The sequence below is a fragment of the Narcine bancroftii genome, chromosome 4, assembly GCF_036971445.1.
Source record: "Narcine bancroftii isolate sNarBan1 chromosome 4, sNarBan1.hap1, whole genome shotgun sequence".
NCBI classification, from domain to species: Eukaryota; Metazoa; Chordata; class Chondrichthyes; order Torpediniformes; family Narcinidae; genus Narcine; species Narcine bancroftii.
In genome coordinates, this window is record NC_091472.1 from 177,505,238 (window position 1) to 177,649,416 (window position 144,179).

At 41.1% G+C, this 144,179-nt stretch overlaps 2 protein-coding genes, 1 long non-coding RNA gene and 1 pseudogene across 5 annotated transcripts; 2 read left to right on the top strand and 2 right to left on the bottom strand.

The window, feature by feature from the left end:
• Positions 1-14,116: 14,116 nt before the first annotated feature.
• rnft2 (ring finger protein, transmembrane 2) lies at positions 14,117-52,675 on the bottom strand. The gene is made up of 10 exons (XM_069930441.1): positions 52,628-52,675; positions 52,142-52,223; positions 49,360-49,838; positions 43,664-43,740; positions 41,249-41,349; positions 30,577-30,730; positions 17,961-18,110; positions 17,441-17,506; positions 15,783-15,884; positions 14,117-14,554 (listed from the first exon to the last, which is right to left on the bottom strand). The coding sequence occupies exons 1-10, from the start codon at positions 52,635-52,637 to the stop codon at positions 14,420-14,422; spliced, it is 1,356 nt and encodes a 451-aa protein (XP_069786542.1). The 5' UTR covers positions 52,638-52,675; the 3' UTR covers positions 14,117-14,419.
• A 159-nt stretch (positions 52,676-52,834) lies between these two features.
• spring1 (SREBF pathway regulator in golgi 1) lies at positions 52,835-71,762 on the top strand. Of its 3 annotated transcripts, none has more exons than XM_069930442.1 (5): positions 52,835-53,059; positions 66,263-66,419; positions 66,653-66,804; positions 69,307-69,420; positions 70,479-71,762. In XM_069930442.1, the coding sequence occupies exons 1-5, from the start codon at positions 52,949-52,951 to the stop codon at positions 70,575-70,577; spliced, it is 633 nt and encodes a 210-aa protein (XP_069786543.1). In that variant the 5' UTR covers positions 52,835-52,948; the 3' UTR covers positions 70,578-71,762. The 3 variants fall into 3 exon arrangements, with proteins under 3 accessions (XP_069786543.1, XP_069786545.1, XP_069786544.1); XM_069930444.1 differs by having other exon boundaries at positions 70,757-71,762; XM_069930443.1 differs by having other exon boundaries at positions 70,250-70,572.
• An 18,173-nt stretch (positions 71,763-89,935) lies between these two features.
• LOC138759991 (uncharacterized) lies at positions 89,936-99,352 on the top strand. The gene is made up of 3 exons (XR_011355304.1): positions 89,936-90,136; positions 90,821-90,938; positions 98,664-99,352. It is a non-coding gene; the product is annotated as an uncharacterized lncRNA (long non-coding RNA).
• Positions 99,353-100,253: 901 nt separating this feature from the next.
• On the bottom strand, positions 100,254-111,074 carry LOC138762401 (RAD52 motif-containing protein 1-like; annotated as a pseudogene).
• Positions 111,075-144,179: the final 33,105 nt, after the last annotated feature.

Genomic DNA, 144,179 nt, shown 5'->3' on the forward strand with positions numbered 1-144,179 from the left:
TATAATGGCTGCACAACAGTGCCTTCCAACACAACTTATTCTCACTCATGCCTGTACTTCCTCTCCAAAATTCTAAATGTACTTTTCCTGGAATCTCTTGACCCATGATCTATTTTAAAGCCTTCTCTCCAGCCTTAAGTATTTGACTTTCCCCATCTAATTCAAGTGAAGATTGAATATGTTCCATTGAAGTATTCTTTCAATCCCTCACAAATTAAAACCTCTTTCTCCCACACCTCTCATTGAGGCACACATTTTACTCACTGATCTGTTTGACTGCATGCCAGTTTGCACATGGCTCAGTCATAATTCTGTGAATATTACCATTCTAGTTCTTCCTGTTAATTTTGGTCCCTGCTCCTTCGATTGACTCAGCAGATCCCATTGCTGACTTTATCTGTTATTTGTTTCAGTAATGATCATGACACATTAATCAGTTGTTTCTAGTTCTTATCAGTTTCTATGAGAAATTCAATAGTGTAGGCATTATGGTGGTCATTTCACCTGTCAATTGAATGTGCATTCACACTATGGTGACTGCATTTTTTTTTCCCTGGGTCTGTTTGCTTACTTGAAGGTTCAGCAGTTTTTAGGATATCAATCTTATCTGTATAGGTTGTCAACACATAAAATATTAATGCCACAGATAAAAGCAGAGAATTATTGCTCTGCAGTTTACTGACACAGCAGTCTAATGTATTTCTTTACCTTCATGAAGTTGCAGTCTCTCCCACTTTTCCCTTGCTTTGGATTCTTCAAATTTCTCACCAATTTGGACAGTCTTACTTGGTCTGCCTTGGGCATGCACACATTATTTACAAGCATACCTCCTCATGTGTATGATTACCTCTAATTTTTCTTGCTTACCTCTGCGTGTCCAGCTAGAACTCAATAAATGGGTCAGATGACAGCTACAACTTGAAGAAAGACAACCTTCCAAACTCTGCACTGTAATTCGTAGAAGTTCTCCTGAATGAATTCAGAGAGTGAAATTCCAAGTCCTAGTTCAAAAGCATTGAATTCTTAAAAGCAATGATCAAGGGTACTAGGGGTTCCTAACATTTTCAGCGTTGAATTGTTATTGGTTCCTCCACCATCTAATTATGCCATTTTCATAATTATTTCAAAAGATACGGCAGAAGAGACTCAACCAGAAGAAACATTTGCAAATGATAGTGTTGAAAATACAAAATCCCAGTAAAATGAAGTCTCTCATATCTGGCCAATATCAGAGTTTCTTTACAGGTGCTGATTAATCAAATATGCTTATTGATGGTGGTGAGTATACCAGTTCTTTCATTGGTGTAGAAATTGGATTAATGATGGGTCTCCTTATTTTTTATTGCTAATTCTGCTTATTTTTATTTTAATATAATCTCTTTAGATATCTTCTTTTGAACATCTTCCGTTGTGCTTGATTCATGTTTACTGCTGTTGATGTTGCAATTTGTTGCTTTCAGGAGTAATTAGTTTACACCAATTAAGTGCAAGAGTGCACACATACAAACCTGATTCCAATATTCTGATGGTGTCAATGTGCCATGAGCAAAAGTGCACAACAGATCTCTTTTAATCAAACTTTTTTTTTAAAGAAAAGATTGTGAGAGAGATTGTGCTCTATGAAATTAGAATTTCTGGAGAAAAGATTTAGGAAGAAAATTTCATGAGATATTCTGAGGATTGTTTCCTAAAACCTGCACAAGAATAGGTTAAGGGAAATTAGGATAAGTGGAAGTGTAGCTGAGGATACCATGGAAAGGAAAGAGAATCAATTTTGGGAATTGACACTATTTTTGTTTACTCTCTCAACAGGAAATGGTAGAAACTTTTAGGTCTCATTACACTTGACTGCTCGCATTTCAATATCAGGCTTTACATGTAATTATATTTCATGTTCAAATTATTCAACCATTTTGACTGTTAAATAAATTGAATATGTGGAATATAATTACATTGTAAAGCCTGATATTGAAATGCGAGCAGTCAAATGCAAAAAGACTTAAGCATGACCATAAATGTATGTTTACATTTTGTTGATACCTTCACAAGTTTAATAAAGATCTCCAGTCAATCCACAGAGAATACATTGTTTGCCAAATGAAGATTAATTAAGGGCTATCTTTTTTAAAATAATGTTGACAGCAGGTATATGACTTTACAAATTGATATATGATTGGGACAAAGATAATCTACATCACATCATCTTTATTTGCCTGCCAGCAGACTTTGATGTGTCCACATTATCTCTCTCCAGTGTCCCACAGATATACTGGTGGGTATTAGTACTCATGTAGGTGGCTGGCAGAAGAGTGATGAGATATTTGATGAGCATGTAAGAAGAAACTGGTCATAGGAAATTAAGTAGGGGGATGCAGTTGATGGGAAGGCACCAAGAGCTGGCATCTCATAAGAAAATGCAAAATTGCTGCTATTTTGATAATAAGCCTGATATCTCCTTGTCTGCCTCAGTAATAGCTTTTCTTTGATAATCTACCTTGAAGTGCCTTTGTGAGTTTATGATGCTGTAAACAGGCAGAAGTGTTTCCTTCTGACATGCAGTGCCTTCTATAATGTTTGGAGCAAAGACAATGCCTTTCTTTTATTTGCCCCTGTGCCCCACAGTATTAAATTTCTAATCAAACAATTCATATGTGATTAAAGTACACCTTCCAGATTTTATTCAAGGTTATTTGTGTACATTTTGGTTTGACCATGTAAACATTGCACCAGTTCAGGGCACCATAATATTTGGGACATAGCAATGGAATGCATATTAAAGTAGCCATGTTTAATATTTTGTTACATATCCCTTGCATGCAATGACTGCTTGAAGTCTGTGATTCAGGCGCTGAGCATCTTCTTTGATGATGCTCTGCCAGGCCTCTGCTGCAGCTATCTTTAGCTTTTTGCAGGGGCTTGTCCCCTCAACTTTTCTCTTTAGCATATGGAAGGCATCCTCAATTAGATTTAGATTTGGTGACTGACTTGGCCATTCAAAAATTTTCCCATCTTTATTATTCAAAAACTCCTTTGTTGCTTTAGCAGTATGTTTGGGATCATTGTCTTACTGTAGGATGAAGCGCCGTCCAATGAGTTTGAAGGTATTTGATCGAGCTTGAGCAGATAAGATGTTTTAATATATCTCAGAATTCATTTTGCTACTGCCATCAGCAGTTACATCATCAGTAAAGATAAGTGCAACAGTACCTGTGGCAGCCGTACATACCCAATTGCCATGTTTCACAGATAAGGTGGCATGCTTTGGATCTTGGGCAGTTCCTTTAGGCCTCCACACTTTTGCCATCACTCTGATACAGGTTGGTCTCATCTGTCCACACAACTTTTTTTCCAGAATTCTACAGGCTCTTTTAAATACTTCTTGGCAAATTAATCTGGTCATTCTGTTTCTGTGGTTAACTGGTGGTTTGCATCTTGCAGTGTAGACTGTATTACTGTTTATGAAGTCTTCTGCGGACAGTCGTCATTGACACATCCACACCTGCCACCTGAAGAGTGTTTCTGATCTATCAGACAGACGTTTGGGGACTTTTCTTCATCATGATGAGAAGTCTGTCATCAGCTTTGGAGGTCTTCCTTGGCCTACCAGTCCCTTTGCGATTACTGAGCTCACCAATACGCTTTTTCTTGTTAATATCAGGCTTTACATTCCAAATAGTTAATTTTGGAAAACCTAAGGTTTGAGTGATGACTCTTACTGTTTTATTCTGTCTTTCGGACTCATAATGGCATCTTTGACTTTTATTGGCACAACTCTGGTCCTCATGTTGAAAATTGGCAATTACAGACTCCAAAGTTGATCTAAAGCTGAGATGCAAGCCCAGCTCTCTTATACCTGCACCAATGAAGCAATTAAACATACTTGAGTATTCACAAACACGTAAAGCTAAGTGTCCCAAACATTATGGTGCCCTCAAATGGGGGAGGTATGTATAAAAAATGCTGTAATTTCTACATGGTCAAACCAAATAACTTAGAATAAAACCTAGAAGACGCACTTTAATCACATGTGAATTGTTGATTACAAATTTAAAACTGTGGAGCACAAGGACAAATAAAGAAATAAAAGTCTTTGTCTCAAATATTATGAAGGGCACTGTACACATAAGTAAATTGCCTAAAGTTCTTTACAGGCAATATAATATTTTCCAGCACTTGTTGTGATATTGAAAATATAGAAGTCAATCAGCATGCAACAAGATCTCACAAACCAAAAGATTAATGTTCATGTATTTTGTTTATACAATGGAATAAACATTGCCTATAATAACTGCAGAAAAAAAATCATTTCTTCCATATAGGATTTTTAGCATCCATCTGTAAGAGAACCCAGGCTTTGTTTGTCTCCTCCAAAACATGATTCCTTCATCATTTCCCCATAAATTTTTCAAATTTTATCCTCAAGTCTCTGAGGGAGACCTGAGCTTTGAAATTGCTGATTGAGAAATTAATTACCAAAACCTAAAGTGAGATACAAACTATATTGATTAAGATCTGAATTAAATGATCTATCCTTTCCCTATACGGGTACTCCCCAACTTGTGACCTATGCGACTTACATCCATCTGCACATACCACCAAATTTTTTTAAATAAAGAAAAAGTATAAAATTTACACGGAATATGTGCATTTGACAAACTATAACAGAGCATGTAAGAGCCAAAATATGCATACTTCCCTTGTGAGTCTGCGACCCGGGGTCCGTAGGCTTGGTGGGGCCATCTTGATTGCTGTGCACATGCACGAGTCTTCAATTGGCGCATGTGCAGTGTGTTTGCGTATTGGAGTTTGGTTGGCGCATACATGAGAGATAAGGATACAAATTCAATGTCATTAGGACACGTAACTCTTGCGCATGCACCAACCAAACTCCAATGCGTGAACCCACCACGCGTGCGCCAATGAACACTTGCTCATGTGCCAACCAAAGTCTCGCGCGTGCGCACAGGAATCAAGATGGTCATGCCCAGCCTATGGACCCCAGGACGCCAACTAACAAGGAAAACATGAACCAGAATGTGAAGAGATTCGCCAAGGTTGATCAACAAATTCAGGAAATTTTAAGTTGTTATCATCAAATCTACAATGAAAAAAGGATTTATTAAAAAGCTTGCTTTAAGACTTCGCTACTCCATGCATGCGGGCAAAATTCTGACTTGCACCAATTTTGAGATACGACTGGTCCTTAGGTCCCAATTATGGTCATAAGTCGGGGAGTGCCTCTATATCTGAAGTTCTCCTTCAGCTTCCTGACCAGTTCCCTTGTCAAAGTCCTGATTATTTCCCACCTTTTCCATCCAATGACATGAAGATCATAATTACCCCTGTACAAAAAATGATTTCTCTCGAAAAAGGGCCCAGGCCCAAAATGTTGGTGATACACCTTTACCTTCTATGGACACTATGTGACCCCCTGAGTTCTTCCAGCATTTTACTGCAATCACAGCATCTGCAGATTTTCGTGTTTCACTCCCCCATTCTCCTCTGTGTCTTGAACATTTCCAAGGCTGATTCCCTGTCTCTTGAAACATCTACGAATGAAAACAAGTTCTGTCAATTTTTCCTCTTTTTATGTTCCTTCAACCACCTTGTCAAACTTTAGTTCCAAGGAGAATAACCTTAGTTTCTACAGCCTAAACCTGCAATTGAAATTCTTCACCCTGCTAGTTTACTGCCCTGCTTCCAAGATCTTCACATCCTTCCTAAAATGTGGTGACCAAAATTGAATGCAGTATTCCATTTGTGGTCTAACCAACTCTTTAAAGAGGTTCAAGACACTATATTCATTGCTGCTTCTTAGGGAGATCCCAAATGTATTACTAACTGCTCCGTAAGCATGACCTATTATTTGGCAACATTTCTGTCCTTGCATATTCTTTAAAACAGTTCTTTCTGCCAAATGTTTAATCACTCCTAACTTATAAATACGAAATTACACATGCCACTTCCCTGTCTGTTGTGCTAATCCATCCATTTCCTCTGTATTTGTCACTGTTTCATGATTAGTATCACCAAATCTTAAAAATATTTACATTTTACACCCATATTTAGAGTTCAACATTTAAGTATTTATTTGTGTCATTTGAAGCAGTGCACCCGTCACTTGATGAGGCGTCAGTCACAATACAATGTGTACTTTTCGCTGCGGACACATTTCTCATCATTCCTAACAGCCTCCTGCGCTGCAGAGTTCTCGGGGTTTGGACAGTCGAAAGCAATTCAAGTGTGTGTGTGCCCATGCCCTGGATCCAAATTATTGAATAAAGTTGATCCATCCACTATCTTCGTGGGCCCAGGGGTCCCTGAGTCTAAATTAAGATAACTAAGCAAACCTCGCCCTCTTCTAAATGTTGTATCTTTCAAATCCTGGCGTCTTTAAAGTGGTAAGGCACATTACGGTAATCTTGCTCTTCGGAAATCCAATGTATTTAATTTAAACACATCTCAAAGGCCCTCTCGCTTTATGTCCCAAATGCCAACACCTGCACTCTTCTGTGTGCCTTTGTCATTTATGCCCTGTTCATGCTTAGAAATAGTTGCAGCGTGTGACTGTTTTATCAAGGACTTTCTTGGTAAAGTATGTTCAAATTCAAAAGTGTTTTTTTAGCCCTTAAACCATCCGGGCCGCGAAATGCGCTTTAAAATGCAAGTCTTCCTCCAGCCTTCGGCGAATGCCACAGTCAGTTGTACACCACTGCACATTCTTCATCTTATTTGTACGAGCAAAGGGCAGGAAAATCAGCCAATGTTGTATCATCTTTTCCAATGCTCTGGCAGTTTGAACGACACAACAAGCAAGAGGTAACTCCTGATTAGCCATCACATTTGTAGACCTAGAGAAAGTCTGCACCTTTACTTTTGGGCAGATGACTTGGCAGATAGGGTTCAAAATTGGCTTGTGCATAAAAAGACAGCGAGGGTACTGCTGGAGTGCTGTTTCTTGTTTTTGACTGGAGGACATGGTGCTAGGATCCCTGCTGTTTATAATATAGATATCGATGATTTAGATGAAATATATGTATCTTTGTTGAATATACAAACATTGGCAGAGTTGTGGAGGGTAAGAAAAGTTGACAAAGGATACAGCAGGAGATGGATCAGTTGGGAAAGTGGCAAGGAAATGGCAAATAAAATTTAATCAGGAAATTTGTGATGCGACGCACATTGGGAAGCCAAATCCAAAAGGAAAGTATATGGCAGGACTCTTAGGAGTATCCGTGCATTGGAGGGTTTTCAGATACGCGCATAACACATGAAGATGGCAACGCAAATAGGGTAGTAAATAAAGTACATGGCATGCTTGTTTTCATTGGACCAAAGTTGACAAACTTTGTTGCAACTGATAAGATATTCGTTAGGCAATACTGGAGTATTTTGTGCAGTGCTGCATTATAGGAAGGATGTGGAGGCTCTGGAGAGAGTGCAGATTGGATTGGGGTACAATAGCTAAAGGAAGTTGGACAAATTTGGACTGGTTTCTCTGGAGCATCAGAGCCTGATGGGGAAACTGATGAGAATGATAAGTTTATTGCCATGCACACTTACAATGCACATATGTGCCTAAATTCTTACTTACTGCAGTTGAACTGGTACTTGCTAAGAGAAAATAAACTATAATAGTAAACGGATTAAAATCGATGTAACAATAAAGCATAGGATAGATATAAATATTCACAGTAATTATAGAGTAAACTGTGACTTGCAATATTGCAGACAATCACTATTGTCAGGCAGTCCATGACCAGAGTCCCAAGGGGAGGTTCAAGAGTCTGATAGGTTTTTGAAATAAACTTATGAAATGTACACATGCTTGTTTTTGGACCCCTGTACCTTCTGCCTGAAGGAAACAGAGAGAATGGGTTGTGGTCAGGATGGTGGAGGCCCTTTATGAAGTTGGCTGGCTTCTTGAAGCAGCATGTCACACAAACGTCTGCAATGGATGGGAGATGAGAGCCTATAATGGGCCTGGCTGCCTACTGCAACCTTCCGTGTTCCAAGGCAGTCAAAATCACGAATCAGGCAGTGATGAAACCGCCAGTATACGTTTCACAGTGCGTCTGCAGAAATTTGATAGAGTATCTGTTCACTTGGCAAATCTCCTCCAACTCCTTAGGACGTCAAGACATTGGTGTGCCTCTTTCACAGTGGCCTCAATGTGCTGGCTCCAGGAGAGATCTTCTGAAATATGGACTCCCAGGAACTCCAGCTCCTTCCCATCTCTGAAACCTCTTCTTCCCAAAATCAACAATCAGCTAGCTCCTTGGCGATGTTGAGAGCAAAAGTGTTGTCCTGGCACAACCCATCCCTAATGGAAATATAGACAATTATGAGTGGTATGGACAGTACAGATGGAGTATTTTTCCAACGGTGAAAATGTCAAACACTAGAGGGGATAGATTTAACTTGAGAGGGTAAAAGTTTAAAGGAGATATACCAGGCAAGTTTTCTATATAGTGGGAAGTGCCTGGAAATTCACTGTCAGAAGCAAATCGTTGAAAGAGAAATAGTTGCAACGTTTTAGAGGAATTTAGGCAAACACATGAATAAGCAAGGAATGTGCAGATTAAGTTGGCATCGTGGTCAGCAGAAACACAATGAGCAGAGGAGCCGTTTACCCTTGTGGTTCTCTTCTATATTCCATGAAAGGGACATTTAGGGATTGAATGTAGTGGGAGATGATCCCTTGGAGCTACCTGGATGGAGAGGTCGCCTGGTGAGCATTTTGCACACTCACTCCTACTTTCACTGGAGTCTGTGTCAATAATTAATGGTCCAGATTAGTTTGCTTTCCAGTCCGGTCGATTATTTTAACCCTGAGAACGAACATTGTATTCTACTTGCCGTTTCCACGTACTCTTGTGAAAGTCCCTTTTCCTTATTCCTATGTTGGCTGAACATAGTTCCTGCTATTCGGCTACGTGTTTTCAAAATCCCGTGCATGTGCAATCACTGCCACCTCAACTTCGATGATAACTTCTGGCGACCTCAAACCTCATTTGAAACGTTCGGCACCGGGCGACGACTGGGTATTTGGCTTCCAAACTGTGAAAACGGTGGAATTGTTTTCAACTCCAACCTGCAGCAAATCCACCCCAGATAAATATTCGTCTAAACACATGCAAAATCGTGGAACCGCTGCTTTGCATTGCAACTAGACATTTAAAACAAACCGGTTGCTTAACAGCAGTCATTGTCAATACAATGGCCATATAACCACTCTGGGGCCACACAACATTTAAGGGGATTGGGGGGGAGGGGGAGCACGGGCGGCAATCATAAAGTTTTTGTAGGTTTTTTTTACGCAGTCAGAAGTACGGAAGAGACTAACTAAACTTGACTGCTTCACAGGGAAGGGGGGCCATAAACTTTGAGCGGAGTCCAAAGGGGCATGGCCAAAGAAAAAGTTTGAGAATAGCTGGTTTACAATTGGGATACTCCAAGCTAAATCAATCTAAATGCGGAATTAGTCCGCTGATATAACATTAACATTTTACATTTTAAATTAAATGAGCATTTCTCTTGCATGTAACCGACTAAGTTAATTGTCAATATGACAAGCTCGAATGGGTTTTCATAAACATGTTAACTTCCAAACGCTTCGACGGTTATTATCGACATGCGATAAATTGGTTGTCGAATTTAGTTCCGAAGATGATTCTTCGATTTATTCAAGGATGGTGCTGTTGGTCTTCATTTCAGAACACATGATCAAAAAAAATCTGTTTTCCTGCAATTATTTCCATTCAAGTTAGGTCTATATTATTGTATACAAGCATAGATAGACTTACCTCATATGTAGTTGTTAACATTTTAAATCATTCTTTTCGACCTCCTTGAGAAATAAATCACAACCAACTTGCAAACATCCCATTTGTCCAATTCTAAAGGAACCTACAAGCCAGACATTTCCCGAGGTTCCACTTTCCCAGCTCGGTGGTATTGTTTCGTATTATTCAGATAAAGGCCAAATGCCAGAAGTTATAAGGTTCTCAGATAAAACAGCGAGGGAGCGCGAACTTACTTTAACCAAAACCAAGAGTTTGAATATCAGTTGTTACCCATGACATCTCTTCTTCACCTCTGGTTGGTGGGGGGCGGGGGGAGGGGGGGGGGGTATTAATGAATGTTTCCTTTAAATTGAAAGATGCTATCGTTTAATATATTGTCCGAGCCACGGATAAATGGAATGGAACTTTCATATGCTACATGCAATGTCTTCACTTGCATTGCGGGATCATATTTAGCATACACATTAAGTATTTTTTTCCCCTTAAACCAGGAAGGCATCGAATTTCACAGCCCTTTTCCAACCACTTTGACGCTGTTGTGTATTTTTTTAAAAAATCAAAGTTATTCCAGAAAGTTATTTATAATGTCGGTGATGGGCCGTGGATTTCCTTCCCCCTTCATTGCAGAAACTCATTAGATTAGTGAAACCCAATTGCTTCGGTTTGGGAGCTTTTGCAACTGAAAATGTAAATTACATATGTTAAAGTATTTTTTTAGTGATTTCAGCTCTGTAATACTTCTTGGCGATATCAGGTCGTGGTCTGGTTCTCTGACACGCAAAACACAGGACGTAGAATCACTAATCAGTGTACGACTGAGGGAAGCTGACAAGGTAGAGGTAAGTCCCGCCATCTCCAACCACCCTCGCTCACCAGCCTTACTGCTACACCCACGCACTTCCCACGTGTTGTAACCCCATCTGTCATGTGGAGGATCATTAAAGAGGAGCTTGATCTCATTTTTTATGCCTTGACCGCCCATGCTCCCTCAATCGACAGCACGAGTTTGCTGTTTGTGGTGGCTTGCTTTGTACGAGTTGCTTCCCTTCCATTGAAATCACTTCAACAATGTGTTCAAGGTAACGTATTAAGTGCATTCTCATGACGTGAAGGCTGGAGAACACACTATTTCTGTCTATCTGCCTTACGTTTCTTGTTTGAATGGTCGAAGTAAATGCGACTAGAAACATTAGATTACATAACATAACCATTCAATTTAAAAAAGATCTTTTTATTTTTGGTGATCGTGTCTTGTGGCATTATGTGTAGGGCAGGGGAGTACAATTTGTAATCCTAAAGGTTCTCGCTTAGTAAACAAAAAACGCAACTCCATATATTTTAATGGCTAGGTTTATTGTACTTAGTTGAAGTTGGAAATTTACAAGGGGCCACTTATATTGATGCTATCTTAGTTGTGAGTATTTTCAGTGAGATCAGAACTTAATACGTACAGAAATCATATCAGGTTTCTTTTTGGCCTACCAGAACAAACTTTGAAGAAATGGAAGGTATTTCCCCTCCCTTCACCAATAACATACATGGTCGCCGAGAGAGAGAGAGGTGGGGGGGGGGGGGGGGAGGAGAGAGAGAGAGAGAGGGGGGGGGAGAGAGAGAGAGAGGTGGGGGGGGGTAGAGAGAGAGAGAGAGAGAGGAGTGTGTGTGTGTGTGTGTGAGAGAGAGAGAATAGAGATTTGTAGGAGGTATAGTACGGACAATAAAAACGGATAAGACTGTGCTCAAGTATACACTACCGCAAAAGTTGTGGCGGGGGGGGGGGGGGGGGAATTAACTGGGAGAAATGGAAAAAAAATGAAGGAAAACCTGGGATACTCCTGAAACGTGGGATTAATCGTTTCCTTGCCGTGCACCACTCATTGGAGCAATTGGTCCTTTCAAAAACCATCTATTCATGAACGCCAACTATGTCAAAAATGTCTTGTTTGCACGCTGCAATGATTGCCAATTGAACGGAAATACGATTAGTTGAAATACATAAAGTAACTTTGATAAACTCTCATTGCAACTGGGAGAGAACTTCCGTCGTTCAGTTAGTTTTGACAATTGGGTTCTAAAGAGAATGTGAACTATCTCTCGGGGGATAAAATTCGTCACCCGTCATCCTTTCAAAGAGATTATGTCCATCCTATACTTTGAATCCCATGTCTCTTCAAGAAATGAGGAAAACGTTTATTATAAAAAATATGTGGCATAAATATTAGATAATATTTAAAAAATTGAAGTAGCAAATATGCGTATAAAAAGTTTTCCGAAACTTTCGTCACCCTTGACCTTTAACGACAAATGATCCTTGGAATTAGTGAGTGTAAAAACAAATGGTCTCAGTGCAGCAAGATCATACCTTTCATATAATTTCTGGAAACGCCGAAGAACAACTTGTAATAGGCCCAGCACCTAAACGGTTAAGAATTACCTTCCAACACAAGCTGAACACGGGGGTAGAGATGATGTAAATCCCTCGGAACGCCATGTGACACTTGGAGGCAGCTTTAATTAATAATAGAGCTCCTAACAACGGACGCACTGACTTTTGAGGTTTTCGGTAGTTGCAGTTGGTTAACAATGTGTCAGCAAGGAGAAGATGTGGACAGGACGGTGTGTTTGTGCGCCTCAAGCCGGCCAGGCGAACGGTGCTCTGAAGTGCAAGAGGTCGCCAGAAGGTTGAGGATTATAGGGGACCATTTGCAAGAAAGAGCACAGAGGAAAGCCGCCGACAGGAATAGGAGCTATACAAACGTCTGCAACAGGCACCTTTATACAATTTGCACGCTCGTCCATGTCACAGCGCTTCTCATACTCGTCAGAAATAAACACCTGTAGGAAGTTTAACACCTGGGATCTGGACTTCAACAGGTAAGAGGAGCCGTCGGCTTTTTCAGTCGCCCAATACAGTGGTTACGCAGAATCAAACCACTCTTTCACCTTCCTCGATAAATGTTTTGAGATGTTAAATCTATTTTCAATATTGACAAAGATTTTTTTAAAAATTCCCCTCCGAATGGGACTAGAATTAAGCTCGTCTTTTTCAAGTGTAAAATATTCATGGCCTCTCTACAGCTTTGACACTAGTCCCCATCTGATCATTTTGACTGAAAAACAGGTGGAAATATCCAAAGATCTTGCTTTATTTTAAACGAGCCTCTTTGCCAACTCCTGCTTCACCCGATCCCGTGGCACCGAGTCACACTCAGTGAAGTGCTGGGCTCCATTGAATGAACTGATCTCAGCTGGACAGTTAAGGGATGATTCAGTTGGCCTGGCCACCATCATTTCTGATGGTGAAAACCAGCCAGGCTTTCTTTTGATCCATAGCCAGACAGCCCAGCTGCATCGCATGTGTTTGTGTGTGTGTGTGTGTGTGTTCGAACGAGACAATCGTGCTGAGTTGGGTCGCCTTCCACCAGCCCAGCAACATCCACCAGCTCGGTCCACTTTGAGCAGTAAAGCGTGCCCGTGGGATTCACTCTGCGGGAGCTACCGCTCCGGGAGAAGAATAGCGAGTCAAAGGGAGACGGAGAAATTGGGCTTCTGGGATATTAACTGACCTGTTTTGTTTTGCCATCAACATTTTGTGCTCGGTTTAACTTTTAAGTCTTTCAGCAATCATGGTTTTGGAACTCGATATCATTAGACATTACTCCCTTCCACGAAAGAGAAGGATGTCAGCGGGAACTCTTGTCTTCTGAAAATGACTTCACCTCCTACTTGTATTTCTAAAAGTTACTTCCTTGGGGTTTTTATTGGCTATAAAATGTTGTACGCTATTACCTAGGACACCATAGTTCACAACTACCGCGTTGGAATACTTTTATCCAATATGGTCAACACCACCGAAATGTATTTCTTGTACTTTGCAGGTGACAGGGGGAGTGTCTGTCATTCATCGACGCAATAAACGCCAGGGCGTTGCTCTGGAGTGAAACTCAGTCCAAACTTGGGCGGAACAATCTGTTGGAATGCGGAGGAATGGGACCGAGAAAAAAAAATTGCAGCATTTACTTTTATCAAAACATCGGAGCAATTTTTTTTAAAAAAATGCATGTTTTAAAATGTGGACTGCAACATTTGTTACCACAATTTTATACCAGTCGTTGATTCTTGCTGCATGCAACTGTAAGTGTACAAGAGTTTTGCAAAAGTTGTTCTAATGGTCTTACTGTAAATAATCCTTTGCAATGATGGACTTGTTTTTAGACTGTCGTTTCATAGAATGGTGGAAATGCATTTGAACCTTTAAATAAATGTTTCAGAAACAGCAAAACGTCCCAAGATATTTTAAATGATCTTAAGTGATGAGTGAAAACCAAATATTTTAATGAAGAATACATTCCACAAATCACAACTGCAAGATAAAGATTGACATTGGAATGCATGAATAAATATTTCCATTTCTATTGAAAATTATTTTCTCAACATCAATGCAGAAAAAAGTTAACACGAAGTTTTAAAACATTTACTTGAAGAAGGAACAGTTTCTTCACAAGCTCGAGCTCAGCTACCACGCAGTCAAATTCACGCATCTCCCCAGGGTTGCTGAAGGTTTAAGAATTCTCTGCGGCGAGAACCGAGCGCCGACCCTCGATCTTACTCGGGATTCAATACACCTGGAAGTGCGCCGAAGTGGTTCCATCTTTCCAGCAGCGCACGGTCTCGGTCACAAAGGCTCGGCACAATGGACAGCTCCTCTCTCGGTCGAACCACAGGCAGGCGCACTCGTCGCAGAAGACGTGCTAGCATTGGAGCAGCAAAGGGAAGGGATGCACAGAGGGGGGAAAAAAATCAACACCATCCTCAAGCGAAGAACCCGCAGGTAACTGAACGTAAGGTCACCCAAACCCTGCCACAATAAGCCCGCGCTGTTGATCTCCCGACCGCAGCGCAAAAAAAAAAATCAATTTTCAGCCTAAAACGTTTATTTTCAAGGGGAATGGGGGAAAGATTCTCTGCCAAAACTTCACATCTTAAGAAGGCTCTTGATTGGTCTTTCCCGTGGATTATCGCGTTAGAATTAAAACCGTCGAAGCACAGATTTAATCATGTTGCTTTGAATACACGTTGCAAGCTCCACATGGACACGCATCCACTCCACCTGCAGCTTTTCTACTCTCGGCAACTCGCCATACTTTCAAACCATATTTAGCTTTCAGGCAAACCTATCTTCCCCCCAAAAAAAAACTTCTGTGAAGGCCAGACCTATAATCATGAAAATAAAAAGCAGGCGTGAGCAACACTCAACAGACCGGGCAATATCTGCGGAGAGAAAAAAAAAACTATGTTAACTTTTGGTTGTTGAAGGGCAATCGACCTGAAACCCGCCTTGTCTCTCTCCCTTCAGAGCGTCTCTTGACCTGCTGAGACTTTTCCCTTGGTCACTGCAACGGGAATTCAGGCTCTTTCTTGTCCTCCACATCCCAACATTTCAGACTCAGCATTTGAAAAACGGATCCCAGTGATTCACACTGAATGGGCTGTTGTTTAGTGACCTTGCCCATTTCTAAAAAAAATCGATCGCTCACCTTTATCAGCATTTTGATCAAAGTCAGGCAGGTGAAGGATTGGTTCGCGGCGTCCGTACACACACACACGCACACACACACACAGAGTATACTGTGTATGTATATGTGTGTGTATGTATATATATATACATGCACACAGAGTATACTGTGTATGTATGTGTGTGTATATATATACATGCACACACACACGCACAGAGTATACTGTGTATGTATATGTGTGTGTATGTATATATATATACATGCACACACGCACACAGAGTATACTGTGTATGTATATGTGCGTGTTTGTATATATATACATGCACACACGCACATATACAATCGCACACACACATATATGTACAAGCGCACATACACACACGCACACACAGATAAATGCACACACACGACATTCCCCCCCCCCCCCCCCCCACACCCCCCACCTTATTTTCCTCTCCCATACCTGGCAAATTAGCACGACAGGTTCTCGAAATTCCTTCTGGCATATCGGACAGATATCCCCGGCTTCGCTGGACTGCTGGCTGGTAGCTCGCACGCCACAGCTCTACCAGGAAAGAAGGCAATTGCAATGAGCACGGCTTTAATAGTGCTAATTTTGAATTAAAAAAATGATTCAGTTTGTGCCAACACCAGGGCGTAAATGTATAACGCGCTCTGATTGTGGACTTTCGTGTTTTTATACTTATGTTTCTGTCGACTAGCAGCTTCTGACAATGTATTTGGGCGGCTGGTGATGAGGATACAAAGTTAGCCAATGGTCCAAATAAGAAATAGATCTAAAGAAAAACGAAGTGAGCTGACATAATGTTAACCGTGTTGCTGCAACACCGAAGAGACCCTTCCATAATGTTGAAGTCAGCGCTATGTAACCTGATTAGAATAGAATCCGTTCAAACCCATCACGTAAGCCTCCACTGGAATTGAAGATTACATCAGTGGCTGTAAAATTCATGCGCCTTTTAGTCCTGGACATCAATTATGTTGTAAAATCCATGCTTTTTTTTTGCAATGATAGCTAATCTGAATGATACTTTTTCTTGGACCCACTTAAATTTTATTTTCTTCTTGATTATGTCTTTCCTCTACTTCGAGTCCTTGTAACGATAGAACGGTGACCTACTCGTGGGCATTTTGCCAAATCCATTTATCATCTCTCCGTGGTCGCTCTGAGGAGAGAGTGACAATTGCCCTACACGAGTGGCTTTCTAGGTCGCTTCCGAGAGAATTAGAAGTCAATCACATGGGGAGAGACTGAAACCGCGGTCAACCTATACGACAGAATCGTGGCAGCACCGAAGAGAGTCCATCCGGGCGGAGAGTCCATAGCGGATAAAGCAACCCAGCCGGGCCTTCCTTTCCTCAAAGATATTTGTGTACTGCCTGGCTTTTTAGAACAATCTTTCAGCGTTCATTGCCATTGCTAATTTGCCCATGTCACAAATTAGCAGATTTACTGAATTCACAATCATAATAAGATTTGAGATCCTGACGCCTTAAGTTTCCATTCCAGTTCTCTAACCACTGCTTTCAGACTTGCAACGACTTGCTCCCAAGGGAGAGCAAAACAAAAATCATACCAAAGCAGGAGAAAATAATTTATGCTGCCTTGGTTCAAATCTTTTCAGACGCTTTGCCCGTGTCCTGGCACTGACCATCGGAACTCTGCCCATGTCCTGTCGCTGACCATCGGAACTCTGCCCATGTCACTGACCATTGAAACACTGTGACCTGTCAATGACCATCGGAACTCTGTCTGTATCCTGACACTGACCATCAGAGCTCAGCCCTTCCCCCGCTAACAGAGCTTCGCCTGTGCCCTTTTTCTGACAATTTTGGAACACATTGAACAATTTAATGAACTATGCACCCAAACACCTCATACAGTTCAGAATTCATAAAGAAACAATGTTGTTTATCTCATCACCTTTGGGCAGCCCTGGATTTTCAGTGGCAGGGATAAGGAACATTCTATCATGTCTTTGTTAACTTGACCACCAGTTGTGACACAAGAGTACAGGGTGAAGCGCCCTAGCATACTCCCTTCTCCTTTGCAAGAAAATGCAGAGTTGTAAACTATTGCCACTGTTATTGATAATTTACCTGTGATTTACACAAGGTTTTCAAGGCCTTTCGCAAACCACCTACTCGACCACAGACATCCAGGAACTGCAGCATGTTATAAAGAGAGAATATGCTACTGGTCAAACATGTTTTTTGGAAAAACTGTCAAAGCAACACACAATAAAATGCCATCCAGTTTTCTTATTTGTAGTGACATCACAAAGGTAAATATTTTTTTTAAAAAACCATCATTTATAAACTTGGTATGAACAATACAAAATGAGTCTTCTCTGAAAAAAAAGTATTAAAATGTAAATATGGCAAATTGAACTGTTTGTGATGGTTTTCCAATTACTTAGTGAAAATAATCGTTGTTCTAAAAATATTAGAATAGATCTATATTTTTAAGAATTCTCTAAAGCTCAAAATCAATTTTGAATTCATTCCATGTACTATTGTAAATAGAATAAATCTTGGTAAAAAATAAATCTTTTGCAATCGCAGGACAGAAATGATAATGATTTAATCAGCCATCTTCAGTTTATTGTTAATTATTCACCTTGCAAAGACTGTAAAGAACAATGAGTGTGCCTTCCAATATATAACTATTGGTTGATTCTCCTTCCATGATGCATTTGTACCATAGCTGGATAGGAATCAAGGACCTCAATAACTGGCTCATTTCCTCTATCAGAAGGTAAAGAGATCCCTGCAAAAACAGTTTACAATATTTAATTCTGTAAATAAAATATATTTATCTTTGTCTTTAAAGTGACTTGATACTATTATTTCAGCTGTATACATGCATTTGTTATTTACAATAACAATATTTTGCTGTGAAGGGCATCAGAAAGGTCTATTAAATTGAAAATGCTGAAGAGTTTTGCATTTTATTTCAACATATACACCAAAAGGAGCTTTCAAACAATATTCAGTTAGTTGGTCAGGTGGCCATTAGTGGCTCCGCCTAAGATGATCCAAGGCCAATCACAGTTGCTTCTCTGATTAAATCATTTATTTTGTTTGTTGCCTTCCTCCTTTTTTCCTTCTATTTTGTCAAACATGATGTGTCCCAATTCCATTGTTTTTCTGTATATCATAAAAAATATTACTCAGTTGTGTCTTCAGTATATGCCCAAAATGCTGGAGGAACTCAGCCAGCCTCACAGTGTCCATAGGAGATAAAGATATACAACCAATGTTTCAGGACTGAGCCCTTCCTCAAGGTACAAGGGGAAAAACCTCCTATACCCAAGCTAGTTCCTTCACTTTGACTGTAATTACTAGCCCAAAATCATATCGATTAGGTTCATTTTCTACTATATCAAGTATCAGGTCAGGTCACTCGACTGAGTGCGACTGGTACCATGCAACCCAGTAGTACCTGTTGTATGGTCAGGTGGTCGGTGACTAAACTAGCTCCCCCACCAGGCTTGCTTGGTGTGGAGGGTGGCTAGACACCCTGCAGGATGAAAAAGACCTGACAAAGGGCAGACAAACCCCCTTGCAAGGTCAACGGCCATCTAGTAAACACGTGCCGTGAAGCGCGGAAAGGGCATTCCTTGCACTGAAGCTTAGTCTGGCCATTCACTGCAACAAAACTTCCCCCAGCCTTCTTGGACCTCACCATGCCTTTGAATCCAGGAGGGAATGTCAAGAGGGTGGGCCTGGACCTGTGTAACCCTCTATTCAGCTAAATCCGTTCACACACACGTTGTTCCCTTCTGAGGAGTGGCGTATCATCATTCTATGGGTTGGATAGCCAGAAGATATCAAGCAACTCCTGGAAAACAGGTCAACTTTGAGTGCCTAAGAATGATAGTTCAGCGTTGCATCCTGCATCTGCGCTTCTGCCATTACTTACCTGGGCTGGGCAGTGTATCACGAGGGTTTGCCAACTCCAGGGGAGCTGAAGATCAGTGCAGGGCACCAGAAAGGGAGGACACCCCTCATTGAGAAGGAGAAGCATAGATTACACGACAGGATGGTGACCACTGCAGCAGATTAGCAAGGTGCTCGGCAGCTGAAGCACCCACACAGGCTGCCGGCTGTTGCTAATTTGCATTTGAAGGACCTAGAAGGCATGCGGGCTGTTGGAGACTGGCTATGGGGACCAGGTATTAGAACCAGGATTTGAGAGGGTGCTGAGGGCAAAATAAAAATCGCAAAGTCTTCCTGATCACATTGGAGGTTTGGATCTGGCACTTGTGTGGCCAATGGTGTGAAGTCGAGATTGTGCAGCGGCAGAGACTATGGGAATGCTGGAGGCAAATCCACGTACACTCTGTGTATCTGAAGGGACTCTCTTTGCTTTTCTTTCTCCTCTTGTTAAGGGTGCCGGCAATACTCATGTCAGTTTTTTGTTTGCCTTATGGCAGACAAAGGTTGAAGGATATCACGAATATTACATTTTAAATGTATTATACCGTGACAACAAAAAGGAATCTTGACCTTGACTTACTTCAAACTTTTTCTTTGAAATGCTGCAGGGTACAGTTCCACAGCCATTCACTGGGTTATTTTGGTGAGGTAGTTGTGCTTTATTTGAGTCCAGAACATTGAATCAAACCCTTTCCTATCCAAGTTTCTATCCAAGTCTAGTAATAACTCTGTAATCAGGATGAAAAACCATGATCAATTTCCCCATCCATACAAGTTGGATAAAACCTGGTTCTCTCTTGCCTGCATTGATCAGTAACCTTACACCACATGGTACATTCAGAACTACAACGTCATCCAAAAAGTGTATATGAACTTTTTTTTTCAAGAAGCAGATACTATTTCAAGATTGTGAAGTTTTAGTAGCGCAAACATTGTCTTGTATAAATGAATCACATTCCTTTAATACTAATATTTAGTTATCCTTATTGTTTGCAGGTCGGTTAAATAATTTCAGTAGGTTAGGCTGAAGACAGAATGCAATGTTAATGGGCAGATGATGAGCAAAGTGGAGGAACTGAGAGATCTTAGTGTCCAAATCAATAGGACACTCAAAGCTCCTGCACTGGTTGATAGTGTTGACGTATGGTGTGTTGGCCTTTATTAACCGTGGGATCAAATTCAAGAGGCAATGTTGCAGCTATAATAAGACCTTATTTAGACCTCACTTGGAATATTGTGTTCAGTTTTAGTCACCTTATTACACCTACGGCTCCTAGAACGCTTCCACCAGCGTTGTCTCCGCTCCATCCTCAACATCCATTGGAGCGCTTACATCCCTAACGTCGAAGTACTCGAGATGGCAGAGGTCGACAGCATCGAGTCCACGCTGCTGAAGATCCAGCTGCGCTGGATGGGTCACGTCTCCAGAATGGAGGACCATCGCCTTCCCAAGATCGTGTTATATGGCGAGCTCTCCACTGGCCATCGTGACAGAGGTGCACCAAAGAAAAGGTACAAGGACTGCCTAAAGAAATCTCTTGGTGCCTGCCACATTGACCACCGCCAGTGGGCTGATAACGCCTCAAACCGTGCATTTTGGCGCCTCACAGTTTGGCGGGCAGCAACCTCCTTTGAAGAAGACCGCAGAGCCCACCTCACTGACAAAAGGCAAAGGAGGAAAAACCCAACACCCAACCCCAACCAACCAATTTTCCCCTGCAACCGCTGCAATCGTGTCTGCCTGTCCCGCATCGGACTTGTCAGCCACAAACGAGCCTGCAGCTGACGTGGACTTTTTACCCCCTCCATAAATCTTCGTCCGCGAAGCCAAGCCAAAGAAGAATACAGGAAAGATGTGGATGCTATTGAGGGGGTGTAGAGGAGATTTACAAGGATGTTGCCTGGATTGGAGAAAATGCCTCATGACGAAAAGTTAAGTGAACTTGGTCTTTTCTCCTTGGAGTGACAGGATGAGAGGTGACTTGATAGAAGTGTATAAGATGATGAGGCATTGATCGTGTGGATGGCCAGAAGTTATTTCCCAGGGCTGAAATGGCCAACGTGAGGAGACATAGTTTTAAGTTCTTTGGGAGTACATACAGGGGTGGTGTAAGAGGTACATTTTTCACATGGAGTGTTGGGTACGTGGGATACGCTGTTGGCAACAGTGGTGGAGACAGGTACACTAGGATTTTTTAAGAGATTATTAGATAGGTACGTGGAACTGAGAAATACAGAAGGTTAGGCAGCAGAAAATTCTAGGCAGTTGTTAGAATAGGTTATTAGGTTAGCACGACACTGTGGTCCAAAGGGCCTGTACTGTGTATTTCTATGATCTAAATCAGTGGTTCTCAACCTTTTACTTTCCACTCACATCCCACTTTAAGTAATCCCTATGCCATAGGTGCTCTGTGATGAATAAGGGATTGCTTCAGGTGGTATGTGAGGGGAAAGAAAAAGTTTGAAAGCCACAGTTTTTTTAATTGTACCTAAATGACTCGTTATGTGCACGGTTTCATGACTCCAAAGAAAATGGGCCAAATACATTTTATCTCAAGCAAAATATTTCAGTTACAATTGCATCTAGAGCAGTGGTTCTCAACCGTTTTTTCCCCTCACATACCACTTTAAGAAATCCCTTACGAATCACAGAGCACCGATGGCATAGGGATTACTTAAAATGGTATGTGAGTGAAAAGAAAATGGTTGAGAACCACTGCTCTCGACCCAATTGCTATTGAAATATTTTGCTTGAGAAAAAGTGTCATTGACCCATTTCCTTTGGAGTTATAAAACCGTGCACATCACAAATGCTTATTCTATAATAAAAATAATCAACATTGTCACCCAACGTAGGAGGCATGTCCCTGACTACATCAATGTGACAATATGTATTTCAATGGTACGTCATACCTCTCTCTCTGTGGCATTTCCTGTTTAATACCAAATCTGGGAGAACCGTTCAATGCTCTCAACTTCCGGGAACTGAGGTTGGTCTGAATTCAAATGTTCCCTTCATGAAAATAAATTCTTTCAATCTTAAGTCTGCTTTCTTGGGGTCTTATTGGAATCTCTTTTGAAAATGTAAATAATGAGCCTTATTTTAGAAAGAAATAAAATAATTTTACAATACTGAAATATTAAATATCTAGTTTCCTTTCATTTTTCATCTCAATTATCCATTTTCTGTACTAGTGATCAAAGTGAGTGAGTTCTGGATTCAACAAAGGAATATTAATTTTGCCTGTAAAAGTAACAAAGGAGGAAAATTGAGCTGCAATAAATTATTTATTACTAATGTATTTAGGAGGAAAATGCAAATACCAGGATCTGAGTGAAAACACTGTAAATACCACAGCAGGTTTGGTGAGTTCAGAACAGGGACATAAATATCGCTGAGACAAGGGATCCTACCCAGAGAGTTAATCAGCTTCCACCACTGTGGCTCAAAATGGTTGTTTCTCAATCCTTGGTTACCTCATTGTCATCAACACTTTTGATTGCTCAGATCCACCAATGGCTTGTTTGTTACATGGTCCATCCCAACTGAATAACAAAGTTGCATTTATACAGAGTCCTTCATGTTTAGAGAGCAGCAAAAGTGCTTCAGGGTCAAGGAAGCATTTTTCAATATAACCTTTGGTTCAATATGGGCAAACACAAAGTCCCTCAAACAGAATATATTAAATGATCAAATGGCTTTTTTTAAAAAAATTGCTTGAAGAATGAAATAAGCTGCCTGGGACATTAGGAGAAGATCACTTCTGTTTTTCAAGTTGTTCTATTTAAGAGGGCTGTGGGGAATTAGTTCAAATCTCTGGATTGGGTCTTGAACTCATAATCTTTCAACTCAGGTGTGAGTCTGTCCCAGTAAGACAACTCTGACCCAATGACATCAAATTCTTTTGGTTTCATTCTTACCGGTCAGAAGACAAACTGCTACAAATGGTATCTCATCATCAAATGACAAGTCCCACCATGCAATCTTGCTCCCATCAATGGTAAGCAACTATCTGTTATCTCTCAGGTCAAATATCCTCAAAGAATCAAATATATTCTGGTGACATTTATACTTAACCAACTGACAAGGCTGTTGCTATGCTCAGGACCATGCTAACCGGAAATCTTCACAAAGTTAAATTTTCTATAATTCAATGACAACTAAAAATAAATGTGCACTTACAACCACAGCCCTCCCTTTGTGACTGAAACCCTCTTGTACCCCAGAATTCCCAGATACATGGGACAACCAGCTTTTCCTCCCTCACATGAGATAGTTCCAGATTTCTCTGGAACTCTCCCCAAAGGTAATTTACAAAGAATACTTTAATATGCCTTTTTTTAAAAAAAAGTTAAAAAAAATATTTGTTTGACACTGTTCTTTTATTGTCAAAACCAGCATACTTTAGCAGGAATTCAAGATGTACCTGGATGGAAACAGTCTAAAATAATCCAATGTTTTTATATTTTCAGATACTAACAATTTGTTTGGTAGAGAGATGGGCATTTTAAAATTTTTATCCCTCAATTTGCAACTTTTCATTTATTCTCCAAACCCAGATTGGGGGGGGGGGGTGGTTGGTAGTTAGGTTTCCTTCATCTGACTGTTTGGTTGAAAAGCTGTGACTGAAATATTTTCAGGTATAAATTACAGCAAGAGCAACCGCATCACAACAGTTGGCATGGAAACCATGGGTCCTTGCAAAGATAGCATGATGTCACTGCAACAAGAATAAAAAGTCACCTGCCTGCAAGTGTCCATAGACCACGAGTCAAATCTGACAGAGCCACATTCACGTGTCATCCTTTTCCCCCTTGCCTGATGCTAGAGGATAGACTATACACAGCAACACCCAATAAAACCGCTCAGATATCTCACGGGACTTGAGGATGAGATCATATAACAAGCTGTCACTCTAATCTTTTGGGCTTTGAACAATTATAATCATTCAGAGCTTTGGCATTTTTTGTGATCTCATATCTCCAGGGAACTGAGTGATGTCAGTTCTGCAGCAGGCAGCCAGGGCAGTTTTCATTTCTGGTTTGTGTAGCTGACAGCTCAGGAAAAATATATAACCACAATTGTTTTATATCTAACATTCCCATTAACTAGTACAGCCATCAGCTCTGGCAGCATTTTGCACAGGGAGACTTTAGAAGACAAAACAGTTATAGAGCTGCTTTGTCTGAGAAGTACGTTGCTCAAAGCAGGACTGAAACAATAATTACTAAAACCTTGCTAGTTACATAAGGCAATGTTTTGTTGACAGGACCTAAATGACTCATTCTATTTCCAGATGAGGTACTTAATTCAGACGACAAATGTGGGAAATAAAAACAACCATAGCTGTTCTATTTAAAAATAATGTTGTTGCTACAATTAGTCCTACATCTTTGAGCTTGGAGTGAGGGGAAGAGGATGTGGGCAGGATGGTGTGAGTACAGAAACTGGGCTGGATTCCTCACTCCTGATTACTATCCAGTGACCCCTGCTGGATAGCCTGTGTGGGTGACAGGTGCAGAAAGGATCTGGCTTGGCTCTGATGGGTCTGACAGTTGAGTTTGCTGGCACTCACTGACCAGATTCAGACATGAAGAATGGCCACTTGGGCAAAGGATACGAAAGCCTGCCAGCACCCCTGAAAACACTCTCCAATATAATTAACCAGCCTTGGAGGGGAGGATAAAGCAAAGGGAAAGTGGACAAAGAATTTAAAAAATATATTTTTGTTGAATTGGTTTTTAAAAAAAATAGAATTGAATAATAAAGACATGCAATTTACCATATAGATAGAAATGGCGAAGCTGCTTTTTTATGCTTCACACAAATCTGGCCAGCATTTTCTTTTATTTGTCTCTCCTTCAGTACTAGTTGCCCCTTAAATGCATCATGTCCTCCTCAAGTTAAATTTGAAACATTTTCCTTCTTGAACAGTGATAACATGTAGATAAATTAGCCTGGAACAGTCTTTGTGCTCAGTGGTGCAAGGGACCTAAAATTAACTTGGGTTTAAAATTGGAATACTTCTGATTAATAGTTACATCTCCACAGACACTAGGTCTTGCAAGCTAAATCCCTCAATGATGTCATCAGCACTTCTAGTTTAAATAAATAGGCAGAAAAATAAAGTGAGCATTAAAGTTTTTTGAATGGACTTAGCAATTAAAAAAATGACGGCAATACTCTCTGGGCATGTTAGTAACTTCGACATAGTTGATCTGGTTAGTGGAACTTTAGGTTTACACAATATAAATAGTTCTGTCATATAAAGGTAGATTTAGTCAGCTGAGCTGGTCAAAAAGGTGGACACAGTTGCAAAATGTTGCTGATGTTGGCTGAATACCTTTGCTCTCAATTGCGCCCAGCAAACTCAACCGTCAGATCTATCACGGCCAAGGCAAATCCTTTCTGCATCTTCCAGCTACAGGAGTCTAATTTCCAGTGAACTAACTTCTCGGGAAGGGGGTCGGGATTCACAGGGCTGTCCCACTGTTCTTCATGTACTGTAAGGGTTCTTTCAGCACCATTTTTTCCAGAACCAGTGCTTTAAATGTTACAAGCCATCTCAATGCAAATAAAGCGACTACTTTCCATGAACTAGTGTTTCCTAATGAGTTCCTTAAATGCCACCTGATGGGATGCATTTCGACTTTGCACAATAGTGTAAAAGGGGGGACAGCAAATTAGCAGGTTGTTTTAGAGCTGTCCTAATTTTTATTTCCATTGAGATGAAAGGACAAGCATAAACATTATGCAGTAATCCAAAGCAGCAAAGCTACAATCGGTTCCATGTACTGGTACATGCAACTTAACTGAGCAGTTACGTGTACTTTAAACATTACTATTTTTAATAAAGAATAATGAACATGAAGTAAGGCATGAAAATCTATTATAAACTTCTCTCTGAATTTAGAAGCACAAAGGAACTATTGGTTCCTCAATGATGGACAATACAAAGTCTGTGTCACTAAATGTTTACCTGGGATATGGACAATTCCTCGGCATGAGAATGATGTCATGAACAGCGCATGCATAGTAAATTAAACTATGTGATTATAAAGGGAAATGGTTGCAATACTAACAATTGAACTACATTTTCAAGAAAACAAGGTAAACATAGCAAATTAAACATAGGAAACAAATTGCAAAGGGATGCTTTGAACACCACCTCTAAAACAAAAAAAAATAAGTAAACCTCTACAATATGGAAAATGTTTGCCAAGACAAATCTCAGCTCTGATCTCACTGCTGTACGTACTAAAATAGCTCCCATTCTAGAACTGCTTTAAAAAAATTCTTGATCATATTCCCCTTTAATGGCTGCCATTGCAATCAAAGGAAAAGTGCATGATGGAGGGAAGAGCACAGTAATGAAAACTGAGTTCAGACCTTACATTTAGACCTATCAATTAGTTAAATGACAGAAAGAGTACAATTTCCAAATTTCCCCACTGCACTGTCAGAGGTAAATATACAGCAAAGACTGGTATAGGGGTGGAATTAGTTCATCCATCTAGGAAAAGAATATTCTTAGATGACAATGGCTAACAGCTTCTCAAATGATATCCTACCATTTGTCATCAGTATCTGAGTGGAAGTTCTATTTTCCTCCCAGATCAAAATTTACATTTTGCAGGCTGCATCTATTTTTTACACTTCCTTTAATGACCCAATGCACCATCTGAAACAAATATTGCTCCTTATTCAATAATATCACAAACCTTTTATCCTCTACATCTCATTTAGAGACACCAAATACCCCCATTTTTGGAAGTCCTCTCAACCCTTGCTTGGTGATCATACTGACGGAATGAGTGCAGCTAGATACGTTAATTATAAGTTTGTCAGCAGGCATACTGTTGTTTCCACGACCCACTCTCTGAATCACGTTAGAATTCAATGCAGAAGTCAGATAGGAACAAATTGAGTAGAATGTGGAATATATCCTTTGTTAGAAGGCATCAATATCATAGGCAATTCTATTCCCCTAGTTCATCCAACATCTAGTACACCCACTCTATTGATCTTTTGCAATTCATCTGCTCACGTTTTCAATAATTCTTATGACATTCATCTGCCTTCTCTTTTCTGTGTCCTTCTCTTTCAGAATTTGCTCCAAGTTGAATAGCAGATATTACAAAATCAGTTATATTTATTGTTAGGTTGGTGAAGAAATTAGGCAGGTGCTGTGCCTTCCTTTCACAAAAATGACTTTCCCTATGATCTTAAAAAAAGCATTTACTGACTGTGACTATTGATAATGACATGAATCTATAGATCTAAAGATCACAAGATCTTTGAACCCAGAGCCGACTGAAGGAACATGAATAAAAGGTCACATAAGTTACATCCCAACAGCATCTTGTGGTAATGAGACATGAAAAGATCTTTCAATCTAAATAATGACAATCATACCTCACAAACGAAAGTGCAGAAACCATGTACGCTGCCCTTCTAAAGTGCTTCAACAACTGCTCAGAAAACGAGAGTCAGTGGTTACAGTAATGGATTTAGCGACCAAAGTCTGAGCGAGATTTACTGCAATTTAACCAGTCATTCAGACAATCCGACAAGGGCAAAAACTGTAGATCTGAGCACAATTTATCTTCAGTACTGGTCAACTTGTTCATCTATCTGACGCTTTCTCCCTGTACTTTAATCTGTCTAATATAAAAAAGGTTAAGGGATCCATCCAGAAGTTATTCTTTTTCCACGTTTACTTGAATAAATCTGTCTTTATAAAAAATGAAAAGCAGCTCCATTTATCTACTGAATAGACTGGGTATAGGTTGATGTCCATCAGTATTTAGATGTTGCTTAATCGATTTTTGATTATTCTGCATGCTCTCCAATTAGCCATCAATGTGCTTGTTAAAGTGTAAAACAACTGCTTTTAGATGCTAGTTCATTTTATTGTTAAAAGAATGCTGGATGACATATTGCTTCTTCTTTTTGCTACCCATCTTGAAGGGCTGAAGAAACATGTCCTATCATCTGTTTGGCATCACTGGATATCAGAGAAGCTCTGGATATCAGGGAGTAGGGGATGGAGAGGGGTTTGACGGATAACATAACAAAGAAAGCCAGAAAAAAAAATGTGGGTGGCATCAAGACAGGTGAACAAACAATAAATTGCAAGATATTAAGTGGTGTGTAAGAACAGTGGGTTTTTAAAATGCATGCACACAGATTTTTAATGGCAGCTGAACAAGGCAGCCAAAAAGGCACATATTAAGGAAGGATGCTTTACTTCACAGATTACAAAAGCTGGAAAGTCATGCTGTACACCAAATAGTTACATCAGTGCTGTTCTGATCAGTATATTACAGAAATGTTCTAATTCTTCAGCAAAGCGTGCAGGAGAAGATTAATAAAGATATTATGAGGGCTGAAAAGGGTTAGATAAATGAGGCTGCTTTTCTTTGGAACAGGAGAATCTGAGGGTTGATTTAACTGGGGCGCAATAAATTATGAGGGGAGTAGATAAATAGGAAGGATCACTTGGCAGAGAAATCAAAATGAAGGGAGTTTAGATTGAATGAAATAAAATTGAATGAGAGACAAAAACCTTGAACTATATTTGAATAGACATGGTCTGTTACAGACCTACCACTGGAAGGTAGGATGAGGCCAGATAGACTTTATTCCGATTGTCACAAAGACGCTGTTCGACATGTTTCTCTGCATCAGAAACATTCTATGATTGGGATAATAAACAAACAGGAACCTCAGGTCCATAAGAATAGTGAAGTACATATTCTCTCCAATAGACTATGCATCGCACATTTCACAATATGTTCACAGAGATGTGACTATTATAAAAACTATACATCTGATAGGGTAAAAGCCAAGCCACAAACATTGATTAATGCATCAACAGAAGATTAGCAAATAGGGCATTTCAAATTATAATCCTTGTGAGTGATTATATAATCCAGGGGCAGCAAACTCAGGCACAGAAACCTTTTCAGAGAATTTAAAACCAGTGATCTTGAGCAGCCATTTTCAATGGCGGGGGGTGGGGTCATGTGCCACCCATCTGGGGACCACAGCACATTTAAGGGGAGGGGGCCACAGACTGAAATAAAACACTGTTCTTTTCTTTTGGAGTTGGTAGGAGAGAAGTACAGAAGAAATAAACTAAAACTTGACTGCTTTGCAGGGAAGGGGGGCCCATAGATTTAAGAATGGTAACAGGCCCTTCTGGCCCACAAGCCACAGGACCAGATTGGAACTCAGATAGCTGGTGCTGTAACACAAACCGCTACACTAACTGTGCTGCCCTGCCATGCTAAACTTTGAATAAAGTCCTAAAAAAGGTTAAGAATAGCTGATCTAGACATTGCAACATTCCTAAAACAATCATGTTAAAATAGTATTGTTCCTGGGACCATATCAGCTTTGCATATTACCTGTGAGCTTGAAGCAGCCCCAGGCAATATGTGGTACTAAATTCCTTACATAACTGATTTTGGCCCTTTGGAGAGTGGGGATACTGGAGTAAATGAATTGGGGAGTTGGCATGGAGAGGCATCTTTTTAAGGATAATTTTAAGGCTCCAAAGGGAGGTGCTGATTACAAACAATGAACATACTCATTTTCATGGAGGTACTGGCAGTGGCTAATGTACAAATGGTCCCTTTACCTAACATCATTGGGCTGGCATGGTTAGAGTAGTGGTTAGTGACATGCTAATGCAGCACCAGTGACTTGGGTTTGAAACATGCACTGTCTATAAGGAATTTGTACATTCTCCCCATGACCTTCCCACTCTCCAAAAAATGTATGGGATTTGTAGGTTAATTGGTGTATTTCAATGGCATGGGCTCAAGGGCCTGTTAGCATGGTGCATCTCTAAAATTAAAACAAACAAAAAACAAAGCACATCAAAAATAGCAATTTACACCTCTGTGCCTCTTACACATGGTGGAACTGGGACACATTTCAGCAGGTGTACTGCTAATCCACAAAGTATTGGACCAAGTTTAGCAAGCAGATTTAAAAAAACTCCATTTTACTGGCACGCAAAATCATTGAACTGTGCTTTAGCAGTTCTTGGCAAAGTCTTTGAATGACATTATTAGTGGCTGTTCTTTTGAGAAGAAATGGCATCAACATGAAAAATTCCTCCGTTCAATTAACATGTTACAAACTTCTTTTCATCCATTCTTTGGAAATGAGAGCACTTAAAGTGAAATTATAACGACAGTAAACTACAGTATGTAAAATTAAAGTATCCCTGATAAGAGAATGGCTTGTGCATAGAAATGAACAGAAAACAGGACTAACATACCCTTGACTTGAAAGCCAAGATAATTCTGGGCAGAATGAGGACCAGACACTTGAAACCAATTGTGATGTACTTCAGGACAAAGTCTGTGATTCCTGCAATCCAAAGTAAGTCAAAGAAATCCATGCTTTCCACATTTGTCTTCAGAAATATCAAACTGAGAAGCAAAACACAAAATATCTGAATTATATCTGCAGATATGAAATGGATCATTTAGCAACAAAAGGCATACATAGCGAGTAAATTTGCATTATTTGTTGAACAATATGTGCATTGACGACACAAGTGAAGTATAGAGATCAAAAGACATGTACATATCAAAAGATATGTAGAACAGCATATTTTGAATGTAAAATAACAACCTCAATCTTTCATCCAGAATATGTTTCCTAGTAACTGCTCTTGCTGACATGTGATGCATCTCACCTGATGAGAACATCTTGCATGATTCTGGGCATTCCCAATTACATTTTGGATCGGGAGTTTTCATACATTTAGAAATGTAATTTTACAGAGGATTATCATTTTCTGTACAGGAAAAGAAGGGGAGAACTGTTAGCGTAGGAGTTAGACCAGCGCTATTACAGCGCCAGTGATCTAGGTTCAAGCCTGCCTGTAAGGAGTTTGTTGTTCTCCTTGTGTCTGTGTGGACTTCCTCTGGGTACTCCGGTTTCCTGCCATGGTCCAAAGAAGTTCGGGTTGGTAGATTAATTCATTGAATGGGCGTAATTGTATGACTCAAGGACCAGAAAGGCCTGTTACCATGCTGTATCTAAATTTTTTAAAAGTTTGAAAACAAAAACCACAGAATTTGTACATTTAAAATGGTTTACTGAGGGAAGATTGTTCAATATTTGGTCTTGTACTGTTGTGATATGTAGTTACATTTGAAATATGATTCCATATTCCTTCAAATTTGCACTCATTCTCATTTTTGCATTATTTTGAATGTTAAGGCCCCCAGTTTCTGCAACTAATGAATTCCATTCACAATACTGACGTGGCCACACACAAAAATCACAAGGACATTCTCCTAATTCATGACGATTTATATCACTTTTTTCTCTGGGGCAGGAATCCTTTCTTGTTTTGTTTGTGCCAATTATATTGGGCCTCATCTCATCTCCTTTGGAATACATTCCTATCAATCCAAGTGCAGCCATTGTAACTACAGTAATGACCTCCTTACTTATCTGTTTACCATGACCGAGACTTGCCTGGAATTCTCTGTTGATTTTCTTAACTAAATGCTACCTCTTGACAGAAATGATATCAGCTTTTACAAATCCACCAATTTTATTCCAGCTGGTACTCTGGGAACTTCTACTTTGCCAAGCTGTCAGCCTGATGTGGTCATGAATGAACCACTGCTTCTTACAAACCAAAACCTGCAAACTTTGCCTCGGCATTTCTGTACCATTTCTCTCTCCAATCGCATGCAAAAACTGAATGAGCAAACCCTGCAGGCTTTGATACTTTATTGATACTTTGAAATTTCAAATCCACTATCTAGCAGAATGTTTGTCTTCTGTCCCCTTTAGTTCAATGCTTCTACTTCTATGCTCTTTTACTATAGACTGGATTAATTGACTTTCTGTCTTTGATCCTGCAAAATTCAACAGAAGGGCTGCAGTTCCATACATGCTTACCTGTGACAAGTCTTATTTACTAATTATTTCTCTTCACAATGACTCTGTCCATTTCAATACTTCTTTAAAATACTCTTCTTCAAACTTGTTACACTAATCTATAACCACCTACAATTTTCCTCACCTAACACCATGAATACTGAGAGAATTTGATTCTTTCCCTTCAGCTTTCATGTGCCCCATTAACCTTTCAAATCTGCATACTAACAGAAACTTCAGACGGCATGGCTTTACTCCTTAGCAACTCCCATTGTGTAAAATGGTTTACTGAGGGAAGATTGTTCAATATTTGGTCTTGTACTGTTGTGATATGTGACCCCATGTTTAGTCACTGTCCTGATTTTGTTACCTGTTTATTTAACCATGTGAAAAGCCACAACAGTTAACAAAAGGTAAAATCTCAAAAATAGAATACAACAGGAAAAACATTATCAGTGAACGTGGAGATAGATGGCGAAAGTATGGTCGAGGAAGGTGGAGGACCATCTGAAGGACTGAATTGAATCGGTGGACTGGAACAGATTCAAGAACTCATTCATAGGCTTGAGTGAATATGCCACAGGTGTCAATGACTTCAAGAACTGTGTGGATAAACGTGTGCCCAGGCACGCATACTGGATGTGCCCCAACCTGAAGCCCTGGATGAATCAGAGGATTTGCAACCTGCTGAGGGCAAGAACAGGGGTGTTTAAAGCGGGGATATACATCTCTACAAGAAGACCAGTTACGACCCATGGAAGCAAAGTGGCAATTCTGGACAAAGCTAGAAACAGAGATAGACATCAGCTATGGCAGGAAGTGCAGGCCATTACAGTCTACAAAGCAAGGCCGAACACCATAGATGACTTTGATGCTTCATTACCTGATAACCTGAACACCTTCTATGCCCACTTTAAGAAGAACCAAATGGTGCATACTAGAATCCCTGAAAAGGCTGAGAACCCTGTGGTATCTGTCTCTGAGGGTGACATCAGAACATCATTCAAGAGGGTGAGCCCTTGCAAGGCATCAGGCCCTGACAACGTATCTGACAGGGTACTGAAAATCTGCGCCAACCAACTAGCCGGAGTATTCATGGACATTTTCAACCTCTCATTGCTGCAGTCAAAGGTTCCCACCTGCTTCAAAAGGGCATCAATCATCCAGGTAGCCTAGAAGAACAGTGTGAGCTGCCTCAACGACTATCGGCCAATAGCACTAACTTCTACTGTGATGAAATGCTTTGAGAGGCTGGTCATGGCCAGAATTAACATGGACCTAAGTAAAGATTTGGACCCACTTCGCCCATCATCACAATTGTTCCACAGTTGATGCAATATCACTGGCTCTCTACTCAGCTCTGAATCACCTTGAAAACAATAATTCATACATATGGCTGCTCTTCATCGACTACAGCTCAGCCTTCTATACCATTATTCCCTCAGTGTTGGTCAAGAAGCCTCAAACTCTGGGCCTCTGTATCCCCCTCTGCCACTGGATCCCTCACTTTCTCATTGAAAGACCACAGTCAGTACTAATTGGAAATAACGTTTCCTGCTATAAACACAGGCGCACCCCAAGGATGCGTGCTTAGCCCACTACTCTACTCATTATCCCCCATGATTGTGTGACCAGGCACAATTCCAATGCCATCTACAAGTTTGCTGATAACAGCACATTTATCTGCAGAATCACAAATGGCAACGAGGAAGCATACAGGAGCAAGATAGATCAGCTCATTGAATGGTGTCACACCCACAACCTTGTGCTCAACGTTAGCAAAACTTCAGGAGGAAGTCAGGGGAACACAACCCAAGGGCTCAGTAATGGAGAGGGTCAAGAACCTCAAATTCCTGGCTGTCAACATCTCCGAGGATCTGTCCTGGAGCCTCCATGTTGATACCATCATGAAGAAGGCTTGCCAGCCGCTTTACTTTGTGAGGTGTCTGAGGAGATTCGTTATGTCACTGAAGACTGTTGTAAACTTCTACAGGTGTACCATGGAGATCATTTTGGCTGGTTGCATCACTGTCTGGTATGGAGGCACCAAATCCCAGGACATGAAAAAAATCCAGAGGGTTGTTAACTTGGCATGTGACATCACAGGCACCAGACTTCGCTCCATTGAGGACATCTACATGAGGCGGTGCCTTAAAAAAGCAGCCTCTATCCTCAAAGACCCCCACCATCCAGGCCATGCCCTCTTCTCTCTGCTACCATCGGGAAAAAGGTACAGGAGTCTAAGGATGAGCACTCAACAACACAAGGACAGCTTCTTCCCCGCTGCCGTCAGATTCCTGAATAATCAATGAACCAAAGACACTGCCTTACTTTTAGTGCACTATTATTTTGAATGTTTTGACTATGAAGCTGCTTTTAAACACCGAATTTTATGACTTGTTCATGACAATAAATCTTGATGAGTTCCTGTCCTTGACACAACTCTGAAATTTGAGAACCCAGCATTCAAGGATTTTTTTTTTGTCACAGGCATTGGATCAAAAATTCCAAAAGAAATATTGTTCATCAAGATATTGGACATGGTAAATGTTTCCTTGATAGATCTTAAGGCTGTTCAAAAATATAAACTAGGTCTGTATTTTATCATTACATAGAGCAGTCAAAAAAATTAAAATGTTTACACATGACTCAAATGAGATGGAAACAAAATCAAATACTCACATTACATGAGAGACTTAGATTAACACAACACTTGTCTCAACTAATGTTCAAAAATTAGATTGTACAAATGAAACCTAAAAAGAAACCAATGTTAAACCAAATGAGACCTTGCAATCTATGCAGGGGTAAAATAAAGATGTAAATAATTGCATGAAAGCATAATTCAAAGAAAGAAATTCACAAAAGTTTTTACTGTAATCAATACATGACCATTGATTTAGAGGAATGTAATATTTACATAAATAAGCAGGTGGCATTACTTTTTTTACACCCTAAATATTTCAGTTGTTTTGTCATTATTAAAAGGCAAGATATAATCATGTTTCTTCTTTGAAAAGCATTGACCTTTCTTGGCCATGTGTATCATTAAAAATTCAAAGCTCATAGTTATGAAAAGAAAATTCTAACAAATCTGTGAATATTATGAAAAAGCTCTCTAAATGCAACCGGTTCTTATATCATTCACCCTCTAACTGTAAAGTCCAAAGGCTGGTGGATTATTTTTGCACTGATCTCATCTCAGTTCAGACCATTTATTCACATTCACTTCTGGCCCTTGATTTCCACTGATACAGTGCAACAACTGGTTTTGCTTAATACTAACAACAACATTGTGCAAATAAGGTTTTCACTAGTGTAAAACATAAATGAGAGTTTTCCCTCCACCAATGACTTAAACTAAGAAAGGACTCGAACAACAATGGTGAAGATAATTGAGTAAAACAAAGGAAAGAAACATCAAGCTGCTCAGTATTTTTGCCTGCAATTGCAGATCAAAGCAGCCATGTAGCTAATTATGGAAGAACCACCTATGAAACAGCTATCCAGAGAGAGAATGGTTTCAGTTCAGGAGGCCATCGTGTCTGCCACAGCCATTCTCTTTTTCACCTGCCCTTCCCTCATTTCACATTCCCTTTCTCACCCACCCTTACTCAGCCTTATTGCCCCCCTCCCCCACTCCCTTTCCCCACTGAATTCTTCTGCTCTCTCTCTCCCCCTCCCCTCCCCACTTTGGTAAAATCTGGACTATCTTTATTCCAACGCAGTCAACCTTCTCATCTTCTGATTCTAGCACTGGCTAACGTTATGTTCCACTCCACTCAGTATGACTCGTCTTCCTGCAGCTCGTCCCTTTGCTTTTTCAGCCTCTCTTCCCCCTTTTTCTGGGACCTACCAATATTCTGCGTCTCTCCACCTCTCCCTGGCTCACAAATCCCACATGGGCCACTGCCCTGCGCCTCCCACCTTGTCCTCTTTGCACTGACTTCTCTTTACATTCCTCACCTTGATGAAAGGTTCCAGCCCAAAATGTGGACCATTATTTCTTTCCAACTAATGTTGCTTGACCCGTTGAGTTCTTCCTGCAGATTGTTTAACTCACTCATCCTCATGCCCTTTCTCTGCAGCCTTGCAAACTTTTCTTCATAATTCTGGAAGGCCACAATGGAATCTGTTTCCATTGCGGGAATACATTCAAATTACAACCACACTCTATATAAGGAAGTTTTCCTTCATATCACTACTTATTCACTATCACTTATTTTCTATCTGTGCCCTCTCATCCACAACCAGTCCAACAAATGAAATATTCCCCCTTCTCCAAACATCCACTCTATTCAGAAGTTTCCATTTAAAAAAACCGCTTCCAACAAATCTTCCCCTCATCCTTCTCTTCAAAGAAACCCGTCCTAACATCTTAATTCATCCGTGTAACAACACTCCCCAATTCCAGTATCCCTAGTCTCAGATCGTTTACGGACCCTCTCTCCAACTTCCTCCTGTTTCCTATAAATGTAGCAAGTGCACATAATGAGTCAATTAGGTACAATTAAAACAGTGGTTTTCAAACCTTTTCTTTTCACTCACATACCACCTTAAGCAATCTCTTAGAGCACTTATGATAAGGGATTGCTTAAAGTTGCATGTGAATTTAGCAGGGCAAAGTTTGAAAACCACTGCTCTAGATCGATAAAGGCCAAAATTATGTAACTGCACTTTCTTAACCTGTCCTGACATTTCCAATGATTTTGATACACTCCTCCAGGTTTTATTGCTCCTGCATCTTTTTTTTTTAAAACAACAGTATCCTTTATTCTATATTGTCACTCCCCATTCTTCTAACCAAAATGCATCACCTCACATTTCTCCACATTAAACTTCACTGCATGTGTGTGTCCATTCCATCAGCCTGCTGCAATGAATCTGTACCCTCCCTGCTGTTCACGATATGGTCATGTTTTGTGTCAACTACACACTTGGAAATTGTGGCCTGCATTCCCAGATTTAAAACATTAATAGACATTAAAAATTCCAATTCCCGTGAAACGTCACTATTCATCTTCCCTTCTTTTGAATAATAACTGTTCTCCGTGACCCTTAGTTGTTTATTACTGAACCAATTTCTTATCCATTTGATCAATGCCCTTTCACGCCATGTTCCCTGACTTTGTTGATAGGGCTGTAATGTGGCACTTTATCAGAAGTGTTCTGGAGGCCCCACACACTACATTGACTCCATTACCCTCCTTAACTCTGCTATAGCATCCAAAAAAAATCAATCAAGTTGGTTAAACTGAAGCTGCCATGAAGAAATGTGAGACGTCTCATCTTATTTTATGCAGTTTCCTACAGATGATTAATCCTGTCCTGGATCAAAGCATTTCCAAGTGTGCAGTGCGACTGAAATCACACTGCATTTTCCTTTGGTCCTTAAATATTTCCATTCCAAGTATTTACTTAATTCCTTTTTGAAATCTTTCTTTCACTGCACTGTGGGATCCATTCCCGATTATAGTCACTTGTGATATATTTTCTTTTTTTTCCATTTCACTTTGGTACTTTTGTCAATTCTTTGTCACTTTCAACATTATCTCCTTATTTATGCAATTATGATTTTATACATCTCTTATCAAATTACCTCCAGGTAAAGAGAACCATCCCAATATCTTTACTCTCATCACTTAAATGAAGATTTTCATCTCTGAGAGGATTTTTTAATCCTCTTTTGTTTTATAATTAGTACAAAGACTCACTATAAGTTCCTTGCTTTTGTACTCCAGATGTCCAAGTATACTCAAGAAACTCAAATCCTTGTGCAAGCAGCCTTCTCAACTTGCCCTACTACCTTCCAAGACTCGCACGTGCATTCCGAGGAGGCTGCACCCTGAAACCTTGAGCAGTTTTGTCTTCTACTTCTTTAATACTGTCATGTATGTACTCTGACAATAAACCTGAACTTTAAACTCTATGGTTTTTATTGGCCTTGCTTCATTTTTCCCATCAGAATGAAACATTTTCTACTTTTCAGTGTTGGTAGTCGCTCTGTCTAAATCTTTGGATTCATACTCTAGTTATCTACATTTTGCGTCATTAACAAATGTTAAAATTATATCTGCATATATGCAATTAATGTCCACATCATTAAGCAAGGGCTCTAATCTAAATATTGGCAACATCAGTATGAAGGTTTTTCAACTGTAAATACACTTCTGCTTTGTCCTTAAGCCCATTCATTTGCAAGTGGTCCCAGGAATTAATGGCCAATCTGCTGAGAAAGGGTCAAGGGTGGAACGAAAATGGTCTCAACGTCGGCACGAGATGACGTCATCTCACACTAGGGATAGGCTGCCTCAACCCCTACTGCAATCTCCGGCATCTGCAGACGCCAGCGTTGCAATTAGCCAAGTGTGGAAAATAGATAATTGCATTCTAGGACAGAAATAACGTAAGTTTTTGCGTGAGTTCAGGAATGTGAAGGAAAGAAAGGGTTAAAAGGAAGGTATAAACTTTGCCGTGAGAAAGTTGGAAGGGGAGGGAGAGGGAGAGGGAGAGAGAGAGAGAGAGAGAGAGAGAGAGAGAGAGAGAGAGAGAGAGAGAGAGAGAGAGAGAGAGAGAGAGAGAAGTGCTAGCAATAAAGAGCAACAGCGGACAATTTCTAAACAGTGTGGGAAAGTTGGTAGTACTATCACGCACAATTCATCAAGGCCATGGGAAAAAGTGATGGTGGTCCTGCCCTCCCAGAATTCTGTGTGGCAGAGAAAACCCTCCATGAGTGCTCCATGCATGCAGCTGTGCATACAGCCCTTTCCCTGCCGCATGGAATTCTGGGAGGGCACGTCCACTATTAATTTTTCCCACGGTCTTTATAAATTGAGCACAATAGCATTACTAACTTTATCACACTGTTTAAAAATTGTCCACTATTGCTATTTATTGCTAGCACTTTCCCACAGTCCCTGATAAAAATTTATATTGGTTGGCACAGCAACAACAGGGGCTGAAGGGCTCATACTGTGCTTAATTGTGTTATAATTAGGCATGATTAATTTTGTTCAAATATAAGATAATAATACATTGATCAGGATTTAGGGCAGGTCCACCATCGCTCAATGCGTCATGACATCACCGGTAGAAGGTAGAACATTTCTATCCCTGGGGATGGCACCTTGTAAGTGTGAACACATGCAGTGTCCCAGATAACAGTGGTCAAGTGTGAACAGCAAAAACACCATTCCTATCCCGGGATACTGAATGGCTGATTTACTGGGATGCAAGTTTAAAAGGGGCTACAGACACTGCCTCTCCAACTTTACATACTGTACTTCTCCTTTCTTGATAAATAAATCTAACACCTTTGGATTGTCCATTTATGCATCAGCCATTGTCTTCATTGCCCCTTTCCTTTACCTCAAAGGGCTTTAAGTTTATCAAATGCAATCTGCTTCATTAAAATCTGCACTGTTTTACATCAGTTAAGCCATACTTATTTATCCTGGATTACACTGAACGTTTCCCACAACTGCTGATATGCTGACTGGCCTGGAGCTGTCAGGTTTTATCCTGGTCCTCATTTTTTTTGGAAATTTTATTTTTCATTTTTTCCCAAACAAAAATAGTATCACATCTGGGAAAATAAGCAATCCTTTTTAATGTATTTACACTTTCTTTTAGTATAATTCACTTCTCAGATACAAATATTATGCCAGCTTACTTCCTTCCCTCCCCCCAGAACTTTGAAAATTAAACAACTAAAACAATTAAAGTGACAAAAAAAATGATAAAGATTAAATAAAAAAGAAATTCAGCATACCGCCAGTCTTTCTAATCTACTTACACTCTTTGAGGTGCTTCACTGCTGTTGTCTTTATGTATTTTGTTAGCTTTTTAGAACAGTGGGCTGTTGTTATAGCTGCACACGAAAGTGCTCTAGATAAGGTTGCTATATTTTAGCAAAAGTATTGTATTTATTTCTTAAATTATATGTTATTTTCTCCATGGGCATGCAGTTCTGCATCTCCATGGACCATTGAGTGATAAGTGGGGGGGGTTGGTGGAGGGGGAAGGGGAGAGTCAGACTTCCAGGTGATTGCAATGCATTTTTTTGCTACTGACAGGACAATGTTGACAAATTTAATTTGGAATTTAGTTAATGTTCTGCCCACATCCTCTAGGTTTCTCAATAAATACAGCTCCGGATCCAGCGGGAAGTCTGTTCCCATAATCCAAGTTAATATGTTAGATAATTTCAACCAAAAGGGTCTCACCTTCGTGCAGGTCCATGTGGAGTGTATAAAGGAACCAATTTCTAACCCCCACCTGAAGCACTTTTCTGATATCTGTGATTTTCCTTTATGTAACTTTTGTGGTGTGAGGTATAATTGATGTAAGAAATTATATTGTACCAATCTTAGTTTAGGATTAATCTCCAATGTTACACTTGCCCCACATTAATCTGACCACACTCTTCATCGACCCTGGTCCTCATTCTTAAACAACAATGTAGAATTTATAGTCCTGTCATTCTCCTACGTGCAAAGAGTTCTGGAAAAATGTAGTCGCGCTGTCTGCAATTTTCACTTTTACTTCTTTAGTAATACTGACTATGCATTTCATCTCGACGGGATAACTTTTCTACTTTCATCACCTACTTTTTAGTACACCCTCTTTATTTATCATTCTATCTAATGAATTATGAATTTAGAGCTTGATAAATGGATAAACAATGATTGAAAATGGATCAATACTGCCGTCCCTGTTTGCAGTGATGCAGAATTCAAAATGCAAACAAGGCATTAATGCTTCAGTTAGCAATCAGCTCAGTAAGTTATATACTTCAGGAAATTTACCCACTACTCTCACATTATCCCAAGTTTACATGACTTCAACAATGCTATCTCAGATGTTGCTTTGTGTACCAACAACGTGCAAAGCAATGAAGCTCACTATCACTCTTTCAGGACATCTAAGGATGGACAATCAACATTAAGCCTACAAGCAGGACAGACAGACTTTGAAAATGAAGAGCTTCAAAATAATAACACAAAATTATCACATTTCAAAGAAAACATTGTACATAAACATCTTACTTCTTATAGAGTTCCTGGGCACTGAAAGTGTAATATAAAAACAATGTGTTCCCTGTGAGGAACACCAATATCCACAGGATTGCAAATACTGATCTTTTTTCCTGTTGGAAGAAAACAACAGTGCCATTAAAAACATTGAATCTTTCTTTTAAAATAAGCTCTTGAGGCTGTTACTTTTTTCTCCTCCCAAGGATTACCTTGCCCAATGTAAATCTCCTGCTATATATAGGTTAATCTGCATTTATGTGACATTTGAAAAAAAAACAAAAGAAAATTAAGGAGGGGTAATTTTGTCAAATGTTCTTTATGATGGAGGAGAATGTAGAGAAACATGGGACCTAGTTAGCTGAAGTTATCTTCACCCAAACGTTTGGGTGAAGAAAGTGAAGAGTAAAGGAGACACCCTTTACTCCTCACTTGTAGGAATGATGAGCTGGAAAGTGTGGGGGGAATTTGTGTTTAGAGGAAATAAGAATGATGCAACAAACAGATTTAAATTTGAGAGTTTTTAAAATTTGAGAATTGAAAGCATTCATAGGTTAACAAAAACAGGAGTAACCGCAGGACAAAATTTGATGTGTGGCAGGTGCAGATCATTAGGTACAGAGAAGTTGATAGGAGAAGAACAGAATGCCAGATGATCATATTGTGTTGCTACAGGTATGATTCAGGGTTGCAGTAGTAGGTCAGATGACTTGGTTGCATCACCTCTGTGCTCAGAGATTTTTTTTTGCATTGGAGAATGAGACCAAATTCTCAATTACTTCTTTCGGATAATGATGTGGTTAACAGTCTGATACAACCTCAGGCAATGGTGAGGGAGAGAATGGAATCAGTGTCAAGCAAATGGAGATTTTTCTGCATGCTGAAGTTGACATGCCAAGCTTTCCCAACTCAGCGCTGGAGAAAAAACAAAATTATCCAAGCTTTGAGGTCCAACAATACAGATGGACTTGAAAAGAGAGGAGAGGGAGGTAGTGAGTCTGCGCTGTTCATTGTCAATGTAAACATGGAAAAGTGGTCACAAAGTGTGTCAGGGAATAACAGAGGTAGGACTATGGATATATCTCTGGGATAGATACAGGAGGCAATGGCTTGATTATCCAATTTAAGGGATACTAAAAGAACAAATAATACAATTTTTAAGCCAGAAGTGGATTCATATGGAGAGTAGCAACTGTCAAGCAATCCTTTTAATGTCATTAGTCAGCCCTTTAAATTAAATGGAAAGTGCAATACAAGATGAGTGGAAATGGCAAAAGCATTATCTGACATTTCATTTTATATACATAGAATTAAAAATACAGTGATCTCACTCAGGTCTCTGAATGCGCCATGGAAGGCAAAATCTTTCTCTGTAAAATGCTCTGTAATCTCTATTTTTTAAATAAATCAACATTAAGCAATGTTACTGCATTTTACACTTTATTTAAAATCAGATGGAACCAAGGGAACCTCAATTTCAGGATATTTTAGGTAGTTGGTCTGTGATCATATTAATTGTTACAGAGTTCATTACTCAGTTAAAATGTCCACAAAGTCTGAAACTAATAAATCAATGAGAAATTAAGAGAAAACAACACTGTCACATGATTAATTTTCTTCCTCTGCAAAATGTTAGGAGGAGAAACTCTGAATAGAATGTGAACTGTAATAACCTGTGTGATTAGATACAAACCCTGTCTGCCAAATTACTTGATCTCATGCAGTGTGGCCATAGGGAAACACAAATGAGAGGAGAAATAGGCAAGGTTCCCACTCTTGATAGCTATCCTGTGGTCCTGCTGGAAACTGCTTGTGTGGATGTTGATTGAGGATAGAGTGGACTCTGTGGTTGTGCTTTCCGTAAGATGAACAGCTTGTCAAGACTCACTGTCTTGGCTCAGATAAGGACTGCAATTTGGGTAAACTACTGAAAGGAAGCCAGTCTTAACACAACCCTACCCTAGGCAAAATTGTCAAATTTAGCTGCAGTCAAATAATGAACATAATGCAAATCTGGTAATAAATCATAAAAAGGATAAATCTGAACATAATGCAGTCTTTCCAAATGTGCACAGTAAAGAGTGGCAAGTGTATTCACTTTCATCTTGTACTGTTGCACTGTAGATCTCACGATACGCTACTTACATTAGAAGTCACACAATTAAGGAATTTCCTTGAGGAACCTTGAGGTACAGTGCAAGCAAGTAAGATACATACAACTTTACAATAATTTCCTCACTGACTGCTGCTGGCCTAAAGAATGAATGGACATTTGCTACACTGTTTTTCAAATTCAAAATAATATAGCACAAAAGGCAAAGAAGTGAAACTAAAATGAATTAGAACATGGTTTTGGGAGGAATATTAAATTTTTTTATCCTAATTGAATGAGCAAAGAAAATAAAATGGTACCGAGGATGAAATACTTACTCTTAAAGAAACTTGATGTTTAACTGTTAAATTCGCATAAGCAAAAGTGCTAGCCATTCCGATGCACACAGCAATACCTGTTTTAAATGCAAAAAAGTGCATGTAATTTCAAGATTTTAAAATGTTTCAGGGTATTATCAACTTAATTCTCAAGTTCCATTGTCATCATCTCAAAAATCAAACAAATTAGAATCAATCCACTAAATTCAGGATATCCTGAATGGTTAGGCCCAGGGGTCTTATTTGGCAATATCTTTTCAACAACAAAATATACATGCCTCCTAATTAGAATGATCATCTTATTCAAAGGACAGTTAAAAATTACTTATAATTGACATCACTGGAAACATTCCCAATCAGAGCAGCAATGAAATGATGATATTGTACTGCCAGAATCAGTTGCTAGAGTGACAGTTGCTCAATTGTTACTATGACCTGAATTATAGAACGTGCGCTAAAAAATGAGTGATAGATATATACAGGTCGAATACCCCTTATTGGAAATGCATGGGACCAGAAATGCTTTGGATTTTGGAACACCATTTAAAAAATGCATTCATTCACTCAGACTTAAAGATACATGCATTCACATGACAATACAAATATTTACATCTCCACAAATTAATTGAAGTAGACATATTGAAAAATCTACACTCAATAGTGCACTGCTTACGTCTGCAATATCCCGTTCTCTAATCGGGATTTCTGAACTCCATTACCTTAGGGGACCACAGTTGAAAAAAATTTCGGATTTTGGATCTTTTCAGATTTAAGCTATTCAGATAAGGGGTACTGTACCTAGAGAGAGAGCGAGAGAGAATGGTGCAGCACAGGAACAGGCCCTACAGCCGATTCATTTACACTGAGCATGATGCCCAAATTAAATTAAAACTTCTGTTTGCACATAATGCATCTCTCTCTATTCCCTGCATATCCCTGTGCCTGTCTTAAATGCTACTATTGTGTCTGCTTCCACTACAACTCCTGACAGCCCTTCCCAGGCACCAACAACTCTCAGTGTATAAACAAAAACCTGCCCCACATATCTCCTTTAACACCCCTACCCCACCTTACATGCATATTTTCTGTATATGACATTTTTACCCTGCGTAAAAGGTTCTGGTTGTCCACCCTATCAATGTCTCTCATAATTTTATAAACTTCTATTAGCCTACCCCTCAGCTTCCGAAGCTCATAAGAAAACAATCCACTTTTGTCCACCTACTCCTTATAGCTCAGACCCTCCAATCCAGGCAACATCCTGATAAATCCCTTCTGTACCCTTTCCAAAGCCTCCACAGTCCACACCCTTCCTATAATTGAGTGCAATACTCCAGATGTGAGCTAACCTGTTTAAAATAAATGCAAAATGATTTCTTGTTATATTCAATGCTTCACTCAATGAAGGCAAGCATACCACATGCATAATCTATTTACTTGTGTTGCCTCTTACAAGGATCTATGGACCTGAACTCTGAGATCCCTCTGGACATCAATACTTTTATGGGCCCTGCCATTAACTGTGTACTTTCCCTTTATATCTGACACCCCTCCCCCACACCCCCCCTCCCCAGCCCCCTCCACAAAGTGCAACACTTCACTGTCTGGATTAAACTCCACCTGCCATTTCTTCACCCATAACTGCATTCGTTGATGGCCCTCTACACTGTCTAACGCTCCACTAATCCTAATGTCATCTGCAAACTTACTAACCCACCTACCTACTTTTTCATCCAAGTCATTTACATGTCTCACAAACAACGGGGGTTACAACACCGACCTCTGCGGAACTCCATTGGCTGCGGGTCTCCAGTCAGAATAACACTATGGCCAGCGAATTTAGAATCCGAATTATTCATTCACTAGGAATCCCATGCATCTGTACCTTTTGGATCAGCCTATCATGGCAGACCTTGTTCAATAGCTTACTGAGTCCATGTAGACAATACCAATTGCCCTACTCTTGTCAATCACCTTTGTCACCTCCTCCAACAACTCAATAAAATTTGTAAGACATGACATGCATCGTACAAAGCCATACTGACCATTCCTTTCCAAACATACATGAATCTAATCCCAAAGTATCATCTTCCATCATTTCCCTCCCATAGATGTGAATTCCACTAGTCTATAATTTCCAGGAGTATCCTTATTTCCCTTCCTCAACATTGTGTCTGAGTATCTTTCTGATTATCTGTTAATAAATCATTTTGAAGGTCGTTACATTGCAAACATCACAAACAAAACTATCCCGATCAAAAGAATAGAAATATTGAAAATATTCGGGAGGTCAGACAATAAGTATCGATCAAGAAATTAGCACGGTTGATGTAGCAGTTAGTGCAACGCCTTTACAGCGCCAGCAACTGGGACCGGGGTTGAATCCCATGCTGTCTGTAAGGAGTTTGTACGTTCTCCCCATGTCTGCGAGGGTTTTACCTGAGGGCTCAGGTTTCCTCCACTGTTCAAAATGTACTGGCGGTGCAGGTTAATTGGGTTGAATTGGGCAGCACAGACGCGTGGGCCAAAATGGCCTGTTACTGTGCTGTATATTTAACATTTAATTAAGGGTTAGCAGTTCAAGTCAATAATCTTAGCCTCACAATCAGCCATTTTAGCATTTTATAAGCTATTTAAAAACACGCCAAACGCCAATGGATGTTGAAATGATAATTCGAATAATATTAATGCTACAAAAACAAGGGGGAATGAAAAGCAGTTGGTTATCCTTTGTTTCTGCTCAATGGAGGCCAGATCACTTGATGAAATATTGGTAAGATCACAGCTGGAAATACTGTGTACAGTTCTGATCATCGCACAATAGGAAGGATGTGATTGGACTGGAGAGGTTAGAGATTCCTTGTAGCCTAAAGTATCTTTCTGTATCATGGTTACTGATTGTTGCCAGGGACAGCTTTTCAATCATGAGGGACAGGAGGCACTGTGTTTGTTTTCCTTGGAGCTGAAGGAGGGAACCTGATCGAATAAAATTAAGAGAGGCATTGATAGGGCAGGTAAAAGGGAATAGGGCATACAAAAGAGAATGTTCCCATCATGGATATATCTAAAATTAGGGTGCATCGGTTTTGCACAAGCGTAAGAGGCATTGAAGGGTTCTAAGAACGAATATTACCCAGATGGTGGGAAGCTGCAGGCGGGTACTATGGCAACTTGTAAGAAACATCTTGAATCATGAAGGCATACAAGACTACAAAGAAGAGTTGGTAAATGGGAATGATACAGAGAGGCACCTGATGGATGGCACATACATATTTATGCGACATGTCTGTGATTCAGAGAAATATGTAATGCAGTAATTATAAAAGTTCCACCCTCTTTTATGACACTGGTCACTCAAACAGAACTGATCTGAATGTTATATATGAACAAGATTGAAGTATGAAATGTGCTTTTACCAGTAACTAGTGAACTGGTGCTCACCTGGTCTGAGAACCGCCAGCTATTTCCTCTACACTGGTCAATTTGATTCTCAGTTCTGACTTTCACAACAGTGCAATGAAATGCAAAAGTCAGGGTCATATCCAGTGGTACAGCACCAAGGGTCTGGATATTCTTTACACCCGACTTCTTAGCTTTATCCCAGCCATCAGGTACCACAGACCCAATCAAATGTAAAGCTTCAATGACATTGAGTGAAACTTATGTTAATCAATTAAGTTTGAGGACTTAAAAAAAAAATTTATTTGTTTACATTTTGATCAAGTTAAACTGTTTTAAAATATTTCTGATTGTCAGATATCTAAGGAAAGTTTACCAGTAGTGAGGTGTCAAGGGAAATAGATAAGGTAGATAGTAGGAATACTTTTACTTGGTGGGGCTGCATAAAGCAAGAGAACATGGAGATAAAGTAAGCTGTAGGATGTTTAGGGGGATCTGAGAGAGAATTTTTCCACACAGAGATGTATTGATTTTAAGAAAAATCTAGTAAGGACTTAAAACACCAAGGCCTGGGAAACTATGGACCAAGCACAGGAAAATTAGGCTAGAATGGATAAGTACAATGGTCAGCATGGATATCGTGATCTGAAGTGCCTGCTTCTATGTCAGATGACCTTCAAGGCACAAGTCTCAGGACAAAATGACCAAGGTCCATACACCATCTGCTCTACTGTGCAGGATTCTCAGGAACAGATGGTCTGCTTGTTCTATTTGCCAGGTAAAGACCAGCTTAGTGTAAGTAGGGGGAACCATGGTGAGGTCAGTTCCATGATGCAGAAATCAATTAACAACTGGCAAACCTGTATCCAAAGTTAACTATACAGGTATAGGGCAGCACAGTGATAGTATTGCTGACTTGCAGCTCCAATGTCCTGGGTTCAATCTTGACCACTGATGCAGTCTGTGTAGCATTAGTGTGTGTTTCCCTCTGACTGTGTGGGTTTCCTCCATATTCTCTGGCCCCCTCCCACAAACTAAAGATATGTGGGTTGCTGGATTCATTGCCGATTATGTTTTGCCTTGTGTCGGTGAGTGGCATAATCTGAGTAGGAATTGATAAAAATAAAATTGGCTTAATGTTGAATTAGTGTAAATGGGTATTTGATGATTAACATGGACTCAATGGGCCAAAAAGGCCTGTTTCATGCCATACCACCCCATATAACCATATAACCATTTACAGCACGGAAACAGGCCATGTCAGCCCTTCAAGTCTGTACCGGTTCACTTGAACAACTCCACTAGCTCCTCCGCAAACTCCTGAGGTAATCATCTTCTTTTACAATGTTAAGTATCAAACAATAATTCAATGAAATTTGCATCTCTATCGAAATGAAACAGGCTCATCAAGCTTATGAGCCCGTGCCCCAAAAATAATCCCTCTACATTTTTTGAAAGGTGGGAGAAAACCTCTACATCTGGAGGAAACCTACATAGACATGGGGTTTCTTTACCTGGCAAATAGAACATCACATAGAAATAAAGATATGATTAAAAGTCAGTCTGGAGATAATTGAATTATTTTAAAGAACTGGGCCATCAAATATAAAAGGATTCATGAGGAATAATTAACTCTTGATTCAAAAGAGCATCAAACATATCTTGGATACACTCAGTTAGTGGAGCAGTCAGCGTAATGCCATTACAGTGCCAGCCAGCCGGGTTCAAATCCAGTGTTGTCTGTAAGGAATTTGCATGTTCTCCCCATGTCTATGTGGGTTTCCTGCAGATGTAGAGGTTTACTCCCACCTTTCAAAAAATGTATAGGGATTATTTTTGGGGCATGGGCTCATAAGCTTGAAGAGCCTGTTACTGTTCCGTATGTTTAAATTTAATATACATGAAGTCCTGCTCCTTTCAAGGGATCTATCTTGAATCAACAAGACCCTCTTCCTTCTACCCCATACCGAGTGTTTAAACAAACTGAGTTGCAAGGACCACAGAAGAGAAGCATTGATATAAAAGTCTGATTGTTAAAACAAAATGGGTTGGATGCAGTTTGAAGGGCTTTGGCAAATCGCCTTCTGCTACTGGTCTATTAGCAAGAGGAAGAGGGGACAAACATGAGCAGAACAGATGTTTCATGTGCTGTACACAGGGAAGCATCTCAATACTAGTTCTGGGAAACTAAAGGCTAACTGCAACTTTTCCCACAATGTAATAAATAATCAGTAACAATTTGTAGCTCAGAAATCTGTTATTTAACAAAAGTTTGAAAAGCATCTAAATGCCCATACCAAGCTTATGTTGAAAGCAAACTTTTGCTAGTAATATCAAGATAAAAGGAAGGCCCTTCTGGAGCCAGGCAATAACAGCCTTGAGTTCTGACAATGCTGGGGCAGGAGTTCCAGGATCATCATTGCCATCTTCCATATTTCCATGACGATCACCAGAAACATGTAACAAGGAGGAACGATGGTGGCTGTGGTGATAATGATGGTGGCGATGGCGGTGATGGTACTGCATGTTCTCTGTGCGATTGGCTCCCTCTTCCTGTGGGCTCATCTGAATAAATACATCTCCAGTTCCAACTGAGGCACTGAGTGAAGACCCCAAAACTAAACCAGATTGGAATGTTGCAGCCGTTATTGGCCCTGACTGCAGACCTGTCAAACCAGAAAACATCTGCTGCGGTGATGGGCTTTCAGGTTTGAGCCCTTCAAAAACACCATTCTCATCCACACTGGTCTCTGAACCAACTGTCTGACTCCGTGATCTAAAAGAGAAAAAAAACCGAGTTCACGAATTGCAGTGTAGCTTAAAACTGAACTGTATAAGCGAAACATATATCATCTGCCAAAGTCAATGAACTTGCAGTTCACATTGATAAAGAAATCAAGTGCAGAATTACCAAAATAAGTGGGGTCATTGCAGTCTCCTTTCAATTACGTCGGAAGGCAGAGAGCAATGAACAAAAATGAAGATAAACAAAGCCATAGTGCTGTTTGCTCAGATGTATGCACGTGAAATCAGCCAATAAATTTGACCCATTTACTCACTTATTTTTAATGGGTAGATTTACCCAGGAAAGACTGAAATTTTGGAAATAGGGTCAAAGTCCTTGTTTAGTGATTCAACCTAGTGCTACTGAGATTCACTGGAGATTTGCCTGATGACATCACACATTCCACCTCTATTGGTGGCAGCAATTGGAAGAAACTTAAAACTTTCATCAATGATTCACAAAAAGACAAAGATCACATTGTGCAGGGATTCAGGATAAACTGCTACCTGACACTGATGTTTTGCGTGCAGCATTTGCCAGGTACAGCTTCTAAAGGTTAGCATTCGCTGAATGATCCACTGGATGTGGCCTCTATAAGCAAATCAGTTCTGAGTTGCACAGTGATCACTGGAGCCTTTGTCAGCCAGGTAAAAACTTGCCATAGGGTCAGTCATGGCACATGAAAGGATCAGGCCAGGTTATCACATGAAGGATGTTCAGACACAGAGCAGTGTTGGTCCCTCCTCCTCCACATTTTTTCTCATCATCATACCCCTCTTCCTGCCAGTTGACATTGCGTGGCATTGGAAGAGCATCTTTAACTATAGCGAGCTTAGTAGTTGGTGGGATGTTCATTACAAAGACGTTATAGGTGCAAGCTCTCCATGGAGTGCTGAATGGAAACTAAACATAATTCCTTTTGGTGCACGCAGACTGTTGCTTTTAAATGTATTTTTGCCAAATTTGACCAATTTTTCGGGGAGATTTGACCAAGTGGGCAAAGGGTGAAATTTCTCGGCAATCATGTTGTAAGGCTGCACCATTTTAACGCAGATTGTCAGAGAAAGCCAATAAGTGGAATATGGGGTGACAAAGCCTTGCACATTTATGCCAAAACATAGGCAGGTTTACATAATGATGAGATGGGGGCAAACTACATCATCAGTATTTCAGGTGAGTGACCAACAAAGGAGATGTCTCATGGCAGGCTATGAAGTCCTCCCACCAAGGAGAAAAGAAACAGTTCATTAGCTCCCTCAAGTTATCCTTGAAGTAGTTCAATATAGCCCAAAGTACTGGGAAAAATCTGACTCTTGATTTTTCCACCTGGTGAAGTAAAGGTAAAGGTTCCATTATTCTCACACAATACTACATTTAGAAAGTAAACATGCATGAAATTCTTTAACTTTTGTCGACCGTAAGACAGTCAGAGAGTAGCCACTTTGTCCAGCACCCCTCACTGAAACCTGCAGCACTTGGTGTTCCTCGGCAGTCTTGCCTCAAGTACTGACCAGGCCTGAGCCTGGTTCACTTCCGAGATCAGACAATCTTCGGCATATTCAGGCAATCATGTTGTCAGGCTGCACCATTTTAACGCAGATTGTCAGAGAAAGCCAATAAGTAGAATATGGGGTGACAAAGCTTCTGTGAAGACCCATCTAAAGTGAATGTAATTGGTGAATACAGGCGGAGCAGAAGCAAAAGCAATGATAATCTCACAACAGTCTGTCCACTGTTAATCATGCAACTCAAAGCAGTATCTTCTGTTCAGTGTGCCACAGGCAGTTCAAAGCACATTTTATCCTGAGCAGCCATTCACGTGCTCACAGAATTCAAACCAACCTGTGATACCATGGTCATCTTTGAACTCAACGGACGAACGATCGGATAAATAGTGCTTACGTACAAATATGGTAGTACTCAGAAACTACGAGATAATTGGTGGAGGAAATAGACAAAATCACACTGTTACAAACTTTAAACCTCCATATCCAACATACAATATTAATATACAATACAAGAAATATAAATAAGAAAAACAAATTCAGAATGAAACAGAAATTATAATTTTAAAAGTTACTGAATAAAAAAAAGACAATTTAAATACAAAGCCAATAAGCAGAAGGTTACAGAAGAATTCATTTTCTACCTATTGTAAAGTAATTAACATGAAGCACTCACTGTACAAATGTTTGAATTTATTAAACATTTCCAATGATGTGATTGACAAGGTTGAATCTTGGTCTTCCCCACCCTCTGCTTTCTCATGGAAAGACTGCAGACATTTGTCTTACCTCTCTGGTGGGACGTTATCAGTATTACTACTATGCCTTCTCTGCATTTTCTTCCAGTCCGTCGTAAATTGGAAAAAATAATCTAAACACAATTAAAAGGATTTAAAAAAAAACTAGTGTGGCACTGAAAACATTTTATTTGAAAAATCAAAGCCACGTACATTTCCAGCAAATTAAGCTGCATTTCAGAAATAACATCATATTTGTCTATTGTCTATTAACATCATATTTGGAATCTCCAATTTAAATTAAGTGGTCTATCATCTATCTGAGGCCTATTTAATATCAAGTTGGAATAAAAGCATTAATATGCAGCCCCATCATTCTGCATCCAGTATTTTCTCAGCATGAACGGAAACGCCCAGATCAACCGTAAATATTATGCACCGATTACACTGTACAATATCAAGGAATGCTATGTTTTAGTTGCACTGATGGCCACACATTTTAACATGAAAACACCCCAAGTCCTGGATACAATCTCACCCCCATTCATTCCCAGCAGCAGCTGTCACCGTGACTGACAGCCCTTTGTTTTTTGCTCTTTGACCTTTCGTGTGCATTGCGTATTACGTCACCGTGACGTGTCGAACACCCGCTCTGATGCAAATGGACAGCTGCCTCGACCAATGAACATGGAGCAGTAGGTAAAGTTGGGAATATTAACCAATCAGCGATTAGAGGTGGGGCGGGGTTTCGTTGTCTCTTGTCCTGCCCGAGGAGGGGTGCACGCCGTGGGACTTTCTGACGGCGTATGCGATGTGTTCGAGCCGGTAGCGCCACTCCGGGGTTTCGGAGAGCGGCCTCATGGTGCACTGCATCTCTATGGTTTGGCGCAAGGTGCTGAGGAAGCGTTGGGTTCTCGCCATAGTCTTCGGCCTCTCGCTCATCTATTTCCTGCGCAGCACCTTGAGACAGGTGAGATCACGCTAACCACCTCCCCCCCGCCGCCCCCACCCCTTCCCGACACACGGGCAGAGCCCCAACCCCCCCCCCCCACCCCCTTCCCGGTCCATCCGGATGCAGGGGCAGAGCCCCAACCTCCCTTCCCGGTCCATCTGGACGCAGGGGCAGAGCCCCAGCCCCCCCCCTTCCCGGTCCATCTGGACGCAGGGGCAGAGCCCCAACCCCCCCCCCCCCTTCCCGGTCCATCCGGACGCAGGGGCAGAGCCCCAACCCCCCCCCCCCCCCTTCCCGGTCCATCCGGACGCAGGGGCAGAGCCCCAACCCCCCCCTTCCCGGTCCATCCGGACGCAGGGGCAGAGCCCCAACACCCACCCCTTCCTGCTCCATTCGGATGCAGGGGCAGAGCCCCAACCCCCCCACTTCCCGGTCCATCCGGACGCAGGGGCAGAGCCCCAAACCCCCCCTTCCCGGTCCATCCGGATGCAGGGGCAGAGCCCCAACCCCCCTTCCTGGTCCATTCGGATGCAGGGGCAGAGCCCCCAGCCCCCCCTTCCCGGTCCATCCGGACGCAGGGGCAGAGCCCCAGCCCCCCCCTTCCCGGTCCATCCGGACGCAGGGGCAGAGCCCCAACACCCACCCCTTCCCGGTCCATCCGGATGCAGGGGCAGAGCCCCAACCCCCTTTCCCGGTCCATCTGGACGCAGGGGCAGAGCCCCAACCCCCCCCTTCCCGGTCCATCCGGACGCAGGGGCAGAGCCCCAACCCCCCCCCTTCCCGGTCCATCCGGACGCAGGGGCAGAGCCCCAAACCCCCCCTTCCCGGTCCATCCGGACGCAGGGGCAGAGCCCCAAACCCCCCCTTCCCGGACCATCCGGATGCAGGGGCAGAGCCCCAACCCCCCTTCCCGGTCCATTCGGATGCAGGGGCAGAGCCCCCAGCCCCCCTCCTTCCCGGTCCATCTGGACGCTGGGGCAGAGTCCCAACCCCCCCACTTCCCGGTCTTTCCGGATGCAGGGGCAGAGCCCCAACCCCCCCCCCCCCTTCCCGGTCCATCCAGATGCAGGGACAGAGCCCCAACCCCCCCCTTCTCGGACCATCAGGGCGCAGGGACAGATCCCCAACCCCCCTCTCCTATGTAATCCATCTTGAAATGGGTATATCACCCATGACTCTTCCCAATCTATCTTTGGTGTGGTAAGATATTCCCAACTCTGATGTCCAATCTATTAAGGGACAGCTGAAATTGCCCTAGCTCTTTTCCAATTAATTCTAAAAACCAATTAGAAAACTACCCCCCACCGCCCTCCTCATTTGTATTCACTGGAGACAGCTGAGGTTATCCTGATCTCCCTTCCCATTACATTCCAGACAGGTTGAGACTATTTGCCTCCCCAATCCCAACCTTTTGTTTTTATTCTACTGAGACTGGAGAAGCCACCCTACCTGGAGAAGCCACCCTACTTGGAGAAAGCTTGTGCAGACACAAGGAAAATGTACAAAAGTCCTTACAGAGAGCGCTGGACTTGAACCTTGGTCGTTACCACTGTAATAGCATTGTGCTAACTGCCATCCTTGAAATGCCACAGGCTCTGTTGATCCCCAAGAAATCTGCTTGTTCTCTTGATTCTCCCTTCCCTGAAATGGATTGACACCTGTTTGTTGTATGGACCAGTACAACTCCCTTCCTAAGAGTCCTTGCCCTGGCCAATTCATCTGGATCTTGCTATTTTTGAGGCAAGTTGTTGGCCCTGTTGGACTCGTGAACTCTGCTCAAAGGTCCTAGTTCTTCCCACCCCCATTATTCTGGGTTGGGTTACCCAGATTCCTAGCCTGGTGTCTTTTGGGCCCTGATTTTTAAATTTAGCTTCTCAGTGTATGAGAGATAAGTATCAACTAGTTCCAAGATGCTATTCTATGTAATAGAATGATAACCTTTAGACATAATTTTTTTTGTCCCAGCTCAGGCATTTTCTGAGAACAACAATTGGATCTGCAGAATGATTCCTTTATCTGCCTCCTGAAAACAGATGTTAAAAGTTAGAGATAAACCAAAAGACTAAAGATGGTCTGCATCTTAGGTTCTCAAAGGAAGTGGGTGTTGCTTGTCATCCGCCAAAATTCCCTGGCTTCTGGAGAGATTGCACAGGATTGAGAAACCTCAAATATAACACCACTTTTCAAAAAAAGACAGACAGAAAACAGGACATTCTAGGTCAGCATAACAGCTATTAGGAAACTGTTAAAAATCCATTATTAAAGAGATTGTAGCAGATATTTAGAAAGTTATGAGACAATCAAAATTTGTAAATGGTTTTATGAAAGGAAAATTGTGTAAGGACTGAGTGCTCTACTGCTCTTTCCTCCCAGTTTAATGAAACAAAGCACATTGAAGATACCCTGGACATTGTGAAAGAGAGAGTGAAGGTGGGAGGAGGAGATTCGCCCACACAGAAATGGAGATGTGTGGGAATCCTAAAAGTTAATGACCAGGTGAAATTGGTAGTGAAGAACGTGAATGCTGTGTTGGCATTCATTTCAAGAGGAATAGTGTATAAGGGTAAAGAGGTGTTGATGAGGCTCTATGGGACACTGGTGAGACCTCATTTGGAGAACTGTGTGCAGTGTTGGGCCCCCTATCTTAGAAAGGATGTGATATTGCTGGAGAGGGTGCAGAGGAGATTTACTAGGATGATTCCCGGAATGTAAGGGCTAACATTCGAGGGGTGTTTGGCAGCTCTTGGGTTGTATTCATTGGAATACAGGAGAATGAGAGGAGATCTTAAAGAAGCATTTTGTATTTTGAGGGGTGTTTGGCAGCTCTTGGGTTGTATTCATTGGAATACAGGAGAATGAGAGGAGATCTTAAAGAAGCATTTTGTATTTTGAGGGGTGTTTGGCAGCTCTTGGGTTGTATTCATTGGAATACAGGAGAATGAGAGGAGATCTTAAAGAAGCATTTTGTATTTTGAGGGGTGTTTGGCAGCTCTTGGGTTGTATTCATTGGAATACAGGAGAATGAGAGGAGATCTTAAAGAAGCATTTTGTATTTTGAAAGGTTTAGATAGGGTGGATACGGGTAAGATGTTTCCCTTGGTGGGTGAATCAAGGACAAGGGCTCATAGTCTGAAAATTAGAGGTAATCCATATAAAAAGGAGATTAGGAAGAACTTCATTAGCCACAGGGTCATTGATTTGTGGAACTCACTGCCGCAGACAGCAGTGGAAGTGAGAGTATTTAAACAAGAAATAGACAAGTATCTCATTAATGAGGGCATCAAGGGATATGGGGAAAAGGCTGGAAATTGGAACTAGTGTAGAGTAGCTCAGTGTAGATTTATGGAACAGACTCGATGGGCCTAGTGGCCTGCTTCTGTTCCTTTGACTTGTGATCTTGTGAGATATTTACACATGGAAAGGGTGGGGAGGGGGGTGGAGGTAATAGTGTTTTTTTTGGGGGGGGGAATCTCAATGAAAGAAACAGTGATAAGTCAGTTTTACTAGAGGGGTTCTGTATATACAATGTGAAAGGTGGCAGATAATTGACGTAGATCACAGCAGTTCACTTTAAAAAAAATAAATATCACTCTTTTTCATCATCCTAACACTTAGTCAATATGAAATGGAAACTATACAAGTAGGTTATTGAGGAGACTGAAAGTAAAACATGATTTTAAATGATTCAGAAGAAAATCTCATAAATTTGAAAATACTGGAAATACTCAGCTAGTGAAATGTGAAATAAAGTATTTCAGTTTGATTACCTTGCATCAGAGTTGGGAGTAGAGATAAAACAAGCAACAGTTGGGGAGGAGAAAGAGAAGAGGTTAACTGACAGGAGTGATGCTGCAAAGGGAATGGAGATCATTAATGTGACTGGAAAAGAAACAAAAGGTGATTCTGGAGAAGACATAACACAGTAATTAGCCAAAATGATCAATAGATGGTTGACTGCTGGAAATGTGAAATAAAAATACTGGTAATGCTGCTTATCTTACATTCTTGATCTCAGTGTTGAGTTCAGATAAGTGTAATATGTCCATTTGATTAATGTGCTCTGCCTTGAGCTAATGTTGAACTTTGCTGGAACAGCATGGAGGCCAAGGACAGAGAATGAGTGTGGAGTGAGATGGTCAATAAAAATAACAGTTGACTGGTGATCAGAATCGCGCTTGCTGACTACCAATCTGCAGTTAGTCTCCCAATGTTGAGATGAATTGCAATTTAGAAGGCTAAATTGAAAGAAATAAGGGTAACTTGTTACCTCATTCAGAAAGAGTAAGTGTTAAAGACCCTGATGTTGGGGAGAAAAGTGATAACATCTCCTGCTAATGTATGGGAAGATGAGTGGGTTAGCATCCATGTATGAATAGTCTTCAAAATCTTGAAAAGGGAGGAGAGCGGAACATGCAATGTTCATGGAATCGCACAAAATTCTTCAAATATGTCTAATATGGTGGAATCGAAGGTAAGGACATGGGGAAGTCGGTCCTGGTTTTGGGGTGGCTAAAAGGGTGAAATAAGTTCCGTATGAAATGGGACAGATGCATCTTGGGGCATGTTAATTGCATGAAATGGGACAGATGCATCTTTGGGCTTGTTAATCAGACTGCTCAAACTACAGGGAAATCACGTTGCTCTCCATTGCAGGCAAAATCTTCGCTAGGATTCTACTAAATAGAATAATACCTAGTGTCGCCGAGAATATTCTCCCAGAATCACAGTGCGGCTTTCGCGCAAACAGAGGAACTACTGACATGGTCTTTGCCCTCAGACAGCTCCAAGAAAAATGCAGAGAACAAAACAAAGGACTCTACATCACCTTTGTTGACCTCACCAAAGCCTTCGACACCGTGAGCAGGAAAGGGCTTTGGCAAATACTAGAGCGCATCGGATGTCCCCCAAAGTTCCTCAACATGATTATCCAACTGCACGAAAACCAACAAGGTCGGGTCAGATACAGCAATGAGCTCTCTGAACCCTTCTCCATTAACAATGGCGTGAAGCAAGGCTGTGTTCTCGCACCAACCCTCTTTTCAATCTTCTTCAGCATGATGCTGAACCAAGCCATGAAAGACCCCAACAATGAAGACGCTGTTTACATCCGGTACCGCACGGATGGCAGTCTCTTCAATCTGAGGCGCCTGCAAGCTCACACCAAGACACAAGAGAAACTTGTCCGTGAACTACTCTTTGCAGACGATGCCGCTTTAGTTGCCCATTCAGAGCCAGCTCTTCAGCGCTTGACATCCTGCTTTGCGGAAACTGCCAAAATGTTTGGCCTGGAAGTCAGCCTGAAGAAAACTGAGGTCCTCCATCAGCCAGCTCCCCACCATGATTACCAGCCCCCCCACATCTCCATCGGGCACACAAAACTCAAAACGGTCAACCAGTTTACCTATCTCGGCTGCACCATTTCATCAGATGCAAGGATTGACAATGAGATAGACAACAGACTCGCCAAGGCAAATAGCGCCTTTGGAAGACTACACAAAAGAGTCTGGAAAAACAACCAACTGAAAAACCTCACAAAGATAAGCGTATACAGAGCCGTTGTCATACCCACACTCCTGTTCGGCTCCGAATCATGGGTCCTCTATCAGCACCACCTACGGCTCCTAGAACGCTTCCACCAGCGTTGTCTCCGCTCCATCCTCAACATCCATTGGAGCGCTTACATCCCTAACGTCGAAGTACTCGAGATGGCAGAGGTCGACAGCATCGAGTCCACGCCGCTGAAGATCCAGCTGCGCTGGATGGGTCACGTCTCCAGAATGGAGGACCATCGCCTTCCCAAGATCGTGTTATATGGCGAGCTCTCCACTGGCCACCGTGACAGAGGTGCACCAAAGAAAAGGTACAAGGACTGCCTAAAGAAATCTCTTGGTGCCTGCCACATTGACCACCGCCAGTGGGCTGATATCGCCTCAAACCGTGCATCTTGGCGCCTCACAGTTTGGCGGGCAGCAACCTCCTTTGAAGAAGACCGCAGAGCCTACCTCACTGACAAAAGGCAAAGGAGGAAAAACCCAACACCCAACCCCAACCCACCAATTTTCCCCTGCAACCGCTGCAATCGTGTCTGCCTGTCCCGCATCGGACTTGTCAGCCACAAACGAGCCTGCAGCTGACGTGGATTTTTTACCCCCTCCATAAATCTTCGTCCGCGAAGCCAAGCCAAAAGAATCGTTTGAAGAATCATTTTGAAAGAAAAATAATTCAGTGGGTTGGACGGTATCTGCGGAGAAAAGAACAAGAGTTAACTGTTTGAACTTGATGGCATTTCATTAAAGTAAGAAATTAGCAATTCGGTTGCAGAAAAGGGGAGGGGTGAAGAGTACATCAGGAAATCTGTATTAGGGTGGTGACAAGCTGAGACACACAAGTTTGTGATGCTGACAGGAAGAGGATGGTGAAGGCTTGGTAAGTGCATCTGATCTGTCAGCAGAAGATATCAGTTGAAGGTGTTGAGATTGATGGGGGGGGGGGGTGCAGTTTTATTTCGCCTCAGGAATTTGTTGTGAGCAGAGTTCCTCCTTTCTATGTTGGTATTGTGCATTCCTGACTCTATGGCCAATTGTGGGTGGCTTTGCATTCTGATGTTGAGGATTAAATTCCTTCCACAAACCTATGCCTCACTACTTGAAGAATAAGATCTATATCTCTACCGCAGGGATGGCCTTTTGAGTAAGAGGATCTATAAAAATGGAAGTTGATCTTGTTCAGCATTATTTCCGAGCAGTGTGATTAAGGTGATTTGTAAAGACCTTGTTCAATAGTCTAGCCAAATTCCTAATAATTCTCAACCAACAACACAGAGCCCCTTTCAAGGAACATAAAAACTATGTTCACAGTACTTTCATAGAAACAGTAGGAATTAATTTTTAAAAATTTAGACATACAGCCTGGTACAGGCTATTTTGGCCCACAATTCTGGGCCACCCAATTAACCTACATCCCAGGTGCATTTCGAATGGAAACGAGCTCCTGGGGAAAACCCACACGGACATGGGGAGAATGTACAAACTCCTTACAAACAGTGCAGGATTCGAATCCAAGTCCGGATTGTTGGCACTGTAAAGGTGTTGTGCTAACTGCTGTGCCTTTACAGCTGTTTGGCCTTTCAATGCGGACGTAGCTGATGCACTCTCTCAAAACTATATGCCTATGTGATCCCTATGCTCTTTGATGTCTTTTGCATCAAGACATTTATCTATCTCCTACTTAAATCTATTAAGCAACACACGCTCTGTGGTAAGAAGTTTTAAGCATTCATCTCCTGCTTTAGTGAAGAACTTTCTCTTCATCATAATCCAATAACTCTGGCCTTGTAACCTGAGACTGTGATCCCTCATTTTAAGCATCCCAACCAGGGGTAAACACTATCCAGTCTGTTGATACCAGTCAGTATTTTGTAATTTTAGATCTTCATTAATTCTTCTAAATGGTAGTGAACACAGGCATGTGATTAATCCGTCCTTTCATCATGTGGGGTTTCACCTCCCAGGATTCAGGAAGCAAAGGATTATTTTTGAAGTGTAGTCATGATTCCAATATTGAAAATGTGGCAACCAATTTACACTCCGTAGTTAATTTAAAAAAAAAGCAAAATGACAATCATCAGATAGCAATATTGAATAGTGTTTTAATACTTACAAAAAAAAAATCAGGGAACATCATCCTTGCTCAAATAATATTAGGGGAGGCAAAATAATTTATAAATGTCTAGATCTCGGGAAGATGTTGCCCTGATAAAAAAAATCTTTTTTAAAATAAAAGTGAGATTGGAAAAGGCAATGTTTCAGATAATATTTTTGTAGATCAGAATGAGATCCAAGAATATTAAAAGCTATTTCTGGTATTGCAAAAGAGAAGTGACAGACAAATCAATAAACTCTGCCGGTAAGCTGGAGGAAAATATTTAAAGCAGGATCTGATTTTGTTTTTTTGATTCCAGAATATAGAATAGGTTTGAACCTGGACATATTTTCATCAGGGAGTCTGCAGCCATAAACTAGATATTTAGAATTGTGAGATGCACAAAATGATTATAGAAATTGAGAATATTTGTTTCATGTTAATAAATCTCAAGTAATATTGGAGAAATGACTGCCTGAAATCAATTGATTTCAATTACCTTGATTGCCATTATCTGGATGAAGGACTCAAGCCCGAAATGTTAGTTCTGTATCTTTATCTTTGCTATATAAAGACCGCTGTTTGACCTGCTGCGTTTCTCCAGCGTTGAGTTTTTACTTTTTGCCTAAAATCATTGCCTGCTGTTGCTACACACCTGCACTTAGCAGTGCTGGACCCAGCATGCTGCAGCTTGTCCAGTGCATGGCCTAGGCCAATATTCAGAGATGTTTTAAAAACTGTAAACATTGGAGCAAATAATTAGGAAAGCAGTCATGAAAAAGACAGTTGATTTTTAAAAATTCAAAAACGTTTTACCTTTCTGTTTGCTTCATAAATCTGCACCCTGCAGACCCCATTGCTGTCAGTGTAGATTTAGCTCGTATCCTTCAACACTGGAGAATCCTAGCAGGATAATGCTGTGTTGCTGTACTCCATATGGTTGCCAGCAGGGGTCTGTGGATGCCAAATCTGCCACTTGAGTCCTGGAATATCTAATTTCACCATGTATTTGCATAAGTCTGGAACGCAATTCTGTTTGATTGACTGGAACCGCTGGTTGCAGCCAGCACGATTCAGCCTAAGCATATCTCTCTGCATTGGGTACAGAAGATAGAGTACCACTGAAAGCAGCTGATGCTGCAGCAGGACCTCAGAAATTATGTTTACAATCAGCTTTGAATGATACAGGGTTAAATATGCACCAAAATGATCCAATTCCTTCATTGGTTCTTCTGCTGTGGGAGAACGAGCAATTTGCCCATGGATGGGAGCAGTTAAATTTGAGTAATGTGATGCTTTGGGGTTTGAGCAATACTTTTCTCCAAAGAAGAAGTAATTTGGTTTCAGGCCAAAGGAGAGTGATGCCTTCCTGATAAAAGCAGATGTTCAAATCGATACAGTCTATTCATCTCTGTTTAAGCTGTTTACCTGGAGGTAAAGAGAAAAATAATCCTCAGAAAAGTTGGAATCTAATTTTTTTTTTAAAAAAGCCTGATTTTTGTTTTCTGTGTATAATTAAGTATATTGGTGAATGTACTTCATTCAGGATTATCACACAAGAAAAATTGAGATAAAATCCACAAAAGTTCATTGATGTCTACACAATTATTTTCACCAAAAATTTTTTTTGAACTGATTGAAGGAGTGTAGATGGCAATATTTTTATGAAGAGCCTGATTGGAATGTGAGTTCAGGAGGAAATAAAAGCCTATTCAGTCGTGTAACTGATAGTGGGTTCCCATGCTGAAGGTAGGGTGAAAGAACTAGCTCGAGATAAGAATTCAGTTACCTTTCCAATCTGACAGATGTTTTGAATGAAATTGAATAAATATTAAAATAATTTTAAAAAATCAGATAAATAAAAAATGACCTTTTTTTGCATTTGTGCATAATTGATCAGGCAGACTTCACTGTGTTCACAGCATGTCACTAATTTTGTTCTGGAGGGATATGCTGGACCATCTGTACAAAGCCACGAAGATCTACCAACACCTGATAAGATCTAGAGCTCTGAGCGCCAGATGGTGATATCCACTCTTGGTAGCCCAGACCAACAGTGAACCAGAGAACCAACAGTGAATCAGGGAACCAGAGAAGGAGAACACTCCCTCTGCCTGAGAGAGGGCCCTACAGGGTAGGAAACCTCAGCAGAGGACCAGCGCAAGGCTCAGTGGCCAGAAGGCTCACACCAGGTTGCGGGCTGCTGGTGACCAGCTTTTTAACAGTTGGGTATCGGACTTGTGAGGGTGTTGATGGTGAACAGGGACCCCCCCCCCCCCAAAAGGCTCTGACAGCTTTCTAATCTCATCAGGGGTACAGAACTCAGGGTGAAGGAGGGTGACAGGGATGTCTGGAGGAAGTGAAGATTTCACATTTGGGTGCAACATTTACTATTCTCCCATAGGAAATGTTAACAGGTGTTTTCAAACTGGCTCAGAATTTATTTGAGCTTGATGGGCCTCAAAGACTTGCCAAGAAAATGGAAGCAAGTTTGGGTCTGTGTTATTAGCATTTTATATGATTCTCAGTTTTGCCACTCCATGGTACAGTTAGAACAATCAAATAGGTTTTATTTAAGAACAAATAAGATTTTTTTTGTCATCTCATCTTGTGAATCAGATTTTTTTTGTGTCTTCCACTGACAATGTTATCTAACTTACAGATATAAAATAAGCTAAATAACAGCAATATCAATTTGTTCTAACACATTGGTTGATCGACAAAATTTACATAAGCATAATATAAAATCATCTCTGAATTATTTATTAGCTAATACTGACATTGGTTTAAGCAATTTCTTAGATTCATGCAAAGATATAAAGTACATTAAAGTATTCAGTCATTACATTTGCATTGAATTACTGTGACTACATACTGATTATGTTCAATCCCAGATGGAAACTTTGTAATATGTAGTGTATTACCTATTTCTGGTTCAGCCAACAGGAGATTTCATGTTGTGTATTTGATGCAGTGAGGCCATAAATTTACTTAAGACCAGTGCACACAGAAAGAAATAGAGTTGAAGTTAAAAATCACTGTCTCTTTTCAAGCTGTTTGAAATTGTGACATTAATTTTGAAATTTATTATGTCCTAATATTTTTCTTTCAACTACTGTATTTGTTTCAAAAACAAGCCTCTAATGCTATCATGATAGGCCACAAAGCAGTGAATAGAAGAATAAATTACTTGCTTTATTCATGATAATCATTACTTTACATGTATTTACTTCTCTGGGGAAGTTCCTTTGAAAGGATATTTTGATGTTTGATATGAGGAATGTGGAGACTTGTGGGATGCAGATGGCTTCTGCCAGTCAGATGAAGAAATAAAGTCACCAACAAGACTCCTATTTGAGTAAAGGAAAGACCATGAATTTTTATAACTCCATGCGTGTCCTTAGGACATTAGAGCTAATGATCTGTTTCTGCACTGCAGCCAATTTATCCACACCTCTTATACCTGGTATATTATGTATCTTTAATTATTTTAGTTGAGAGAAATATTTTCAAGGGCATCAGGAGAATTTCATTGAATAAAACCTTGTTTTTTAAAAAAATCACGAGTTTACATTTTGTCTGAAGAATAACCTCAAAACTACATTGAATTATATCCTCAAGCCTCAGGAAAGGGTCTGGAACAAAAATAATCCTGCTTTGATTCAAAATGGACGAGTAGATGGATTCTCCACCTACTTGACTATAATAATGCAAGAATGTTTTCAAAGAAGAGAAGCGTTGATAGTTAGTTTAGCAATTCCTTCTCAAAATGGAATAAATACAATATCAAGTAGATATTTCAAAGGAGATCCAGATAGTTATCACTTGAATGTGATCAGAATAAGCATAACTCTTGTTGGGGAACTCATTAAAGGTTTGTTTTGTATAAAATGAAACCTAGAGTTTGTGTCGTGAGTCACTGAGGAATTAATCCATTCACTTTGAACTTGAACCTAATAACAGACTGTCCAGCAGCAATAAATTTGCAATAAAAAGAGCAATTTTTGAGGAGGCACTCAACTGGAGCAAAATACAGAAAAGGAAAACTAACCCATCCTGTCTGAGTTGGAACTGGTTGTATAGATGCTGATAATGAGTCCATTGCATCTGTTGTTATGCCACATCTGCCTGTGAAAGGGATGGGACGGAGGACAATGCAGCCAAATGGATTTCTTAAGCCAGTTAGCTGCCATGAGAGTGATTGAATGCTTCAGTTGGAATTATGATCCTGATGATCTTGGACCATGGCCGTTTTAAGCTTAAGATAATTGTACTCAGTATAATTGATTACAAATAGTGTTTTGTTTTTGTTTGTATCTGGCTCTTCTTACAAGAACCTGAAATGGGTATGAGACCATCTTTTTGCTGTGATTCTGTGGCTAAGTTCTGATTGATTCATTGACAACTTTTATTTAAATACAAATTCAACAAATTATCAAAATGAATAATACATTAGATAATGCAGATTTTAAATATAGAGGTTAAAAAAAATTAAAACTAAGCTTCTCTAGTTAAAGTAACTGAATCATTTGAATAAAGATTTTGGCAAAAAAAGTGAGTATCTGTTCAGTGGGTTATTTTCGTTTGTAATTACTTGTGGCAAATTAATGTATCGAGTGCCCTAACATTTGTAAAACATGAATCATAGTAATAGCTAAAGCTGTTAATGAGTCTTTTAATCATCAATTTAAGAAATGTCTTTAATTAAAATTGTCATTTATTCATAATGGCTTTTTTAAATAATCTGATATATGCAACAGATGTTTAAAAATTCAGATCTTATCCAGGCAATCAGTTGGGTTGTTAACACATTGGTAGTGTGCTGCACAACCATTTAACTACCATGTTAAAGTTCATGATTTTTGAACAGTTACGCAATGTTAATTACATTAGTGTGTAGAACTCAACTGACCAAAATAATGATTGGAGTTTACTTTTCAATTTGGATCAAGAAATTCAATCCTGCTTACATCCTACCTCTAATTCTGCAGAGAACTGGTAAAGAAAATTGTCAGAACCTTGTCAGGGTTGGGCAAAACCGCTCCAATCAATATTAAAAACTTCAGCTGTATATCAAGCATATTGCATGGTTCTGAAGTGTTGACAGTAAATGCAATATTTGGTAATCACTCTTTTTTTTTGGGTTATAACACATCTACCTTGGTTTAGTGATGGTATTCTTGTATTGGAATCCCAGGGATTCAAGCTCCACTCCAGATATTATCCCCATATTTCCAAGATAGCATGACTGAGTGCTGAAGTTCTGTCTGCCTTGTTCCACTGGCTGTTAGACGAGTCTTGCCACTCTTTGGAAAAAGGGTAGAGAAGTTCTCTCACTGTGTTGTCAAGCACTTGTATCCAAAACAATATCTCGAAAACCCATTGATTTGTGCAAATTCATTTATGCTTTCCCTTTATTATAATGGTGATAATACTTCAAAAATACAGAGTACTTTAATTATTTGTGCCATAGTTTGAGACACCTCAAGATTAGAAATATCTCAAAAGTTGCTGTTGATGAAATACGTTATTAGTGCTATTAACTTTTTGTACCTACTCTTTCTTGCTTAATACCATTAGGAAGAAAGAACAGTACTCGACCGAAATTTATTGCAGCTTCGAGGTTCTGAACGGCAAATTGTATGGAAAGTGCGTTTTAATCTTGGTAACAGCAGTAGACAGAATGCGCGGTGTCGAAACTCCATCCAGGGTAAACTACTAATAACAGATGAACAAGGTGAATATATAAATTCCAACTGCTGATTGCATCCTTTCCTAAATACATCAGGCTAACTGTTAATTGTCATGTGATGTTTTTTTAAAAAAAAGGTGGATAATCTTCTGAATAATGTGCATTCCATAACATATTGCCATTCTTTCCCCCCCCCCCCCCCCCCCCCGGAACAGGTTGTACATCTCCTTAAAAAATGTTTAAAGATTTATTTCCTTATTGCTTCTATTTTATTGCAGGCTATGTGTGTGAAAGGAAGAACCTGCTGGTAAATGGCTGCTGCAGTATAAATGCACCAAGCACAAAACTGTATGCATGTGACACCTGCCTGCCCAATGACTGCTGTAGTGTGTATGAGTACTGTGTTTCTTGTTGCCTGCAGCCAAATAAGGTGAGAAAGTATCTTTCATAGTGCAAATATAAATAGTAAATGTTTATGTGAGTTGCTAAATTCTAACTGTTAATACCAGTTATGAATAGGCTATTGCATGTTTCAGCATTAAAAATCAGATAGGAAATTTAGCTTTCATGGTGATTGAGTTCCTAGTTATGCAGCACAACCTATCTACCTTGACCAAGCTGCTTACCTGTGCAGTTCTATTTAATTGTTTTTGGCCCACGTCCCTCTAAACCTTTCTATTGAAATGTGTTTTTAAATGTTGCAATTGTGCCTGCTTCTACCACTTTCCTTGGCACCTCATTGCAAATACAGTAAAACCCTGTTATCCGGAATTCAAGCAACAGGCAAAAAAAATGAAGTAAATAAATACCATATACTCATGTAGTCGATCCAACGTAATAGTTGACCCTTTTTTTTTTACAGCCCAAAAATCATATGTTTTCCACAGATGGCATTTGAATCTTTCCTCTCTCACCTTAAAACTTAATCCAGTCTTGCTTTAGACTTCGGTACCATGGAGGAAAAAGAAATGTGACTACCCACCTTGTGTATGTCCCTCAAATCATATGTTTTCCACAGATGGCATTTGAATCTTTCCTCTCTCACCTTAAAACTTAATCCAGTCTTGCTTTAGACTTCGGTACCATGGAGGAAAAAGAAATGTGACTACCCACCTTGTGTATGCCCCTCAAATCATATGTTTTCCACAGATGGCATTTGAATCTTTCCTCTCTCACCTTAAAACTTAATCCAGTCTTGCTTTAGACTTCGGTACCATGGAGGAAAAAGAAATGATGTCCCTCATGATTTTTTTTGAAAACTTATTTAAAATTGTGGTTCAGCCTCCTTCCCTCCATAGACATCAATTCCAGCCTATCCAGTTTCCCCTAATCACCCAAGCCATCTAGTATGTAAATAGTATGTCATATTTAAAGGTATATAATACAATAAAATCCTTAAAGTCCAGACTGCTCAGGGATTGGGTCAGTTCAGATTTTTGAATTTTCTGTATTCTCAGGCAGTACTTTTAAAATTCAGATTTAAGGAGGAATGAAGAAGAGATGAATAGATACATTTTGATAGATTATTCATTAGCAAATATAGCATGCTTCATTTATCATAACGTGCAGTTTTAAAGAAAAATAAAATCAACATTTTTTACTACAGAAATAGAGCATGTAATGCTTTAAATTGAGTTTAAAAATCAACATTATAAAAGAAATACAGAATACAAATTAATATTTTTGTGATAATATTACCTGTATTAAGCGTGGTCGCTTGTTGCTGCTGTACTTCTGTGGCACTTACACGTGCACGCACACAAAAGCCCACTAAATTTAAAAAGTTTGAGAGTCCAGATTCTCGGATGGTTCAGATTTCTGGCATCTGGATTTTTCCTGTAGTTGAAAAGTACTTGCAAGATATTCAGCAGGATTATATTTGGGTTGAAATCATTTTGGCAGTAGTAAATAGATGTATTTCATCCATCTAAATACTTCATTAATTCAGGCTTAATATTGATTTATAGGGAATTGACTTGAAAAATATTTGCTTCAGTAATATTTTGATTTTTGTTGAAAAGTATAGTATAGAATATCACTGCACAGAAATGGGCCCTTCGGCCATTTATGTCACGCCGAACTATTTTTCTGCCTAGTCCCACTGACCTGCATCCAGTCCATAGCCTTCTAGACCCCTGCCATCCATGTATCTGTCCAAATTGTTTTTAACTGTTAAAATTGAGCCTGCAATCATCACTTCAACGAACAGCTTGTTCCACACTCCCACAAGTTCCTTCCCATGTTCCTGAAAAAACATTTCCCCTTTCACCCTTAACCCATGCCCTCTAGTTTGAATCTCACCTCAGTGGGAAAAAAACCTATCTACATTTCGTCTGTCTCTACCTCTCATAATTATGAATACTTCTATCAAATCTCCTTCATTCTTCTCTGTTCCAGGAAATAAAGTCCTAATCTTTTAACCTTTCCCTGTAACTCAGATCCTGAAGTCTGGGCAACATCCTAGCAAATCTTCTCTGCATTCTTTCAATCTTATTGATATCTTTCCTATAGTTAGGTGACCAAAACTGCACACAAGATTCCAAATTTGGCCTCACTAATGTCTTGCACAATTTTACCAAAACATTGCAACTTCTATTCTCAGTACTTTGATTTATGAAAGCCAAAGTGCCAATAGCTCTTTACAACCCTAGCTACCTGTGTCACTGTTTTCAGGGAAGCTGTATCTTTATTCCACATCACTCTGTTCTACCGCACTTCTCAGTGCCCTACCACTTATCGTGTATGCCCTTTCTTGGTTTGTCCTTCCAAAATGCAAGTCTTCAGACTTGTCTGCATGAAATTCTATCAGCCATTTTTAATGTGCAAACTTTCTTCATGAATTAACCTTACAAATATAAAATTGTCTTATTTCCAGGTAGCATTTGAACTACTTTATTTCTAACTGTCTGTAATGTATTTTCCTCATTTTCAGCAACCTTTATTAGAACGTTTCCTCAATAGGGCTGCAGTTGCCTTTCAGAATCTGTTTATAGCCGTCGAGGACCATTTCGAGCTCTGCCTGGCAAAGTGCAGAACATCATCTCAGGTTTGTAATGAATTGAGTTTTGGTGACTGCAAGTTAATTAAAAATGCATAATACAAATTAATTATTAAGTTCAATTTATCACTATTTTTGTATAGGATATTTATTTGTAATATATTATCCTGCAGTTAGAACAAATCCAGTTTTTCATTTCATTTGATTGGAAAAGCAATTGGCTGACTTTCAGATTGGCTGCATTTAGTTTTAAAACATAACTTAGTCAAAATACACTGAATAATTTCTGATTGTTTTATAGCTACACTTGTAAGAAAATATTTTGTTGTAAGATGTATGTTCTGAAAGTGTAACTTGGACTGGTGAATGCAAAGTGATGGTTTGAATAAAGTCTGATGGAATTTTTCCCACTGTCTCAGTTAGAGGGAAAATAAATAAATGAGGAAGAAAATTCTAAAGATTTATCATATTCCAAAAGAGAGTATCTTTCCTTACCTCTGTATTTAAGAAATAAGATTAGATTTTGCCTTACTCAGTGCCTTCTGAGTTTTGTATGAAGAAGCCCATGATAATGTTACCATAAATATTGAAAAACAATCAGGGAGCACTCACCCTTTCAATGACAAGGCCCCTTCAACTCAACTAAAGCAAACTTGCTTGTGTTATAAGAAACTGAGAGGAGTGGGGTTGAGGGAGCTGGAATGAATGGAAACTGAAGATCGTGAAAAAGTGGTGGTGAGGGGAAAGGGGACTGGGGAATAGGTTTAATGAAAAAAAATCTGAAGATGAGGTGAGGAATGGGGCATAGAAATTTGAGCAAGTGTGTGTGCTGCAACATGACTATAGTCCTCAAGTATTACTTTCCCCCCCTTTGTAGAGTGTTCAACATGAAAATAACTACAGAGACCCTGCTGCAAAGTATTGCTATGGAGAAGATCTACCAGAGTTGCTTCCACTGTAATCTACATTGTTAAAATGGGAGTGATAACTAAGGCATATTTTCTTTGGGCATCCTTTCACTGTGGAAGAAATTGAGATTTTCTTAAAATAAGAAACTGCAATAACTTTCTTTTCTATATCGGTATTTAATATTTATTTTATTTTAGCTTTTGAAATGCCTTGATTACAGCATTCAAGACAACCAAATGCCAAACAGTATCCGTCTAAATCTGTCATTAGTGTTGTGCGGAATATTGCAGCATTAGCAAACTACTGCCAGGAAATAAAGAATCGTCTGCTGCACTAATTACAGTTTATTTGCATATTTGGAAATTAATCTGTGCAAGATATGTAAATGTATGCATATGTTTATCAGAATTAAGACGTACACAACACTTGATTTATGAGCAGTTCAAGCTTCTTCCTTGTTTGATTGTCACTTTAGATCTTGCCAATTCATGAAGGACAGTAAAATATTGGAGACGAGTGAGTAATGATGTTTGAGGTAGGAAAATTGAATTGATTCAGTGAAGTATACAAAGGTTGGAGAGTACTTGAATTGCTCATAGCAGGTTATCTCCAATTTAAACATTATGCTTATTGTAGAATATTGTATATTAGTAATACTGAAATTACATCAACAACAATGTGGGGTTAGAAATTTTTGTTGAGTAGTAATGATGAACTTGTAATAATGAACACACATTGAATTCAATCTCTTATATTTTGTTTCTTTGAAGTTGATATAATGGAGTTTCAGAAGCTGAGTTCTTTGTGCATTATTGCATTGTTTTGTGTTTGCAGCAGGAGATACGTTCCTATCATGTGGTATCTTACTTGATTTGTACAAATTAAAGATCATTTGTAATCTCTGGATGTTGCTGGTAATGCCCGTACTCCCAAGGTGACAATCCATTAATCAATGAAAGATAAAGCTGAAGTTTAAAGGGACATTTTCTCTACTATGGATAACGCAAAAACAAAATCAGAAAAAATAGCATGTTCATGTTTTTTTTTGACAGACCTCTTGAATAAGGCAGTTGAATTGAGGGAAAGGAAGGAATAAAACACTGCAGATAGAACAAGCTCTTGTAATAGTCTCAGTTTTAAAATTGCACTTTTTCATTGAACGTTTAAGGTTGAAAGAGTTGTCGTGCATTTTTCCCCCCATTTATTAGTTTCTCGGCATATGAGCTGGATATGAAGGATCAGTAAATAAAGAACCTTAAAACTGAATAATTATTATTTTGTATTTGTATGTATTAAACACACTGTTATGTTAAGAATTTTATCCTGAGGAGTTGCACTAAGTTGTGTGCATTCATTTCTTGTTTCATATTTGAGGTTTCTGTTAACTTGGTATAAATTTAATTTAATTTGTGTCTGGCATTAAGTGGAAATGTAACTACAGTATGAATGAATATATTTTTGATGTCCATGAAATAATATTAAATGACAGTTAAAGGAGTTGACATCTGTAACTTGTTCATTATTTTGTTACCGTATTTTATGTCTTGGCCTTTCATTCGCCTCAAGTATCTCCTTGCTCACCTTTATCTCTAATTCAAGTTTCCATGCTGATTCAGTTCACTTGTAACATTTCCACTAATAATTGTAGTTCAGAATAATCGTTGTATTGTAGAGCTGATATCCTTGGTTAGATTGCTAGCTATGCTGGCCGAGAGAGAACACCATCCGCATTGGGCATTATTCCAACAGTGAGTAAATATCTGCTCGTTGAACATTTTAATCAAAGTCCAATGTGTTTTTTTAAAAAAAAAACTCTCCAGCAGTCAAAACCAAACAATTTATGAATGAGGCTTGACATCTCAGTGGATGTGCACTTGTTACCTAAATGGAAGTTCACTGCTTCTATTTTGTTTTGTCTTGCTTTACTTTGAATTGAAACAGAGTCAACAAAATGAACATTTCCAAACTCAAGCAAAATCTACAATGTAAATCCACCCCTCATGGCAAAATCATGTCATGTATGTTTCATTTTCCCAGGCCTTTATCATTTGCATCCAATGTCAGTATTATTTATTCCAGCATAAATGTACAATTTTAAATATATATTTGAGTTGAAATGTGTTTCTGTAAGTAATTATAATTAGGAGAAATATTGTGAAAGTTCAGGCCAATTTTGAAACATGGATTCCCATCTGCCTTGGTTGATGGAGATCTCTGTGTCTCTCTTTCTCTCTCTTTCCCCCCCAAACAGTACTGAGATAGAATTCCCCTAGCCTTCACCTTTCACCTTGCATCCAACAGCTTTTGTCATCTTCACAAGTTGCAACAGGATCCCATGTGAAGCACATCTTCCAAATTCCCAATCCTTTCTACTTTCTGCAGGGACTACTCCCTTTGTAATTTCCTGACCCACCTCTCCCCTGTCCCCAGGCACATTCTCCTGCAACTGCAGGTGGTGCAACACTTGTTCTTGCATCTCCTTCCTCACCACCATTTAGAAACCCAAGCACCTTCTCTCGGTGAGGTAATGTTTCACACGCATCTCCTCCAACTTCAGTTGTACTTGGTGCTCCTGATTATGGCCTCCACGTTTTGTCTACTATGTCTATCCCGAGCCTGCATGACCTTCCACCTCCCTTTCCTATTCCCACTTTACCTGTCCATTTACCGCATTCTCCTTTGCCGGGGCAAAGTCCTTATGGCTAGTCAACAATTCAGTTGTATGACTATTGATTTTCTTTTTGTAATTTTGGATATTCCTTACCTCCTGTGTCTCCTATCTCCTGATCAACCTTCAGTCCTCCAATTTCTGTCCCCTTTCCAACACTTGTCCTCCCCCTCCCAGCTCTTGTCACCCATTTTCAACATCCCCCTCTTCGTTCCATCCACATACTGCCCACAAATTTCATCCACTAGATCTCGATCCCCCCCATATGGTTCCATCCATCTGCTCTTCACCTCTCACCTGATGGCTCCCATTCCCATCTTCCTTCCTTGACAGATTCCAGCACTGGTACTCTTTATGTTTCTGCTTATCATCCTCCTGCTGGTGTATTCATCTTCACCCTCCCTTTCCTTTCCTTTCCTTTCTCATCTGCCCATCATCCTTTACTTCTCCTTGATGTCTCCATCCTGACCCACCTGGAGAACAGCGCCTCATATGCCAGGCATTCATTCACTATAGCTTGGCATTTTATACAAACACAATAATTTCCCAGAGACTGATAGAGATGCTGTCCTTGCTGGGTCTCAACACCCCTCTCTAACTGGAATTTGGACTTCCTAACAAAAACACCACAGTCTGTCCAGGTTGGTAGTAGAACGTTGAGCACTGTCACATTGAGCTGGCACACCTCAGTCCTGTGTACACAGCTCACTCTTGTTCACCCTACTGGCCCACAACTTCATTGCCAGATTCTGCTCCAACAGTGTCATCATGTTTGCAGATGACACATAATAGTTGGCTTCATCGACAACAATGATGAGATACACTACAGAGAAGAGGTGAAAAATCTTGTTAGTCTCGCACATATCACAACTTGAGTCTCAGTGTGGAGAAGATGAAGGAGATGATCGTGAACTTCAGGAGGACCAGCAATGTCTAACCTCCATTACACATCGATAACTGTAGTAGAGAGTGGAGTTTTTTGGAGTTCACTTAACTAGTGACCTATCGTGGACACTGAACATCTCGCTTGTCAGGAAGGCAGAGCAGTGACTACACTTCCTGAGAAGACTGAAGTGGGCAAGGCTACCAGTCGCCATTATGTCATATTTCTTCAGGAGCTCTAGAGTGGCCTGGCTGGCTGCATCACAGTTTGGAACAGTTGCTGCAGAGAAATGGATCAATCAATCCACAGGACCATAAGAATGGTCACCCTCCCCTCATCAACATGATCTATGGGCTCATTGTCCTGAAGAGGGCACGCAAAATCATTGACCCCCTTCCAGCCAGCATGCAGCATCTTTTAGCTGCTCCCATTGGGAAAGAGACAGGAGTATCAAAGCCAGAACCACCAGTCTGAGGAAGCTTCTCCCCATGGGCAGTGAGAATGCTGAATGACCAAAGGAATTACTTTAACCATCTGAGGCTCTCATATTTACGTAACAATATTTATTTATTTTGTACATATGACTACTTGTCCTGCATACAGTATGTATTGTTTGAATGTGTTATGTCTACTTGTGTGTCTGTTTTGCAACGAGGACTGGAGAACACTGTTTCATTGGGTTGTACTTGAGCAATCAGATGACAATGAATTTGACTTGATTATTACCTGCTGGCTGCTGTATTACACTGTTACATTTCCCCTCTCTTCATACTGGCTATCTTCCTGCTGGATGCAGGAACTTGACTTGAAACATTCAGTTCCTTGCCTCCCTCCCCACGGGTACACAAAAGCATACCGAATGCTACTCAGCTTATTTGAATTCAGTGACAGAAGGAGTACAGTGGAAAGATACTGTCAATAGATTTTTGGGCACTTTGGTATCAGGGTATGGTGACCAGGTGGAAAAGTAGGTAAGGCACTCTCAACAAAATCTTGTGGGGTGGGGGGTCGTCTTGCTTCTACTGGTGTACTCACACTGCTTAAATTGTAAAATTTTGTTCTGGATTGAGTTTGGTCTTTGGATGTTGATTAAGAAATTTCAAAGTTGAAGAGGAAACTATGACTGCAAATGTACTTAAAAGCTTTTGGGATTTTAATAATTTGCAGCAAGGATTGTGGCTTAATTTGTATATTTCGAAGAGGTTAAATTTCAACTTGTAATGGTTTGTTATTAATGGAAGTTATTTGAACAGTTTATGTTAGCTGTTGAAATGTTGGCTATTTTAACATCATATGAATAATACATCAACCTTGAGATGATGGGAAATCCGTGAGTTCATCACAGTAATTTACATGCTGATGCCGACATTGGGTTTTCATCGCACCTGGCAGTAAACTTTGGGGGATATTGTTGCCTTGGTATTTTGTTCATTTGTGTACCTATGAAATGTAAAATATTTGTACTACCCCCCCCCCCCCTAATGATAGCAACTGAAATAATGATGAAATCTTCTTTGAAACAAAAGGCGGTTCAATCTAGTTGCTGAGGATCTGGTTTGAAGGGTCGGACGTGTGCAACAAAAATTGGTTGGAGTGGATTGCAAAGGTCCACCAGAAAGTTGATTTGTGGATGCAGCGCTCCCTCTCAATAACAGGGAAGAATCTGGTCATCAGGTGAGAGGTGCCCTTGGTACTGCTGAGTGGCGCAACCCCAACATCTTTGCCCTGCTGTCATCATTGCAGTTTTCCGGTTCAAATGGGCATCCAAGATGGAAAGGATCCCCATGTAAAAGTCGTCAAAATAATGGGGCAAGGGCCTTCTAAATGTGGTCCTCATCCTGATGCCCACCTCCATGTGTGGCTCTATGTGGAACTAAAGTATTTGGGCAGTAAGTGTTGCTATATGCTGAGGTTCTACCAGTTCCAGGTGTTGCGAAGGATGGGCCTGGCCCCATTGCCACACAATATCCTAGTAAGATGGACTTTGCCACACCACTTTGTGGAAAAGTTTTTCCAGACACAAGGCCGTCAGGCAGTGGTCAGCACAGAACATCCTCCAGACTCAATAGACACAGTGGGGTGGTTCCCTGAGCAGACCAGGTCTTTTAGCGGAATTCCTCATCTCCAGTGCTCACTAACAAGCACTAGGACTTTGGCTGGTGATGAGAGGAGCCCTCCAAGTTAGATCCTTCCTGTACATCAGGATCATCACCCACAATGCACTAGAGGTGACTATGGTGAAGTGGAGATAATCGCCCATCTCTGCAGAACGTAGATTTGTTGTGTCTGTGGAGAAGGATCATCCCTGGCAACAGCATGACGGAGGAATCTGATTTACGGGCTGTTTCTGGGGATACCCATAGAGTCGGATATCCAGAGCTTCTGGAAAATTGTCAACTTGTTGAAAGGTGCACTTTGGGCTGCCCAAAACCTGTCGGTCTTTCAGCACATTGGAGATGCCGATGCAGGAATGCTGCCAACTGGGACATTCCAGGGTGCAGGAGTACTTGCTGAGGGACGCACTGAAGCTTGGCGTAGCCAACTCGAGCATGCTGTGGGGAAGGACCGCACTCTAGAGTCCTTCTGGTACTGGACATTGAGGGGCTGAGACTGAGGGGAAGCCCCTCAAACAACAGAGGAGCCACAGTGGTGGTAATGGTGTAAATATAAATGAATGTAACAATGTACAGTGATGGAGATGCATGGATCTGAAACTAAGGGTAGGAAGAGACTGAGTGGTTTTCCTTTTGTAAATAGTTTATTGTGAATAAAGTCTGTTTTTGTTTTTATAAACAATAAACATTCTGTACTTCAGTAGCCCTTGTATCAATTCAACCCCATCTGCAATATTTATTGGCGTACCCTTTTTCTGGAACTGGAGAGTAATTTACTTGGCTTTGAAAGTGGGAAGATTGCGATTGGCCACTTTTTTCCACCTGGGGCAACAAATGTCTGTGGTGGATGTTGTCCACATGGTGTCTCACAAGGCCTTTGACAAGGTTCCACATACTGGTCGGGAAGGTAGAAACCTCTGTGATCAAGATGAACTGACCAATTGCATACAGAGTTGGTTTGATGGTAACCGTCAGAGGATAATAATGGAGGGTTGTTATTTTGTATTGGAGGCCTGCGAATAATGGTGTGCCTCAAGAATATTCTTAGCTGTCAGTGTAATTAGTATGGTTAAATAGTTGCCGATAACATCAAAAGTTTATGGGCAGTGTGATGTTATCTGAGATTACAAGATCTGGATTAACTGGAATCGCAGAATGAAATTTAACTAAGACAAATTAAAAGTTTTGCATTTTGCACAATAAATGGTTTATCTCTGGAGTGTTTTTAAACAGAGACCTAGGGGTACAGCTTTCTAGTTCCTTTAAAGTGGCAAATTTATTGTCATCTGATTGCACTAGTACAACCTGATGAAACCGCGTTCTTTGGTGCAAAACATGCAGACATACTACCAGACACAAGAAATATGCAGGATATGTATTCATTTATACAAACTAATAAATATTGTTTCATGAATATGAGAGCCTTGGAGTCTAGTGTGGGCAGTTCCTTTGGTTGTTCAGCGTTCTCACTGCTTGTGGTCGGGGAAAGCTGTTCCTCTGCCTGGTGGTGCTGGCTCTGATTCTCCTGCACCTTTTTCTTGACAGGAACAGCTGAAAGATGCTGTGTGCAGGCTGGTAGGGGTCTCAATGATTTTGCGTCCCCTCTTTAGAGAACCAGCCCAATAGGTCATTTTGATTGAGGGAGACTCCAGTGATCCTTTCTGCCATTCTTACGGCCCTGTAGATTAACTTCCAATCCATTTCTCTGCAGCATCTGTACCACACTGTGATGCAGCTGGCCAGGACACTCTTGATCCTGCAGAAGGTTGACATAATGGTGGCTGGTCGCCTTGCCTACTTCAGTCTTCTCAGGAAGTGCCGTCACTGTTGTGCCATCCTGACAAGTGAGATGTTCTGTGCCCACAATAGGTCACTAGTTAAGTGAACCCCAAGGAACTTGGTGCTCTCCACTCTGGCCACTACAAAGTTGTTTATGTACCATGTAGTGGAGGGTGGTCGTTCCTGGTAATAGGATGGTGAATAGGTCATTTGTCAGCTTGCCTTCATCAAGTAGGGCTTTCAGACAGAAGTTGGGACAAGTGGACAAAGTTGGTGAGACCACTCTTGAGAGGTTTTTTTTGCAGTTCCAGTCACCCAGCAATAGGAATCATCATTAAACTTTTCAAAAATAAAAAGCACAGAACAAGGAGGGCTTGAATTGTAAGGGAAGGCTCGATAGGCTGGGGCTTTTTTTCCCCCCTGGAGCATACGAGGTTGGGGGGGTGGGGGAAGCTGCTAGAGGTATTATAAAGTTATGAGAGACATAAGGTAAATAGTCATCATGCTTTTCTCATTGTAGAGGAATCTAAGACTAAAGGGCATAGATTTAAAGCAGAGATTCTCAACCTTTTTGTTTCCACTCACATACCACTTTAAGTAATCCCTCTGCCATAGGTGCTCTGTGGTTAGTAAAGGATTGCTTGAGGTGGTAAGAAAAAGTTTGAAAACCAGTTTTAATCGTATCTCATTGACTCATTATGTGCTCGGTTTCATAACTTCAAATGGGACAATGACCAATTTTCTCAAGCAAAATATTTCAGTAACAATTGGGTCTAGAGCAGTGATTCTCAACCTTCCCTTCCCACCCACATCCCACCTTAAGCAATCCCTTACTAATCACAGAGCCCCAATGGCCTAGGGATTACTTAAACTGGGATGTGAGTGAAAAGAAAAAGGTTGAGAACCCCTGATTTAAAGTGAGAGGGGAAAGATTTAAATGGGACGCAAGAGGCACTGTTTCATGCAGAGGATGGTCGGTGGATACAATTACAACATTTAAAATCTATTTTAGGAGATGCATGGGGGAAAAAATGTTTAGACTAATCTGGGTCAATCACAGGGAAATAGGACTTGCTTAGGTAGCAACTTGGTTGGTGTTTCATTTCAACTGCCGACCAAACAATTGTGCTGGAATTTACCAGACTAAGATAAAATGTGAGAGGGAACTGATCTTTTCTGGTGTATGATTCCACGTTCAACATGATCCGGAAAATGGGAAGGCATTGTGCCTTTTGATGGTCTCACTTGTTTTTTTTTCCTAGTTAGGTGACAATCAATTTTGCACACTTCATTCTGCAATTTTATTTCTCTGATCTCCCTCTTTCACATTTGGAATAAAATATTCCACCGTCCATTTTACTTGGAGCATCTTTAGCTTGTATTCCAACTCAATGACTCTGAGCCTGAACAAGTAAAGGCAGAAATGTTTGATGGAAATGCTGTCATCTGGGATAATCACATGATCCATAAAGACCCACATTCTGCAGTCTTGCTCTATTGACTAGATTTTTAATATGTTTGCATTTATTGATTTTTGTCTATCATCTTTTGTGCTCATTCAGTCCCCTTTACAACTAAATTAGTTATTTTCATTGGTCATGTTGGAACATTTAACCTCTTGCATCTGTTTACTTATTTAATGTTGATACTTTAGCTTTTGCACCTCTGGTGGGTAATTTGTTTTGGAGTATCGTGCAGATAAATAATTGAACCCTTGGCTTTTATGCCTCAGGCTCTGCTTCTCCTACCCCTGTCTTGACGATGGCATCACATTTTCAAACTACTCCTGATAATGCTGTTGGCAACAGGTAGGTGTTTTGCCCAATGTTAGCTCCTTTGGAGGAGCGTGTGGATAGAATGCTGGTGTAAATTGGTCTGTAAGCCATTTTCCAGATTGTGCCAGATGAACCCTGATGCATGTTTGATGAATATACCATGGAAGATTATTTTTTCTTTCCACTGAACAATTTTATAATTTACTTTGTCACCCAGTGCTCTATCCCGTTAATGCAATTTATATTAGTGATAATAAATAATAAGTGAATACATAGATTTTTAGTCTACTAACACAGTTTGAGATGGCATAAATTGCTTGTAAATGAAATATAACCATCGAATATAATAAAACTATGGGGAATAATCAATATAAAATGTTAATAAACTGAATTTTCTAAACTCCTGATTAATTAGTTCTTTCATCAATTACTTCCATTTTAGTCATGAACCAAACTTAATAACCAACATTGATCACAGACACCAAATAAAAACATAGTGCTATGGAAAAGTTAAAACTTTCAGTGATCTATTAAAGGGCCCAGTCAATGAAATTTGGCAAGAATTCATTCAGTATTGCAGTGTGATTAAATCACACATATGAAGTCCAGGGAGAAATAGCTCAATCTCCTTTAAAGGTAATCAATCCCAGAAACATTAAAAATAGCATGAACTTCATGATCTTAATAATCTAATAAAGGTTTTACTTTAATTGAGAATGTATTGGATCATATTGTTTGCTCTTCTGCAAGGGTGCCATAAGATTGTGAAGTTAATATTCCTTCAAATTATAAATTATTCATATAACAATAAAGATACCTTGGGCAAAGGTGAAATCTGATGGCAAACTGTTTTATAGCACTTCGTGTGTGGCTTGAAAAGATTATTCTTTTGCAATAATTTATTCTTCTGCAAAGACTTTTCACAACACACATTTCACAGAGGGCAGTGAACAACACTGAGCTGGATGAGAAATTAAATGACAACAGAATGCTGGAAATTGGCCATTAATAAGTAAAAATATACTATTATGCAATTTTCTGACCTTGATGCCTATCTACGCTAATCCCATGAACCATTTTAGATGCTCTTTGGCTTTCTTTTCTAGCATTTGTTCTTTTAAACAGCTTTTTAAAAATCTTCCATCATCTGCTTTGGCAGCTCATTCCAGACATTCACCACCCTTAGGGTGAAAAATCTACCCCTCAAATTTTCTTTAAATTTCTCCCCTTTCATCTTAAGCCTGTGCCTTCTCTTTTCTACTGCTCTGTGGAGGAGGGGGGGGGGGGTTAAACAAAAGGTTCTGCATACCCATCCCAGCCATGTTCCTCAATTTTATAAACATCCATAAGGTCACTCCTCAGTTCCCTTTGAGTGAGAATAACCCCAAATGAGACTGCAGATCTAGAATAAAGATGAAAAACACAACATTGAAAAGACTCAGTGGGTCAAACAGCATTTGTGGAGGCAAAAGGTGAAATATGACGTTTTGAGTGGAAACCAAGTTGCGAACAGATGCTGATAGGTGATAGGTGGGACCAAATGGGAGGAGATGATTGATAGATGGAACCCTATGGAAGAGGGGATTTGGGCAGGAGCTGGCAGGTGATCGATGGAGTTAAATAAGAAGGGTATGATGTGCTGAGGGAGGGGGGGGGGGTTAATGGGGAGGGATACTACCTAGTTTTTTTTCTCTATTCCTCTCATCCCCCTTTACCTGGTTCCATCTGCCTTTCATTTCACCCTCCTCCCCACTGTTTGATTTCACTTACTACCTATTAGTCTCTGTTCCCAATCTGGTTCCATCTACTCATGTGAAACATGAAAGTGTTCAGATGCTGTGATTGTAGTAGAAACACACTAAAATGCTGGAGGAACTCTGCCAGTGTCCATTAAAAGCAAACATATATTGCCAACATTTAGGGCATCATCCCCTCCCCATCTGGCTCCTTTGGCTCTCGATTCAAGACTGTGGGAACAAGCTGCAAGTGAGGGATGGAATGAGCAGGTAAATCAGCAGCAGGGTCACTAGGTGCTCTTTTGAATCTCTCCATTAGCCAATTGACTCCAGCAAATAAAAGAGGTGAAGCACAAGCAATGCACCCAGTATGTGAGTGGCTCAGGGTAGGAGTGGGACTTTGAGGCTTTGGCTTAAGTGGCTTCAGCGAGAAGAGACTAAGGTGGTGTTGCAGGAGTTGAAGTAAATGAGGTCCTCTCTGATCAAGGAACAAAAAGGATTCCGCAGATAGGCACAGTTAAGGGCAGGATTTATTTATTTTGTATATCTTTTCCTCCAGTCATTGACAGTGCAAATGGCAGCCAAGGTAGGGGAATACTCCTCTTGCAGAATGTAGATAGTCAAGGAAGCCAGCAGTGTCCCTGGTGGCTCCATCTGCAAGAAATGCATTCAGCTGCAGCTCCTTACAAATTGAGTTAAGGAATTGGAACTGGAGTTGGATGAGCTCTGGAACATTCAGGGGTGTGTGTGGGGGGTGGGGTGTTGGTTGATGGACGTGAGTTACAGTGAAATAAAACACAAAAGTCTGCAGATGCTGTGGTCAAAGTAAAAACATAATTTTGGAGAAATTCAGTGGGTCACAGTATCCTTTATATAACAAAGATAAAAATACATAACTGATGTTTTGGGCTTGAGCCCTTCAAGGTATGATATCTGTACAAAAGGGTGTGGGGTGTGTGGTAGGCATGGTTACAAGAGTTACAGGGATGCAATCACACCTTGGAGGCAGAAGGAAGGTAGCTGGGTGACCGGAGAGGGAAAGGGAACAGGCAGTCACTGCAGAGCACCCCTGTGGTGGTTCCCCTCACTAACAAGCATACCATTTTGAATACTGGTGGGGTAGAGATGACCTGCTAGGATCATGCAGTAGTGATCAGGTCTCTGACGTAGGGTCTGGTCTGGTGGCTAAGAAGGGAGGGGAGGAGAAAAGGTGAGCTAGTGATAGGGAATTCCATAGGGGGACAGATAAGTGGTTTTAGGGAAGAGATCGAGTGTCCCAGATGGTATGTTGCCTCCCTGGTGCCAGGGTCCAAGATATCTCTGATCGAGTTCATGGCTTTCTCAGAAGCGAAGGTGAGCAGCCAGATGTCATAGTCCATGTAGGGACCAATGATGTGGGTAGGAAGGGTGAGGAGGTCCTGAAAGGAGAGTTCAGGGAGTTAAGTACTAGGCTGAAGGGCAAGACCTCTAGCGTTATGATCTCAAGATTGCTGAATTTCTTCACCTCAGACCACAATCAGTGAAAATTGGCAAGAAAATCTCCACAATCTCCGTCAATACTGGAGCACCACAGGGCTGTGTTCTTAGACCCCTGCTCCACTCACTTTACACCTATGACTGTGGCTCAGTACAAATAACACCATCTTCAAATTTGCCGACAATACTATGGTAGTGGGTTGTATAAAGGAAAGGGATGAGTCTGCATAGAGGATGGAGATTGAAAACTTGGCTGAATGGTTCACCAACAACAATCTTATACTCGGTGTCACCAAAACTAAGGAGCTGATTGTTGACTTCAGGAAAGGAAAGCCAGGGGTATACAATCCAGTGATCACTGGGGGATCAGAGCTGGAGAGGGTGAGCACATTTATGTTTTTGGGAATCATCATCTCAGAAGATCTTTCCTGACCCAACACACAAATGGCATCATAAAGAAAGCATGTTAGTGGCTCTACTTCCTCAGGAGTTTGTGGAGGTTTGGTGTGGCAACAGAAACCCTAGCAAATTTCTACAGAGGTGTGGTGGAAAGTGTGCTGACTGGCTGTATCACAGTCTGGTATGTGGACATCAATATCCCTGAATGTAAAACCCTCCAAAAGGTAGTGCTCATAGCCCAGGACAACACAGGCAAAACCCTCCCCACCATTGAGAACATCTACAGAGAACACTGATGTTGGAGAGCAGCAGCAATCATCAAAGACCCTCACCACCCAACACACACTCTTTTCTCGCTACTGCCATCAGGAAAGAGGTGTCGGTAACACAAGACTTGCACTACCAGGTTCAGGAACATCTGTTACCCCTCCACCATCAGACTCCTCAATGACAAACTATCCATTAAAGGATGGTTACTTGTGAACTTCCTTCCTTTTCTATTCTCTCTGTATTGCACAGTCAGTTTGTTCACATTTGTTACCTGTTTAAAGTTCTTTGTTTATATGTATACGCTGTGTACAATTTTTTGCACTACCAATTGGTGGTAATTCTGCTGCGCCCGCAGAAAAAAGGATATCAGAGTTGTTTGTGATATCATGTATGTATTCTGACATTAAATTGGAAATCCGAATCTGCACTTGCCAAGTATTAGTGATGTTAGAAATAGGAGGATAACGCAGCTTAAATTGATGGAGCCGAAGGGAGGGCTTCAGGTTTCTGGATCATTGGGCTCTCTTCCAGCGAAGGTGGGATCTGTTCTGACAGGACAGTTTGCATCTGAGCTGAAGGGCAACTAATATCCTTCCGGGAAGGTTACTTGGGCTGCTCTGGAAGGTTTAAACTAGATTTTCAGGGGGATGGGAATGAGAGTAGATGGGAGAGTGCAAGAGCAAAAAGGTGAAGTGAAGGTTGTATATAAAGTCAGAAGTCAATAGTTTGTACATGGTTGAAATGTTCTCAGGTGCATGTATTTCAATGCAAGGAGTATTTTAGGAAAGGCAGATGAGCTTCGAGCATGGATTGTTGGTACATGGAATTATGACATTGCAGCCATTAGTGGACTTGCAGTTCAATGTTCCGGAGTTCTGTTGTTTTGGATGTGGTAGGATTGAAAGTGGCGGGGGTGGGGGGGGGAGGGAAGAAGTGGCATTGCTCATGAGGGAAAATATAACAGCTGTGCTCAGGCAGAACAGATCAGAGAGCTCATCTACTAAGACTATATGGGTGGAGCTGAGGAACGGGAAAGGTATGGCCACACTAATGGGATTGTATTATAAATCGCTCAATAGTCAGAGCAAATATGTAGAGCGATAGCAGACAGCTTCAGGAAACACAAGTTTGTGATGGTAGGAGATTTTAACTTTCCACATATTGACTGGGACTACCATAGTGTAAAAGGGCTAGATGGCTTGGAGTTTGTCAAATCCATTCAGGAAAGTTTTATAAATCAATATATAGAGATATCAATGAGAGGGAGTGCAATACTGGATCTCCTATCAGGAAATGAGGCAGGATAGGTGACAGAAATATGTGCAGGGGAACATTTTGGATCCATTGATCATAATTACATTAGTTTCAAGTTAATTATGGAGAAGGATAGGTCTGGGCTTTCAGGGCCAGTGCTACCAATAGGCCAACTAGGCAGCTGCCAATGGTGCAGTCCTCAGAGGGGCGCTGTTGAAGAGAGTTTCCAACAGCTCTGCATTATGAATGACGTGGTTCTGACTAATGCGCAAAAAACACGCACGTTAGTCTGGTAAGGCGGAGGGAGGAAGTGGTACGTTGTACGTTGAATGTCATATCATGTATCGCACCCACTGGTCAGCACCGGTCTTGTTCAGGTGGAGATTCTAAATTGGAGAAAGGCCAATTTTCATGATCTAAAAGGATCTAGAAAGCAATGGATTGGGATAAGATGTTCTCAGGCATGAATGTTCAAGGTAAGTGGGAGACCAGCAAAGGTGAAATTTTGAGAGTACAGAGTTTCTATGTTTCCGTCTGGATTAAAGGCAAAGTAAACCAGCATAGGGAACCTTGGATTTTGAGGGGTATTGGGGATCTGGTTCGGAAGAAGAGAGAAGTTTATAGCAGGTTTAAGCAACATGGAGCAAATATTCAACCCAGGAAATTAAAGATCTATGAGTCTGAAGTTAGGGATATTATTGGAAGATATTCTCAAAGATCATATATACAGGTATTTGGATAGTCCCCGGCATATGGAGACTCTTTGGTTAAGTGGGGCAGAGAGGTTGATTTGCCTGAAAATTTGCACAGGGCCCACACTGTGCCTGGCTGCCTCGCATCTCACCTCTGTGCCTGAACACAAACTGCTGCCTCCTCCATGAAGTGGCTTCTGGTGCAGGAGAGCTGTCCCCAATCATTCTGACTCCGATCCGTCTAAGGCCAAGACTCCCATCTATCCTCTGGCCCGGGCTGCTTCATTATCTGGGGGTGGGGTTGGGAAGGCTTGTTGCTGTGTGAATGACACTGGGTAATGCTATATAGACCTTCTGGTTTCACAACGTAGAGATGTGGGAAGTTCACAGCAAGTCATTCCATCCGTCAGCAGCAGTCCTTCACTCAGGCTGCAACCGCTCTGTCACATGACAACCAGCCCCAGCATATGTGTGCTGATGTCACAGGGTCAGAACACTGACACTAAGTGCCATTTCCCCAGCAATGAGCCCGTTCCCAGAGGAGGCCGAGGTGTGTCCAGACACTGGGTTGGAGGTGAGATAAGCGGCACCCTGGGTGTGAAGGTGCCCAGGCCAAGACGTGGTGGAGCAGGGCTGCCGTTATTGTTAATTTGCTTATCTTTTTTTTACTTTATCCATTTTTTTCTTGCGTTGCCTGAATTTTCCCCACTGTTTTATCCGAATTTGGGAGGGCAGTTCCCTCCCCCCCCGACCCCAGGTCGTACACCTATGGTCAACATGGCTTTGTGCATGTTTAACCAATCTTGTAGAGCTTTTTGAGGAGGTTACCAGGAAGGGTGATGAAGGAAAGGCTGTGGATATTGTCTACATAGACTTAAGTAAGGCCTTGTCAAAGGCCTCCCACATGGGAGGTTTAGACACTCAGTATTCATGGTGAAGTAGTGAACTGGATTTGACATTGGCTGGATGGGAGAAACCAGAAAGTAGTGGTAGATGATTGTTTCTCAGACTGGAGGCTTGTGACTAGTGGTGTGCCTCAGGGATCAGTGCTGGGACCATGTTGTTTATCATCTATGTCAATAATGCAGATGATAATGTGGTGAATTGGATTAGCAACTTTGTAGATGACACAAAATTTGGATGCATTAGGAAGAATGAGAAAGGCTTTGAAAACTTGCAAAAGGATCTGGACCAGCTGAAAAAATGGGTTGAAAAATTATAGATGGAATTTAATGCAGACAAGTGTGAGGTGTTGCATTTTGGAAGGACAAACCAAGAAAGGACATACACAGTAAATGGTAGGGCAGTAGATCTAGGAATACAGATACATAATTCCTTGAAAGTGGTGTTGTAGGTAGATAGGGTTGTAAAAAGAGTTTTGACATATTGGCCTTCATAAATTGAAGTATTGAGTATAGGAGTTGGGATGTTATGGTAAAAATGTACAAGTCATTGGTGAGGCCAAATTTGGAGTATTGTGTGGAGTTTTAATCACTTAACTACAGGAATGATTTCAATGAAATAGAAAGAGTGCAGAGAAGATTTACTAGGATGTTGCCCAAATTTCAGGAACTGAGTTATAGGGAAAGGTTAAACAGGTTAGGACTTTATTCCCCGGAGCGTAGAAGAATGAGAAGAGATTTGAAAGAGGCATTTAAAATTATGAGAGGTATCGACAGAGTAAATGTAGATAGACTGTTTCTACTGAGGATAGGTGAGAAACAAACCTATTTATGGATTAAGGGCGAAAGGAGAAAAGTTTAGGGGGAACATCTTCACACAGAGTGTGGTGGGAGTGTGGAACGAGCTGCCAGCTGAAGTAGTAAATATGGGCTCAATTTTAACAATGAAGAAGAATTTGGACAGGTGCATGGATGGGATCGGTATGGAGGGCTATGACTGGATGCAGGTCAGTGGGACTCGGCAGAATAATAATTTGGGACAGACTAGTAGAGCTGAAGATCCTGTTACTGTGCTGCAAGGTTCTGTTTCTCTGGTTGTATTACATCTATCCAATAGTGTGGCAATCAGAATTGTACATATTCTGAAAGCGAGGTCTAAACAATGTTTTATATGGCTGCAAGATCAAGTCCCAATTCGTACTCAATGTTTTGCTGTGAAGACAAGCAAACCGAATACTTTTCTACCGTCATATCCACCTGAAATTTTATCACTTTCAATGAGCTATGGAATTGCATCCCAAGGTCTACTGCCTGAGGAAAACAACCACCTCATTAACTGACAATCTGCATCAAGTTTCCTCATTTCACCAAATCATATTTGCTTGTATGCAAAAAGTGTGCCTTTTAGAACTAAAAACTAATATAGTCTTCTGTGGATTACTAAATAACTAGATGTGATGGACACAGGATCCTGTTGACATTGTGGTTAAGTGAAAAAACACACAAATGCTGGAGAAACTCAGCAGATCAAACAGTGTCTTTATCTAGCAAAGATAAAGATACATCACCAACTTTTCGGGCTTGAGCCCTTCATCAAAGTGTGGGGGAACATGAGAGATGCCCAAACAAAAGTGGGGAGGGGTGTGAGGATGGGAGATGATAGGAGGAGAGGGGAGGACCACAGGAAGGGGGGGGGGGGGCGGTAGGTGGAGAGAGAAAGGAAGTAGGAACTGGATAACTAGTTAAGGGGGGGGGGGGAAATGGGGAAGCAAGCTGATTAGTGGAATGCAGTGAACTCAATGTTCATGCCCTTGGATTGGAGGGTTCCCAGACAAAAAATGAGGTGTTGTTCTTCCAATCTGTGTGTGATCAGGATAGGGTAGTGTGAAAGGCCATGGACAGACATGTGAGCTTGAGAGTGTGACTCAGAATTGAAATGGTTGGCTACAGGGAGGTCGCTTTTGTTGTGGACGGAGAGAAGGTGCTGGGCAAACGTTTTTTTTTCTGCGACCGTTTTCTCCAATGTAGAGAAGGCCACAGAGGATGCTCCGGATGCCGTAAATGAGTTCTTTGGAGGTACAGATAAAGTGTTGCTTCACCTGAAAGGTCAGTTTGGGACCTTGGACCGTGGTGAGGGAGGGGGTGTGGGTGCAGGTATTATACTTCCTACGACCACAGTGGAAGATACCGGGGGGCGATGGGTGGGGAGGGGGAGTGCATAAGTGAGTCACGGAGGGACCGGTCCCTACGGAATGCTGAGAGGGGAGGAGAGGAAAAATACATCTGGTGGTAGGATCCTGTAGTAAGTGCTGGAAATTTTGGCGGATAATGTGTTGGATGCTGAGGCTGGTGGGATGGTGAGTGAGGACAAGGGAGATTCTGTGTTTATTGTTTCTAGGGGCAGGGGGGGGGCTAGGGCAGATGAGCAGGGAATGGAGAAGGTGCAGGTGAGGGCTGAGTTAATAGTGGGGGAGGGGAACCCATGTTTGTGGAAGAAGGCAGACATTTCAGAGGCTGTGGACTGGAAGACCTCATCTTGGGAGCAGATGCGGCGGAGACAAAGAAATTGAGAGAAGGGGATGGAGTCCTTGCAGGGGAATTGAGGTGTAAAGGAGTTGGACATCCAACGTGAAGATGAGGCAGTCCAGATTGTGGAACCTGAAGTCTTGGAGGAGGTGGAGGGTGTGTGAGGTTTTGCGGATGTAGGTGGGGAGGGATTGAACAAGGGGAGGAAAGATGGAGTCAACGTAGGATTAAACTAGTTCCGTGGGGCAAGAGCAATGGGTCTGCCCAGATGGTTACGTTTATGTATCTTGGGTAGAAGGTAGAAACGGGAGGTGCGAGGATGGGAGACAAGGAGGTTGGTGGCCGCACCCAGAGTCAATGAGGTGAGATATGATGTTGGAGTTGGTGGCTTGATGGGTGATGGTGGGGTCTTGTGGTTAAGTGTTAGGTCTGTGCAAGTTAAAAAGTTCATTGAAGAAAAGGGAAGTATCATTTTAACAAAGTTTTGTCCATAATTTTATGAAGGTTTGGTAAATAAAAATATAAAGAGCTGAAGCCTGAATACGCCTGAGATTGTCTGATTTCGGAAGCTAATCAGGCTCAGGCCTGGCCAGTACTTGGAGGAGGAGACTGCCTCGGAACACCAGGTGCTGTAGAGGCACTGGACAAAGTGGCGACTCTCTGTCTGCCTTATGGAAGACCAAAGTTAAAGCATTTCATGTATGTAACATTCTAAATGTAGTATATTGTGACAATAATGGAACCTCTACCTGACTTCAATTACAATGAAAATCTCAAATTGAACTTCCAGAAGAACAGTCTGGTCCACATTTCGGATTGTGATGCATAGAGCAAGAAGGGAAGTAGTTTTCAACTGGAACCCACTTGTAGAAGTAAAATTTCAGATGATAAATCATTTCAAACTTGTACAGTTGGATAACATATGTATCATGTTGTGGTAATATTTAGACTCAGGGAATCACTGAAGGAAAAAGGCTCCAACCTATAACCATGATGATTAGATCTCTTCAATTGCATGCTCAATTGTCCTTTGAAATAAACAATTTCAAACATGATTCTGAGATCCTAACCGGATTGTGATCTGTGTTTTGTTTTCAGTGTGGAAGAATATTGATTTCCCTTTCTGTGAACGTCACAGTTATTTTAACCCTGCCCATTGACAGCATGAGGGTGCAGGAAATAGAAACTGAAGAAATTTCTTTCAATATAAAGAGGTTTTGCAAGATAAAAAGTCTCAGTGACCAGATTCCCTTTTGCTTCACTTTCTCTTTTACCCCTTTTACACAGTGGTTGAACGCTGGGTATTCGCCTTTCGAGAACTCTGTGAATGTATCAAAGGCGGATTGTGGGGTCTGAACTTCCCTGGCTTCGATCTGCCAAGGTAGGTAGTATCAGAATTGGAGCATATTAATATGGGACCAGTCTTAAAGGGTGAGCCGTGTTGCCATGCTTCATGTCCTGCCTCTTTTGCTCCGGGAAGCCAGCTTGTCGTGTAAAAGGACTCATGGACCTGGCTTTTCTTCTGTTCAGTGTGAACAAGCAAGCAGCTTCCAGTGACAGGTTGTGTATATGGCAATAACACGGCTTTTCAGTGTAAAAATGGCTCTTGTGATAGGTGTGCTGGACTATTGACACCATTTTGTCAGCCTTTACAAGGCAAAAAGGGAAACACATTTTGTGTATGTCGAGTGTGAAGAAAGAACCAAAGACTTGTTGATCCAAACCAAGGCTTTTGTTAACTAAAAGACTGGAGCGAATCACATGCAAGTCGACCAGTCTAGAATGACCTCGTCTGGCTAGGAGCAATCCTTTAAGACCTGCCAGTAGGTGTGGCTATGCTCTCAGCCAATCACAGTCATCCTACACTACAATCTGTACATATACACATTGGTGATAGAATCTGTACTATCACAGCAAGGCTTGAAAGGATTTATTCAATCATCTCCATTCCGGGCATAGCTTTGACAAGATGAACAACCTAATTTTAAATCTATGATTTTTGTTTACTGAGCACTTTTTTTTCTACTTTGCCCAAACCCCTTATAATTTTGTAAACTTCTTTCAGGTGTCAGAATACTCTCTCAACTCCTTTAGAAAGCAATCCCAACCTCTTGGAATTTCTACTCACAGGAATCAAAGATGGCCATGCCCAGCCTAAGGACCTCGGGACATTGACTAACAAGGTAAGTATGCACATTTTGGCTCTTGCATGCCCTGTATCCCTGTTATCGTTCGTCAAATGCAACATAAACTGCATAAATTTTATATTTTAAAAAAGTTATATGTGCGGATGGACGTAAATCACATCGGTTGCAAGTCGGGGAGTACCTATACATTGCCTTTGATAAAGATGACGTGCTTAACACAGCACCAATGTGACTAGAGCCACTCCCTCACTGTGCCAGAGGGACCTGGGTTCAAAACTTATCTTTGGTGCGGTTTTGTGTGGAGTTTGCACGTTCTTTCTGCAACTCTTTGGATTTCCTCCAGGTTCTCGGTTTTCTTCCCACCACACAAAAATTTATGGATTGCCTTTATTGGCCTCTGTAAATTTCCCCCAGGTTGTAGGAAAGTGCAAAAATCTGAGTGGAGATATTAAGAGAAAGAAAAGAGATTGAAGTGGCAATAATCTGCTTGTTGTTGATGGTCCACACAGACCGAGTGAGTCAAAGGACCAGTTTCCATTCTGTTTCACTCCATGTCTCTTTTATGTGTTTAAACATTTAGCTTTAAAATTTCATGTTCTAATTTTAATGAGCCTTTCATAGAGAGTTCTCCAAGGCTCTGGTATTCATTAATCTAAAGAACCTGAGTGGAGGATAAATGTTAACCGGGTGACTTTGGAGACACAAGAGACTGCAGAATTTGGAATATGTGACCAAAAAAAAAAGAGCTGCTGCAGGAATTCAATGGGACAGGCAACATCTGTGAAGGAAGAGAGATGGTTGACTTCTTGGTTCGAGACCAGGGGAGTGAAGTGGAGATGTCCAGTATAAGGAGGTGAGGGAGGAGATGGCAAGGCGATTCCAGGTGAGGAAGGGTTGGTGAGCAAATGGAGCCAGGTCGGGGAGGGAAGTGTGAAGATAATGACAGAGGCTGGGAGGTGATAACTCGAGTCAAGGGGTTTCAGATTATGGATTCTGTTAAGAAAGGAATGCGATAAAGAAGGATGGTGGGCAAATTGGTGAGAGGCTAGATACCCACATTTTTCCAAACCCCTTCCCCTTGTTGCCACCTACAACAAGTTCCATCTACCTATCACCATGCACTCAACCCTCTTCTAGCTTTTTAACCCTTGTAGTTTTTGACAAAAAGATTCATTGCAAAGTCAACTTGATTTAAATAATGCCATTAAATAGACTACAAGTGGAAAATTAACACTCAATATGTCTTCTTTGGTAATGTATATTATATTTCTAAATAATATTTTCTGGGCAAAAATGCTTTGCCCCTGCAGCATTTTGTTTTCAGCAAAGAACACAAATTCAGTGTGGATGAAGATTCATAACCCATGAGCTTTTACTTTTAATAGAATGAAGGAATTATCAGAAATCAGGTGCGTAGAAGGATCTGAATACATACAGGTATCATTATCATCTGAGTTTGTCAAAACAAATTGGATATGGATCTACCAGGGGAGCAGCAGAATCTCCATAAGGAAGCATGCACTTGGGATGAATTTTAATCGCCATTAATTTGACAGATTTGTTTATACGTCAGGCAAACGATCTGCTCATTGTAATTTGGTGCATGTAAGAGTGAATTTAAGGGAAAGGTGCAAATTGTCTTTCTTTCAGCTCTTTACCAAAGCAGCATTGACTAATGTAGAGATATGTTTATCCAGGCGAGCAGGGACTGCAGCTGACAAACTAATTAATAATTTTGATGAGCTGGGAGCATAAGGCCCAGACCATCTTGTCGAGCTGAGGTCATCAAAGTCTTAAGTTAGCTTCCTGCATACATGCTGATTTCTCCAAAATTAGCATAAGATGGGAAGGCTAACTACAAAAATGAACAAAGAATACAGTCTTTGAGAATATTCCATTTGTTTTAATGGATAAATAGAAAAGATCTAAATGATGGAGAATGAAGCATCTTTGGTCTCTCTTCACCAAATAAAGTTAAACCCCTGTTATCCAGAATTCTAGACTTCAAGTCAAAAGAGAGAGTGCAGTGGGGCTGCGGAAGAAATTCCAGACCTTGAAACTGAGATCCTTCATGCGTGATGGAGTGTGGAAATAAAATTTTAGATGAATTCTGAATGGATCAATTCAGTCAAGCAAGAAAGATGACACTGGACTTAGCTTTAAGTAAATACTTTCTGCCCATCTTCATGGAGAAGTAGAATTGTAAAGGAATTGGGGAAGAACTCTAGAAAACTACAGCTCGGAAAACAGGCCATTCAGCCCTTCTGGTCTGCGCTGAATCATCATTCCGCTAGTCCCATTGATCTGCACCCAGTCCGTAACCCTCCAGACCTCTCATCCATTTAACTATTCAATTTATTCTTAAAACCTGAGGGTGAGCCTACATTTAACACGTCAGAATAAAGAACTTTCCCTTAATGCTCACCCCCCCCCCCCCAACCTCTCCCCTGTCATCCTAAAGCCATGTCCTCTCATATTTATCTCAATCTAAGTGGAAAGAGCCTTTTCGCATTTACAGTCTATGCCTCTCAATCTTGTAAACCTCTATCAAATCTCCCCTCATTTTACACTCCAAAGAATAAAATCCTAACCTGTTTAATCTTTCTCCTGAAGACCCAACAACATCCTAGTATATCTTCTCTGCACTCTTTCAATCTTACTGATATCCTTCCTATAGTTTGGTGACCAGAACTGCACACAATACTCCAAATATGGCCTCACCAATGTCTTATACAATCTCACCATAACATCCCAACTCCTGTACTCAATACTTTGATTTATGAAGGCCAAGATTCCAAAAAGCTTTATTCACAACCCTGTCCACCTGTGACCTCACTTTCAGGGAATTATGTATTTGTATTCCCAGATCCCTTTGTTCCTCTGCACTCCTCAGTGACCTACCATTTATTGTGTGTGTCCTACCTTGGTTTGTCCTTCCAAAATGCAACACCTCACACTTGTCTGCATTAAATTCCATCTGCTATTTCCTGGCCCATTTTTCCAGTTGGTCTAGATCCCTCGGTGAGCTTTGAAATCCTTCCTCGCTGTCCACAACGCCTCCAATCTTAGTGTCATCAGCAAACTTGCTCATACAATTGACCACATTATCACCCAGATCATTGATATAGATAACAAACAACAATGGTCCCAACTCCAATCGATGAGGCTCACCACAGGGCTCCAGACTGAGAAGCAATCACCTACTACCTCTCTGTCTTCTCCCATTCAGCCAATTTTGAATCCATTTTACTACCTCTCCATGGATACCCAACATCTGAATGAACCTCCCATGTGGGACATTGTCAAAAGCCTTACTAAAGTTCATGTTTACAACATCCACAGCCTTTCCTTCATCTACTTTCTTGGTAACGTCCTTGAAAAACTCTTAAGATTTGTTGAACATGATCTACCCAATCACAAAACCATGCTGACTATCCTTAAGCAGCTCTTGGCTGTCTAAGTACTTGTATATATGATCTCTTAGAGCACCCTCCAATAATTTACCCACTACCAACGTCAGGCTTACCAGTCTGTAATTTCCTGGTTTACTTTTAGAGCCTTTTTTAAAAACAATGGAATAACATGGGTTACTTCCAATTCTGTGGCTAAGGTCATTTTAAACATTTCTGCCAGGGCCCCTGGAATTTCTACACTCGTCTACCCCAAAGTCCGAGGGAAAATCCTGTCAGGCCCATGGGGGAAAAGAAGAAATATTAGAAATAATCATAATGAGGATATATTAAAAGAACTACAAAAATAAGAGAAGCAAGAGAAAAATAGGCATTCTGCAACCCACCAAATGTTGTTGACTGTCCCTTGAATAACTTTCCTTCCATCATTATTAGGCTTGAATTACTTGGTCTATTCCTCTCCCTGATTGAACAATGTTGCTATTAATAGTGGCCACAGCTATGCCTGATAACCAATTTGAGCTAGAGCACCATAGGGTCCCTTGTTGTTGCTATATATCAATGCATTCCAAACAAATGTTGGGCTAAGGCCAATAAATTTTTAGATCATGCCATTATTGGCAGTGGGATTAATGGTCAGGAAAGTTTCAGGCAAATAGTCTATTAGCTATACATAAACATGCTAAACCGGTGTTCTTTCTAAAGAAATATGATGGCAAGAATTTGGGGAGGGCAAACAAGGCAAGGTGATACCCAATAAATAGAAGAATAACAGCATAAAGGAAAGGAGGAAATTCGGGTGCATTTTCACAGAAAACTGTAGTCAGCCACACTGGTGGATGAAACAGTTAAAGGCATATACAATAATAAGGCAAAGAACACAAGAACAATAAGATAATTCTGGAATAGTATGAAAGACTAGTTTGTCACAGTTAGAGGCATGAATACTGTTTGGGTCACCATGGTACAGAAAAGATGTGATGTGCATGAAGGAGATTTGTGTGAATGTTTCCAGGGCAAACAAATGACAGTTTTAAGTCTGGGACTCACCAGAATTGTTTTCTTTGGAACAGAGGAAGCCAAAGAAAAATATAATCAATTTGTCTGGATTATGAGAGATTGAGATAGGGTAAAGAGGAAGGCTGTACTACGCTTGGCAGCAAGGTCAATAACTAGGCAGCACAGATGTATATTAATTAATACTGTAGAAGAATTAGAGGGGAGTAGAGAAACAAGTTTTTCAGTCAGTGAACATTAGCGACCTGGAACTTGGGTTGAAAATGTAATTGAGACAGTAATCATGTTTAAATGTACATGAATGAGTACTTCAAAGATTTGTCAGTGGAATTAGTCCAGAGTCCCTTTACTGCCAGCATGAATACAATGTCCTGAATGCCTGACTTCCCTTCCATGCTGTCTTTTTTTATGATGCTATGATCTTATGAAACTTGTGATCAGCTTGAGGCCTATGGTTCGGAAACAAGATAGAATTGTTGGTGGGAATGCAATATACAATATATTTAGCTGGAGGAAATTATAGTTCATCAGGATTGGGATGATTCTGATAAAACAAAGATTGCAGTAATTTAAAGAGAAACTTTGGAGGGATAAGGGATCAAAGTGTGTTTTGTGATTGATGTTAAAACGTTAAAGTTGCAAATGACCTCACCTTGGTATCTTTCTGGCTTACGACTAAGTGCTGGCTCACTCTGATCTAATCAAGGACTTTTTCTTCCCATTCAGTCTGGCAAAGAGTGGAGCATATTAGTGTTCAGGGCAGAGAATAACATTGAACAGTAATCACATCTTTAAGAAAAGTGATTTCTTGCAAATCAGTCTGTGTCAATTTTGTTCTTTATAATTTTACTATCACTCCAAATATATGAGTAAATATTTTTTTCACTAATCTGAGGCTTATTTTTCAAGCAAAAGTTTAGGCTTCATTACAGGTTATTATTCTAGACCTGCAGCTTCACAATAGTCATAGTTATTTGGCATGGAAACAGGCCCTTCAGCCCAACTTGCCCTTGCCAACTGAGCTAGTACCATATCCCTTAGAGTAATTTAACAAGTATAATGTATAAAAATTCAGGAAACGTGTGCACAATCTCCTTGTGAAGGAGTAAAAAAAAATTATTGCAGGTCTGAATATTATTTGCAGTTCATTTTTTAAAAATAAGTATGGTTTATTACCCATTCTCAGATGGGTGGCAGTGAGATGTGATGTGCAATATTTTGCACAACAGTACTTTCTAACCTAGTGCTGAGTCAATTTTGATCTTGGCATAACCAAATAATTAGTGTGTTGTTTTCTTTACCAAAAAGGATTTCAAATTATTTCCAAAGTAAATTTTAAATCCGTAAGGTTCGTTAATGCTGCCTTTTTTTAAAAAAATTCTAGCTTTTGTTTACAAGGCCAAATTCAGATCCCTGCATTCAGGACAGGGTTTGGCCAGAATCCCACAGCATGTGGTCTTGATTTTCATTTTATCACCAAATTAAAATATTCCTTCCATTCATTAATCCAGAGATAGATTAAGTTATGATTTCTTTTAATTTTTACATACAACTAGTATTCAAAAACTCCCTGCATGAAAAATGAAACATTTGTAAAGCTAAGGAATAGGAGCAGAGATATAGAACAAATGAATATCACTTTCGGAGAACCAGCTCAGGCAATAAGCATGAAGTGGTTTCTTATCCTGACGAGGTTAGTCTGGAACCTGAAAAAGATGAGCATGTGAAATAGGAGCCCATCTTACTTTTGATCTTAAGCCAAACTTAAGAGGAGCTTAGCAGGTCAAGCAGCAGCGGGATAAAAAGAATGATCAACATCTTGAACCAAAACTTCATCAGGACGAAGAGTTCCAGCTTGAAATGTCAACCATTCGGTTTCTCCCACTGGTACGGCTTGATCTGTTGACTTCCTCTGCAGATTGTGTTTGGCTTGAGATTTCAGGATCTGTGTGTCTCCTCTTTTGTTTTGAACCAACTCACCTAGGTTTTAACTGAAGCATGGTAAATGATGTGACCAATCTGCTTGGGTCAGTTGTTGAAGTTGCATTCTTCTTTCTCTTTTCATTAATACTGACTTGGCTTCAAAGGAGTTGTGTTTGGAAAGTATCAGGTTTGGTGGGTTCACAGAGAGATGAGTCTGGACACAAGTGTTACAATCAAAGGTAACTATTGAACACATAGGAAAATGTCAAAAAATTGCTCTACTGCTAAACAACTATATAGACATTCACATCGGACCCAGGTTGGACTCTGATACCAGTGGCTGCCTATCTTCTACACGCCCCTGCATGTGTACACATTTCACAGATGGGGACTTTCAAACACACTCCCAATTCCCTGTAACAAAGGGGGTGTGGCTATCTGCAAGCACTGATCTATCACAATACTACAGCTTCACTTGAGTGTAGTGACCTGGCTTGGAGCAATTGTCTGGGACTTAGACCAAGAGGCAGAGAAAGAAATGTGGTGTTTAAAGTTTTATACTGTTCTGAGCTGGGCGTCTGGCCAATTATGACACTGAATCATTTAAATGAGCAAATGGTAAGGTGTGCACTAATGGGTGGCCAAAGTCCAACCTTGATTGGCAGGTGATGTGACTTCCAAATAAGTTTCAGACAAGGAGGTCATGTGACTATCTACAATCCAAAATGTTCCAGACAGGGAGCCCATGTGTTCCTCATTCATCAACATGTGACAAAGGGCCATGGAAAACCTGCATGGTAAAAGAAGAAATGAATCCATGATGTAAATAATGTTTGTGGGCAGAGGGATTGCAAAATCTGCTGGATAATCAACCCCTCCAACAAATCCTCAATCATCCAGTAAATTTAATTCTTACAACTCCTCTCCTCTCCATCTACAACTGGCTTGCACAATCACTCCCTCGCTTGCCTCCCCCAGCCGTGACTGGGTACCCTCACATTGCTCCTGCAATGTCTTGTCTTGCAGTTTCCAAATCCCACTCGAGCACGTTTACTTCTCCTCAACCCAGCCATGACCCGGCCCTGCAGACCTTTTTCCTTTGATAAAGTCAGAATGATGTCAATCAAATTTGCTTCTGGGTGCAAAGTTAACAAAAAAAAACACCACCCTTATAATCAAACCTGCAAATATTTGAGGAACCCTTTCCGCTCCCAACATCAATTTATGACTCATTCTGGTTGTACATAGGCTGAGCTATGTCATCATGAGAGATTATGGAGAACTTCTGAGAAATTAATAATCTGACTTGAAAGGAGGCAAATCGTGAGAACAGCCAATATCTCGTAAAGCGATAAATGGAAATAACTGAAATGAATCCTAAAGAGCATGTATTGTTTTTTTTTAAAAAAAGGCAAATCTAGAGGATTGGTACAATGCAAGTTCTGACAGTCAGGCATTTGAGCTGATAAAGGATGACTTTGGAATTGAGTGCCAGTCTGAAGGGGCCTTCTGTCCATCATCTGCAAGCAATGCCTTCACAATCAAGACGACAAATTTGTTGCAGAGATGCCAATTGCAATGCATACGCACCAGCCTCCCCTAATCCATACTGATGGAACCTGTGGATTGTGCAGAATAATATCCAGGAAGTACAGAGAACTCGAGGAGGAGTGGGGAAAAATGTAGCGAAATTAAATCTGAAAGAAAAGCAGGAATATATTGGAAATGCTCAGGTTAGGTTGCATTTGTGGAAAGAAAAATATGGTTTTGCCAGAGACTATTCTAATGGGTTTATCAAAGTTCATCAGCCTGTGTACATGTATAAAGTGATACATATTATTAAATATATTATGCAGTTAGTTCATATATTTTCATCTACCACACTAGTTCTGCATGTTTTTCCTGATAATGATTAGTCAAATGGGTCCTCATCCCAAGGAACCATTTTTTTCAATTTTAATTGTATTTATTGCTACTAAAATACATCCTTCTTTCCCACCCCCCTCAAAAAATGGGCTATTTGAAATGTTACAAATGGATGAGCATGTCACAATTGTTACTGTAGCAAAACATAATCAAATACATTGTATATTGTCTAAACCAGGGTTACAAGAATTATAATACAAATTAAAACTTTTAAACTCTGGTCAATTATGAACATTTTTTAAAAAAACCAAAGCATTAAAATGATGAAAATTTACAAGCAGAACACAAATTTTCAAATTTTAAATCTTCAAGGTTTCGGATGCTTTGCATGAAATAATCAAATACAGCATTGCCAAAATGATTGCAAGTCACTTCCAAGTGTCAAGATGTGGCCCACTCTATATGAGATTATAGAGTGGGCCACTTTATATGACAATAGCTGACATGTAGACAAGCTTACAGCAGTGTTGTCAATTCAAACAGATACTTTAAAATACATGTACAGATGAGTACCCTGCTTAACATTTAATGGACTGATGTAGCCTGAACACTCAGGAGGGACTTAAACCTCTACTTTAACAAAAGGACATTTGCTCAAATTGCTTTGGGAACTAGTGCAAATCTCTGTCCTCCCTCATGTTGCGAATTTGACACGAAACCCTGGCCCCTCAGCTGCAACACAAACGTGGAACAAATCATCTCTTGGCTTGGAGAAACTGGTTGTGAGGGAGAGGGCGAGTCATGTTGCCACTTGCCCCTGGGATGTTGGACTCAGGACTGCACCCCCTCCCACCAGTATGCAACTGCCAACACCCACTCCCTGCACGGACACACTTTGAAGACTCTGGTCTCTTCCCCCATCATCTGTTGGATGCCCAGCAACGGTTATCTCCTTGTATTTGGCCGCACAGCTCTTGAAGATCATGACAAATGAGACTAGGAGCTGGCAGGTCTATCACAAAGCAGATGCTGCAAACCCCAGCAATGGCCTGCACTCATTCTACTGATCATGGTGCAGTCCTGAGCTCCACATTGCACTAGTGAGGGCCATGCCACTCAACCAACCTACCAAAAATCAAACCATACAAGCATTTCCATTACACAGAGCCATGGGTGATTCTCTACTGTGGATAACTAAGGGTTCAAGCCATGTTCCCAGCAGAGCAGCGCTGTCATAATGTGTCTCTCCACAAATGATCTTTTTAGCTCTTGTTCCTGGCACACATGCAAAGCAATGTACCAGAGTTATGAAAATACCAGCTTCATCGCCCAGTTATAGTAAAATACCATCTACAATAAACACATTGGATTGAATGTAAACCTTTTTAGTTCTCCAAATTTTTTTTAAAGAGTCACACTGAATGGTAACAGGCCCTTTTGGGCCTTAAGCTGCCTGATTGCATCCATTTAACCCTCAGTAAGTTTTCAATGGTGGGAGGAAATCAGTGCCCCTAGAAGAAACCCATGCAGATACAGGGAGAATGTACAAATTTCTTAAGTCAGCGCAGGATTTGAACTCTGGTCGCTGGCACTAACATCATTGCAATAACCTCCACTGTAACTGTGCTGACCCAATGTTGACTCAACAATCATTCGAGTTCAAGGGCCAGAAAGTGCTGCAGTTTGTTCTTTCATGCTTCTTTTGGCTAAACATAATGTTAGTTTTAAATCTTCATGAGGCTCAAAGTTTAACCAGCACCATCCTTACTTAAGGAAAAATGGCCATGCTGCAGCACCAACTGTAGTTAGTTGTCAACCACTGATTGCTCGGATTTTTTTTAAATGAACCCACTCAACACCACAATTCCAAAGGCAAGTTTTCAGATCAAGTCCAGTGAATCAGTGTTTTTTTTTAGTTTATAGAAACAACTTGATATTTTGGATCACTTTACACAAAATAGAAGGTTGATTCCATAGACCAAGATTTTCTCATTCCAATTAATTCGATTAAATCCATGTTAAAACTGAGATCTGAGAGGATTTCTTCCTGACTATTGTATTCAAACTGACTCCATGAAATTTTATTTACCTGCAGCTGTGAATTGGTCCGTTACACTGTGTTCTAAGCTCCACTGTAGGGCAGCCTTCCCATTACCTAGAACAACAAGGACCATCTTCTGGAATGCATCTGATATAACTGCAGTTTTTTTTTGAGTCCTTCCAGGCATCAATGCACAATTTAATGGATCTGTGGCATCTTGGGTTTCAGATGTCTCAGAAATCCCAATACTTCTGCAACACACATCATAATGTTTGAATTTAACTTCCATAATGCAAAGGTATTTTCTCAGTACCTGCACCATTTCTTGTGAGTTCTCTTCACATCCATCTGTATCAGAAATCTTCTGTAGCGACCCTGTACATCATGCTCTACTGAGCAAGGGCAGCCTGAATCACTGGGTCTGCCTTGGCAGTCCTGCTTGGGCAGGAGTTAGAAATGGATGTTCTAGGTTGGGAGAAGGCAGCGGGAGACTCAGGAGAAGAGCTCCATGGCAGTCTGCAAAGATAATTGCCTGTTCAGTGACAGCACGAATATGTGTCCAAAACCCAGCATTTGACACGTCAGTAGGATGAAGAGATTTTCAAGCACAATTATGTGACTGGACCATTTATTGGAACCAAGGAAGTAATTAGCCAATTCCTGGCATTTAATATTGTTTGGTTCTCTCGAAACTCTGCCATCGATCGCTGCTTTGTGCACATTTGAACCTTCAAGGCGGACTCTTGAAATAAACACTGGTCGTTTGTAACTTTCTGTGCTGTGTTGGCACTCAGCGTTGAATAATAAATATTTTAAAAATATTTTATTTTGATTTTTCATTATTAAACTGGAGACCACATTATTGGTTGTTACAGAGCATGTCAATGTCAACCAGTAGTTTACTTGTATATGATTCCTCTGTGTTTTTATCCAGTTAACAAACGTTTGTCCCATTCTAAATTTTTCCAGAACTTTAAAAGAGGAAAGGACATTCTAGCTGATCAAAGACCTTTTCTGCACCTAGCAAGACTCTAATGCTTGGATCTTGTTTTGTCTGTGCCACATGTATAATGCTGAATAGTTTATTTAAGTTATTGGGGGAGTGTCTTTTCATAATGAAGCCCACTTGGTCTGTATCTATCAGTTTAGGGAGATATTGACCCAAACTGTTGGCAAGTCCCATGTCCATTATTTTGTAGTCTGTATTTAATAATGATATGGGTCTGTATGAAGATGGCTTTGTTGGGTTCCTCTTTTTTAAAAAAAGGTATCACCACAACCATGGCTGTTGAAAAAGACTCCGGGAGAGTCTGCGTCTCTGCCGCCTGGCTCACTACCCCCATTAACAATGGAGTCAGTAAATCTTTAAATTTCTTTAATTCTGAGGGGGAAGCCATCCTCTCCCAGAGACTTGTTTGTTCGAAAGGTTCCCAAGGCCTGTTCAATTTCTGCATTAGAGACTGGGGCATCTAATTCCATCTGGTCTTCTTGGACCAGTCACGGCAGCTCAATCCTCGCCAGGATTTTATTCAATTTTATTCATATATCTTGGTGCCTCAGATGTATACAATTTCTCATAATAGATTTTTAAGGTGTCATTAATTTCTCTTGGATTGTGTGTTATCTAGTCCGGCCCCGATTGACCCGCATTAATTATCCTCAGTTTCCTCTGCTGTTAGTTGCCATGCCAATATTTTGTGTTTTTTCTACCTTATTCGTAATATCTTTGCTTGGATCACAAGAGCATTTTTTCCACTTTGTATGTTTGCAGTGTTATATTTAAACTTCTTATTTTGCAATTCCAGATATTTCTCATTTTATCCCAAATTTTGGTATTCTTTTTCCCATTTTGTGATCTCCTGTTCCAGTGTCTCCAGCTATCTTAGGTGTTTAAACAAAATACTATTAATGTATGAAATTATTAGCCCCCTTAGGTAGGCCTTTACTGTATTCCAGAGTAAAAATTTGTTATCCATTGAGGGGTAGTTTGTTTCACAGAACAGGGCAATTTGTCCTCTTGCAAAGGAGCAGAAGTCTGGATTTCTCAACAATGTAGCATTAAGGCGCCATATCTATGCATTTGCCTGCTTTTCAGACATTGTTATCTGTAGAGTTAGTGGTGAGTGATCTGATACTAGCCTTGCTAAATATTCCAACTCAAGGACTCTGCTCTCCAATCGGGCAGACATCAAAAAGTATTCAATTTTGGTGTGAGAATCATGGAGTTTTGAGTAGAAGGAATAGTCCCTGGCCTGTGGGTTCCTCTGTCTCAGTATGTCTATCAAGTTTAATTCTTTCATTAAGGCCAGAGTGGTTTTTGCCACTTTAGATCTCACCAATGTCTTTGTTGCTTTATCTAGAATGGGGTCCAGGCAAAAATTTAGAACTCCACCCATCTATGTATTCTGTTTACCCTCTACCGCCCTTACAAAAGCATTTTGCATGAACTGCTCATCATCAAAGTTTGGTGCATAGAGGTTTAGTAGTGTCCATGGTTCTGAGTATAGTTGGCAGTACACCATTACAAATCTCCCAGCCAGGCCTGTATCATCACCACCACCAGAACTCTTTTATGTATTAAAATGGCTACCCCCTTAGCTTTGGAAGTTCAGGAGAAGGAGATTACCTGCCCCATCTGGTCCCTTACAAGTTTATCATGCTCCTTTTTCATCAAATGTATTTCCTGTAAAAATATTATATCTGCTTTCAGTTTCTTGTTTAAGGTGTGCCAGGACCTTCCTCCTTTTTATGGGGCTGTTTAAGCCATTCACATTAATACTGTTAAATATTCATTTGTGTTTATATATCTTTTCACCTTCACAGCACCCTCGTTCGATAGCCTTGAATGGCTCCTTTGCTGTGCCTTTCTGCTGTTCAGTCTCTCCATGTCGACATCCATACCAGGCAGAAAAAAAGTGAAGATAGACACAAAAGCACAATCCCTTCCCCCTTCTCCCCATAAACTAGTCTAAATAAAACAAAATAAACCTTAAAAACCCTGTATATCGATGTTCACAAACAAAGCATCAAAAATATTCTCATCTTCTGTTTTGGCACTTCTCCTCTACTCCTGCTCCATTTCCCCTCCTATTATGAGTCTACTTGTGTTCCATCTTTCTTGCTCGATATGCACTGCCACCTTGCATAGTATCTTCCGCCTCAAGCTCCCATATTTTTCCCATTTACAGATTAAAAAAAAACAAGTAAAAATATATAATTCTCCATTCCCTCCAATCATTATAGAACTTTATCAAACCCCGGTTACTCTGTCCAGCAATGTCCATAATTGTGTTAATTGTTTTTTTTTTTAAAAATGAGTCAATAGTTGTAGAACTCTTTTCTTTGGCTTGGCTTCGCGGACGAAGATTTATGGAGGGGTAATGTCCACGTCAGCTGCAGGCTCGTTTGTAGCTGACAAGTCCGATGTGGGACAGGCAGACACGGTTGCAGCGGTTACAAGGGAAAATTGGTGGGTTGGGGTTGGGTGTTGGGTTTTTCCTCCTTTGTCTTTTGTCAGTGAGGTGGGCTCTGCGGTCTTCTTCAAAGGAGGTTGCTGCCCGCCAAACTGTGAGGCGCAAAGATGCACGGTTTGAGGTGATATCAGCCCACTGGCAGTGGTCAATATGGCAGACACCAAGAGATTTCTTTAGGCAGACCTTGTACCTCTTCTTTGGTGCACCTCTGTCACGGTGGCCAGTGGAGAGCTCGCCATATAACTTGATCTTGGGAAGGCGATGGTCCTCAATTCTGGAGACGTGACCTACCCAGTGCAGTTGGATCTTCAGCAGCGTGGATTCGATGTTGTCGGCCTCTGCCATCTCGAGTACTTAGATGTTAGGGATGAAGTCGCTCCAATGAATGTTGAGGATGGAGCGGAGACAACGCTGGTGGAAGTGTTCTAGGAGCCGTAGGTGATGCCGGTAGAAGACCCATGATTTGGAGCCGAACAGGAGTGTGGGTATGACAACAGCTCTGTATACGCTAATCTTTGTGAGGTTTCTCAGTTGGTTGTTTTTCCAGACTCTTGTGTAGTCTTCCAAAGGAGCTATTTGCCTTGGCGAGTCTGTTGTCTATCTCGTCGATGCTTGCATCCGATGAAATGGTGCAGCGAGATAGGTAAACTGGTTGACCGTTTTGAGTTTTGTGTGCCCTATGGAGATGTGGGAAGGGCTGGTAGTCATGGTGGGGAGCTGGCTGATGGAGGACCTCAGTTTTCTTCAGGCTGACTTCCAGGCCAAACATTTTGGCAGTTTCCGCAAAACAGGACGTCAAGCGCTGAAGAGCTGGCTCTGAATGGGCAACTAAAGCGGCATCGTCTGCAGAGAGTAGTTCACAGACAAGTTGCTCTTGTGTCTTGGTGTGAGCTTGCAGGTGCCTCAGATTGAAGAGACTGCCATCCATGCGGTACCGGATGTAAACAGCGTCTTCATTGTTGAGGTCTTTCATGGCTTGTTTCAGCATCATGCTGAAGAAGATTGAAAAGAGGGTTGGTGCGAGAACACAGCCTTGCTTCACGCCATTGTTAATGGAGAAGGGTTCAGAGAGCTCATTGCTGTATCTGACCCGACCTTGTTGGTTTTCGTGCAGTTGGATAACCATGTTGAGGAACTTTGGGGGTATCCGAGGCGCTCTAGTATTTGCCAAAGCCCTTTCCTGCTCACAGTGTCGAAGGCTTTGGTGAGGTCAACAAAGGTGATGTAGAGTCCTTTGTTCTGTTCTCTGCACTTTTCTTGGAGCTGTCTGAGGGCAAAGACCATGTCAGTAGTTCCTCTGTTTGCGCGAAAGCCGCACTGTGATTCTGGGAGATCATTCTCGGCGACACTAGGTATTATTCTATTTAGGAGAATCCTAGCGAAGATTTTGCCTGCAATGGAGAGCAGCGTGATTCCCCTGTAGTTTGAGCAGTCTGATTTCTCACCTTTGTTTTTGTACAGGGTGATGATGGCATCATGAAGGTCCTGAGGCAGCTTTCCTTGGTCCCAGCAGAGCTTGAAAAACTCATGATGTTTGGCATGCAGAGTTTTGCCGCCAGCCTTCCAGACCTCTGGGGGGGATTCCATCCATACCTGCTGCTTTGCCACTTTTCAGTTGTTCAATTGCCTTATATGTCTCTTCCCGGGTGAGGACCTCATCCAGCTCTAGCCTTAGGGGCTGTTAAGGGAGCTGGAGCAGGGCGGATTCTTGGACTGAGCGCTTACGAGGCTCTAAAGGCTGTGTACGGCCCCTCACCCCAAGTCCAAAGCCCGCTGCGCAGCTCAGACGGCAAAGTCCTCCTCAGTGACAAGATCTCCATCCTCAACCGAGTTGTAGAACTATAATGGGTGTAATGAGCCCCCTTTGTCTCAGTTACTTAGGCATTCCATCCCTAGTTTCTTAAGAGGGCTTAATTTAGCCTGTGTTTTGTAGGCTTACACACTTTCCAGTAGCTCTCAGGCACATCACATAGCTTCCCGCGGTTCCTTGAAATGCTTCCTCTCCCCTCCAGGCACCATAACCTTTAGGGTGGCTGGGAACAGCATTGCATATTAAATTTTTTTTTGTTTCTCGACTTGGTCAAATTCTTTTCTTTGTTTAAGCAGCGCAGAGCTGAGGTCGGGGAAGAACATCAATCTTCTCTGCCCCCCCCCCCCCGGCCCCTAGAAATTCCTGTCTCCCTTGATTGGGTCACCGCTGCCCTTTGCACCATTGCACCATTTCCTGGTCCCAGCTACTAATAAACTGTATCAGAACCGGCCTCAGTTGTTGATTTGGGGTGGGGCAGGGGCCGAATGTCCAATGGGCCTTTTCTATGGCTAGTGGGCCACTGAATTATTCTCTCCCCAACACTTCTGGGATCCAATGTTGGAAGAACTCCACTGGGTCCTTCCCTTCCTCCCCCACTTTCAGCCTCAATAGTCTAATATTATTGCGCTGATTATAATTTTCCAGTTATTCCAACTTATCGGTTAGTTTTTATTTGATGACCCACACGTTGGCTGTGCTAGGAACATAGGAAGTAGGAACAGGAGTAGGCCAAAAATGGCCCATCGAGCCTGCTCTGCCATTCAATACGATCATGGCTGATCTAATTTATGACCTAACTCCACCTACCTGCCTTCTCCCCACATCCCCTAATTCCTCTATCATGTAAAAATTTATCTAACCGAATTTTAAATATGTTTAATGAAGCAGCCTCAACCACTTCCCTGGTTAGAGAATTCCAAACATTCACTACTCTCTGGGAAAAACTATTTTTCCTCATCTCTGTCCTAAATTTACTTCCCCGAATCTTGAGACTGTGTCCTCTGGTTTTAGTTTCCCCGGCCAGCTCAAAAAACCTACATCTATCCTATCCATACCCTTCTTAATCCTACATGTTTCGATAAGATCTCCTCTAATTCTTCTGAACTCGAGCGATACAATCCTAGACAATTTAATCTTTCATCATAAGTCAACCCCTTCATCCCAGGGATCAACCTAGTAAACCTCCTCTGGACCGTCTCCAAAGCCAGTATATCCTTCCTCAAATATGGAGACCAGAACTGGACACAGTACTCCAGGTGCGGTCTCACCAGTACCTTGTACAATTGCAACATTACCTCCCTACTCCTGAATTCAATTCCTCTAGCGACGAAGGCCAACATTTCATTTGCCTTCTTAATAACCTGCTGCACCTGCAACCTAACTTTTTGCGATTCATGCACAAGCACTCCCAAGTCCCTCTGCACAACACCATGCTGTAGTTTTTCACCCTTTAAATAATATTCAGCTCTTTCATTTTCTTGCCAAAGTGGATAACCTCACACTTACTAACATTGTACTCCATCTGCCAGACCTTTGCCCACTCATCCAGCTTAACTATATCCCTCTGCAGACTCTCCACATCCTCATTACAATTTGCTCTTCCACTCAATTTGGTGTCATCCGCAAACTTGCCTACACCACATTTTGTCCCCTTCTCCAAGTCATCAATGTAAATGATGAACAGTTGTGGGCCTAACACTCTCTGCCAACCTGAAAAACTCCTATTTATCCTGACTCTCTGCTTCCTGTCAGACAACCAATTTTCAATCCAGGCCAATATACTTCCCTGGACTTCACTTTGCTGTAACTTACTGATAAGTCTTTGTGCGGCACCTTATCAAACGTTTTCTGGAAATGCAAATATACAACATCAACCTGTTCCCCTCTATCCAATGCACCCATTATATCCTCAAACAATCCTAACAAGTTTGTCAAACAAGATCTTCCCTTTCTAAAACCATGCTGCATCTGCCTGATTGAACCCTTACGTTCCAAAAGTTTCACTATTTCATCTTTAATGACGGCTTCAAGCATTTTTCCAACTACAGTCGTCAAGTGAATTGGCCGATAATTTCCAGTCTTCTGCCTACATCCCTTCTTAAAAAGTGGCGTGACATTTGCTGTCTTCCAGTCTGCCGGGACCTGCCCAGAATCCAAGGAAGTTTGGTATATGACCACCAATGCATCAACTATAACTTCTGTCATTTCCTTCAGAACCCTTGGATGCATATCATCAGGAACAGGTGATTTGTCTGGCTTTAGTCCCATTAGTTTCTCCATCACTACTTCCTTTGCAACAACTATTTTATCAAGGCCCTCCCCAACATTTGCATCCTTAACTCCGCACTTGGGCATGCTGGACGTGTCTTCCACCGTGAAGACTGACACAAAATATTTGTTCAATGCCTCGGCCATTTCCTCATTTTTTGCTACCAGTTTTCCTTTCTCATTCTCCAAGGGTCCTATGTTAACTCTAGCCACCCTCTTCCGTTTTATATATTTATAAAATATTTTGCTTTCTCTTTTTATATTTTGTGCCAATTTACTTTCATAATCCTTTTTCCCATTTCTTATTATCTGCTTTGTAACCCCTTGTTGTCTCTTAAAGTTATCCTAATCTTCCAGTTTCCCACTGCTCTTTGCAACTTTGTACACCTGCGCCTTCAATTTTATACTCTCCTTTATTTCCTTTGTTAACCACGGTTGATTTTTCCCTCCCTTGCTGCCCTTTTTCCTGACCGGAATATATTTTTGTTGAGCATTACAAAATATTTCTTTGAAAATCTTCCACTGTTCCTCAACTGTTTCATCAATTAGCCTGTGCTCCCAGTCCACTGCCCAATTCCTCCCTCATCCTATGGTAGTCACCCCTGTTTAAGCATAATATATTAGTTTTAGATCTAACTATTTCCCCTTCCATCTGAATGAGAAATTCAATCATACTATGATCGCTATTTCCCAGATGGTCTCTGACTATTACATCATTTGCTCTACCTATCTCATTGCACAACAGTAGATCCAGGAGAGTATTTTCTCTTGTTGGTTCCTTAACAAACTGCTTAAGAAAGCTATCACAGATGCATTCTATGAAGTCCTCTTCCAGACTCCCATGACCAACTTGATTTTCCCAATCTATGTGGAAGTTAAAGTCCCCCATGACTACTGCCGTATCATTATTACATGCCTCACTTATCTCTCTATTTATTTCCTGTGCCACTAAACTATTGTTATTTGGTGGGCGATAGATAACACCCACCAATAATTTTTTCCCTTTGTTATTCTTTATCTCTACCCAAATGGACTCAACATTATGCTCTTTAGATCTTACATCATCCCTCACTACTGCCTGGAGCTCATCTTTGATTAAGAGTGCAACTCCACCTCCCTTACCATCCTGTCTATCTCTTTGCACCACCTGATACCCTTGAAAGTTTAATTCCCATTTAGGGTCACCTTATAGCCATGTTTCCGTGATGGCTACCAAATCATAGGCATGGGTACCGATTTGCGCCTCAAGTTCACTAACCTTATTTCTAATAGTGTGGGCATTCAGATAAAGTGCCCTTATGGTCTTTGTCCTTTTAATATCTAGTGACTTCTGTAACCTTTTCTTTTGATTTTTCTGCCCATTATTTTTCTTTGAAATTTTCTTAAGACTATCATTGACCCGAAAACTCACTGCAGCATCTGATTTTTTACTTTCTCCTCCCAACATTACTTTTCCTATTTTACTTTTCCTGGCCATTACTTTATCTTCCCTATCCTTTTCCCTATCACTCAGGTTCCCATACCCCTGCCAAATTAGTTTAAACCTTGCCCCATTGCTGTACCAAACATACTTGCCAAAATGTTGACACCTTTTGGATTTAGGTGCAACCCGTCCCTCTTGTAAAGATCATGCCTTCCCCAAAAGAGATCCCAATGATCCAAGAAGCCAAATCCTTGCCTTGTACACCAGCCCCTCAGCCACACGTTCATTTTCCTTATCCTTACATTCTTTTCATCACTTGCATTTGGAACAGGTAGTAATCCCGAGATCACCACCCTAGTGTTCCTGTCTTTCAGCTTTTGTCCCAGCTCACTGTAATACCTTTTCATTACCTCCTCCCTTTTCTTGTCAATGTTGTTTGTACCCACATGTACCAAGACATCAGGCTGCTCTCCCTCTCCTCTCAGAATATTTTGGACCCGATTTGTGATATCTCGTACCCTTGCACCAGGGAGGCAGCACACCATGCGGGTATACTTATCTGGCTCACAGAACCTCCTGTTTGTACCCCTGACAATGGAGTCCCCAATAACTACTGCATTTCTCCTTTTCCCTTTCTTTTGCACCACTCTGCCAGGCTCATTGCCATTGACCTGGTGCACATGGCCATCTTCTGTCCGGTCAGCTCCCTCAACAGAATCTAACACAACATAACTGTTGCTGAGTGGGATAGTCACTGGTGTGCTCTCCTTTTTTCTTGCTTTTTGCTTTCCCCCCTTGACGGTTTCCCACTTACCTGACATGGGTTCTGGAGTATTTATCGCCCTGAAAGTTGAGTCGATTAACTCCTCACTCTCCCTTTCAAGCCGCAGGTCATTAATCTGCAACTCCATATCCCTAATTCGCTCCCTTAGTAACTGCATCTCGGTACACCTGGTGCAGATGTGGGCATTTGGGAGGGTGGATGTCACCCATTGTTCCCACATCTGACACCCAGTACAGAGCACTAACCCTATTGGCATGACTCTGAATACGAAGGCAAATAACTCAGCTTACCTTTTCTCCTTGCCTGCTTTCGCCGAAGCCTGATAAGCCAAAGCCAGGAAGTCTCACTCCTTCACTGCTCCACTCCTCGCTGGCCGTTCCCTCCCCTTTCACTCCTTTTATTGGCCCCTTGACCAATTGACCCTGTCACTTTCAGCAAGCTCCTCCTCCTCTGACTCAGAGCCCGACTCTCTCCAAGTTCCTCCTCCGACTCCCAGCCGAACCAAGTAGGCCCAAGCCGTGATAAGCCCCCGAGTTTAATAGCTTACCTTCTCCTCACTTTCAGCAAGCTCCTCCTCCTTTGACTCTCTTTCAGCAAGCTCCTCCTCCTCCTCTGACTCACAGCCTGACTCTCTCTAAGCTCCTCCTCCAACTCCCAGCCGAACCAAGTGCTCTCCAGTCTTTCTTGTCTGTCCTGGACATCCTCCATCTTTTCTTCCAAGGCCCCGACTCAATTCATCAGGGTCTCGATTGAGGTTCGCAGGTTAAGCAGGCCCTCTGAGACAACTTTTAGTTTGGTGTCTAGTTGCTGTTCCAGACTTCCAATCTGGGTCGCCAGCGAGCACACCACTGCCAGGATATCTTGGTCGGGCGAGCCCAACATCGCAGGCTTTACCTTCATGCCTTCCACGCTAGGCCCGCTAGTAATGAGGGAGCCTGTAGGTCACCAGTGTCGAGTGAATTTTCATTCGATATTTCCATAGTTTATGGCTGGTCTTGATCTTCCGTCACCTGATTCTTGCTCTTCCTGCCCATATTGCTTCAGTGGGGGTAAATTGATTTTCTTTTGCAGATGATATTTTCCTTCTTTCAGAGGCTTTTACACGGGAGATCTTTGGGAACATCTTTTCAGCTTCACTGCATAATGAACCATTTTTGCTTTCACTGACAAATTATCATTGAATTTTGTTGGATTTTAGACATAATAATAACTCAAAGATTTATCTGTTGTTTTAAATTGATCCATTATATGGAAGTACAAAATTATAGCTAATATTAGATTACAGGACTATAAAATTATTTTTAAAGATACAGCACAGCAACAGGTTCTTCCAGCCTGCACCACTCCAATACACCCATGTGACCAATTAATTTACTCAACTCATACATCTTTGGTACATGAGGCAACTGGAGCAGGCACGCGAAGAACATACAAACTCCGAACAGAGCAGGATTTGAGTCCTGGTTGCTGGTGATGTCAGATCATTATGATTAGTTGCACAATTTATTTTCTATGTTCTAAGAAATGGCTGTATTAAACATTCAATAAATGCAAAGTATTAAATACATCCATCTCGAAACCAGGAACAATATCGGAAAATGCTTTTAACCTTCTTGCATGTCCCGCATCGGACTCGTCAGCCACAAACGAGCCTGCAGCTGACGTGGACGTTTACCCCCTCCATAAATCTTCGTCCGCGAAGCCAAGCCAAAGATATGTACGGGGACCCTCAGTAAGTACCAACGCAAGTTATTTTTTTTTGGACATTATCCTGTTTTGTAAATAAATGTTTTAAATAGCATACCACATTATGAATAACTTGGTTACCCAGAAAATGTTAACTTTAGAACAATGTCATACTGATAAAGACACAGTGATTTAAGAGAGCGGATGAATCATAAGACCAAGGTGGTCTCAGATTTGAATTCTAGTCTGTGACAAGATAATTAACCTCAGCTTGAGGTGTAGCTGCAATTCGTTTCAGTGCCCGAGGAAGTGAAATAATGGAGCAAAGTTTTCATTTCTAATTGATCACTTTGTGTTCATTTATGTTTACTTTTTTTTTTTAATCCTACTTTTTCTGCAAATACCTCACATTTTCTTAAATTGCACTCTCTATTCCAGCTTCTTGCACATTCACTGCTTGTATTCTCTTTTGCAGACACTGACCATCTAAAAGCCTCTTTTTTTTCTCTCTCTCGTACTTTTGTATCATCAGCAAATATTCTGTCCGTTCAGCCATGTAAATATAGTTGGATTGTAAATGTTGAGGGACCAGTGCTGATTCTTGTGGATAGCTCTTAATATTTCAGGTCAATGATCCTACATTAAATGTAATTGTTTCTCTTTGCAGTTGCTGCCTGATCTGCTAAGTATCCCCCAGCTTCTTTTAATTTTTGTCCCAGCTGAGAATATCCATTTAACTTTCATTCTACAGCTATAGCTTATCGGCCCCTTTCTAATTTCTATGATGTCCTTCCTGTCGTGTAGAAACTGGAAGTGGATGCAGGAATTTTACGGCAATGTAATACAGACACTGGAGATCGGAAATAAAATAGATTGAAAATATTCCACAAGTCCAAGCAGCAACTGTGGAGAGAGTAAACAATACTATGACTGTGTCTTAACTCGTATTGTACACAGTTCTTGGAGTGCTTTCATCCCTAATGTCGAAGTACTCGAGATGGCAGAGGTCGACAGCATCGAGTCCACGCTGCTGAAGATCCAGCTGCGCTGGGTGGGTCACGTCTCCAGAATGGAGAACCATCGCCTTCCCAAGATCATGTTATATGGCGAGCTCTCCACTGGCCACCGTGACAGAGGTGCAGCAAAGAAGAGGTACAAGGACTGCCTAAAGAAATCTCTTGGTGCCTGCCACATTGACCACCGCCAGTGGGCTGATATCACCTCAAACCGTGCATCTTGGCGCCTCACAGTTTGGCGGGCAGCAACCTCCTTTGAAGAAGACCACAGAGCCCACCTCACTGACAAAAGGCAAAGGAGGAAAAACCCAACACCCAACCCCAACCAACCAATTTTCCCCTGCAACCGCTGCAACCGTGTCTGCCTGTCCCGCATCGGACTTGTCAGCCACAAACGAGCCTGCAGCTGACGTGGACATTTACCCCCTCCATAAATCTTCGTCCGCGAAGCCAAGCCAAAGAGAACACAGTTCTAACACAGTCTCCCTGTATCTTGGTTAATAAAGCTAAATAATTACATCTTAACCTTTCTTAGCTGCCTTATTACTTTGCACATCTATTCCCTTGTACTGTTAGCTCTTCCAAAATGCATTTCTTCTTGCGTGTTTGGATGATTCAAATGTTCACTTCTGCATCCACCAAACGTTCATAGAGTCAAGTTGTGCAGCACAACAATGGGTCCTTAAGCCCCTCCGTTCTCACCCATTAGGTCGACATCTTCCTTGCCTAACTGATGTAGAGGCAGATGTCTGTCATGAACAAAATATTGTTCATGTAGAGGTTGTATCCAATTCTCCCATTCTCATCTTGCAGGGTGAACCACAAAAAATTGTACTTCTCAGGTTTTCCTCTCACTTTAAATCTCTGCCTTCTTGTTTTTGACCCTGTTCCATTGGAAAAAATGTTCCATCCTTGCCTCTTGTTATTTTATATGCCTCAATCAACATCTTCCTGAAGACCAGAACTTTCACTATTGACTGCTCTGACATTCTTTTATGACATCAGAAACTCTTCAATAGTGTGGTCCATTATTAAACTCTTCAATAGTGTGGTCCATTATTAAACTCTTCAATAGTGTGGTCCATTATTAAACTCTTCAATAGTGTGGTCCATTATTAAACTCTTCAATAGTGTGGTCCATTATTAAATCATCAATATGTATCACAAAAAGAGTAAGATCTGCTCCTGAACCCACAACTCTGTGTCCTTCATTCACTTAAAGATGAGTGCAACATCATTTCTCCCAACAGGCCATATCTTTCTATTTTACCTTGTCACTTTTCCATGGACCATTTGGATTTTTTTTTTAATCATCTTGACGATTCTGTCACATTGGCCTGAACCTGTTCAGAACTCCTCTTTGCTTTTCCTATACAGGACTTTTGATGAGATCAAACTCAAATATGACTGACGTGCTGGTTGAGTGACAACCCAGGGAATGATTTCCCAATAGCATTGTAGAGATACTCTATTCACCCACAGAAGAAAGCCCATCAGTCCAATAAATGTCACCCTTGCCAGCAACATCGACATTTGATCCAATAGCCTTGCTTTAAAAATTCCTGTTTGGTCTCTCTTGATAAGTTGGGTGATAAACACTGTGGTATAATGGTTTCCAGAAAGCGGGAAAGAATAGATCATTTAGGTTTCAGCTCTTTACAGTGACCTCTGCTGGAAAATCCATGGGCATTCAAGTTGGTGAGGACAGCATCAAGTCCAATAATTACATCACCCGTCATTGATGCACCTGCCAATGCTTAACAACAAGCAGAATGCAAGTGGGAGAAAAACACCATTCCCTTCCATGGAGCCAAAAAGCAGACAAGGTCAGAGCATTTGGGGAAAGAACAATAAAAATGGGAAATACAAACCTCTTGAAATGAAAGAATTCAGAAAAGAGCGACACATCTAAATTTACAAATAACATTCTTTGCTTTAGTTTAATAGCAGATGTTAATTAGGACTAGTGGGTGAAAAAAGTACAATGCAGCCCTTGTGGTTGACATCTCCATTGAGCTCAATGAAGTTAAAGTCAGAATGTATTTTAAAAGCATCTGAACGTTTATTCAGCTTGTTATGTTTGAATTTCTTAAACACCCCAGAGCTGATTTATTAACACTTCATTCTGAATTACACTTGAAGATTGCCTCATAACCCAGTAATTTGGAAAGCTACTGTTCTATAATTATCCTGAAGCTGAGTGCTGGTGATCACCCAGAAACCCTATGCTCAACAAGAAATTGCAACAGCTTGATATTAACAAGAATAGTTAGAATTTTGCTGCAATATTTTATATTTCAAAACCCATGGCATCTTCATGAAGTTTCTGTCACGAGAGATTAAATGGTTGGTCGGCCTTGGTTAATTGAATCTTTCTTTGATACAGTTGATTAATCTGTTCGGCAGCTTGTTTTTGTTTGTCATGTCTGGGTTTCTCAAAATGAGCACATTATCATTTCAAATGTAATTTTCTCTGAATTAACAGATGATATTTAACCAAGCTTTGAAATTCATAACACTAACTTCTTAAATTGGTTGGGGAAGATGAAGCTATTATTAGGGCTCAGGTTATGTGAAAATGGCACAGCAGAGAGATTGGATCAGCAGTTTCAAACTAGGGCATCCATCACTATGACAGCAAAGACATTGCATTAAAGAGGACCCAAGTGACACTGCTGTTTGCTGGAGCCTGTTATCTGGCACAATCACAGACACAAAGATATTGACCAGGCACCCATGTGTAGTTAGGCGAACTCAATTGTTGCAAATTAAGATTATTTTTATCCATTTGAAACTGTGAATTCATAAATTAGCACAGATTTCCTTTCATTTTGAATTTGTGTATGTAAGACTCTCACTGTCTCTCTTAGGAAGTTTCATCATCTCTTTTACACTTAAAAGGAGTGGAATTTTGCAGGTGATTCAAGTTAAAGCAGAATTTTGTCAGCACAGATTGAGCAGGACTTAATAACGTTGTAGGCCCAATGCTCTTTACTCTGCTTTTCCCAGTTTTCTATGATAAGATGACAAAATTAGATTGTTGTTGGAGCTTCATGATAACTCATTTAAAGGCTTACAACCAAAGTGTATGGCTCTGGGAGAAATGAATGCTTCTCAGGTTGTTGAGAATACTTCCACCAAACACCCGTTAGTCCAGGGATGGGCACCCTTTTTTGTCCCCCCCAAAAAACTCTCATTCCATCTTAAGTATTCTCTCGACTGAAGGTGCTCTGTGATTAGTAAGGGATTGTTTAAAGTGATATGTGAGTGGAAAGAAAAAGGTTTAAACATCACTGTTTTAATTGTACCTTATTGACTCGTTATGTGCACAGTTTCATAACTCCAAAAGAAATGGGCCAATTATAATTTTTCTCAAGCAAAATATTTCAGTAACATTTGAGTCTAAAGCAGTGATTCCCACTCACATATCACCTTAAGCAATCCCTGACTAATCACAGAGCACTTATGGTATAGGGATTACTTAGGGTGGTATGTGAGTTTAAAAAAGATTGCCCATCCCTGCTCGAGTCAATGGAGCAGTTCTTGAAAGGGCGAAATCAAAATTACAGTTCATTTTACATCTCTCCTGACTTATTTCCATTGAAGGTAATGGAACGAAAGAAAACAGGAGAGATACAAAATGTGACTACAAACTCACATTATACGCCATCACACAAAGTTAAAATCTACACCAATCAATTTAATCCATAGTCATTTGGAATACCAACAAATACAATTTTGTTGTTCAGCATTCATGAGATTCATTGCAAATTTAATTTACCTTCAAATTCATTTACTGGTGATCAATTTATCAATATATAACTTCTACAAACCAAACAGTCGTTCATGTCAGTTGACATTTGTTCCTAATTTATGACTGAAGATCATATCACACTTTGTGCCCATTAACTTAGACACCGTGATTAAGCATGGTCTATTTTAGGGCAGAATAGAATAAAACAGTCCTGTACAGCACAAAAACAAACACTTCAGCCAATGTGTCTGTGCTGAAAATGTCCAAATCAAACTAAAATTGCTGCTTCCCTCCATCCCCTTCATATTCGTGAGGCCTCTTGAATGCGACTATAGTACCTGCTTCCACTTGCAGACCATTCCAGGCACTGACCATTCAGTTTAAAATATTTGCCCTGCACATCTCACTTAAACCTCCTCCCCCCCCCCCCCATCCGCTCCTTAAATGCCTGTCTTCAAGTGTTATGCCTTGACCCTGGGGGAAAATGTTCTGACTCTCCATCCTATCAATCCCTTCAATTTTGTACACCTCTGTCAGCTGCCCATACTACAGGGAAAATAACCCAAGTTTGTCCAATCTCTCCCAATTACCAGGCACCATCCTGGTAAACCTCTTCTGTACCCTCTCCAAAGCCTTTACAGCCTTCCCATAATGGGGCAACCAGAATTACACACAGTATTCTAAGTGCAGCCTAACAAAAGTTTTATATAGCTGCAACCTGACCTCCTTAGTTTTATACTCATTGCCTCACCCAAGTGTCACAAACATATCATACCCCTTCTTTCCCACCATATCTAGTTACCTGGCCACTTTTTTGTGTAGGAGTTGAAGTACCCAATAAGTAAGGGGCACCCTATTAAGGGGGATGGGGTGGAATGAAAGGAGGGGGGAGTGGCATTGCTCATCAGAGAAAATATCACAGCTTTGCTCAGGCAGGACAGATCAGAGGGCTTGTCTACTGAGGCTATATGCGTGAAGCTGAGGAATGGTAAAGGTATGACCACACTAATAGGGTTGTACTATAGATTGTTCAATAGTCAGTGAGAACTGGAGGATCAAATCTGTAGAGAAAACAGACAGCTGGAGGAAACACAAGGTTGTGGTAGTAGGAGATTTTAATTCTCCACATATTGACTCCCATACTGTAAAAGGGCTGGATGGCTTGGAGTTGGTCAAATGTGTTCAGGAAAGTTTTCTAAATCAATACAAAGAGGTACCATCCAGAGAGAGTACAATACTGGATCTCATATTGGATAATGAGACAGGACAGGTGACAGAAGTATGTGGCGGAGAACATTTTGGGTCCAGTGATCATAATGCTGTTAGTTTAAAGTTAATTATGGAGAGGATAAGTCTGGGCCTCAGGTTGAGATTCTAAATTAGAGAAAGGACAATTTTGAAGAAATGAGACAGGATCAAGAATGTGTGGATTGGGATAAATTGTTTTCGGGCAAGGATGTGAGAGGTAAGTGGAAGACTTTCAAAGGTGAAATTTTGAGTGCAAGGAATTTGTATGTTGCTGTCAGGATTAAAGGCAAGGTTAGCAGGCAAGGCGAACCATAATTTGAGGGATATTCTGGATTTGGTTCAGAAGAGAGGTCTATAACAAGTATAGGCAACATGGAGCAAATGAGAAGGATATAAAATGCCAGAAAAACCTCAAAAAAGCCAGGAAGGCTGAAAGAAGATGCAAGGTTGCTTTAGAAAACAATGTGAAGGAAGATCCTAATGGTTTTTACAGTTATATAAAGAGCAAAAGGATAGTAAGGGGAAAAATTGGTCCCCTCGAAGATCAGAGTTGTTGCCTATGTATGAACCAAAAAGAGATGGTGGAGATCATGTGTTTATTTGCACTGGGATTACTGTGAATATTTATGTCTATCTTATGTATTTATTGGTTCTTTTAATTTAATTCAATTATTGTTTTTCTTTACTAGTACCTATTTGGCTGCCGGAAGTAGAAATTTTGGTGCATTTGTACATTGCAGAACATGTATGACAAACTCAACATATATGGCCAGGATGATCTACTGGATTGTGGAAAAGATTTTCAAACTGCTGTGTAGCTCTTGGCCAGCTTTAAACTGGAAGCCATGTTGCAGAGCTCATTAATTGGTCCCTCCTTTAACCCGCTGTCCTTTGTTGTGGTACCGGTGCATGAACACCAGCTTCAAATGCAACAAAAACTAAAGTGAATCTTAAGTTGTGGTGCACTGTGGTGCAGCAAGCAGACAAAACACAGAAAAGTCTGTACTACAGGCTTTAATCCACAAACTCTGTTGTACACCAGTAATAATCTCAATGGCTCCACATGTGACTCCCCCAGGAGGGGATGGCTCAAGTCTATATACAGGTTGGTGATTGACAGCTGGCCAGGTGGAGTCAGCCTCCCAGGTGATCTTTCTGCAGGTACAGAGGTCTCCCCCTGCAGTAGGAAGGTGCAATGGCATCTGCACTTTTTGAGAAGATTGAAGGGGCCAGCATAATGTCAACATTCTGTGGGAGCTCTATTGAGAGCATCCTGGCTGACTGCATCACAGTGTGGTAAGGCTGCTGCTGAGAAATGGATTGGAGGTCAATCCACAGGACCATAAGAGTGGCAGAAAGGATCATCGGAGTCTCCCTCCGCCCCATCGAAGTGATATACCGGGATCATTGTCTGAAGAGGATGTGCAAAATCATTGAAGACCCCTTCCCCCCTGCACACAGCATCTTTCAACTGCCCCCATCGGGAAAGAGGTACAGGACTATCGGAGCCAGTACCACCAGACTGAGGAACAGCTTTATCCCATGGGCAGTGAGAATGTTGAATGACCAAAGGAACTGCTCACGCTAAACATCTGAGAGTCTCATATTCATGAAATAATATTTATTTATTTGCATAGATGAATATTTGTCCTGCATACATATAGTTTATCTGTGTATTATCTTTTGTGTCTGCGTGTTTTTTTTACTGAGGACTAGAGAAAGCTAATAGTACAATCAGATGACAATAATCTTGACTTAATTCTATGGAGACCCTTGTTTGCTCTGTAATATGACTGCATTGAGCTTCATTTTAGCCCTCAGTTTATTATTTTGCCAAGGGTTCCTTACCACTTCCTATCAAACACACCATCCAGAGCAAATTGTAGGGCATGGGATCATCTAAATAAACCTCTAACTTTTAGAACATCCTGACTTAGTCATGTAGATCTAGAAATTCAATTGTGTAATTTTTTTAAAAAAAAGCAGTGTGCAATTGAAATTTGATTATTTTCTAGAGTGAACCCCAACAATTGCACTCAGTCCTTTTGTGTCACTTGGAAAATTTGACTGGGCATTTCCCATTTTCAATTACTTTTGCCCTCCCTTGACAATTTCAGAATCCAAATGGATGTCATCTGATGGTTCTTTTGGATCATTGCAAGGGAACATGGACAATTTTGTGTTTCTCTTTGGGCACTTCGAGAGGAACATTGTCTTCACAACACCAAGGTAGTTTGAGAAACCTGCAAGTTATTGGTGGCCTCCATATATGGAACCCGACTAACATGCTCCTATCATTCTTCATCCAACAGCACCCCCTTCCCCCATCTCTCACATTCTTTCCCCTTGCTGCTCGTCCTGCACTCTCTGGCCCTGGAAATAATCTGTGGGCCTCCACATCTCACCCTTGTGATCACACATGAAATTTAGTGGGCCAGACCTCCTCTCCTAATGATCTATGGTTCTACAGCTCCGGATCCTCTCCCTCAACAAATTATGGATTGGTTATTTGAATGGTGGATCTCATGGCAGGAGAATCAGGTTGTGGATTTTCACTTCTGAAAGTGTACAATGACCAGCCTGCGCACCTATCGTCCAGGGACTTCGGATACATTGGAGGCTTTGCAAGTTGTATTGATGACTGAAATCGTCATTGGCATGTCTGTGGTACCTGCAGCTTCTCAGAAGCTTCCAGTCTATGTTGCCAGGCATTCACTCTTGCTCTTTCACAATCCTCAATAGTCCTTATCCTTGAGCAGGAGCATGGATGGGAATAGGGCACTGCCTGAAGGGTATTCACCGACACTGAGCACTGACTTCCTGAGAAAGGATAATGGTAAACTTTTAAAAAGTATATAAATTTCTTTGATTTTTATCTTGGTGATTAGAGGTCAGTTGAACTCATCTGATTTATAAAGCATTGATATCAAGTCCTTTTGATTAGAATGAATTTTATTCTTTAAAATTCATTTCACTGGTTCCACATCCTGCATGACATCACAGGATATTATTATTTGAAAGCACCAACATTGTGAAGTAGGTCAGATTACTGCATTAATCCCATCTCCACAGGCATTAATGATTTTTCATAATGAAAAAAAAAATGCGTTTTAAGAGTAAAACAGCACGACAGTTAGCATAGCAGTTAGTGCAACGCTATTAATATGACAGTGACCCGGGTTTCAATCTGGCACTGCCCGTAGGAGTTTGTAGGATATCCCTGTGTCCGCATGGGTTACCTCCAGGTCCTCCGCTGAAAAGCACAGCGTTTGTAGGTGAATTGGTGTATTTGGCAGTACAGGCTCATAATTTATCAGAGAGCAAGGGAAAATGTTCAACAGTACACTATTACTAACCCACCCAGGTGGGTGATGATCTTCACACTATAAGAAGAGGTTCTACTCCTCCTCCTGCACCCCTGATCATCTGGAGGAAGCTCGAGAACACACTGTACACACAAGGGTATACAAAAACTCCAAGACACCTAATTATCAGGTGTGGCTCTACTGCAAGTATTGATCTACAGCAATACTACGGCTCCATTTCAGTGTAGTGCAAACCTTACCTGCGGCACTTTGCAAGTGACATCTACAGTAGCAACCTGGCATGGAGCAGCGTCTGGGGCTTGGACCACAAGGCAGAGAGTGAAATGTGCTCTGAGCTGGCGCTAAATACAATGCTAATCTGTATGTCTAAACAATAATGATGCTGAGTGATTTGAATATGCCAATAGCAAGGTGTGCACTAATTATTGGCTGGAGTCCAACCTTGACTAACAGGTGATGTTACTTCTGAATTAAGTTCTAGAAGGGAAGGACATGTGACCACCTGCAATACAGGGAGGCCACATTTCCTCCATGCACAATATTCCACCCCTCGGAAGCCACATCACTCTGGAATTACGATGATGACAATCAATTTAAAAAAAGAAGAACTAAAAGACATGTTTTCATTTATTTTAAATTATACTAATCAAGCAGAACAATATATACACAAGTATCTTCTGAATGCTGGACAAAGCACATAATCAAAATCAATGATGGTGCCTAACCGGCTCCCCCCTCCCCAACCTTACCCAACCCACCAACCAAATAGGGTCGCTGTGTTTCTGATTGGGTGTGGGACCTGCTCCCCAGTGTCAGAGGGGAGGGTAGAAAAAGGAATTTGTTTGGTCACCAACTCATATGCCTGGTTTCTCTGGCTTGACTGGCAAATATGTGCACCCTTACCACCAATGTCTGAGAGTAGGCAGTGCAAGGTTATGCATCAGATGCCAGAGCCCTCTCTTGGCTTGGGCGCTCCCTAAGAACAGAACCCAGGTGGCCATTGCAGTTCTATCCCATGGTGAAGGAGGGGACAGGCCGACGGACATATAACCAGGATATATCTGGACCGCCCTGTTTTTCTGGGCTGGCGTTTGCTACCAGGATGGTGTTCCTGCTCATGTTCTCTTCAAATGGGTGCCACAAGTAACTGTGTTGGATCCCTGTAACAATAGCCAGGAGGAGTCAAGACTGAAAGTTAGCCAATTTAGTGGGTTTTTTTGTTAATGGGAGTACTGAGATGACGCTGTCATTGTCAAGTGAAACAAAATATATACAATGTTTCTTACTATGGTTTGATCAATGACAATCTACTCATAAACTGTAACTTTAAATCTACAAATTGTAATTATGATTATAAATTGTAACTATGAGTCTATAAATTATAACTAATTCCCTGACATTGCTTACAAGACATCAGTAGTACACCTCAGGGTGATTGAAAAAGAGAAAAAAATCACAGAAGGTCTGCACAAAATCTGTGCTCGTAATGCAAATCACAATTAATGTAATTGAATGTCCAATACTGAGGTTTAGGTTACCATGGCAACAGATGTTGCCTGTCTTGCTTATGAAGTTCTGCAGAATAAGTGACAAAAGCTGGTTCTTGGCTTAAACAAGCTGGTGTAGTGACCACAGTTATTATTCGCTCGCAGTAGTTTGTTGAATAGCAGCCTGTTGAGATGAGCATTTTGTAGACCCACACATCGAGAAGAGGAAATGCTTGAAGGGTAGAAGTGTGGGGGTGGGTTGGTGGGATAGCTCAAAAGATAGATTAGTCAGGGGCCACCTCCAGTGGGAGAAGACCAGAGGGGCGGCTGGTCCAGGTCAGAATGGGCAGTGTATGGGAAACTCTAACCCCAAGGGGCTTCCCCTCACAATACTCTCTCCAGAGAACACACGTCTCAGTAAGTCACTGACGAACTTCCCCTAAGCCCTGAAACCTCAAGAGGGAGCTCAATGGTTTGTATACTCTGATCCTTCCTGGAGGGTAATGGGTTCCTGAATCACCTTCCCAGTTGCCAATCCCATGAGGCGCAAGACCACCCCTGTAAGGTTGGGGTGTGTAGTAGTGACTGAATAGCCCATCAAGGCACCAGTCACCTTCGTGCTTCTTGGGAGGTGGTGCTCATGTGCACCCCCATAGGTACCCACGATCAGTGCCCACTCCCTAACATTTCACATCCCCATGTCAATAGGGTGCCACTGTGGCCAGCTGTGTTGGCCCCATTCTTGGAGGGCAGGGAACCTGGCTTGGACTTCAGTCACCATGCATTCCCATGGTGTGATACCCCTTCTGGCGGCACCCGTAAGGCATTAGAAATCGTCTGCTGGTCAGACAGACTGCCCAGGATGCCCACTTCCCAATGAGATGGAAGGTAATTGCGAGCTCCCTCATCTCTCAACTGAAGCAGCTAATTGTTTGCTTGGCCACTGGTGATATCGGTCCCCTCACCCAGTTATCCCATTACCAGAGTAGTTTTGGGGATCCATTATATCATAATGACCATCTACATGCCCATCTGAGGTCCCCCTGTTTTTGGCTACCTCCCTGCTTTGGAGAGTCATCGGGGTGCCCTCGTGGCAGATCTGGTACCGCGTGGTCACTGGTCGGGCTTGTAAAGGCTCACCATCCATCGACGCATACCCATCCCCCAACCACATGTCGATCCCCTCCCCCTGCTGGAGAATGGCTTGGACTTTTCTTGAGTCAAGCTACAATCCAGACCAGAGAGCTTGTAGTTGCTGTGTTTCAATCAGCGTGGAAACTGCCTCCCTGATTTTAAAGTCCAAATTGGTTACTTGCCCTTGGGCCATCTGCAGTGTCTCTTGCAGTTCCCAATATTCATGTTGCAGGGATTCTATCTCCCTATCTTTCCAGGTTGCTTGCCACTGGGCAGTCTGCACTGCCTCTTGCAGTTCAAAACACTCATGTGGCTATACCCAACACTCATCTCACAGGAATTCTATCTCCCTCTCTTTCTGGGTGCCCTAACAACTTAGCTCAGATGTGATAATTAGGGATATCAGTAACCATAGGGCTGCCCCACAACTCTACCTGGCCTGAGGAAACTCCAATAAGTCCAGGTGGGAGACCCCATGGTGCCCTATCTTCTGTCCATGGGGGTCAAACCTATCAACCTAAATAGATTGGCCTAGCGTGGCTTGCCAGCCATGCTGCCAAACAGCTGAATCCCTGACAGTCATTGGTCTACCTGAGGATTTTAAACTCCGACCTTGTGGACCATTTCCTACTTGTGGGTCATCTCCTGCTGCCCCCATTGGTGAGCAGTTGGACAATAAACGATGCACCTGACAGGGCACCCACACAAACATTTATCGATACCATCTCCCGCATGGTTAAATCAGTCTCCCACTCCCACATGGTTAAAACTCCATGTGAGTCCAGTTATAACAGCAGCGTCAATTGCTGTGTAGAGAAAGAATATCAGGTTCAGTGGGTTCAAAGAGAGATGAGTATGGGCATAAGGGTTTGTAATCACACTTAACTTTTATTAACACGGAACAATTTATAGAAGAACACGAAAATCGTAGCAGGAATAAAACATGCACAATTTATAAAAGAGTGTGGGAAAACTTTAAACAGTACACAATTACTCATTCGCATAGGTGGTACCGACATTCACACATTATAAACAGGGATTCTACACACTGTCCTGGAGCCCTGATCATCAGGGGGTGGCTCTACTACACACTGTACATGCAGGGGTATACACATTGTCCTGGACCCCTGATCATCGGGAGGTGTGGCTCTACAGCAAGTATTCATCTATAGCATCTCAGCTTCATTGCAGTGCACACCTTACCTGTGACCCTTCCAAGCGACGTCCACAGTAGTGACCTGGCATAGAGTGATGTCAGGGGCACGTGCCATGAGGCAGAGAACAAAATGTATTCTGTGCTGATGCTATATACAGTGCTCATCTATATGTCTAGCCAACAGTGACACTGAGTGATTTGAATTTGCCAAAGATTGTAAGGTAAGTGCAAATTAGTGGCCGGAGTCCAACCTTGACAGACAGATGATGTGACTTCCGAATAAGTTCCAGGCAGGAAGGACACATGACCACAGACAGGCAGGGAGGCCACATTTCCTTCATACACCACAGACACCAGATTTCTTTTGAAATATAGACACAAAATAATTAAACAATCTTTGGGTGCAATAGAAAGTTTTGTATTTAAAAAATTTGAATTAATTCTGCATACACTAAATGATAATGACTTCTATGTTTGGCAGCTGTGTGCTTTTATTATTTCTTATTATCTTTTTGAATCCTCACTTAACTATCTCTGTTGCACCACTTTTTCACAGAATCTGTTATATCTTGCCCATTTTGATCAGATCAGGACAAATGGCAAATTAATAGAAAGAAACTCGCTAACAATTATTGGAAGTTTCTTATTAACTGCAAAGTAATCATTTGTGTAAACAGTTCTGATAAAAATAGTTGTCTGTTATTTTCCTCATCTCCATTTATTTCTAAAGCTGGCCTTATTACAATCATCTCTATCTGTAGTCTCCCGTCTCCTGGACAGGTTGACATTTACCAGGGGATGGACCCAAAATAACCAATAGTTTGATGCTTTTCATGAAGTCATGTTTCATATATACGTCTAGGCAATGAATTTGGGAGGCTATTTAACTGTCAGAGGCGTTACAGTTGAACCTGAGCATTCCCTCATTAGATTCCTCACAAGCAGTTTACAGATCGAGTCACTGAAAATAAATGGATTTTACCTGAATGCACCGGTTTCCTCCACATCCCAAAGACATGCTATTGGTAGGCTAATTGGCTACCTCTAGCATAGGTGTTTGTCAGGAAAATCAGGCTGGTTGGTGTTGGTGACCCTGTGTGAGAGAATGGGTTACAGAGAAAAAGTAGATGAATGAGATTGTTAGAATTATTCCAAGAGCCTAAATTGACCCGAAGGGTCAAATGGCCTTCTTCAATGTGGTATGTTGAAAAGTGTGAGAAAACATTCAGAAATGTCTGATCTTGACCACCATCCTGAGACTGCTGAGGTCAGTTTCAGTGACCTTGCCTCCCTGCTGACTGAAATCAGCCAACATCAGGCCAGTGATCAAACCTAGAACCTTCATTTTTCGCACAGTAATAGCAATGAGGTTTGGTGCAATGTGAACCCTAATAACGTACCTCCGGCTCAGAAAGCTGTGGGTTGATAGCCCAAATACAAAGGGAGTGCAACATTATCAGAAATACCATCCTTCGTAGCAGATATTAAGTTGAGGTCATGTCTCCTCCAGGAGGTGTGCACAAGTTCCTGTGGGGGTTGATAAGGAAGGACAGGACTGTTCACTCAGGCAATTTTTCTTCACAGTCAAAATCATTAAAACAGTGAATTGCTCATAAGCCCATCCTGTTTGTGAATACTTGTTAGTGCCCACAAACTATCATGTGGTCTACACTTTACTTTGGGATTAAGGAAACTTTCCTCACCCCCCCCCCCCCCCCCCACCACTCTCTCTCTCTCTCTCTCTCTCTCTCTCTCTCTCTCTCTCTCTCTCTCTCTCTCTCTCTCTCTCTCTTTCTCTCGTCAAGTTAATATTGGAGTTGCAGATCCTTCAAAGATAGAGCAGGAGGCAGCAGATCGGGTGGTCTGCCTTGTAGTGTGTGAGGTTGTTTATTCCTTCTGTCACATACACAGGGCTTCCATTCGTTCCCAATGCATGAATTCGAGGTTCTCAGAACCATCCCGAATGGTCCTTTTCCACATGGAGCTGTCGTGGCCAAAGGTGTTCATTATTGTTACCTACTTGTTCGTGGATTATGGTGATGTATTGTGATGGTGAATCTGTTTATAAATCCCTAAATAATCTCAGCTTTCTTCTAAAAATCAATTTCCCAACTTGTCCTGCTACATTTATGAATTTGCACCCAATTCCTATTTCCCCTTTAGATTTCAGATTTATTCTTGGAGTACACACATGACATCCCATACAACCCTGAGATTCTTTTTCCTGTTGGCAAATAGAATGACCACTTAATGGCAGTGCAAAAAAAAAATTCTACACAATGTTCACACATTGTGTGACAAATGAAGAAATATAAACTGACTGTGTAATACAGAGAGGAAAAACAAAAATAAAGGCCTTAAATGAGTGCCTGATTTGAGTTTGTTGTTGAGGAGTCTGATAGTGGTGGGGTAGCAGCTGTTCCTGATCCTGGAGGTCCAAGTCTTGTGGCACCTATCCCTCTCACATGATGGTAGCGATGAGAACAGAGCGTGAGATACTTGATTGCTGCTGCATTCCAATGGCAGCGTTCCCTGTAGATGTTCCCGATGGTGGGAAGATTTTGCAGGTGATGCCCTTTATCTTTTATAGGGCTTTACTCTCAGGGGTATTGGTGTCCCTGAACCAGTCTGTGATGCAGCCAATTAGCATACATCTGTACAAATTTGCCAGGGTTTCCGATGTAACAACCTCCACAAGCTCCTGAGAAAATAGAAACACTAATATGCTTTCTTTATGATGTCATTAGTGTGTCGGTCTAGAAAATATCTTTTGAGATAGTGACTCCAAAGAACTTAAATTTGCTCACCCTTTGTACCCCTGATCTCCCATTGATCACTGGATGGTACACCTCTGGTTTTCCCTTCCTGAAGTCAACAATGATCTCCTTAGTTTTGTCGCCTTTTATACAACCATGTACCCTGGTATCATCAGCGAATTTGTAGATGTTGTTATTGTTGTACCGAGCCACACAGTCATAGGTGTAAAGTGGGTATGCAGGAGGCTAAGAATGCAGCCCTGTGTTGTTCCAGTGCTAATGGAGATTGTGGAGGGGAAGCTCTTTCCAGTCCTCACTGAATGTGATCTGGAGGTGAGGAAATCAAGGATCCAATTACACAGTGGATTGTTGAGTCCCAAGTCTTGGATGATGGTGTTAAATGCTGAATTGTAATTGATAAAGAGTATCCTGATGTATGCATCTTTCCAGTCCAGGTATTGCAGAGGCTTGTGTAGAGCCAATGGGATGACATCCAGCATAGATCATAGGCGAATTGGAGCTGGTGTATGTTGCCACTCAGAAAGGAGCTGATATGCTTCAACTCCAGCCTTTCACAACACTTCATCACTAGATATGAGTGCCACTGGGTGGTAGTCATGCCCTTTATGTCAACCTTCTATAGGTGCTCAATCAAGAGTATCCTGGCCAACTGCTTCACCGTATGGTATAGTTGCTGTAGAGAAATGGATCAGAGGTCAATCCATGGATCATAAGAGAGGAGGACTGGATATATGTCTGAAGAGGGCATGCAAAATCTTTGAGGACCCCTTCCACACTACTCATAGCATCTTTCAGCTGCTCTAATCGGGAAAGAGATACAAGTGTATCAGAGCCAGCACCACCAGGCTGAGGAACACTTCTAACCACAGGCGGTGAGAATGCTGAATGACCAAAGGAACTGCTCACACTAACCATCTGAGACTCTCATATTTACGAAACAAATTTATTTATTTATTTGTACATATGAATACTTGTGCTGTATTGTTTGTACAGTATGTGTCTGATGCCTGTTTATGTGTCTGCATGTTTGCACTGAAGTTTGGAGAATGCTGTTTTATCAGATTGTACTTGTGCAATCAGCTGACAACAAACTTGACTAATATACCCTTTGTTACACTATGGACAACATCATGGACTTTTCTGACACTATACAACTGTAATGACACTTTTTTTGCACAAGGATAACTGAATATTGATTATCTATCCTTTGTGATTATTGTCTCTTTTAAATTGAATTGCATACTCCATTGTTGTTTTTTTTAACAAAGTATTTGTTCAGCTGCAGCAAGCAAGAATTTCTGTGCATATGTCGCATTATTATTACCAATTTCCCCTGTCCTTCTGGTTATCTCCTCCCAGCACAGAGCTCAGAGTAGACATTGTAATAGCAACTACACTTCAAAATGACTTCACTGTTGAAAGGCACTATGTAAATATAACACCCTTTTTAAGGCTTTCTGCAAGAGCTCTATGATCACCTACCTTATGTTTGTCTTTATTTTTGTAATAAAGCATGATTTTCAGACATTTATTCTTTAAATATCTAATCGACGCCATGCAAGAGCTATTTTGCAGATAATGCAGTGAAAAGAAATGATTCTGTAGTCTGTTAATTATGTTTTACAGCATTCTGTATGGTTGCCTAATTACAGAAACAGCTTTCCTTTCTAGTGTGTAGTAATGTACTCTTGACAGCAGAACGGGGAATGGGGAGACATAATAGGTGCAATTATAAATTTTTCATCGACCTATATTAATAACATTTACATATTTACTTCATATTAAAATGGCAGCTTGAGTATGTGTTTCACATTCATAAGTGCTCATCTTCCATCGTGGGTAGGACTCGGTAGGTGGCGATTTATGCTTGGTTCAGTGGTTCTGCGCCACACACAGATGTTTGTTGAGAATCAAGCATTCACAGGCAATGCTAATCCATCTATGACATAAACACAGCTGCCTTCCCGGTCTTACAGCTTTGCAATGTTACATCAAAGTGAGAATGTAAAGAATACATTTCCTGAACTGCTTCCCTGAAAATAGTCTCGATAATTTTTCTTATCCTGTTTGGATGTAAATGTACAAATCTCCTTGACATTAATCCTTCAATTGAAGATGTTTTCTCTTTGCTCATTCCAAAGTATTTCTGTGAAAATATTGAAACATTATCCCATAAAGAGGAATAGAATCAACTAGGTGAAGGTTGAAAGGGTTGATTCAGGCACTGAATGTGAGAATTGTCAGAAGCCTTAAATTATTTTTTTGAACAAGGTCTGATGGTAGGAGCAGAAGTGCAGCTAGTAGAGCTGTCGATTCACAAGTCCAGACACAACAATGGGCTCAATCCTGACCTTGGGTGAGATTGCAGCTTGTGCCTATGTCTGTGTGGGATCCGTCCAGAGGTTCCAGTTTCTCCCACATCCCAAACACATTTGGGTTGGTAGGTTATTTGGCTAACTTAACTAGTATGTGGGTGGACGGTAGAATCTGGGGGGCAGTTGGAGGAAATATGGGGAGATTAAAACATCATAGAATTGGTGCAAATAAGGCGGTGTGGACTCAGAGGGCCAAAGGGAACATTGAGCCCAGCAGTGGAACCGAGGTTCCCTAATCAGAGTCTGGATACACTTTGCCTCGTGCGGGCTGGCTCCAAGCAAGACAACGAGTCTTTGACTTATTTTACTTTAATTTGATATTTCTAAGTATTTATCATTATAAATATCTGAACTTTTATTTTGTTTCAATCTTCAGAGGCTCAGATAGCTCAGTGGTTAGAGCACTGGTCTTGTAAACCAGGGGTCATGAGTTCATTCTTCACTGGGGCCTCATTTCTATTAGGGGAGCTGGAAAAAATGGCGACTCTCTGTCTTCCTTATGGTAGACAAAGTTAAAGAATTTCATGCATGTTACATCCTAAATAATGGGACATTACCTTTAAAAAAAAACTATTTGTGCTGATTTCAGGGGGGGCTGAACTACGGCTTGCGAGCCATGTGCAGCTCTTTGACATGAATGTGCGGCTCGCAAAATGTACGGTTGGTGGGTGTGGCTTGTGGTCGCATGATTGTGGCATGTGCGTGCAGGGTGTAGCGGAGTGTAAGTGTGATCCAGGCCTCCCGCCCATCTGAGCTCCTGATGCCTCGGCCAATCACGCATCCAAACTCCCGGTGCCCCAGCCGCCCTCCCAGCTGAGTTCCTGATTCCCCCGACAGCAGTCTCTTGCCTGCCTCCCCATCCATTGGAGCTCCTGACACCTTACTGCCCGATCCCGGCCACAAGCCCGCCCATTGGAGCTCCAAAAGGCTCAGAAGTGAACTTACCACCTGGTCCCAGCCGCCCACCCACCTATCTGAGCTTCCGACGACCCAAACACATGGGTACTTACCGTGGTCAAAAAGTAGTATGTGTGTAATAGTTGACCCCCCCTAAATTTTACCCTAAAAATTGGTCCATAAAATTTGTTTTATTACATGAGTGTATCTACATATGTACATGAATGTGTACATATTGATTAGCAGTTTAAAAATTTACATAAATAAAAATTATAACATACATATATTTCTTAATATTTATATAATTTTTTGTAACAGAATGTGGATGTAAGAGTAAAAACATGCATGTAGTATTTTTTCATGTCTTGAGGCTCCCAAACATCTGAAGTTCATTGTACAAGTTCGCCACCCCGGATGTATTTGAACAGTTTTTTCTTAATGTCGCCGACTATCAGTTTTAAATATAATCATGAAAAGCTCCTGACAACAGTGAACTCTCAAAGGTCATCGAGGGGTGTTTACAACATGCATCCTCAGGTTACAGTGATGGACACTTGCTTGTAAATGGTCTGTTTTGTGAGATGCCTTTCAGGTCTGCCTTTCATATAAAGTACAGATGCACCAGAAGTTTTATTCACTGCTGCTTCAAAGATATGTATGATATACCAACAACAAGAGTATAAATTATGTTAATACAATATTCAATGAAATAGAAAAATAGATAATAAATATTTTAAAAAAACCAGATGAATAAATATTGACAGTTGTAATTAGTGCAAAAAAATAGTGATGTTTCGGAAGTGCAGACATATTTCGGTAGTCCTAGAGTAAGTTATGGTTCAGGTAGAATGGGAAGTTCAGGAGCCTGGTTGTTATTGATAAATTGCTAGATTTCAGACTTTTGTACCTTCTGCCTGAAGGTAACAGTAAGAAGAGAGTGTGACCATGATGATGGCGATCCTTTATAATTTTAGATGCCCTTTTGAGGCAGTGCCTGTTGTGTTCAAGAATAAGTTTAATGGATTCAAAGAGAATCAAGGCTAGACATGTGTTATCAACAAACAGTGGACTTTATTTACACACAGAGGAATTCACAAGAGAGCACATACTCACCAACTCGGAATAATACACATCAGGTGTGAATAAATCACAATGAAATATTCTCAACTCCCGATTGGGAACACGAGGGTTAAACACACAGTACCATCAACTCTCTCTTTCTCTAGCAGGCACAGCACACTAACAAACAGTAAATTAGTTACAATTAACAAGTATATCAAATGAATCTGATCTCCAGCATTGGGATCTGGGACAGGCCCATTGCATTCTGCCCGTGGCCTGCATTCGGGAGTTCAGTGATGGTCTTCATGCAGCGCAGCAAGTAAAGAGAGAAAGTCAGAGACTGAACGTGCTTGGCTTTTTCAAAGCAAGACCCATCCATGTGACCTGTGAGGACCAATCATGCATCAAACTAACATGTGAGCAGATCTAACCCTAGACTGGCAGGTGAGGTGATTTCCAGTCACCTGACTTATCTGACTTCCAGCCAGAGAGATCACAACACTCTCCACAATACACACTCTCACCAGGTTCCAGACAAAGACGCCGCATGACCCTTCACAATCCACAGGACAGTGCCTCAGATGGATTTTTTTTAATGGGTGGGATGGAATTCCTTGATTGAATTTGCTGGGTTTGCCACTTTCTGTAGCTTTCTGTGTTCCTGGGCATTTGAGTTTCCAAATCATACCCAGATTCTGGGGAATGGAAGTGAATAAGGGCAGGTGGGAATTGTGAAAGGCCAGTTCAGACACCCGGCCAAGTCCTGGACCAGCTGACCCTCTGTGATTTGGTGGGCCTATGGACTCTGGAGGGCATCACAGTCAAGCCCAATCCAATTATTTTCTGATATTGATATAACCATATAACTTTATAACCATTTACGGAGCGGAAACAGGCCATGTTGGCCTTTCGAGTCCACACCGGTTCACTAATTTTGTGCGCCCTCTTCAGGCATTGGTCCCGGTAGATCTTCATTCAATAACGATGTGAATCTTCTATCAGTTCTCACTGCCAGTTGATTTCCATACAGTTGTTAATTGCAATTAAATTCAATGTTTGAATGAATACAAATAATATCCTATTGATATTGGTGTTATAATAACATCATTGTTTGCTTATTCATTGTTTCACATCTTCAATTTGAACTAGTCCTTTGGGTAATTTAAAGTTGGCTGGTACACCAGTACAGATTCATTGTGCAGTGTGATGCCAAACCTGTGTTATACCATGGTGCCCTCATAACTCCATGGTTGTTTTGTACTGCTGTAGAAACATGCAAATGATTCACAGCGCCAATTTATTTTATAGACTAAGTGAATAGCAAGAAATATAGCTGAGTTGCATGAGCAGATTTGTGACGTTTTATGCTTTAGTTATTCTTGAGGGTGAAGTATCTGGGGGAAAAAAATCTCAAAAATATTGCCATATGATTACTTACACCTTGCCAACAGGAGAGGTAGAACTTTAGTTTTGCAGCTCAGAGGGAGTGTTAAAAATGAGAGAATACCTGAAGCTGTGTGTTATGGCAACATTCCATTGAAGGTCACCCCAATTTGCCTAAGTTTTGAACCATAGGGTAGTGGGTGAGAATCCCATGGGCTCAAACACTGAACCAAAGGATTGAGATACATGGAGACTGCAGATGTCGGTATCTTAACCTCAGCACATTCTGCTGGAGGGACTTCACATTCTTGAATTGAGGCCTGCTTGAGCACTATTTGAAGAATTGGACCCAGTGAGCCCTTTGCTTTATGAGCTCCATAACAATGCAGCATTGAAATCAAGGAAGAAGCAAGTTTGGGAACAGATTGGGTTTTGGGTAGAGACTAACAGGTGAAGGATTGCAAAGATGACATGATAGTTATGAGGATGCAGGATTCAGTCAGGCAAATTATTTGCTCCTGGAGGTGATTGGTGGTAATATATTGGTTAACTGTTGGATTGGGGAGGGAGAGGTCAGGGAAATAATAGGTGGGAATCATTTAGGAGGCAGGGAGATGATTGGGGCCAGACTCTAAGATGTAGGGTACCAAATGCAAGTAAAGTAAGCTTAAAGGAATAAATGGACCTCCAGACACATTGTTATCAGACTAGGCAGGGTCCAATTCTTCAAATAGTGCTCAAGCAGGCCTCAATTCAAGAATGTGAAGTCCCTCCAGCAGAATGTGCTGAGGTTAAGATACCGACATCTGCAGTCTCCATGTATCTCAATCCTTTGGTTCAGTGTTTGAGCCCATGGGATTCTCACCCACTACCCTATGGTTCAAAACTTAGGCAAGTGATGTCAACCGGTTGTGCTGGTGGGTTGGTGATACTGCGCATCTTCACCGGCCACTCTTGAGTTGGCTTCTCCTGGAAAACCCATATCTACTTTATGGGTTGGACTGGCAATTCTAGTAGTTCCACTTTGGACTTGCTTTTACTGTATGTTATAGTCCCTGGATTGAAACTTGAACCCATAAACTTCTGATTCAGAAGAAGGGCCCAACTGATACCTGCATGCATAATAATATAGTATCTTGTTCATGAACTTCTGTTCCAAAAATTTAGCATTCCATGTGAACTCTTAAACAGCAAAGTGTCATTTTTAATATGTTTCATTCCTGGGGCAGTGGTTAGTACTGTTGGTAATTGCGGTTTGAAGTTCCTCACCATGGTATGAGCGATTTTTTTTGTGAGCTGCTGGCATGATGAAATAAAAGAGAGGCTGAGCATTATTGGAGGTAGTAATGCTCAATTAAATAGCAGAGCCTGGTACAACTTAAGTATCCAAGTCATACCAATGATCCACTCAGTTCATAAAACACTCTTACATTCAAAAACACTACACCCTTCATCGTAAAAATTGGACATGCCATTTTTAAAATAAGCTATTGAATTCTCTTTGTCCTCTTCGATGGATGTAAAAATTCCGTGGAACTAATTCACCAAAGAGTAGTAGCATTATACTTAATGTTTAAGCAAATATTTATTCCTCAATCAACTTCAATAAAACCAGATTAGCTGGTCATTCTTGAGTAACTGCTTTGTGACTTTGTTGTGTGCCTGTTAATGGTTGCATTCCTCACATTACATCAGTGAGGCTTTGATTTCATTAATCAGCAGGAAACGTGGATCATCCTCCTCAAATTTAGTTGCTAGAAAAATTCATCACAGTTTTATGTTTGTTTCATGACAGCATATTAGCCATTCTCCCAACTACTAGAGCAATCTGAGGGAAGTTCAGTGTCAGAGGAGGTTGCGAAGTTGCACCAAGATTTTGGTCCACTTTTTCTGCTAGATTGTCGCTTGTCGCTTCCAGCAAACTTCCTTCACGTATGGACCTAATTTTCAAAATTAGGATGGGAAACTGTTCAATTGACTGCGACACAATCCAGAAGCATATTCACCCAAAGCTCACTGGTTGGAGCTGCATTATGCAGACAACACTTGTGCTTGCACACATTCAAGATCAAGATTATTATCACCTGACCATATATATACAGGTAGACAAAACAGTGTATATTCGGATAACAATGCACACATGCGTGCGCAATTTTTTAATATACACACACACACACACACACACACACACACACACACACACACACACACACACGCACACACTCATGCGCACACACGCACAATTTACAGCACACAATAAAATATATATCATATAAAATACATATGCATAGAAATAAATATTTTGGAATTTCAGATGTTGAGATGCATTTCTCATTGGCCCTTTCACTGAAGGATAAAAGAGGATGGATTTTACTACACGACAATCGACCTTTTCCAATCGGCCCCCATTGCACAAATACAAGCGTGTTAATATGATAATTTCAATTAAGATCTTTGGCAGTTAATGAAGAGGGCAATAAAAGTATGAGAACTCTTAAAAATAATACCACTGATTTTTTGGGTCCTTAAGTATTTCAAGGATATAATTAATGTGAATATAAGGGTGATTTTCAGAGCTGATTGCAACTTTTGGTGCTATTTAGTTGGATCAGATGCTGAAATTTAGTTAAGAATTACTAACCTCGGTAAAGGATAACCTGTGAGACTTTAATGCCCTCTGACAATGAAGGTTCATATCCAGTTTGTCCTGCTGCTCCAGTTCTGGGAACTTGGGTTCAATCTTGCTCTCAGATGCTGGCCTATAGACATTTGCTGTATCAATTCACAGTAATGTGTGTTTCTTTTCAGTTACTCTAGTTTCCTTCCATTTCTGAAAGATATGCTGGCAGATCGCAGTGTTAGAGGGAGAACTCGTGTGTGTGTGTGTGTGTGTGTGTGTGTGTGTGTGTGTGTGTGTGTGTGTGTGTGTGTGTGTGTGTGTGTGTGTGTGTGTGTGTGTGTGTGTGTGTGTGTGTGTGTGTGTGTGTGTGTGTGGTGGAGGGCTCATGTTCTGATTGGCGTTGGGATTGGTATTGAGCATGCAATTGGCAGTTACATCGTGGCAGAGGTGGCATTGGATGGGGTTACTGCCTCTTGTCTAGACTATCCAGGGATCACCCCTGCAGGGGAGAGTGAGAGATTCATTCTGGAGACCATCCCAGTGTGCTGTAGGGAGAGCGAGAGAATCTGTCCTGGGATCATCTAAAGGTGCTGTGGGGGGAGAGAGAGAGAGAGAGAGGGAGAGAGAGATGCTGTCCAGGGGACCACCCAAAGTTGCTGTGGATGAGAGTGAGGGTCTGTCTATGGGGCCACTGAGGTGCTGTGGGGGAGAGCGAGAGGGTCTATCCAGGGTCCACATGAGAGTGTTATGGTGGAGAGTTAAAGCGTCTGTTTAGGGGACCACTCAAGGGTGCTGTGGGGGAGAGTGTGAAGCTCTGTTTAGGGATCACTCAAGAGTGCAGTGGGGAAAAGTGAGAGGGTCTTTTCAGGGTCCACCCAGGGTTATGTGGGGGAGACTGAAATGATCTGTCTAGGAGACCACCTGTGGGTGATCTGGAAGAACGCAACAGGGACTATCCAGGTGACAAACACAGAATATTGTGGGGAAGAGCAAGAGGGTCTGTCTAGGAGACCACCTGAGGGTGCTGAGAGGGAGAGTGTGAGGGTCCAACCAAGGACTACCTGAGGGTGCAGTTGGGGAAATGCCTGTGGTTATGGAAAGCAAGAGCATTAACCGTGAAAATGGGTGGCACAGTTAGCCTAGCGGTTAGTGCAATGCTATTGCAACGCCAGTGACCAGGACTGGAGTTCGAATCCCTGTCTGTAAGGAGTTTGTACAATGTCCCCATGTCTGTATGGGTTTTCCCTCGGTGCTCTGGTTTCCTCTCACCCTTCAAAAAAGAATGGGGGTGTAGGTCAATTGGATGTATTTGGGCGGCACAGACTTGTGGGCTGAAAGGGCCTGTTACCGTGCTGTATGTTTATTCGCTGCTGTGCGAATAAACAAGCTCAAACTACGAAGGCCGTACTACAGGCTTTAATTAGCCTAAAACCTGCACAGTATCCCTTCTGGCTCCAGGTGATCTAGTGCCTACACAAGGGCCAGCTTGAGCCTTTATATGGGGCTGGTGGTGGGCAGGGAGGAGGTGGAGCCTGCCTCCCAGGTTTCCTCCCTGCAGGTACATTGGGCTGCCCCCTGCAGTAGGCAGGTAGGAAAGTGGGCAGGTGCAGGCAGTCACAGACTCTGGTACTTTTGTAGAGCGACGCAAGGTGTGAGGAGCAATGTTCAGGGGATGGGGGTACTTTAGGAAATTGTAGCATCTGTGCAAGGACAGATATTTCTCTGGTATATTAAAATACTGCATTAATATCTTGCAGTATATAACTGTAAACGAAATAACTAGAATGTAAAATATTTGTGCTTTTCCTGCAGCGCATACTGTATGGTTCTTGTTTCTAAATGAAGGAAGGAAGGCATAGACACTGTGTTCAATACCTGAAATGTCCGTAGTCTGTGTTCATCACCAGCACTGCCTGTAGTCCCAGTGTTTACTACCGGCACTGTTTGTACTTCCTATGTTCACCACCGGCACTGTCTGTAAACCCTGTGTCTGTGGCAGCGTCCGTAGTCTCTTTGTTCACCACAGGGACACTCTGTCGTCCCTGAGTTGGCCACCGGCACTGTCTGCAGTCCCTCTGACATCCTCGCACTGCTCAGAGATACCACAGCCATCGAGCAGGGCAGGAGGATGTACAGCTGCCTGGTCTGCTTAGACCAGGAGAAGGCACAGTGGATTGGTGAAAAAAGTGCATTTTTTTTCTGGATCGAAGAAAGCCTCCAAAGTTTGGGCTGGAGCTGGAGCTGGAGCAGTTGTCACGTTATAGTGTATGGTCAGGGCAGATTATGTCACCATTGTGTCATTGCAACTTAAGCTAACTGCTTGCATACATTGCACTGAGCAACTTCAACAATTGCTCACTGTTTTCTTACTTGGAAGTATGTCTATATTTCAAAAGTATTTAATGTGCTTTAAATCCTTTTATTTCTGTAAATGTGAATGTAAAAACATCTTTGTTTTGATTGGATAATTTTGCTCAGATCCACTCCAACGTGATTCTTTTTGCACCCATTTACTCCAACATCAAATATGGTCAACTGCCGTGAATCTGTTCACTCCTTTGACTTGTGCTTGTTGTATGTTTGTTATTTCCACCATAGGTAGTTTGGTTTCGTCAAATGAAGTGATTCTCAGTGCTCCTCTGTCCTCTTCTGTCAGCCAACAGCCAGCCTATAAGACAAGAAAACCCTATCAAAGATTCAATATTATTTTTAATAAAACAGAAAATGTGGTATTACACAAAATTACCTTTAGTCTACCGTAAGGCAGGAAAAGATTCACTGTCAGCAGAAATTGCCCAGCACCCCCTCCAGCCATAGAAAGAGAAGCAAAAGAGAGATGCCCCCCCACCCCCCCACCCCCCCGAGTCATTGACTTGTCCATGCCTTTGCCTCCAGTGCTTCGCAGGCTCTGCAGCCACACAGCCTTCAGTCCAAACCATCAGCAATCCGAGCTCCAGATACACACCTCTAACGCAATCAGAATCAGTCTTTTAAAGGGTGCTGCAAGCACAAATTACCCCAGCTTTCATGTCCATTAATATTACCCATCCCACACGGGCAATATTCCAATTATGTATCCAACCCAACCCCACATGTTTGGGTATATGCAGAGAGAAGGTTAGTTTCCCCCTTGATGTGAGAATTGATTCCTGTGTTGACTTACTGAATCACCATGGGAGCTATGTTTTATATCAGAGCTCCAAAAAAAAAATCTCAGTTACTGAAATAAAAAAGCTGTTAATCCAGCGATTATGATTTGCTGAGTTCAAATTGGATTAGGTAAGTAACACAATCAGAACAGATTCATGCAATTCAAAAAAGTTCTGCCACACTCAGAGCACAGCCACCTCTTTTGTTTTCAGCTTAAAATATTATTAAAAATTCATTTTCACAGATGCTGGGTTACGAGCTTAGTGGAATCAACCCATTGATGATCATTTTTTAGACTAAATCACGTCTCTAAACAAATGATTTTTTTAGGTATAAATAGTCACGTTTTCACAGCTAAATTAAAGAAATGATTATCTATGAGCACATTGTTTGTTCATCATTATATTATATAGTCACAATCATTATATAACGATTTCATATAAATTCAGGCATTTTTGCTAATTATGTTTTGGCTGGATACCAAATCATGTTTAATATAAACATATTCATAATCTCTATATATATTGGCTCTAATGCCCTTGAATGCCCAACCAGAGTAGTATTGATGAAGATCTGTACAATTACTATAAGCAATGCAGAGAAGAACTTGATAAAAGGGAATGATTTAACTGTTCAAGTCATTAATTATTTACTTGCTCAACAGTATTACATTTCTGCTGGGGATCCAGGGCTTGGATACTGTAATTAAAATATAATTAGTTTAAAATTGATTTGTATTTCTTTGAAATGATTGAGTGAGTGTGTGTGTATTTGCTTTTGTGCACATATGAATTGACTATCAGTCTATCTCATTTGTTACGTGCTCTCTGATATGTGTGTTTGTATGTGCTTGAATTGTGTGGTTTTGTGCTTTACTGTATTAGAAGTTGTATGCATGTCAGTTTGTGTTGTATAAATTGTTTTTTTTCTTATGCATGCTTTGCTTGCATTTCTATTATCTGATTTGTAGGGCAGGCATGTGTTTTGTCCATCAGTTGTTTTGCTGTATGTGCTTCAACGTCTGCCTTGTAATGGACTTAGTGTGTGTTTTTTTGTGCAAAGTATATTTTTGTAAGTAATTGGGTATTTGTGTGGATCATTGTGGTTTGTTGTGTGTATTCCTTTTGTGTGTGTTATGAGTTGTGCATTTGTCATCTGTGTCTGTGTTTCTTGTGTTAGTATTCTCTGTCGTGTTTGTAAACACAGAAGTGTGTGTGTATGTGTGTGAGAGAGAGAGAGAATGAGACAAAGAGAAAGATATTATAGGGAGAACACACTTGCACCTGTTCTTTTTTTTTGTCAAATATAGCTGCCTGAGGAAAAGTGCAGTTTTATTCTCTCTCTCTCCTGTTGGTTGTTTTGGAATCAGTTGCCTGTGGGTATCTCATCCAAGTGCCAGATGGACGCAGATGAACACTGTTTATTTCTTAAAATTGTTTTGAATAGACAACACTGAAATAGACCTGTTCATCCATGTGTGGATTATACTTCTTCAGAGTGGGAAGCCATTTCTCTTCATCTCCGTCCATTCTTTTCTCCTTCACGTGCTAATATAGCATTTGTAAACATATCCAAGCATTAGACCCTAACTACTCAATATAGTACCAAGCTCAGATTTTAGCTGTGTTGTTTCCCCTCAATTTCTCGATCTTGTATTTGTAGCTCTCAGGGTTTCTCCACAAGTAAGAAAATCTTTCTTCGCTTACAAAATGTTAAAGACATAGCAGGTCACTGCCACAGCTTTAAATTTGTGTTAAGAAAAGTGATCCAGCCTCTTCAACACCTCCTGTTGGTGCTCATTATACTTCCGTGAATCTTTTAACTCCTTCTTCTGTGCTTATTGGACTTTTAATGATGCCATTGTTGTTGCATCTGTGTAAAGAACCATGTTGTCATACAGAAAGGGAAAACAGCTTTTGGCTTGAGGCACTTGGGTCTGATTCTTTCTCTTCTTGGCACCTAATATGCTCTCATGAAGCAGTGGTCAGGAGGAGGCCATCATCCTCCCTTCAATTTAGAGTTTCTTTTGTATAATCTTTCTTGAGACTGACAAGACTGATTAGGACCAGTTAATGAGCCCACATCACTTGTACCTGCATTACAACATGCAACACTTTAGTTCACTCACCCAGAACCAGCATCCACTTTTATTTTGCTGATTGCTTCATTTACATATTTTCAAGGTTTCACAGGTGATGTTTCTGGCTGCTTTAAAAGGCACAGGGACAAAGAATTTTACTGGGGGATGGTTATGTGTACATGGTGGGGGCTCATTGGGTTGCGCTTATCCGTGGCGCTTCCTGTGACATGAATAGTTCACTGACACTGATTGTTGAGGCTCACAGGTGTATAATGGCAATTCCTGGGGAACAATGCATGGAAATGTACCCCGGCAAAGAGTCAACAGGAGAGGAGCGGAAACGCTGAGAGTTTGAAAACAAAACATAGCCTGCGTGTTTGTAAGAGTATAGCAGTCTTAATAAACCTACTGTGCAATGGACTCTCTAATTAATAAAAGATTTGCCTTGGCAATGGCATCAATTAAATACACACAAGCATCCAGATCAAGGCATCTGCAGGCAATGCCAAAGGCAACAGAAGCCTTGGGTTTACTTTTGTGCTGGAGCAGAGCAGCATTCAGGTGGAGAAGGCCAAATGCATTGCTTTCCACTCTCAGCACAATTAGGTCAATTATTTCTCCCCCCTCCCCACTACCTTCCCCCCCCCCCCCCCACCCCACCATCCCCCCCCCACCTCGACCTCACCCCTTCCCATCAGACTTCTGAAACAACCAAGTCACCGAAGTTTAGTGAGTGAGAGGGCTTCACAACATTTGCAGAAGGGGTTGAAAACAGAGCCTGAAAGCTGTAAATGTGTAAAGATTCCCATATTATGCAGCATATGTCTGCCAAGATCTGTCAACTTACCTCAATGGAATCAGCCAATGTGCCTGGGTAACTGTATCCAGCAGATGGTAGACTCCGTTAAGCTGGATCCTGAAAATGATGAGGAAAATTACTTTTAAAACCTGTTCAGCTCAGTGAAAATCCAGATGGAATGATATTGCCTTCCTCACAAATATAAAATCCTCCTAATATATTGAATATGTTTTGGGCCTAATACTTTTCAGACCTGAGCCCCTTGTCAAGATATGAGCAAAAAGCAAGCAGGTGCCCAGATAAAAAGATGGGGGAGAGGAGAGGAGAAAAGGAAGGGACAGGGGGAGGAGCACAGGCCAACACACAATGGTGGATATGGGTGAGAGGGCAGAAGAGAAGCGGCAGGGGGAGGGGGTGGCTCTCTGAATGGAGATGGGTGGGAGTTCAGGTCTGAAACATTGTTTATATCCCTTTGTTTGCTGTAGATCAGTCGTTCTCAATCTTTTTATTTCCACTCACATACCACTTTAAGTAATCTCTATCCCATCGGTGCTCTGTGATTAGTAAGGGTTTAAGGTGTTATGTGAGTGGGAAGGGAAGGTTGAGAATTTCTGCTCTAGACCCAATTGTTACTGAACTATTTTGCTTGAGAAAAATTGTCAATGGCCCATTTCCTTTGGAGTTATGAAACAGTGCACATAACGAGCCAATTAGGTACGATTAAAACAGTGGTTTTCAAACTTTTTCTTTCTACCCACATACCATTTTAAGCAATCCCTTACTAATCACAGAGCATCGATGGCATAGGGATTGCTTAAAATGGTATGTGAGTGGAAAGAAAAAGGTTGAGAACCCTGCTGTAGATGGTGTGTGACCTGCTGAGTTTCTCCAGCACTTTTGTGTATGGAAATACAGTATAAATAATAGTCGAGACACATGACTATAAACATATCAGTTGGCAACACCAACTTCAAACTGGTGTAGTTCACTCTTAAATTATATTTAATTTATAGCACAGACACAGCTATTTAGGTCAAGAGATCTGTGGCAATGTTTATGATCCACAGGAGCCACTCTCACTTCATTGCAATTTATCAATCCTCCTGCTTCATTCCACCTAGCTTTCTCTAAGATGAATTTAAAACACTTAACTCAGCCACTTTGTGCAGCAAATTTGTCGCATTTCTGAGCTAAGAATGTTCTGCTGAATTCCTTGTTGGATTGGTTAGTGGGCATCTTCTTTTCAAGGCCCCTGACTTTGCATTCCTTTCGCATCTACCCATTCAAATCCTTTAATAATTTTAAATGCCTT

Coding starts and splice junctions, on each gene's coding strand:
- rnft2 (XM_069930441.1), bottom strand. Junction 30,731..41,248: donor GCCCAGGAACTCTATAAGAA/GTAAGATGTTTA, acceptor TTTGCTTCTCAG/TTTGATATTTCTGAAGACAA. Junction 17,507..17,960: donor TTCTTTACAGTCTTTGCAAG/GTGAATAATTAA, acceptor AACATGCTGCAG/TTCCTGGATGTCTGTGGTCG.
- spring1 (XM_069930442.1), top strand. CDS start 52,949: ATGGTGCACTGCATCTCTATGGTTTGGCGCAAGGTGCTGAGGAAGCGT. Junction 53,060..66,262: donor TGCGCAGCACCTTGAGACAG/GTGAGATCACGC, acceptor TAATACCATTAG/GAAGAAAGAACAGTACTCGA. Junction 66,805..69,306: donor GTTGCCTGCAGCCAAATAAG/GTGAGAAAGTAT, acceptor CCTCATTTTCAG/CAACCTTTATTAGAACGTTT.